The sequence below is a fragment of the Equus quagga genome, chromosome 14, assembly GCF_021613505.1.
Source record: "Equus quagga isolate Etosha38 chromosome 14, UCLA_HA_Equagga_1.0, whole genome shotgun sequence".
NCBI lineage: Eukaryota > Metazoa > Chordata > Mammalia > Perissodactyla > Equidae > Equus > Equus quagga.
The window spans coordinates 31,724,345-31,868,523 of record NC_060280.1 but is presented as its reverse complement, the minus strand read 5'-3'; the positions used below and the strand labels follow the sequence as shown (position 1 = coordinate 31,868,523).

General features: G+C 39.1%; 2 protein-coding genes across 2 annotated transcripts; one reads left to right on the top strand and one right to left on the bottom strand.

Annotated features, from left to right (window-relative positions):
* Positions 1–35,180: 35,180 nt before the first annotated feature.
* CLNS1A (chloride nucleotide-sensitive channel 1A) lies at positions 35,181–61,716 on the top strand. Its single transcript, XM_046638421.1, has 7 exons — positions 35,181–35,382; positions 48,114–48,250; positions 52,524–52,625; positions 53,277–53,384; positions 54,502–54,675; positions 58,589–58,678; positions 60,943–61,716. Exons 1-6 carry the CDS (start codon positions 35,258–35,260, stop codon positions 58,654–58,656), a joined length of 714 nt encoding a protein of 237 aa, XP_046494377.1. The 5' UTR covers positions 35,181–35,257; the 3' UTR covers positions 58,657–58,678; positions 60,943–61,716.
* Positions 61,717–71,524: 9,808 nt separating this feature from the next.
* AQP11 (aquaporin 11) lies at positions 71,525–85,712 on the bottom strand. Its single transcript, XM_046637616.1, has 3 exons — positions 84,821–85,712; positions 77,038–77,154; positions 71,525–72,575 (listed from the first exon to the last, which is right to left on the bottom strand). The coding sequence occupies exons 1-3, from the start codon at positions 85,440–85,442 to the stop codon at positions 72,496–72,498; spliced, it is 819 nt and encodes a 272-aa protein (XP_046493572.1). The 5' UTR covers positions 85,443–85,712; the 3' UTR covers positions 71,525–72,495.
* Positions 85,713–144,179: the final 58,467 nt, after the last annotated feature.

The following is a 144,179-nucleotide window of genomic DNA, read 5'->3' as shown; positions in this document are numbered from 1 at the left end:
AGCCCAAATCTGGCAGTTAACAGCATATTCTTACAGTGCGTGATTTTTGTGATGCCTAACTGGGGTATTCTCAATGTTGGTCTGGTGTTTTGTCCTCTTATCAAAGTAGCTTCTTGATAATGGTATCTGAATTGTAGCTTGCCCAAACCTGCCAGGAGGTTTTGTAGACACCTCGAAAGGAAGTGTCCTGTGCTGGGATGGGGGGATGGGATGGGGCGGGCCTTGGTTTCTTTTCAATCTGTAAAAGGAGGAAAAACTTAAATTGCTTGACTTGGTTCTTGTTATACTGTAGACTTAATTCCACAGGAATATTTGTCACTGGAAGCATGGCAGGAAGAGATATCAGATTCCAATTCCAATTCCAATACCCTCCTTATTTGATAAAAAGTATTTTGAAGTCTTGTAGAGCTGCCAATTCTAGCAGTCTTCTACATGGCAGATTTTACCATGTTATACTAAGACGCCTTTGCTTAAATACCAGTACTTTTTGCCGTCTGATAATTTTACCATCCTAATTTCTCACCTTTGTAGCATAAGTGTATTCTTGTAAAGAATTAAATTCATCTAACTGTGTCATAATTTCTATCTAAGCTACCTTTATCTATTGTCAGCTAATGTGAGATGTCAGTTTCTTTGCTATCCTCATTGGTTTAGAGGTGAAGCCTGAGAATCATGAATTTCCAGGTGGAGAATACAAATTCCAGATAAGAATTTATAAATGGTATATATTAGATTTTCATTTTGATTTTAAAGTAATAGTAGCTGGGATACAGGGAGTGTTTGATCAGAATGCCTCTTGGATTTTCAGACGTGCTTATATGAAATGCTTTATTTTCCTATGCATAAAAAAAAATTATTCCTGGAATAGATTCTCAGAATGCTTTATTTTATTTCTAGGAGATGAGAGCTAAAGCAGAAGCTCTGAGATTAGCATAAAGCTGTTAAGGTAATCAGGAACATGCTGTTAGTCAAATAGGGGAAGCTGGAGTGCTCTCTGCCACATATAACATACTGCATGTCGTGGGTGCGGGGGAGGGGGGAGACTTGAAAACTGGAAATGTGATTCTGATATGCACAAAGTAAATTTTGTGCACAGAATATATGGGAATTCCTGGTAGCTTAAAGCTTCGGGGATTAACTGCAGTGTATGAACACCTAGTGTGTTAGAATTGCAATGCATAGTTGTTTAAATATAATATTCCTTGTAAGTGACAACCAAAATATGTTGTGGCTGGTGCCAATATTTTTGTTAATGAAATGTTCAATGTCTCACTACAGTCTGATCAGCACTCTTGGTGTTATAAGCCAGGCCTAAAGCTATTTTATAGCTGTTGGCCTAATTGTGTAACTTTTTCTTTCAAAATGTTTTATTACAATACTTCTGTCATTTCTTTCACTTAATATATGTCAATTGTCATAATAAAAAATTTAAATAATTTGATGTATTTAGCATGATGTGTTTGCAAACTTAGTTTATTTTAAACTTTATGGCACATAGGTAAGAATTTTCTGTGGCAGTGGATGAAGCTTGAAAGTTTTTATCACCCCAGCAATAGATGTTCTGTTACTATCTAGAGATTAAATTTGCAAGTGCATCAACTTCCCCAAAATAATTTTTAAGGCTATTTGCCAAGTTGGCAAATTATAGATATCAGAAATATATTCTTGATTTCTATCTTTAGCCTCTGGAGAACTGACACCTTAAAGACACCTTGGACTTGCTCTGTGTGGCCCTGTGGGAGCACAGAACTAGACCAGGGGGCAGACGCCAACAGGCAAAAGCTTTCCATCAATTCTTTGGAAAAACTTTTTTACAGAGTTTTCTAATAATAACCTTGGGGGTGAATTCTCACCAATAGGGGCTATTTGGGTTTAGGCTGAACTGGCACTTGACAGGAGTATAAGAGATGAACACCTTTGAAAAGGGGTTAGGCCAGATGACTTTAAGGGGCCCTTCCAATCCTGAGTATGATTCTCATCTACAAATGCTGATTTGAGAGATTTTCCTTACTCATGGAATATAGTAAGATTCACAGCAAACTGATTTTCTTTTTTACCAACAATCTAGTGGAGTTCATCACTATTCGCAATTCTGGTTAAAAATATTAACTAGGTAAAGAACTTTTTTCATCAAAATTTCACTTAATGGAGTGGATTCACAAATGACAAGCAACAATGCTTCTCAATGATTGATTTGAAATTTTCACTTAAACAGAATGAGTCAAGTGGAGGTTACATGCTGTGTTGGAGGCTAAAGGTGACAGTGGTGTGGCAGCCTCGAGAGAGTTCAAAGGAGTCTTTTCTGGAGCTGAGACGGGTCCAGAATATGGCTGTCAGCCAACATCTCTTTCAGACTATGAGACCGGAGGATGTAGAAGAGTTCTTTTCTTTTAAAAACAGAATTGGTGTACTACACTGTGGTCATTTAGTAGAGATGGAATTATAAAAAATAATGAAGGGGCCGGCCCTGTGGCCAAGTGGTTAAGTTCGCGCGCTCCACTGCAGCGGCCCAGGGTTTCCCCAGTTTGGATCCTGGGTGCGGACATGGCACCACTTGTCAGGCCACGTTGAGGCGGTGTCCCACATGCCACAACCAGAGGGACCTGCAACTAAGATATACAACTATGTATGGGGGGATTTGGGGAGATAAAGCAGGAAGAAAAAAAAAAAAGATTGGCACGAGCTCTCTAAGGTCCTAAAAGTCTAAATGAAAATCAAAGAGAAAGAACACTCTCTACGGGATGTGTCTTGATATCTGCAACATTAGCACATAAAGTCATATCCCAAATGAAAAGTTAACTAGGAACCTACTAGTTCACGGTATAGGCCACCTATAGCTTCCTTATTGTTCCTCTTGCCCATATCAGAGCCACTTTATCCACACATGAGCACCCATCCTCTCCAGCCTGTCTCCAAAGAGGAGGTTTCTTCTCTGTTTTTGCCATGTGCCATCTGCTTGTGTCCTTGATCTGGCCCTTTCTCTTTTGCCTCCTCTGGGTCTTCATATCTCAATGATCTCTCTCTGATCTCCATCCCTCTACCTATATGAAGCTCTCCCTATCATGGAAAACAAACATGTCATCCTATCTCCTATTGAGTCTGCCATTCATTCATTCATTCATTTGAGGAAGATTAGCCCTGAGCTAACGTCCGCTACCAATCCTCTTCTTTTTGCTGAAGAAGATTGGCCCTGAGCTAACATCCGTACTGCTAACATCCGTGTCTTCCTCCACTGTATATGTAGGATGCCTGCCACAGCATGGCTTGATAAGCAGTGCATAGGTCCTCACCCGGGATCCAAACCTGCGAACCCCAGGCCACTGAAGTGGAGCATGCGAACTTAACCTCTATGCCACTACACTCCTGTCTCCCAATTATTTCTTACTTGTCTTCCGGTCTTTAAAATAAGTAGATTATAGAAATGTTAGATTATATTTGAAAATTCTCACTGAAATGTCAGAAATTCCTAAGAGAAACTCTAGGAAACCAGCAGGTTTCTCAGCAGCACACTTGAACTCCATCATTAAGAACAATTGTTAGGGAAAGCTGAAATTTACAATAGGGAAGATGTGCCTCCCTTTTCCCTGCACTTGTTTCATGTTTTTCTGTTGAAATGTCCATTTTCTTTTCTGTTTGGCATATTGCTTGCTAGTGGGATACCAGTAATTGCACCATGAACTCATACAATCAAATAGCTCTTATTCTGTCATTTGGAGCCAAAAAGTTAGAAGAAGGACTTGATTAATGATAACAGAACCTGATTAGAACCTGTGCTGTCTATAGTTTAGACTGTAAAGTAGATTTCCTGTATTTCAAGTGTAGATTTTTTTTTTAATAAGGATAAATTTTGTTGGTAACTAGGACTTACCAATAACAAAAAGAAGCAAGCTGGCTCAATGCTAGAAAATCAGAAGTTGGCTTCAGATTCAGATGGCAGGGCTGGAATTTTACTGGGAGAAGCTGTAAGCAGAATCAGGACATGCCAAAGACGCAAGGATGAAAGGCAAGGACCCACAGGCAGAAAAGACACACGAGAGGGTGAGAGGAGGCTGGGAAGCAGGCTTCAGGATGCTTGTCTCTGTGCCACAGCCACTTTTAATGATCTAGCTGTGCTTATGCAAGGCTTCCCAAAACAAAAGTACTTGTAAATTTTATTTCAAAATCTTTCTTCTGGTTTTTTAAATTGAGATATAATTCACATACCATAAAATTCACCATTTTAAAGTATACAATTCAATGGTCTTTAGTATATTCACAAGGTTGTCATCACCTCTGAAAGAAATCCCATATTATTAGCAATCAGTCATCAGTTCCCCCAACCCCCCAGCCCCTGGAAAACACTAATCTTTCTGTCTGTAAGGATTTGCCTGTTCTGGACATTTTATATAAATAGAATCATACAATATGTGGCTTTTTGTGTCTTGCTTCTTTCATTTAGCATGTTTTCATGATTTCATCCATGTTTTAGCATGAATCAGTACTTCATTCCTTTTTATGGAGGAATAATATTCTACTGTATGGATATACCACATCTTGTTTTATCCATTCATCAGTTGATGGATATTTGGATTGTTTCCACTCTTGGGCTATTATGAATAGTAAACATTCATGTACAAGTTTTTGTGTGGACATATGTTTTCAGTTCTCAAGTACATATCTAGGAATGGAATTGTTAGATCATATGGTAACTCTGTGTTTCATATTTCAAGGAACTGCTGAACTGTTTTCACACAGCATCTGCATCTTTTTACATTCCCACTAGCAATGCATAAAGGCTCCAATTTTTTCACATCAATAACACTTGTTGTCAATCTTTCTTTGTTTTTTAAAGATTGGCACTCAAGCTAACAACTGTTGCCAATCTTTTTTTTCTCCCCAAATCCCCCCCAGCACACAGTTGTGTATTTTCAGTTGCAGGTCCTTCTAGTTGTGGCCCATGGGACGCCACCTCAACGTGGCCTGACAAGTGGTGCCATGTCCGTACCCAGGATCCGAACCAGCGAAACCCTGGGCCTCGGGAAGCAGAGCACGCGAACTTAACCACTCGGCCACGGGGCCGGCCCCTCAATCTTTCTTATTAAAGCCATCCTATCCTAGTGGATCTGAAATGGTTTCCCATTGTGGTTCTGATTTGCATTTCCCTGGTGATTAATGATGTTGAGGATCTTTTCATGTGCTTATTGCCCACTTGTCTATCTTCTTTTCAGAAACGTCTATTCAAATCTCTTGCCCATTTTCTAACTGGATTACCTCTCTTTTTAATGTGGAGTTGTAACAGTCCTTTATATATTCTGAATAGCAGACCCTTACCAAATATATGATTTGCAAATACTTTCTCTGATTCTGCAGGTTGTCTTTTTACTTTCTTGATGGTATCCTTTGATACACAAAGGTTTTTAATTTTGATGACATCCAATTTCCAGGTTGTTGGTGGTTGGTTGGTTTTGGTTTTGCTGAGGAAGTTTCGCCCTGAGCTAACATCCACTGCCAATCTTCCTCTTTTTGTATATGAGCTGTCACCACAGCATGGCCACTAACAGATGAGTGATGTTGGTCTGTGCCTGGGAACCGAACCCAGGCCCCAAAGCAGAGCACACCAAACTTAACCACTATGCCATTGGGGCTGGCCCTGGGTTTTTCCCTCATTGCTCATGCTTAGATGTCATATCTAAAACACTGTTGCCTGGATTCAATGTCATGAACATTTTTTTTTTTAATTTGGCACCTGAGCTAACATCTTTTGCCAATCTTTTTTCTTCTTTTTCTCCCCAAAGTCCTCCAGTACATGGTTATATATTCTAGTTGTGAGTGCCTCTGCTTGTGCTATGTGGGACACCACCACAGCATGGCTTGATGAGCAGTGCCATGTCCACGCCAGGATCCGAACTGGCAAAACCCTGGGCTGCCGAAGTGGAGCACAGGAACTTAATCACTTGGCCACTGGGCCAGCCCCCAATGTCATGAAGATTTATGTTTTATATTTTCTTCTATGAGTTTTATAGGTTTAGTTCTTAAGGTTAGGTCTTTGATCTAGTCTGAGTTATTTTTGTATATGGTGTGAGGTACAGCACCAAATTCATTCTTTTGCATGTGGCTGTCCAGTTGTACCAGCACCATTTATTGAAAAGACTATTGTTTCCTCTATTGAATTATCTTGGTATTCTCGTCAAAACTCAATTGACCAGAAATGTATGGGTTTACTTCTGGACTCTTCATGTGATTCCACTCATCTATATGTCTATCCATATGCCAGTACTACACAGTCTTGATGACTGTAGCTTTGTGGTTAAGTTTTTAAATCAGGAAGTGAGTTGTCCAAGTTGGTTCTTTTTTTGGTGAGGAAAATTGTCCCTGAGCTAACACCTGTTGCCAATCTTCTTCTTTTTGCTTGAGGAAGGACAGTCCTGAGCTAACATCTGTGCTGATCTTCCTCTATTTAGTATGTGGGACGCTGCCACAGCATGACTTGATGAGCAGTATGTAGGTCCACACCTGGGATCCAAACCCACAAACCCCAGGCCACTGAAGTGGAGTGTGCAAACTTAACCACTATACCACCAAGCCATCCCCTATTTTTTTTTTTTAAGATTGATTGTTGGTACCTTGAATTTTCATATGAATTTTGCATTCAGTTTGTCAATTCAGTTTTGTCAAAAGGCAGTTAAAATTTTGATAGGGAGGAGCCGGCCCAGTGGCACACCAGTTAAGTTCACACATTCCACTTAGGCGGCCCAGGGTTCACTGGTTTGGATCCCAGGTGCGGACATGGCACTGCTTGGCATGCCATGTTGCGGCAGGTGTCTCACATATAAAGTAGAGGAACATGGGCACAGATGTTAGCTCAGGGCCAGTCTTCCTCAGCAAAAAGAGGAGGATTAGCAGCAGATATTAGATTACGGCTAGTCTTCCTCAAAAGTAAATAAATAAATATGGGGGCTGGCCCCGTGGCCGAGTGATTAAGTTTGCACACTCTGCTGCAGGCGGCCCAGTGTTTCGTTGGTTCGAATCCCAGGCGCAGATATGGCACTGCTCATCAAACCATGCTGAGGCAGCATCCCACATGCCACAACTAGAAGGACCCACAATGAAGAATATACAACTATGTACCAGGGGGCCTTGGGCAGAAAAAAGGAAAAAATAAAATCTTTAAAAATAATAATAATAAAATAAATAAATAAATAATTAAAAAAAGAATTTTGATAGGGATTTCATTTAATCTACAGATCATTTAGGGGAATATTGGCTTTAACAATAGTAATTCTTCCAATCAATGAACATGAGATGTCTTTTTATTTTAGGTCATCTTTCATTTTTTCAAGAATGTTTTGTAGTTTTCCATGTAGTTTTCTTTTGTTAAATATATTCCTATGTATTTTATTCATTTTAATGGTATTATAAATGAAGTTGTTTTTCTTAATTTCATTTTTATGTTGCTCATTGCTATCATATAGAAATACAACTGATTTTTTTTTTTACTTAGGAATAAACTTAACCAAAGAGGTGAAAAACTTGTACACTGAAAACTACAAAATGTTGCTGAAAGTAATTAAAGAAGACACAAATAAATGTAAATACATCCTGTGTTCATGGGTTGGAAGACTTAATATTATTAAAATGTCAACACTATACACTAGGATGTATTTTCTGCAGAAATAGAAAAATTAATCCTAAAATTCATATGGAATCTCAAGGGCCCCTGAATAACCAAAACAATCTGGAAAAAGAACAAGCTCCGAGGACGCACACTTTCTGATTTCAAAACTTACTGCAAAGCTACAGTAGTTAAAACAGTGTGGTAAAAAGACATAGGGCATAAAGATAGACATACCGTAATGTGTCACTTAACGACAGGGACACATTCTGAGAAATGCGTCATTACGAGACTTTGTCATTGTGCAAACATCATACAGTGCACTTACACAAACCTAGATGGCATAGTCTACTCCATGCCTAGGCTATATGGTACCAATCTTATGGGGCCAGTGTCATATATGTGGTCTGTCACTGACAGAAACATTGTTATATGGCCCATGACTGTATAGACCAATGGAATAAAACATAGAGCCCAGAAACAAACTCTCACATATACAGTCAGATGATTTTTGACAAGGGTGCCAAGGCCATTAAATGAGAAAAAGACAATATTTTCAACAAATGGTGCTGGGAAAACTGTATATCCACATGCAAAAGAAAGAAGTTGGACCCTTACCCAACACCGTATGCAAAAATTAACTCAAATGGATCAAAGATCTAAATGAAAGACTTAAAACTATACAAATCTTAGAAGAAAACATAGGGGAAAAAACTTCATTGCTTTAGATTTGGCACTGATTCCTTGGATATAACACCAAAAGCAAAGACAATAAAAGAAAAAAACAGCTATAATTGACTACATCAAAATGAAAAACTTCCGTGCATCAAAGGACACAATCAACAGAGTGAAAAGGCAATCCATGGAATGGGAGAAAACATTTGCAAATCATATATCTGATAAGGGGTTAATATTCAGAATATATAAAGAATAACTCAACAAAAACGAAAACAAACAGTCTGATTTTATAATGGGCAAAAGACTTGAACAGACACTTCTCCAAAGATGATATACAAATGGCCAATAAGCAAACGAAAAGATGCTCAAAATCACTAATAATTAGGGAAATGCAAATCAAAATCCCAATGAGATATCACCTCACATCCATTAGGATGGATACTATCAAAAAACCAGAAAATAACAAGTGTTGGTGAGGATGTGCAAAATCGGAACACTTGTGCTCTGTTGATGAGAACATAAAATGGTGCAGCTGCTATGGAAAAGAGTATGGTGGCTCCTCAAAAATTAAAAATAGAATTACCATATGATCCAGCAATTTCACTTTTGGGTATATAACCAAAATAACTGAAAGCAGGATCCCAAAGGGATGTTTGTACATCCATGTTCATAGCAGCATTATTCACTACAGCCAAAAAGTAGAAGCAACCCAAGTGTCCACTGATGGATCAATGGATAAACAAAATGTGGTATATACCTACAATGGAATGTTATTCAGCATCAAAAAGGGAGGAAATTCTGACACATGCTACAGCGTGGATGAACCTTGGGGACATTATACTAAGTGAAATAAGCCAATCACAAAAAGACAAATACTGTATGATTCCACTTATATGAGGTATCTAAAATAGTAAGTTCATAAAGCAGAGAATAGAATGGTGGTTTTCCAGGGGGTGAGGGGGGTGAATGAGGAGTTATCGTTTGAGTATAGAACTTCAGTTTTTCACAATGAAAGAAATCTTTAGATGGATGGTGGTGATGGTTGCACAACAATGTGAATGTACTTAATGCCACTGAACTGTACAGTTGAAAATGGTTAAGATGGTAAATTTTGTTTTGCGTGTTATACCACATTAAAAATTAAAAAGAAAAAATATATAACTGATTTTTGTATATTGATTTTGTATCCTGCGACCTTGCTGAACTCATTTATTAGCTTTAATAAGTTTGTGTGTGTGGATTCCTTAGGACTTTCTAGATACAAGATGACGTCATCTGTGAATAGAAATAGTTGGATTCTTTTTATTTCATTTTCTTGCCTAATTGCTGGCTAGAACCTCCAATACAATGTCGAATAGAAGTAGCGAGAGTGGACATCCTTGTCTTTTTCCTGACCTTAGCAGGAAAGCATTCAGTCTTATGATAAGTATGATGTTAGCTGACAGTGTTTCATAGATGTCTTTTATCAGGCTGAGGAAGTTCCCTTCTACTCCTAAATTTTTAGTTTGTATTTTTATCATGAAAGGGAGTTGGGTTGTGTCAAAGGCTTTTTCTATATCCATTGAAATGATCACATAGTTTTCTTCCTTTATTATATTACTATGGTGTATCATATTGATTGATTTTCATATGTTGAACCAACCTCCGTTCTTGGGATAAATCCCACTTGGCCATTGTGTTGGGGATCCCCAAGATCACCCCCAGGATCAATGATTCACTATGAGTACTCACAGGACTCAGCATATGGCCATACTCACAGCTATGATTTTTTACAGAGAAAGGATAGAAAGCAAAACCAGCCAAAGGAAATGGGACATTGGCAAAATCCAGAGGTGACCAGGCACAGGCTTCTAAGGGTCCTTTCCCAGTGGAGCCACACAGGACGTACTTCAGTCCCCCAGCAATGAGTTAAGACAACATGTGTGAAATGTTGTCTGCCTGGGAAGCTCATTAGAGACTCAGTGCCCAGGGTTTTATTTGGAGCTGGTCACACAGGCATCATCTTGCCTAGTACATACCAAAATTCCAGACCCCCAAAAAGGAAAGTAGGTGTTTAGCATAAACCACATTGTTTGCACAAGCAATTTAGATACAATGAGCCAGTCAGGGTGGTGGAAACCCTCTTGAAATCAAAGTTCCCAGGCAGTAGTGAAGGGCCAACCTTGCAAGCAGGGCTTTCTAAGGATAAGCATTCCCAGGCCTGCTATGATAACTCTTTTCTGCACAATCCATCTCCTTGGCCCTTGTCCAAGGCATCTTCACAGCAAAATTATCATCAGTAGGACTCCATAGAGCAGGACAAGAGCAAACTGTAGTACTGGCTTCAGTTATCCTCTTTAGGGGTTCTGAACTGAGTTGAAAGTACCCTGAATGCCTCCTTCCAGGATGGAGTGTGTCACTAACAGGGAACACAGACAAGAAGGACATTCTGATGGACAGTACATGGCACCTCTGGGAAAAAGAGCTTGCAGTTGTTAAGGCACTTCAAACAGGACAGATGTTAGTCAGGCAGTACAGCTAACAGGGCCCCCAGTGTGGCTTTCCACCACGGAGCTTCTAACCCTACGGTTCCCAGTCCAGTCTGAAATGATTTATGTCAGTCCTTGGTTCCAGAGCCACTGCAGTCAGTTCCAAAGAGTCTTGCTTGTCCGTGACTTCAGTTCATCAGTCTCCTGAGTGTGGATGGCATCTCTAAGTGTTCGGTGTGGACAGTAAGGAGCTGGGCCACCTTGCTGTCTCACGGTCAGCACTGTGAGGCGCCGTCAGGTGTGGCCATAGGCTCGGCAGTTAGTTTGAACTTAAGTGCTCTGAGAAAGGTAGCAGGAAAAGTTTTCATTCAGGAAGAGGGGAAAGCTTCCAGGAAGAGTTCTGAAAATCAAATCTCAATTTCCCTTCCCACAGTTCCCCTCAGACCTCCCCATGTGCCAGGGCCTTGTTTTTCCCCACTGGCACAAAATCAACGTGTTCTATTCAGTAATCAAATGTTTACATTTTTTCATCCGTAAACTCCCACCCAGATTTTTTGTTTGGAAGAGTTGTATGCAAGAGGGACAAAAGGATTTTCACAGAAAAATATTTTTATACAACTTAACTAGAAAGACACACCATGTTCAGGAATTGGTCAGGCCAAAATCTTGAATTTTCAAACATTCTCAAAATGGGTTTACATAACCTCTTACCTCTTTCATCCTGATTACTTCTCTAGTGAGCAGCCTAGAAAAGCATGGCCTTTCTGGGGACAGCTGCTTTGAACAATCACACTGCAGTAAAGTTTGTGTACAGGAGAAAAGCGAGAGAGGAGAAGGGTATCAGTCCAGCGTTGCAAACTGCAAGTAATCCAGAAAGTTGAGTATCAGTCAACAGCGTGAGACACCCCTGAGAGGGGGTCAAGAGGTCGATCTGTCAGAAGGGCAGAGGGGTCACACTCAGTGTGATGTGTGATGTGCCCTGCCCCAACGTGCAGCTTCTGGCAGGAATCACAAGTTAGGAATTCAATCAGTCTCTGCATCCAAAATATAGAGCTTAGCAGGAGTTCAATTTCAGATGATGCCATTAGAGAATAAGCACTTTCTTGTAGGTATCTGAAAGTGACCCAGATGGTCCAGCCAGCATCCATGATGGTTTCAGTTTATGGCTCCACAAAGGGGTGTCCTAAATCTGCAGTGGTCCCAGAGTGGAAGACCTGTTTTTGAGCCTATATCTGCTTTCACATCAGGACAGCTGACGGTGAGGCTGAAACAGCCCATAGCAGACAGTACCAGGTCTTAGCGTAGAGTCAGGTCCAGGCAATTAGGATCTGCGAATTAGGATTACAAAAAACTCAGTTGCTTTTCTTTAGCACCAGCAAAGCCAAGTTGCTGCAGGGTCAGAAAACTGTTCCAAGTCTAAGTGACAAGCACGACCTCATTAAGCCCTTTTTGTCTTGTTAGTCTTATACTCCAATTTGACCCTCTCAAAAATATGCATATTGGGCTAAAAACCCATCAGTCTCTAAGGATCAGACACCTGATTTCACAACAGCTCATTATGAAATTAAAAACTGCTTGTTGAAACTCCAACTATCTGTGGATTGCCTTTCTTTTCATGTTGTCTCCCTTTTTCCTGATGCTCCAATAGGCAAAAATCTGAGTAAAAACCATGAATTACAGAGACTTGTTTGGTTTCCAATACTCCCGAGCTTGAATTCTCAAATGCCTGCAAACAGCAAGGATGCTGTGTCTCACTAACACGTTTTCTTTGCAGCTTTCCCTGACTGGAATGACCCTCCAGCATTTATGAAGTCACAAGTATATAACACCTTATATCATCTTTTATACATCTAGATGCAACGGCTACAAAATACAAAGTCTTTTTTTTCTTTCCCCATTTTTTTTCCTCATTGCAAATTTACTCAAACCCTTAGTAGTAAATTCAGCATTTACAGAGTTAACATGGGAGCTGCCAAGGGAGATAGTGACTGAAATAAAAGGAGTGGGTGTCGAGGGTCTGCTGCAGCAGTGGCAGCAGCAAGCCTGCAAAAACAGTGTTTTCCCCCCTCTGGGTTATCTAAAATTTTGTTCCAGCCATGGACACTGATTTAACTTTTTTTCTTCCCACCTGAAGAAGAGAACAAAACCCAAAGCCATCATCTTGACTGCACTCCCTGCCCCACCTCACTTTAGCCAGTGCACTCAAAAGCAGCCATGGGCTCTAGAGAGCCAACTCTCCTGGAGTTGGATATATCATTTTTAAATTCCATAGGTAAATTTCACCCTTTGCAACAGACAGCATCTACTGTGTCTGGGTCTTCAAGACCACCTCCAGGACTGATGATTCACTAGGAGGACCCACAGGACTCAGTATATAGTCATATTCATGCTATGCCTTATTACAGTGAAAGGATACAAGCAAAATCAGCCAAGGGAAATAGCGTACCAGGTGAAGACAAAGTCCAGAGGAAGCCAGGTGCAAAGCTTCCAAGGGTCCTCTCCCAGTAGAATCATACAAGATGAGCCTAATCACCCAACGAAAGGTTATGGCAACATGAGTGAAACGTAGTCTCTCAGGAAGCTCATTACAGACTCAGTGCCCAGGGATGTTTTTGGCACATCTAGGCACCATTGGCCCAGTACACACCAAAATTCCAGACCCTCCAAAGGAAAGCAGGTGTTCATCATAAACCATATTGTTTGCACAAAGAATTTAGGCACAGTGGGCCATTTCTTTCTATTATTTTATTGAGGTCACAATGGTTTATAACATTGTGTAATTTCAAGTGTACATTATTATCAGTTTCTGTATAGACTGTATCGTGCTCACCACCAATAGTCTAATTTTTATCCGTCACCATGCATATGTGCCCCTTTACCCCTTTTGCCTACCCCCCACCTGCCTTCCCCTCTAGTACCAACTAATCTATTCTCTTTGTCCGTGTGTTAGTTTATCTTCCACATATGAGTGAAATCAAGCAGTGGCTGTCTTTCTCTGTCTGGCTTATTTCACTTAACATAATACCCTCAAGGTCCATCCATGTGGTTGCAAATGGGATGATTTTGTCTTTTTTTCTGGCTGGGCAGTATTCCACTGTATATATATATACACCACATCTTCTTTATCCATTCATCCATTGATGGGCATTTGGGTTGCTTCCTCGTCTTGGCTATTGTGAATAGTGCCACAATGAACACAGGGGTGCACAAGTCTCTTTGAATTGTTGATTTCATGTTCTTTGGATAAATACTCAGTAGTGGGATAGCTGGGCCATATGGTATTTCTATTTTTAATTTTTTGAGAAATCTCTATACTGTTTTCCATAGTGGCTGCACCAGTTTGCATTCCCACCAGCAGTGTATGAAGGTTCTCTTTACTCCACATCCTCTCCAACATTTGTTATCTTTTGTCTTGGTAATTATAGCCATTCTAACAGGTGTAAGGTGATATCTTAGTGTAGTTTTGATTTACGTTTCCCTAATGATTAGTGATGCTGAATATCTTTTTATGTGCCTATTGGCCATCTGTATATCTCCTTTGGATAAATGTCTATTTATGTCCTCTGCCCATTGTTTGATCAGGTTGTTTGTTTTTCTGTTGTTGAGTTGTATGAATTCTTTATATATTTTGGAAATTAACCATTTGTTGGAAATGTGATTTGCAAATATTTTCTCCCAGTTAGTGGGTTGTCTTTTGGTTTGTTCATGGCTTCCTTTGCCTTGCAGAAGCTCTTTAGTCTGACAAAGTCTCATTTGTTTATTTTTTCTTTTGCTTCCCTTGCCCGAGCAGACGTGGTATTCGAAAAGATCCTTCTAAGACTGACGTTAAAGAGTGTACTGCCTATATATTCTTCTAGGAGTTTTATGGTTTCAGGTCTTACATTCATATCTTTAATCCACTTTGAGTTAATTTTTGTGTATGATGTAAGATAATGGTCTACTTTCATTCTTTGCTTGTGGTTGTCCAGTTTCCCCAACGCCATTTATTGAATGGTTTCTCCACTATATGTTCTTGGCTAATAGTCGAATATTACCTGTCTAAAGATGTGTGGCTTTATTTCTGGGCTTTCAATTCTGTTCCATTGATCTGTGTGTCTGTTTTTGTGCCACAACTATGCTGTCTTGATTTCTATCACTTTGAAGTACACTTTGAAGTCAGAAATTGTGATGCCTCCAGCTTAGTTCTTTTTTCTCAGGATTGCTTTAGCTATTCAGGGTCTTTTACTCTTCCATATAAACTTTAGGATTCTTTGTTCTATTTCCGTGAAGAATGTCACTGGGATTCTGATTGGGATTGCACTGAATCTGTAGATTGCTTTAGGTAATGTGAACATTTTAACTATGTTTATTCTTCCAATCCACGTGCTTGGAATATCTTTCCATTTCTTTAAGTCATCTTCGATTTCTTTCAACAACGTCTTAGAGTTTTCCGTGTATAGGTCTTTCACCTCCTTGGTTAAATTTACTCCTAGATATTTTATTCTTTTTGTTGCAATTGTAAATGGCATGGTATTCTTGAGTACTCCTTCTGGTAGTTTGTTATTAGAGTATAGAAATGCCACTGATTTTTGAGTTGACTTTGTATCCTGCAACTCTGCTGTAGTTGCTGATTGTTTGTAATAGTTGTCTGATGGGTTCTTTATTGTTTTTTATATATAGGATCATGTCACCTGCAAACAGCAAGAGTTCTACTTCTTCCTTTCCAATTTGGATTCCTTTTATTTCTTTTTCTTGCCTAATTGCTTGGTCAAAACCTCCAGTACTATGTTGAATAGAAGTGGCAAGAGTGGGCGCCCTTGTCTTATTCCTGTTCTCAGAGGGATGGCTTTCAGTTTTTCGCTGTTGAGTAAGATGTTGGCTGTGGGTTTGTCATATATGGCCTTTAAATGTTGAGGTACTTTCCTTCTATACCCATTTTATTGAGCGTTTTTATCACAAATGGCTGTTTGATCTTGTCAAGTGCTTTCTCTGCATCTATTGAGATGATCATGTGGTTTTTATTCCTTGTTTTGTTAATGTGGTGTATCACATTGTTTGATTTGCGGATGTTGAACCATCCTGCATCCCTGGTATAAATCCCACTTGGTCATGGTGTATGATCCTTTTAATGTATTGCTGTATTCAGTTTGCCAATATTTTGTTGAGGATTTTTGCATCTATGTTCATCAGCAATATTGGCTTGTAATTTTCCTTCATTGTGCTGTCCTTGCCTGGTTTTGGTATCAAGGTAATGTTGGCCTCATAGAATGAGTTAGGAAGCCTTCCATCTTATTCCATTTTTTGGAATAGTTTGAGAATGATAGGTATTAAATCTTTGAATGTTTGGTAGAATTCTCCAGAGAAGCCATCTGGTCCTGGACTTTCATTTTTTGGGAGATTTTTGATTACTGTTTTAATCTCTTTACTTGTGATTGGTCTATTCAGATTCTCTATTTCTTCTTGGTTCAGTTTTGGGAGGTTGTATGAGTCTAAGAATTTGTCCATTTCTTCTGGGTTATCCAATTTGTTGACATACAGTTTTTCATAGTTTTCTCTTATAATCCTTTCTATATCTATGGTATCTGTTGTAATTTCTCCTCTTTCACTTCTTATTTTGTTTGAGCCCTCTCTCTTTTTTTCTTAGTGAGTTTGACAAAGGATCTGTCAATTTTTTTAATCTTCTCAAAGCAGCAGCTCTTAGTTTCACTATTTGCTACCGTTTTTTTGGTCTCTGTTTCATTTATTTCTTCTCTAATTTTTATTATTTTCCTCCAGCTGACTACAGGCTTCGTTTGTTCTTCTTTTTATAGTTCAGTTAGGTGTAGTTTAAGATTACTTACTTGCGCGTTTTCTTGTTTGCTGAGGTGGGCCTGTATTGCCGGGAATTTCCCTCTTAGAATTGCTTTTGCTGCATCCCATAAGAGCTGGCATGTTGTGTTTTCATTTTCATTTGTCTCCAGGTATTTTTTAATTTCTCCTTTGATTTCTTCATTGACCCAATGGTTGTTCAGTAGCATGTTGTTTAGTCTCCACATATTTGTGACTTTCCCAGCTTCTTTCTTATAGTTGATTTCTAGTTCTATAGCATTGTGGTCAGAAAGGATGCTTGATATGATTTTAATCTTCTTAAATTTATTGAGGCTTGCCTTGTTTCCTGACTTATGGTTTATCTTGGAGAATGTTCCATGTACACTTGGAAAGAATGTGTATTCTGCTGTTTTAGGATGGAATGTTCTTTATATATCTCTTAAGTCTATCTGCTCAAGTGTTTCACTTAAGTCCACTATTTCCTTGATGACTTTCTGTGTGGATGATCTATTCACTGATGTAAGTGCAGTGTTGAGGTCCCCTACTATTATTGTTTTGATGTTAATATCTCCCTTTATGTTGTTAATAGTTTCTTTATATACTTTGGTGCTTCTGTGTTGGGTGTATATATATTCATAAGTGTTATGTCTTCTGGGTGGAATGTCCCTTTTATCATTATATCATGCCCTTCTTTGTCTCTCACTGCCTTTTTTATCTTGAAGTCTGTTTTGTCTGATATAACTATGGCAAGACCTGCTTCCTTTTGCTTGCCGTTTGTTTGGAGCATCGTCTTCCATCCCTTCACTTTGAGCCTGTTTGTCTTTAGAGCTAAGATGTGTTTCCTGGAGGCAGCATATTGTTGGGTTTTGTATTTTAATCCATCCTGCCACTCTGGGTCTTTTGATTGGAGAATTCAATCCACTTACATTTAGAGTGATTATTGATAATATGAGGGCTTCATACTACCATTTTATTTCTTCTTTCCCAGTTGTTCTATATTTCCCTTGTTTCTCTTCCCTTGTATTCCTGACTGCCATTTCAGTTTGGTGATTTTCTGTGACGGTTTTCTCATTATTTATGATTTGCGGCTCTGCTCTGATTTTTGGTTTAGTGATTTCCATGAGGTTTGTATAAAAGATCTCATAGATGAGATCGTCCATTTTCTTTCTTTCTTTTTTTGTGAGGAAGACTGGCCCTGAGCTAACATCTGTCACAAATTTTCTTCTTTTTGCTTGAGGAAGATCGTCACTGAGCTAACATTCATGCAAATCTTCCCCTACTTTGTATGTGGGATGCTGCCTCAACATGGCTTGATGAGTGGTGCATAGGTCACATCCTGTATCTGACCTGTGAACCCCAGGCTGCTGAAGCAGAGCATGTGAACTTAACCATTACACCACAGGGCCAGCCCTGATATAGTCCATTTTCTCATAGTGTTTTATCTTCATTAGCCTAAGCATGTTCCACCCCTCTCCTCTTCCTCATCTAAGTTATTACTGTCAAAAATTATTCTGTTTTGTGTTATGAGTTTGTGACTAAAATGAAGTTTATAGTTATTTTTTATGCTTTCCTTCCTTTTATCTTTATGTTATAATTAAGTGTTTGCTAAACTGTTCTGATAGAGAGCTGCAATTTTCTGATTTTGTCGTCTATTTATCTCCTTGCTCAAGGCTTTGTAAGCCTTTGCCTTTTTGTTTCAGGTATGAGGGCATCCTTCTTGATCATTTCTTGTAAGGGAGGTCTAATAGTGATGAACTCCCTCAGCTTTTGCTTATCTTGGGAAGTTTTTATTTCTCCATTGTATCTGAAGGGTAGTTTCACTGGATAGAGTATTCTTGGCTGGAAATTTTTGGCTTTCAGTATTTTGGATATATCATTCCAATCTCTCCTAGCTTGTAAGGTTTCTGATGAGAAATTTGCTGAAAGCCTGATAGGGGTTCCTTTGTAGATTATTCTCCTCTGCCTTGCTGCCCTTATTATTTTTCTTTGTCATCAACTTTTGCCAGTTTTACTACTATATGCTTATGCTATTATAAAGAAGGTCTTTATGCATTGATGTAATTAGGAGTTCTGTTCACTTCATATACTTTAAGTTTAGTTCTTGCCCCAGGTTTGGGAAGTTCTCAGCTATCATTTCTTTGAACGGCTCTCTGTTCCTTTCTCCCACTCTTCTCTCTCTGGAATACCTATAATCCTTGTTGCATTTCCCAATTGAGTCAGATATTTCTCAAAGAATTCCTTCATTTCTTTTAAGTCTTACTTTGCTCTCCTCCTCCACCTGAAGCATTTCTATATTTCTATACTCTAAATTACTAATTCTGTCCTCCATAATGTCAGCTGTGTTTTTTAAGTTTTCTAGATTGTTTTTTAGTCATTCACTGTGTTCTTAGTCTCCAGAATGTTTTTTTGTGGAATTTCAATCTCTTTTGTGAAGAATTTCTTCTGATCATTAATTTTATTCCTGAGTTCCATGAACTGTCTTTCTGAGTTTTCTTGTACTCATTCAGTTTCTTTATGACAACTATTTTGAATTCTCTGTCATTTAGATTGTAGATTTCTGTGACTTCAGGATTGATTTCCAGAGACTAATTTTCCTTCTGCTCTGTAGTGTTAATATAGTTCTTCATGGTGTTTGATGATGTGATCCTCTGCTGGCACATAATGGTAGTATCAGGTAACAGATTCCACCCGCCACCACTGGGAGGGGGGCAGGAGCTGTGTTTTCTGAACTTGCCACATCTGCTGAAAGTTGTGCCAGTAGGGCTTGTCTGCATTTGCCCACTGGCCACAGCCACTTGGCAGGTCACACATGCATGCTCAGGCACTCTGGTGTGGATCTGTTGCTTTGGCTGGAACCAGCTGAGTGGTACACTAGGCAGGGGGTCGGAGGGAGGCAGGGGCGCTTTATTTTGTGCACATGCAGGCCTCTTCTGTGCTCACAGATGGTTTGCCTGGGCTGCTGCGCTTGGTTGGGGTGCCCACACAGTGACTGAGCTGTGCCACTCAATGTGGAGCATTCCCTTGGGCCAGACTGCCACTCCAAAAGTCAAAATGTTCATGCACAGGCCTCCCTGCTCCCCTGCCTCCTGTTACAGTTGCACCAGCTGCTGCAACCTAGATTGCTGCTGGTGGGGTGGGTAAAGGGATCCACTCACCACCTTCCTTTCACTTCCTGTGGATCCAGTACCCCCATCTTTAGATGTATGGCTGTGTGGAGCTCTCAGACGTTCTCTTGTGCTTTATAAGGAATCCTCTGTTGATTAATGAATGTCCATTTGGTTGTAACTTAGCAGGGGAGAGACTAAGGGAAGAGCTCACTCTGCCATGATGCTGATGGCACTCCAGTGGGGCACTTTTATCAGTCAGAAGGTAGTGGGAACCTTGTCAAAACCCATGTTCCTAGAATCCAACCAAAGTCCAAGATTGCAAGCAAAACTTTCTAAGCATAAGCAGTATCAGGCCTGCTGCGTTAACTCTTTTCTTCACAGTCATGGTGTATAATCCTTTCTATATACTGCTGGATTTAGTTTGCTAGTATTTTGTTGAGGATTTTACATTTATATTCATAAGAAGTATTGGGCTGCAGTTTTCTTTTCTTGTGATGTATGTCTAGTGTTAGTATCAGAGTAATATAGGCCTCATAGTATGATTTGGTATTCTCTTCTCTTCTATTTTGTGGAATAATTTGTGAAGGATTAGTGTTAATCTTCTATGCATGTTTGGTAAAATTCTCCAGTGAAGCCATCTGGTCCTGGGCTTTTCTTTGTGGGAAGTTTTTTGATTAGTAATATAATCTCTTTACCTGTAACAGGTCTGTTCAGATTTTCTATTTCTTCTTGAGTCAGTTTTGGTAGTGTGTATCTCTCTAGGAATTTGTCCATTTCATCTAGGTTATTTAAATTGTTGGCATGCAACTGCTCACAATATTACTTTCACTCCTTTTTAATTCTGTATAATCAGTAGTAATGTTCCCTCTTTCATTTCTGACTTTTAGTAATTTGAGACCTCTCCCTTTTTTTCTTGGGCAGACAAGCCAAAGGTTTGTATATTTCATTGATCTTTCAAAGAACTGACTTTTGATTTCATTGATTTTTCTCTATTGTTTGTTTATTCTCTCCTTCATTTACTTCCATTCTACTCTGTAGTATTTCCTTCTTTCTACTTACTTTGTGTTTAGGTTAGGTTATTAATTTGATGTCTTTGTTTATAATGTAGGCATCTACAGCTATATATTTCCTTCTATACACTGCTCTAGCTGCATTCCACAAGTTTTGGTATTTTGTGTTTTTTCCCCATTAATCTCAAAGTATTTTCTATTTCTCTTGTGATCCTTTCTTTGATTCCATTGGTTACTTAAGAGTATGTTGGGGCTGGCCCCGTGGCCGAGTGGTTAAGTTTGCGTGCTCCGCTGCAGGTGGCCCAGTGTTTCGTTGGTTCGAATCCTGGGCACAGACATGGCACTGCTCATCAAACCACGCTGAGGCAGCGTCCCACATGCCACAACTAGAAGGATCCACAACGAAGAATATACAACTATGTACTGGGGGGCTTTGGGGAGAAAAAAAAAAAAAAGGATGTTGTTTAATGTCCACGTATTTGTAAATTTCCTCCAGTTATTGATTTCTAATTCCACTCTATTGTGGTCAGAGAACATACTTTGTATGATTTCAATTCCTCTAAATATTTTGAGACTTCTTTTACGGCCTAACATATGTACTTCAGAAGAATGTGTATTCTGCTCTTGTTGAATGAAGTGTTCTATAGATGTCTGTTAGGTCTAGGTGGCTTATAGTGTTATAGTGTTGTTCAAACTTTCTATTTCCTTATTTATCTTCTGTTTAGTTTTCCTATCTATTAATGAAAATGGAGTTGACGTTTCCAATTATTGTTGAATTGTACATTTCTCTCTATCATTTTTTTTAAGCTTTCAGTACATGGTTGTGTATCCTAGTTGTTAGTGTTTAGTTCTCTATGTGAGCTGCCACCACAATATGACAACCAACAGACAGGTGGTATGGTTCCTCAACCGGGAAACAAACTTGGGCCACAGTGGTGAGAGTGCCAAATCTTAACTGGCTCCATTCTGTCAGTTTTCACTTAATGTATTTTGGGCATCCGTGTTAGATGCATATATGCTTATAATGGTTTGACACTTTCAACATTATATAATGTCATTCTTCATCCCTAGCAACAATTTTTGCCTAAAAGTCTATTTGTCAGATACTAATATACCTACTCCAGCTCACTTTTGCTTTCTGTTTGTACGGTATATCTTTTCCAATCTTTTACTTTCAACCTAATATGTCTTTGAATCTAAATTATGTCCTTTTAGACAGCATTTATTAGATCATGTTTTTTATCCATTCTGCCAATCTTTGCCTTTTAACTGTAAAGTTTAATCTATCAATATTTAATGTAATTACTGATGAGGTAGTATTTACATCTGCCTTTTTGCTATTTTCTACGTCTTTGTCATTTTTGTTCTTCTACTCCTATATTCCTGCCTTCTTTTGTGCTAAAAATATATATCTTTTCTAGTGTAACATTTTAACTCCCTTCTTATTTATTTTACTATAAATTTTTGAGTTATTTTCTCAGTGCTTGGCCTCAGGATTATATTTAACATCTTAATTTATAACAATGCAGTATGAATTAATAATATATGATTTCAATAGCACAGAAAAACTTTTTTCCTATATTGAACTGTTCCTCCCCGCTTATGGTATTATTGTACAAATTACAACTTTATACATTGTATATCCATCATTAAGATTTATACTTATTGCTTTATATAGTTGTCTTTTAAATTGGATAGGAGAAAAAAAGATTACAACCAGTAAAATTCATTTATGCTATCATTTATATTTACCTTTATAATTACTTTCACTGGTTCTCTATTTCTTCACATGGATTTGAATGACTGTCTAGTGTCCCTTTTTTTCAGCCTGAAAAAATACCTCTAGTATTTTGTGTAGGGTAGGTCAACTAGGAAAGAATTCTCCATTTTTGTTTTTCTAGGAATGTCTTAATTTCTCTTTAATTTTTGAACGATAGTTTTGCAGGGTATAGAATTCTTGGTTGATTTTTTTCTTTCAACACTTTGAATATGAATATGTCACCCTTGTGGTCTCCGTGGTTTCTAAAGAGAATTTAGCTGTCAATCTTATTGAGGATTCCTTATACATAATGAGTTATCTTCCTCCTGCTGCTCTCAGGATTCTCTTTATCTTTAGTTTTTGACAGTTTAACTATGATAAGACTAGGTGTGGATCTCTTTGAGTTTATCTATCCTACCTGGAGTTTCTTGAGCTTATTTGTAGTGTAGATTCATGTATTTCATAAAATTTGGGAGGTTTTCAGCCATTATTTCTTCAAATACTCTTTCTGCCCTTTTTTCTCTCTCCCCTTTCAAGGATTCCCATTATGCATATGATGGTGTCCCATGGGTTTCTTAGGTTGTGTTCATGTTTCTTCATTCCTTTTGATTTCTGCTCCTGATACTAGATAATCTCCAAGTTTTCTGATTCTTACTTCTGCTGCTCAAATCTGCTGTTGAACTGCTCTAGTGAATTTTTCATTTCAGTTACTGTACCTTTCAGCTCCAGAATTTCTATTTGGTTCCTTTTTGTAATTTCTATCTCTTTATTGACAGTCTCATTTTGTTTATATATTGTTTTCCTGATTTCCTTTAGGTCTTTGTCCATGTTTTCCTTTAGTTCTTTGATCCTATTTAAGAAAGTTGTTTTAAAGTCTTTGTCTTGTAATTCCAATGTCTGGGCTTTCTCAGAGACAGTTTTCTTTTATTTTTTTTTTTCTGTGAATGGGTCATACTTGTTTTACTTCTTTGCGTGCTTCCTAAGTTTTTGTTTAAAACTGGACATTTAAAATAACATAATGTAGCAACTCTGGAAATCAGATTCTCTCCCTCTGATTTTGTTTGTTGTTTAATCAGTGTAATTGTTCTTATTTGTTTGGTGACTTTTCTAAACTAATTTTGTAAAGTCTGAGGTTTTTGTGAAGTGTGGCCACTAAACTTTCTACTTGGTTTGGCTAGTGGTCAACTGATTATTGGACAGAAGTTTCCTTAAACACTACGATTTTTTAAGTCTCCTGTGGATCTGGAGAGTGGAGAATGAAACTAGTGTAAGTTAAAATGTCATGAAACTTGCTGGTCTAAGATTCAATTGCTTTTCTTGAATAAATGCTCCTTGGTAAGAATTTGCTTAATTTCAATAAGTCTGTAAAAAGCTTATTTTGACAATTTTTGTCAATGGTTTCAAAGTTTGTGAGAAGTAAGTTTTCAGATATCCTTTTCTGCCATTTTCATTATTGTCCCAGGCCTTTATTTTTAATAAATCCACAGTTATCAAAGATTTGTTTGATTCTTTTTTTTCACTTATATAACTTATTCAACACTCTTTTCAACTTGTTCAACACTTTTATCAAATATTTTTGGATGCCTCACGTGTAACAGATAAGCTAAATACAGGAGCTGCAGGCTCAAGAGGAGCTCCCAGTCCATTTGGGGACATAAACAGGAATACAATAGAAGGTAACATATGTTATGCATGAAGGAAGTACAGCGGGCCACAGGAGACAAATAATAAGCATGTAACCAGGTTCAAAACTGACAAGGGACTCAGAGTTGAGGACTGCGTTCAGCTAGACACTTCAACAAAGGCATCTTTATTTACAGATGCCTAATTAATTCATAACCAGTCGTTATTAGCATCAATACTTGGTTGATAAAAAGGCCATCTGATAGAAACTTCCTCATCTTTCCACACTAATATTCTGCATCTGTACCCATCTTTTTCCCTTCCTACTTGACTTACCAAAGAGGTCTCCCCTGGACAAATATCAACTACTTTACATAAACTCGGAAGTATCATATTCCTTTGTACCCTGTCAAGGACATTTCAGGCAGCCATCCCACTGTGTTCTATATCATCTGTCTTTCCCCTTCACCTAAATCATTACCATCAGCCTACAGACATGTTATAATATCCCTGTCATCCCTAAACACACACACACACACACACACACACACACACAAAACAAAAACAAATAAAATGTTACCCTGATTCTTTAACATCTTCAGTGAGATATAATTAACATTCCATACATTTCACCATTTACTACCCGGATTCTTTATCTTCCTCTCCAGCTACCAACCCCATTCACCTGTACTCCTTCAAGACAAACTTCTCAAGAGGGTCATCTGCCCAGATGTCCTCCAATTCATTCTACATACCACCCTACTCTGGCTCCGGCCCTTGTCGTTCTAAATTATCAACAATCACCATCAACACTTTCTGAGCCTCCATCTCTCATTTAACACAGTTGACCACTCCCTTGCTGAAACATTCTGTTTTTTTGGCTTCTGAGACACCACCCCTGAATTTCCTTCTCCTTCTCCTATCCTTTCTTCTCCTTAGTGTTTTATAGGATCCTCCTCCCCATGAACCTATCTTCATCATGTTGCAGTTACATGAGGCTCAGTTCTGGACATTCATTTCTTCTTTTTTGACAAGCTCTCCTAAGATGATCTCATCCATTCCCATGAATATTAACTACTCCCTAATTTATAACTTCAACACTCATCTCTCAATCTTGCTCCAGACTTATATATCTAATCACCTGTCTGACACTAGTCCTTGAATGTCTCATAGGCGTCTTAGGCAGAACGTGTCTACAATTGAACTCTTGCTTTCTCAACCTAACCCAGTCCCCCTACACACACACACACACGCTCCTTCAGTCTGTTCTTCCTCAATTACTCCCTCAGTCTTTCCAACCCAGCAAAAGGCACTGCCAGCCACCCAGTTGGTCAAGACACAAACTTGGGAGTCATTTAGATTCTTCCCTTTCCTTTACCCTGCCACATTCAATCAGTCAGAAAATCCTGTCTTGTCTACCTTCAATCTGCACTGCCTCCTCCTAATCCAAGTTTCCATCCTCTCTCAGCTGGACAACTACAGGAGTCATTAATTAGTCTTCCTGCTTCTTCTGTTGCTCTTCCTCCAATTAAATCTCTATACAGCCACCAGAATTCTTTTAAAAAGCATATATGATCATGTAACTTCCATACCTAAAACCTTCTACCTTGGCCTACACAATTCACATGATCTGGGACTTGACTATTTCTCTAAACTCATGTCTGGCTATTCTTCCCCTCATTCATTATGCTCCAGCAAGAGGATGCTTCTTCTAGTTTCTCAACTGGAAGTGTCTTAGTACATGTTATTTTTTTAATAGTCTTCCTTGGGTCTACCATACCATCAGAAATCCTACTTAAACATGAACTTGGCTTCTTGAACCAGCAAAACATGATCCCTGCTTAGAGTTTCTCATTCTTCCAAAGTACAATTATTTAGGCAGTCATAATTAACTCCTCCTTTTCCACTCATTCCCCTTCGTCCCAACACCCAGTCAGCCTGGAATCCTCTAGCTCTGTGATCTTAATCAACTCCCCTTATCTGTAACTCAACTTTATGATCTATAAAATAAGTGATTGTACCAATTATGGATTCCAAGGTCTTAACCAGTTGTATGGTAATCTTTATTAATAGTACAGTTTCTTTAAAATTGAACCATTGAGGCCAAAATAGCCAAAACAACCTTGAAAAAAAATAGTGTTGAATTACTTACTCTATCTGACTTTAAAACTTACTATAAAGCTACCAGATAGCATGGTATTGGCAAAAGCAAATTAGATAAATAGATCAATGGAACAGAAATACACCCACACATGCATGGTCAGATGATTTTCAACAACGGACCCAAGCAATTAAGTGGGGGAAAGAAAGTCTCTTCACAGGTTGGTATTGGAACAACTGGATATCCATATTGGGGTCGGGGGTAGAATATTGACCCCCTACCTCACACCATACACATAAAATAATTAATGCTGGGTCACTGACGTTAATGGAAAAGCAAAAACTATAAAACTTCTAGGAAAAAATAGGATATCTTCACAACCTTGGGGTAACCAAAGATTTCTTAGAGAGGACATTAAAAGCACTAACCATGAAAGAAAAAAAATGAATAAATTAGACTTCATCAAAATTAAAAACTTCTGCTCATCAGAAGACACCATTAAGAATATGCAAAGGCAAATCATAGTCTGGGAGAAAATATTCATAACACATATATCTGACAAGGTACTTGTATCTAGAACAAAGAACTCCTACAATTCAACAATAAAAAGACAATCTAATTTTTTTAATTGGCAAAAGCTTTGAAAATATACTACCAAGAAAATGATATACAAGGCCAATAAACATATGAAAAAATGCTCAGCACCATTAGTTACTGGAGAAATGCTAATTAAAACCACAAAGAAGTACACCACACACCCACTAGAATGGTTAAAAATTGCTACCTCTGGTCAGGAGATCTCTGGCACCATATGTTGTAACATAAGCTGCTTTCTTCAGTTTAAATTACTTTCTTATGCAGACTCCTTCTGGCATCCGAAAGAATGAATGTCTGCTGATGCGGTGAAGCTATGCCCTGCATGACTTCTATTAATTATACATTTCAAAGAGGGACCCCAGTGGTTTGTTAAAACAAGGGCATCACTGCCTGAGTTCACTTCCTGGGTCTGTTCCAAGATTCACCATCTTCCCTGATAATCCATGCCCTGCAACTGAAGGATGAAGGAACAGGATATCGAAATGAATAGTACAGCTTTAATGTTAATCTTCTCCTCCTGAAAACCCTGACACAGTGGGGGACTCTGTTGCTCAGCACCTTAGTGTGCAAGCAACAGGAATTGCCAAACATTGTTAAGTTGATTAATCTTTCAAATCTATCTGCTTGAATAATCAATGGAATAGGTGCAATTCCTCTTAAAGTTAAAACCCCTTGATAGGTGTCACGTCGAAATGTTAGTACCTGGGTTAGCACAGAATATAAAACCACTATTCATTTTTTATCTAATTTATTTTCTTACTTCATGATTTTTATTTTTTCCTACACTTTTTTATGAGTTTTTTTCCTCCTGGTTCATGTTTTTATCTTCATCCATTTAATTTTACTTATCTTTCTGTTTATTCATCATCCACAACACTATAAAAGTTAACTTTGGCTCACAGTAGACCCTTGACATTATCCAGGTATGTTAACAGAAACCTTCTCAAATCCTTAAATTCAAGAATATCACCATAGCATATATCGTACCCTCTTCTCTGACATCATCCCCCAACACACACAAAAGAAAGAAACCCACACAATGAAGTACAGTTTTATGAGAGTGGAAGGTACATTAAGTCATAGTAAGAGAGAAGCAAGTGCAGGGCAGTCAGCTGGGCTCCTTCATCACCTCACCATTTCTTTCAGCAAAATGCTGCAGATTGAGGGATAATTTGTGGCAAGTTATTCATGAATGCCAAGGGCTTGCTGTACACAGCCCTTCCCAGACTGTCCTTGCCTACATTCCAGTCCTGCCATGCAAATCATGCGCCACAGACAAATTCTTGCAGTTCCTCAAACACTGCACACTCCTTTCTATCTCTGTGCCATTGAATGGAATTACCTCTACCCCTGCTTTTCCTTCTCTGTCTTTCTCATCCTCAAGTCCCAACTCAAATGTCACGTTCTCAATGAAGTCCTCTGGATTCTCACGCAGAGCAATCACATGCACTTGGTGTGGACTTCAATACAGCACTTATCGTAAAAGATTATAAATTCTTCCTGTGTCTCTTTCCCCAAAGACTATGAGGCCTCTGGGTTCACTGAACCAAGACCAGTTTGGAGGCTCTTACAATGGTGTAATTAAGAGACAAGATGGCTTGAAGTGGGCAACAGTGTAGGAGGAGTGAAGGGTCAGATTCATGAGACAGGAAGTGACAGAACTTGGTTGACTGGAAGCAGTAGAACGTCACGGTTAAAGGGTGCAGGCTTTGCTGCCCAACAGCTTTGGTTCTCAGTCAAGCTCTCCCACTTAATAGGTATGGACCTTGGACTTGTTTTCTTATCTGTAAAATAGGAATTATGATAGCACGTATTTCCTGGGGTTGATGTGAAGATTAATTGATACAAGTAAAGTGCTTAGAACAGTGAGTATCTAGCCCTCTGTAAGTGTAAGTTGCTGTTTTTGTTGTTGTTGTTATAATAGTAATAAATAATAATAATAGTATTATTAGCAGATATGAAGAGTGAGGGAGAGGAAGGAATAAGAATAAATCCCAGGTTTCTAAGTTGAGCAACTAAATGGAATGCAGTACTTTTACATAAGATGGGACATTAGAGAAATAGCAGAATTGAGCGAGAAGATGGTAAATTCCAACTGTTTTTACTAAGACAATTTTTTTAGAGCCGTTTTAGGTTCACAGCAAAATTAAGGAGATGGTACAGAGATTTCCCATATACTCCCTGCCCCTATTCATGCATAGCTTCCTCTATTTCCCCCTACCAGAGTGATATATTTGTTACAATTGATAAACCTACATTGACACATCATTGTCACCCAAAGTCCATAGTTTACAAGTTCAATTTTTGATTAAATGAATGAGAGGTGCCTGTGGAACTTCCAAGTGGAGATGTCAAGCAGCCTGCAGGATAAAAGTTTGTATTCCATAGATTGGAACAGTAATCAAAAACATCCCAAAAAATAAAAGTCCAGGACCAGACAGCTTCCCTGATGAATTCTACCAAACATTCAAAGAGGACTTAATATTAATCCTTCTCAAGCTATTCCAAAAAATTAGGAAAGATGGAATGCTTCCTAACACATTCTACGAGGCCAACATTATTCTGATGCCAAAGCCTGACAAGAATGACACAAAAAAGGAAAACTACAGGCCAATATTGCTGATGAACACGGGTGCAAAAATCCTCAACAAAATATTGGCAACCAGAAGACAGAAACACATCAAAAAGATCATACATCACGACCAAGTGGGATGTATACCAGGGATGCAGGGATGGTTCAATATCCACAAATCAAGCAATGTGATACACCATATTAACAAAATGAGGAATAAAAACCACATGATCATCTCAATAGACGCAGAGAAAGCATTTGACAAGATCCAACAGCCATTTATGATAAAAATTCTTAACACCATTGGGACAGAAGGAAATTACCACAACATAATAAAGGCCATATATGACAAACCCACAGCCAACATCATACTCAATGGGCAAAAACTGAGCGCCATCCCTCTGAGAACAGGAACAAGACAAGGATGCCCACTATCACCACTCTCATTCAACATTGCACTGGAGGTTCTGGCCAGAGCAATTAGGCAAGAGAAAGGAATAAAAGGAATCCAAACAGGAAACGAAGAAGTGAAACTCTCGCTATTTGCAGACGACAACATCTTATATATAGAAAATCCTAAAGAATCCATCAGAAAACTTTTATAAATAATCAACAACTACAGTAAAGTTGCAGGGTACAAAATCAACTTACAAAAAGCAGTTGCAATTCTATTCACTCATAACAAACTAACAGAAAGAGAACTCAAGAATACAATTCCATTTACAATCACAACAAAAAGAATAAAATATCTAGGAATAAATTTAACCAAAGAGGTGAAGGACCTATACAATGAAAACTATAAGACAGATGACAACATAAAGAAATGGAAAGATATTCCATGCACATGGATAGGAATAATAAACATAGTTAAAATGTCCATACTACCTAAAGCAATCTACAGATTCAATGCAATACCAATCAGAATCCCAATGACATTCTTCACGGAAATAGAACAAAGAACCATAAAACTCGTATGGGGCAACCAAAGACCCCCCAATAGCTAAAGCAATCCTGAGAAAAAAGAACAAAGCTGGAGGCATCACAATCCCTGACTTCAAAAAGTACTATAAAGCCAGAGTAATCAAAACAGCATGTTACTGGTACAAAAACAGGCACACAGATCAATGGAACAAAACTGAAAGCCGAGAAATAAAATCACACATCTACAGACAGCTAATCTTCGACAAAGGTACTAAGAACATACAATGGAGAAAAGATAGTCTCTTCAATAAACGGTGTCGGGAATACTGGACAGGCACATGCAAAAGAATAAAAGTAGATCATTATCTTACACCATACACAAAAATAAACTCAAAATGGATCAAAGACTTGAAGGTAAGACCTGAAACCATAAAACTGCTGGAAGAAAACATAGGTAGTACCTTCTTTGACATTGATCTTAAAAGGATCTCTTCTAATACCATGTCTTCTTGGACAAGGGAAACAAAAGAAAAAATAAATAAGTGGGACTTCATCAGACTAAAGAGCTTCTGCAAGGCTCTTTAGGAAAGCAAACCAGGGTCAAAACAAAAAGACAACTCACCGGCTGGGAGAAGACATTTGCAAATCATATATCCAACAAGGGGTTAACCTCCATAACATATAAAGAACTCACGTGACTGAACAACAAAAAAACAAACAGCCCAATCAAAAAATGGGCAGAGGATATGAACGGACATTTTTCCAAAGAAAATATACAGATGGTCAACAGGCACATGAAAAGATCTTCAACATCACTAAACATCAGGGAAATGCAAATCAAAACTACACTAAGATACCACCTTACACCTGTTAGAATGGCTAGAATTACTAAGACAAAAGATGATAAATGTTGGAGAGGATGTGGAGAAAAGAGAACCCTCCTACACTGCTGGTGGGAATGCAAACTGGTGCAGCCACTATGATAAACAGTATGGAGATTCCTCAAAAAAACTAAAAATAGAAATACCTTATGACTCAGCTATCCCACTACTGGGTATCTATCCAAAGAACTTGAAATCAACAATCCAAAGTGACTTATGCACCCCTATGTTCATTATTCACAAGAGTCAAGACATGGAAGCCATCCAAGTGCCCATCAACTGATGACTGGATAAAGAAGACATGGTATATATATACAATGGAATACTGCTCAGCCAGAAAAAAAGACAAAAATCGTCCTGTTTACAACATGGATGGACCTGGAGGGTATTATGCTAAGCAAAATAAGCCAGACGGAGAAAGACAAACACCATATGATTTCACTCATATGTGGAAGATAAACAAACACACGCATAAAGAGAAGAGTTCAGTGTTACCAGAGGAAGAGGACTGGGGAGTGGGCATAGGGGGTGAAGTGGAGGACTTATATGGTGACAGGCAAGAAATAATGTAAACTTTAATTTCACAAAGATCTAAATTATTATGAACTCAATTGTTAAAAAGTGAAGCATGTATATTACCATATCATATTTTAAGATGTTTTGATAACTGTATTGCAATATAATTTTTTTATAATCCTATGTTTTTTATTTCATATGTTTAAAAACACTCTGTAGGCCATCCCCACTGGCCTAGTAGTGAAGTTTGGTGTGCCTCACTTCAGCGGCCCAGGTTCGGTTCCCAGGCACTGACCCACATGGCTACATGACAGTGTCCATGCTGTGGTCGTGGCTCACAAACAAAATAGAGGAATATTGGCAACAGATGTTAGCTCAGGGCGAATCTTCCTCAGCCAAAAATAAAATAAAATAAAAACATTCTGAAAAAAGAAAAAACAAAGTTTGTATTTCTTGAGAGAGTTCTAGGGTAAAGATATAGATTTGGGAGTCATCTGCACAGGGTAATTCAAACCATGGGCATGGATAAGATTGCTAAGTCAAGTGTACAAGAAGCAGCACAGTGACTAACACTGTTCAAGGTTCTCTCTCTCTCTCCTCTTTAGTTAATATTAGTTATCTACTGCTGCATTTACCCCCAAATTTAGCGACTTAAAGCAACAGATATTATCTCAGTTTCTGTGGGGCATGAATCTGGGCACAGTTTAGCTGGGTGCCTCTGCTTCAAAGTCTCTCTCAAAGCTGCAGTCATGGTGTCAACCAGGGCTGCAGCCATTTCAAGGCATATAGTACTTCAAAGTTCATCAAAAACAAAAAAGAAAAACCCAGCTTATCCTACCTGTAACTTCCAGGGCTAGGTTAGAAGAGGCCATGCAGCTTCTATCAGTCTCTCTCTTGGGATGCTCACCTTCAAAATCCAGCTGCCATGTCGTGAGGAAGCTCAGGCCACATGGAGAGGGTACTAAAGGTATTCCAGCTGATAGTTCCCACTGAGGTCTCAGCTGATAGCCACCATATGTCCTACACGTCAGTAAGGAAGCCTGGGCATCTCGGAGTCTATCTATTCCTCGTTCATACTTTCCACCAGTTCTTCTTTCAACTCCATTGCTCATCCTCAAGGATGTGGTCTTAAGAGTGCATAGCAAGCACGTGAACTAGTAAGAATGAATTTATAGGAAGCTGAATTCTTACTATCACTAAAAGGCAAGAATATCTTTATAACACTCTGCCAACTATTTCTAAAGGTGAAAGTTGAGTGAAGACACTGAACTTGCATAAAAAGGCAGGAATTTAATTTCTAGCTGAGTACTGGTATCGTAGTCTGCAGCAAATCACTTAATTTCTCTGATCTCCAGTTTTCTTATTTGCAAAGTAGGCATAATAACTGCCACCCTGCCTACCTTACAGAATTATTGTGAAGCTCAAAGGAGATAATGGGTGAGAAAAGCATTCTTTAAAAAGTAAACACTATACAGTCATCCCTCGGTATCCACTGGGGGTTGGTTCCAGGATCTCTACGGATACCAAATTCTGAGGATATGTAAGTCTCTTATATAAAACTGCATAGTAATCACACATAACCTACGCACATCCTCCCGCATATTTTACATCATCTCTAGAGTAATTATAATACCTAATATAATGTAAATGCCATGTAAATAGTTGTTATACTGTAAATAGTTGTTATACTGTATTACTTAGGGAATAATGACAAGAAAAAAAAAAGTCTGTACATATTCAGTACAGATGCAACCATCACAGGCCTTTCCATCTGCAGTTGGTTGAATCTGAAAATGCGGAACCCATGGATATGGAGGGCCAAGTGTACAAATGTGAAGCTTATTAAGTGCCTATTGCTTACGTTACTCATAGGGATTTATATAAGAAGCAGAAGGAACAAATCCTGCCCTTCTTTAAATTCTTGATGATATGCCTCAGTTTGCTTTGACATACATTTGCGTAAATGCCTCCTCCAAGCCTGTCACTGTAAGAGGTGAAGAGCTCCTTGTCATAGGTAAGATCCCTTTTCTCCAGTTATAGGTTTGGATAAACTGTTTTGCCAGTAGACAATAACTTTTTAAAAATAACACTATGAAAAATATGTCAAGTTGACATAAAATTATCATACAGGGTTGAGCCAATTTTCTCTCTGAATTATTTGGGGGATTCTGTTTCTGAGCAAAGCATTGGCTGTTTTACTAAATAGCCAACCACATATAGACAGCCTGTGGGAAACCTCAGACTCGCCATTTTCCATATTAGATTTGTTAGCTACTCTCAAAGCTTACTCCTCCTCCTGAATTCTCCACCTTGGAGAAATGAGCCAGTGTCCACTCAATTACTCAAGCTGGAAATTTAGGAATAATCCTTGACTTCTCTCTCTTCTTCATCCATGCTGATCTTCACCCTCACCACCAAGTTTCCCCCAATCTATCTCCAGATTCAGACGATTTTACCTTAGGAATAGCTCTAGAATTCATCCCTGTTTCCACCCTTACTGCCAGTCTCCCATCTATACTATGGCAACAACTTCCTAACACTCTCTCTGCTCAGAGTGCCCCTGCTCCAGTCTCACTATGAACAAACGAATCCCAGTTAAAAAAATCTAACACTCCTCTAACTCTTCATAAGGTAGAAGTAAAACTACTCAACACGTCTCGTCCTCCAGCCTCGACAGTCCTACAGCACAGGTGTGATTATACAGGCAAGAAAAGTGGCATCTAGAGAGACTGACGACTTCCACTAAGTCTCTCGTGGCGAAACTCTTGCTCTTGAGTTTAATGTCTCAGGCCTCTCATCTGTAAAACTGGACCAATAATAATAACTTTCTCAGTAGTTTTCATAGAGGAAATGAAGAAATAATCCAGGTAAAGTGCCTAGTACAGTACCGGGCACATAAAACTTGGTTACCTTTAGTTGCTATGATTCTTTTCACAGTTTTTATTGCTCTTATTACTTTGCTCTTCAGTGCCTAATTAATAAAGCAAGTGTTCCAAATCTGGTGGACTAATTCCCACTGAGGCAGCTCCCCACACGGAGTTAATTACCTCTTTGGGCTCGTTCGCCCGCCAGAGACGTGGGGATACGTGGCTCGAGCATTGGAAGGTGTCAGGACCTAGACTGACGTGTGGGACATGGTTGTTAAGCTGAGATGTGAATATGCCGGGACGAGGCGGGTGCAGGGGAGAAAAGCCGTGAACCCAATGAGGAGACCTCTGACCTGTAGATGAGTGTGACCTCTACTTCCTGTGCATCCTCAGGCAAGGGACTCATGTCTCAGATCTGTTTTCTCTTTTGTAGAAAAAGAAATTTATTATTCCTTGTGCTTTCTCTCTCACAGGCTTGCTGTGACAACCCTGAAGTTGGAGGCTGGGGAGACCATTCCACTATTCCAAGCCTGGAGCCTCAGAAATGGCGAGGGGTGAGATGGGGAGGGAGTCACGTGACAAACTCGGCCCTGCCGCCTCAGGCCTCCGAAAGCTTGCCCTAGAACGTCCAGTCTCTATGGTGGCTGGCGCTCAAATTCCGGTGCAGACTAGGTTGCCCTTCCGGGGCAGTTGCCACCGCTTCCGGGGCGGGACGCGGGGATTTGAGGTGGCTATTCCTCGGCTCGGTCCTGGCCTGTGTCTCCGCGCTCCTTGCTGCCATGAGCTTCCTCAAGAGTTTCCCGCCGCCGGGGTCGGCTGACGGGCTTCGGCAGCAGCAGTCGGATACCGAGGCTGTGCTGAACGGGAAGGGCCTCGGCACCGGCACCCTTTACATCGCCGAGAGGTAGGGTGCCTGTCCTCGAGCGCCGGCCTCCTGCGCGCCGCCCTCCTCCTGCTGGCGCGGGCCTTGCGGAGGAGCAGGGGCGAGACCGCGACCTCGCGGCTGCTGGGAGGGGGAGCGCGTGCTCGGTGTCGCCTCGGGGGTGCCTCTGCTCGATTGTTCTAGTGTCCTCTTCTCCGGAGCCTGCCTTTCTCTCTTCAGACGGAGTTCCCCTCACTGATTATGCTTTTTACCGGCCCGTTCACCGGAGAACTGGTGCGTGCGTTACTCTTTACTCAAGGGTTTGTTTTAAGGTTTTGAATTTTCAGACCGTGAGTTAGTCATTGATGTGTCTATCTTTCCCGATGAACAGATGCGGGAGGTGTTGCCCTGGGCATGATATACGGGCTTAGAGCAGATTGTGGAGGATTTTGAAAGTTTGATTAAGGAGTATGGATTTTCTTCTGTAGGTGTGGGTGGGGAGAGGAACACCCTCAAACCCCACGTTCGCTGGGGTCATATCCAGAAGAAGCTGACCTTTATTTCCCATTTCTGACTTCCATTTCCATTCCTAGAAGAAATTGCCCTTTTATTTGGCCACCTGGAGCACTTTGTACTTTCAGTCAGATCCAGACGGTTTAAATATTGCGGTTGTAGAACCGAGGTCTCTGTTTCCTTGACATAAAGTTCCATTCATCATCAAGCCAGCAGCGGCACGTTGAATCCTTCCTGTCCTTCCTATCTCTCTAACTTCACCTTCTGCTCCATCACTTTTGTCTACAGAGAAAGTTCTGTTTTTAAGAGCCTGTGTGATTACGTTGGACACACACAGGTTATCCAAGATAATCCCCCTTTTATTGTCAGTTTATTAGTAACCTTAATTACATCCACAAAGCCCCTTTTGCCATGTAACATAACGCATTCACAGGCTTGACACCAGGGGATGAAGGTCATAGGGGCCAAAATTCTGCCTACCACAGAGAGCACAAAAAAAAGTAAAGAACCCATGGTTTAGAGAGAAATCTAGACACTGAGCAAACCTTAGTCTTTTGGTCAATCATTGAGATAGCAGATAGGAAATATGGATGGGAGGAAAAGCAAGTTTGGGGTGAGGTGCAGAAAATGAGTTTGGTCTGGACATGTGGATTAGTTGGACATAGGAGTATGTCTCTTGGGAGAGTGGTATTAAAGATGGAGATTTGGAAATCATTAATGTAAGTGTTAGCATACTCCTGGGAATAGATTAGCTACCCCAGAAGAGAAGAGGGCCAAGGATGGAACCTTGGGGGGACATCCACATTAAGAGGTAGGTTATGGAAGAAGAAACTTGAGTAGAGAAGAGGAGGAGCAGTTCAAATAAGGTAAAATCCAAAAAGCATCTGTTGGATATTGACAAGAAGATCTTTACTGATGTTGGGAGAGCAGTTTCGTTTAAGTGGTGGAGATTGGAGCACGGATATATTTCTAGCCACCACACAATCCCACAGTCCCTTGTTTCTCCATGACTTCTCTCTCTATTGGCTTTTCTTTCTGTAATATAACTCCTTTTTGGGAAAGGTCCTATGCTTGTTTTTTAATTTTTAAAAATTTCAAACTTAGAGAAAAGTTGCAAGTGTTGTTAAGTAATACCTGTGGACCCCTCGCAGAGATTCATCAGCTGTTAACATTTTGCCACATTTATTTCTCTCTTTTTTTCTGAGCTATTTGAGAGTTGCAGACATGTTGTTACTTCACCTGTAAATACTTCAGCAAAAATCTCCTAAGAAGAAAGACATTCTCCTTACAACCACAATACACTTAGCACACTGAGTAGAAACTTTTTTTTTTTAAGATTTTATTTTTTTCCTTTTTCTCCCCAAAGCCCCCCAGTACATAGTTGTATATTCTTCGTTGTGGGTCCTTCTAGTTGTGGCATGTGGGACGCTGCCTCAGCATGGTTTGATGAGCAGTGCTGTGTCCGCGCCCAGGATTCAAACCAACAAAACACTGGGCCGCCTACAGCGGAGCGTGAACTTAACCACTCAGCCACGGGGCCAGCCCTAGAGACTCTTTTAAATTCTTATCTGTTTAAAAAAGAAAATTTATTTCAACTTTTCACTAACAAATATCTTATGTTTCTTCTTTAAGCAAATATTTTTGTAAAATATACCTAGAAAAAAGAACATCAATTATATATGTATAGTTTAAAGAATTATAATTAAACCAACACCTGTATATCCACCATCCAGGTTAAGAATAGAATATTACCAGTACATTGGACACCTCTTTACTCATCGTCACCTCCTTGGTCTCTTTCCCCTTTTTGTTCTTTCCCACTGAGCGTTTTCAAGACTTGATAGAATCAAGTTCTCAACAAACTGGGAAGGCTTCCTAGAGGATGTGACAAATGAGGATTAATTGTTACCCAGGTGAATGAGGCAGGGCTAAGGGGAAATGTTCTTTCTAATCAGAAGGAACAGGATGCTCAGAGGCAAGGGTGAGAAGCAATATTGTGTGTGCCAGGAGATATATATGTCCAGTTATGCACCTCATAACGTTTCAGTCAACGATGGACCCCGTGTACAATGATGGTCCCATAGTTTAGTACCATATAGTCTGGGTGTGTAGTAGGCTGTACCATCTAGGTTTGTAAGTATACTCTATGATGTTTGCACAACAAAATAGCCTAACGATACATTTCTCAGAACGTATCCCCATCATTAAGCGGCGCATGACTGTATATGTGTTTGTACACACACACAGTCTAGCAGTTCTTCCTCTGAGGGAATGAGGGAGACAGTGGAAAAATAATAAAGCTGGAGAAGGAGAGAACCGTGTTCATGACCTTGGCTTATAGCCCGAAGGCTTTGGGGAAACTGCTTTAGGATTTTAGGCAAAGAGGGACAGGGTCTGATTTGGTTTTAGGGTAGATAGTTTCTCAGATGTGTATTGAGAAATTTAGAATTCTCAGGCCTATTTTCAAAGCTTAGTTTTCATAGGAAGTTGCCTTTTTATCCAGGTAAGGAAGGGAACAGAGGCACGAATCATTCAAAATAGATCATTTGAGACAGGTAAAATGAAAAAGATAATTTAAACTTACAAGTAACACTTTTTTATATCTTATTGTAAAATTAATTTTAAACCAAATATTTAAACCAACTCAAATTGAAGACCTCTCTTATCTTCCTGTCCTGTTTTTCACCCCATGCCAGGAATAAAGGACACTGATCATACTTGTGCAGAAGTATTGGAAATTAGCAGAACATTCCTCTGCATGTCTCCTGGCTTTCTAAATCTTGTTTTTTCCTTTTGTTACTCATGGTTTCTTTGGGACTAGGTTTAGTTAGATATTTTGGTTTTGGAGGGCTTTTCTTCTAGAATGTAGGTAAAGAATAAATAAAAATCAGAACTTAATGATCAGAGTAAATGTTGGTTCTAAGTGGAATTTGCTTCTGCTCTGTCGACTGTATAATCCATGTCCATCTATAAGATTATGAGAACTCCCTAGGAGAAGCTTTGCAGAGGCAGTGTTTGTGTTCTGCCAGCAGTAAGAAACTACAGAGTAATTATTAGGTGCTTTTTAAAGTAAAGGCCATAATTTCATTGGCACTAAGTCTTATGTTGATATTTTAGTTTTTCCGTTACCTAATTGAGTCATTAAAGAAAGTTTTATGGCTCTGGATATTTGAAATCATTTTGGACACCCAAATTTGGAATGCTCCTTTCTTTTTTTTTTTGTTGAGTTAATGATAGGTTACAATCTTGTGAAATTTCAGTTGTACATTAATGTTTGTCAGTCATGTTGTAGGTGCACCACTTCACTCTTTGTGCCCAGCCCCCACCCCACCTTTCCCCTGGTATCCACTAAACTGTTCTTAGTCCATAATTTTAAATTCTTCATATGAGTGGAGTCATACACAGATTATCCTTCTCTCGCTGGCTTATTTCACTTAACATAATTCCCTCAAGGTCCATCCATGTTATTGCAAATGGAATGATTTTGTTCTGTTTTACAGCTGAGTAATAGTCCATTGTATATATGTACCACATCTTCTTTATCCATTCGTCTGTTGCTGGGCACTTAGGTTGCTTCCACATCTTGGCTATTGTAAATAATGCTGCAATGAACATTGGGGTGCATAGGACTTTTGGGATTGCTGACTTCAAGCTTTTTGGATAAATACCCAGTAGTGGGATGGCTGGATCGTATGGTAGTTCTATTTTTAATTTTTTGAGGAATCTCCATACTGTTTTCCATAGTGGCTGCACCAGTTTGCATTCCCACCAGCAGTGTATGAGGGTTCCTTTTTCTCCGCAACCTCTCCAACATTTGTTACTATTAGTTTTAGATATTTTTGTCATTCTAATAGGTGTAAGATGATATCTTAGTGTAGTTTTGATTTGCATTTCCCTGATGATCAGCGATGATGAGCATCTTTTCATGTGCCTATTGGCCATCAGTATATCTTCTTTGGAGAAATGTCTGTTCATGTCTCCAGCCCATTTTTTTGATTGGGTTGTTTGATGTTTTGTTGTTGAGTTGCGAGAGTTCTTTATATATTATGGATATTAAGCCTTTGTCAGATAGATGACTTGCAAATATTTTTTCCCAGTTAGTGGGTTGTTTTTTTGTTCAATCCTGTTTTCATTTGCCTTGAAGAAGCTCTTTAGTCTAATGAAGTCCCATTTATTTATTCTTTCTGTTGTTTCCCTTCTCTGAGAAGGCATGGTGTCCGAAAAGATCCTTTTAATACTGATGTCAAAGAGTGTACTGCCTACGTTTTCTTCCAGAAGCCTTATGGTTTCAGGTCTCACCTTTAGGTCTTTAATCCATTTTGAGTTTATTTTGGTGAATGGTGAAAAAGAATGGTCAATTTTCATTCTTTTACATTGGATTTCCAGTTTTCCCAGCACCATTTGTTGAAAAGACTTTCTTTTCTCCATTGTATGCCCTCAGCTCCTTTGTCAAAGATTAGCTGTCCATAGATGTGTTGTTTTATTTCTGGGCTTTCAGTTCTGTTCCATTGATCTGTGCACCTGTTTTTGTACCAGTACCATGCTGTTTTGATTAATGTAGCTTTGTAGTATGTTTTGAAGTCAGGGATTGTGATGCCTCCCGTTTTGTTCTTTTTTCTCAGGATTGCTTTAGAAATTCGGGGTCTTTTGTTGCCCCATATGAATTTCAGGATTCTTTGTTCTAATTCTGTAAAGAATGTCATTGGGATTCTGATTGGGATGGCATTAAATCTGTAGATTGCTTTAGGTAGAAGGAACATTTTAACTATGTTTATTCTTCCAATCCATGTACATGGAATGTCTTTCCATCTCCTTATGTCGTCATCCAATTCTCTCAGAAAGGCCTTGTAATTTTCATTATATAGGTCCTTCACTTCTTAGTTAAATTTACCCCAAGGTATTTTATTCTTCTTGTTGTGATTGTGAATGGTATTGTGTTCTTGAGTTCTTTTTCTGTTGGTTCATTACTGGAGTATAGAAATGCTACTGATTTATGCAAATTGATTTTATACCCTGCAACTTTGCTGTAGTTGTTGATTACTTCTAACAGTTTTCCAATGGATTCTTTGGGGTTTTCTATATATAAGATCATGTCGTCTGCAAACAGCGAGAGTTTCACTTCTTCCCTCCCTATTTGGATTCCTTTTATTCCTTTATCTTGCGTGATTGCTCTGGTCAGGACCTCCAGTACTATGTTAAATAAGAGTGGTGATAGAGGGCATCCTTGTCTCGTTCCTGTTTTCAGGGGGATGGCGTTCAGTTTTTGCCCATTGAGTATGCTGTTGGCTGTGGGTTTGTCATATATGGCCTTTATTATGTTTCCTTCTATGCCCATTTTGTTCAGAGTTTTTATCATAAATGGCTGTTGGATCTTGTCAAATGCCTTCTCTGCATCTATTGAGATGATCATGTGGTTTTTATTCCTCAGTTTGTTGATGTGGTGTATCACGTTGATTGATTTGTGGATGTTGAACCATGCCTGTGTCGCTGGTATGAATCCCACCTGATCATGATGTATGATCCTTTTGATGAATTGCTGAATTCTGGTTGCAGAAATTTTGTTTAGAATTTTTGCATCTATGTTCATCAGTGATATTGGCCTGTAGTTCTCTTTTTTTGTGGTGTCCTTGTCAGGTTTTGGTATCAGCGTGATGTCGGCCTCATAGAATGTGTTAGGGAGTGTTCCATCTTCCCTAATTTTTTGGAATAGCTTGAAAAGGATAGGTATTAAATCCTCTCTGAAAGTTTGGTAGAATTCCCCAGGAGAGCCATCTGGTCCTGGGGTTTTATTCTTTGGGATGTTTTTGATTGCTATTTCAATCTCTTTCCTTGTGATTGGTCTGTTCAAATTGTCTGCCTCTTCTTGAGTGAGCTTTGTAGGAGTCCAAGAATTTATCCATTTCCTCTAGGTTATCCATTCTGTTGGCATATAGTTTTTTGTAGTATTCTCTTATAATCTGTTGTATTTCTGCAGGGTCTGTTGTTATTTCTCCTCGCTCATTTGTGATTTTGTTTATTTGAGCTTTATCCCTTTTTTTCTTTGTAAGTCTGGCTAGTGGTTTGTCAATTTTATTTATCTTCTCAAAAAACCAGCTCTTTGTCTCATTGATCCTTTCTACTGCCTTTTTCGTTTCAATAGTATTTATTTCTGCTCTGATTTTTATTATTTCTCTCCTTCTGCTGACTTTGGGCTTCATTTGTTCTTTTTTCTCTAGTCCAGTTAGGTGTGCTTTAAGGTTGCTTATTTGGGATTTTTCTTGTTTGTTAAGATGTGCCTGTATTGCCTGAATTTTCCTCTTAATACAGCTTTTGCTGTATCCCATATGAGTTGGTATGTCATGCTATCATTTTCATTTCTGTCCAGGTATTTTTTTATTTCTTCTTTAATTTCTTCAATGATCCATTGCTCGTTCAGTAGTGTGTTGTTTAGTCTCCACATCTTTGTGCCTTTCTCAGCTTTTTTCTTGTAATTAATTTCTAGCCTTATAGCACTATGATCGGAGAAGATGCTTGTTATTATGTCAATTTTTTTAAATTTGTAGAGGCTTGCCTTGTTTACCAACATATGGTCTGTCCTTGAGAATGTTCCATGTGCACTTGAGAAGAATGTGTATTCAGCTCTTTCAGGGTGAGGTGATCTATATATGTCTACTAGTCCAATTGTTTTAGTTTTTCATTTAGCTCCACTATTTCCTTGTTGATTTTCTGTCTGGATGATCTGTCCATTGATGTGAGTGGGGTGTTGAGGTCCCCTACTATTATTGTGTTGTTTTTAACATCTTCCTTTAGGTCTGTTAATAGTTGCTTTATGAATCTTGGTGCTCCTTTGTTGGGTGCATAGATATTTATAAGCGTTATTTCTTCTTGATGAAGTGTCCCTTTGATCATTATATATTGTCCCTCTGTGTCTCTCTTTACCTGTCTTATTTTGAAATCCACTTGGTCTGATATAAGAATTGCAACACCTGCCTTTTTTTCCTTGCTATTTGCTTGAAGTATTGTCCTCCACCCCTTCACCCTGAGTCTGTGTTTGTCCTTGGGGCTGAGGTGTGTTTCCTGGAGGCAACAAATTGTTGGATCTTGTTCTTTAATCCATTTTGCCACTCTGTGTTTCTTTATTGGAGAGTTCAATCCATTCACATTGAGAGTGATTATTGATGCATGTGGACTTAATGCTGTTAATCTGTCGCTCATTATCTTGTTTTCCTGCGTTTCTTTTCCTGTGTGCTTTAGCCTACCCATTTAATACTGCAATTTCTTATGCTGGGTTTCTTAGATTTTTCCTTATTTATGGTTTGTGACTCTGTTCTGTACTTTATTTTAGTGTCTACCTTGAAGTTTGTATTTAGAATCTCGTGTATAATATAGTCTATTCTCTGGTGGTCTCTTACTTACTTGACCAATACTGATTTAGACCCTTTGCTCTTCCCCTCCTAAATAATTATTTTCATTTTTTATTCCAACTCGTCTTATTAATTTGTAGTTAGAGTGATAAGATCGTCTTTGCTTTGGTAGTTTCCTTACCTTTACCCTAATGCTATAGTTGAATATTTGCTATCCTGTTCTGGTTCTATCCATCGGTCTCCCTAGTCTGTGGATTGTGTCCCCTTTCTCCCTTTTTTCTTTTTTCAGGTATGAGAGCCTTCTTGAGGATTTCTTGTAATGGAGGGCTTTTGGTTACAAATTCCCTTAACTTTTGTTTGTCTGGAAAAGATTTAATTTCTTCCTCATATCTGAAGGAAATTCTTGCTGGATAGAGTATTCTTGGCTGAAGATTTTTATCCCTTAAAGCTTTGAATATGTCACTCCATTCTCTCCTAGCTTGTAGGGTTTCTGTAGAGAAGTCCGCTGACAGTCCGATAGGGGCTCCTTTATAGGTTATTCTCTTTTTTTTTCTTACTTCCCTGAGTATTTTTTCCTTATCTTTCCTTTTTGCCAATTTTACTACTATGTGCCTTGGGGTAGCTCTTTTTACATTGACAAATCTAGGAGATCTAAAACCCTCCTCTACACACATTTCTCCGTCGATCCCTAGATTTGGGAAGTTCTTTTCAATAATTTTGTTAAGCACACTTTCTGCTCCATTTTCCTTTTCCATATTCTCGGGAATTCCTATGATCCTTATGTTCTTACTCCTCATTGAATCCATTATCTCTCAGAGATTTTCCTCATTTTTTTTGATCCTTAGTTCTCTTTCTTCCTCTGTCTGGAGCCATTCAGCCTATCTATCTTCAATTATGTTAATTTGCTCTTCTATGGTGTGTACACACGGGCATTCAGGGAATCTGTATTCTGTTTTATCTGGTCCATTGTGTTTTTCATCTCAAGTAATTCTGTTTGATTCTTCTTTATGATTTCAAACTCTTTTGTGAAGTAACTCCAGAACTCGGCTTGTTTCTCTTTCTCTCTACCTCATTGAGTTTTTTGATTATAGCTGCTCTGAACTCATTATCACTTAGTTTACCTAATTCCAAATCCTCAGGACTTAATTCTATGTTTTTATTGTTTTCCTTCTGGTCTGGGGCTTTTATAAATTGCTGGATGGTAGAGGAGCGGTTTTTTCGCATGGTGGTAGAATTTGGTTGCAGTTACAGCCTGTGGCCACTAGATGGGGGTCAAGAGCCGCGTGTTATGAGCTCTCCGCCCGCAACAAGATGGCTGCGCCCACTGGCTTTGCCGGGGCGGAGGGGCTGTTACTGACACGCACAGGTCTGGGTTCAGATCAGTTCTGTTCTCTGGTCTCCCGAGGCCCTTGGTTTATGGGGTCCCCACAGATGGAAGCTTTCCCCGTGTCAGCGAGTTTCCACTGAACCAGGGCAGGAGTCCTGGATGATCCCCCGTTGCGCGGCCCCTCCCCTGCTCCTTCCCGACCCGCACAGCAGCGATCACAGACTCTAGGGGAGGGAGCGATGTTCTCTCCTACCATTCCAGCGCCTCCGAGGCTGTAAGTAGGGTTTATGATCGCCGCCTTCTTGGTATTGTAGGTCTCTAACGAGCTGGCATTATGTTTATTCTCTGAAATTCAGTTCTTCCAATCTTTTGTTGTATTTTGGAGGGGAGAGAATCCCAGGTCAGCTCACCCCGCCATTTTGCTCTGCCCCTTCTCCCCTCCTGGAATGCTCCTTTCTTAATTGTGATAATGCCAGGGGAGTTTTAAGTTGAGAAAAGGGAGTTTATCTGCTTAAAATAATATAGTTTTAGTAAGGGACTGGCAGTACTTCTCTGATACATGAGCACTTTCATCTTCACATTAGGTGGAAAGAGGTGGCCCAGAAAGGTACATACTGCACACAATCTAATTAGAATAATGATATCCATTTCTTTGGAATCAGTGGGGTGAGTCATTCTGGAAAATCATTTCTAGAGCTTCACCACTTTAGGCTCCTTAAGATTTATCCTTTTAAGCCTCCCAGGTTTTCTTTTTCTTTTTTTAATAAGCATGTTGCATGGAAATCTTTCCAAATGGCAGTGCCTATTTTCTTGGTATTGCTTTTTTAAGTGTACAGATTGTTGCATTTTAGGATATTTACAGAGTTGAACAATTATCACCACAACCCAATTTTGCTTCTGCTTTTGCTACCTGAGCATCATGTGTTAGACACTCGCATTGTGCTGTTAGACATTGATTTTCTTTAGGGGGACTGAGCCGTAAAGTTCAGCGTCCTCTAACATTGAATATGAATGATCTCAGACTGCTGCACTGTCATCATTCCTGCCCAAGGGAGTCCCGGGTTCTCCTATGGTATTTGCTTTTCCTTGGTTAGAAATTAGACAGCCAGGGGTCGGCCCTGTGGCCGAGTGGTTAATTTCACCGCTTCAGTGGCCCAGGTTTTCACCAGTTCCAATCCTGGGTGCGGACATGGCACCGCTCATCAGGCCATGGTGAGGCAGCATCCCACATGCCACAACTAGAAGGACCCACAACTAAAAATATACAACTATATACTGCGGGCATCTGGGGAGGAAAAAAAGCAGGAAAAAAAAAAAGATTGGCAACAGTTGTTAGTTCAGGTGCCAATCTTTAAAAAAAAAAGAAATTAGACAGCCAGCCTTGTTAAAATTGTTTAGAAAATAGAATGATACAGGGGTTTTATTGCGTTTAACTTCTTTTTTTAACAACAGCTTTATTGAGATAATTCACGTAGCATGCCCATGTAAAGTCTATAGTTCAGTGGTTTTTAGTCTGTTTACAGAGTTGTGCAACCATCATCACAGTCAATATTAGAATATTTTCATTGCCCCCAAAGGACACCGTCACCCATTAGCAGTCATTCTCTATTTCCTTCTAAGCAACCACTATGTTGCATTAACTTTTATTTCATTAACCTTGTTTTGTGATTTCTTAAGGTTTTTGTGTGTGTGTGAGGAAGATGGGCCCTGAGCTAACATCCGTTGCCAATCTTCCCCTTTTTATTTGAGGAAGATTGTCCCTGAACTAACACTTGTGCCAGTCTTCCTCTATTTTGTACGTGGGACGTTGCCACAGCATGGCTTGATGAGCAGCGTATAGGTCCGCAAGATGTGAACCTGTGAACCCTGGGCTGCTGGAGCAGAGCACAAGCACATAACCACTAGGCCACTGGACCAGCCCCCTTGAGGATTTTTTTCGCTACTTTTTTTTTCTGCTGAGTGGTGCAGTTCCAGATGAGTGAAGTATTAGCAAAAAATTAATCACCCCTTACTCAAAACTCAACATACTTATTTTGGTAGTATGTTTCCTTTGTTATGCCAATAAAATATTTTCCTTTGACCACTTTTGGGGGAAAACTAGACCTTACTTATCTGTGGCTTTCTCTTTTTTTTGTGTGTGAGGAAGATTCGCCCTGAACTAGCATCTGTTGCCAATCTTCCTCTTTTTTTTTTTTTTTTGGCTTGAGAAAGATTAACCCTGAGCTAACATCTGTGCCAGTCTTCCTCTCCTTTGTATGTGGGATACCTCCACAGCATGGCTGATGAGTGGAGTAGCTCTGCACCCAGGATCCGAACTCGGGATCCTAACCTGTGAACCCTTGGCCACCGAAAGGGAGCACATGGAACTTTAACCACTTGGCTGTGGGGCTGTCCCCTGTGGCTTTCTCTTAAAGCTGCAGAATAGGGCTGGCCCTGTGGCACAGTGGTTAAGTGCTCACGTTCCGCTTCTTGGTGGCCCGGGGTTCGCCAGTTCAGATCCAGGGTGCGGACATGGCACTGCTTGGCAAAAAGCCATGCTGTGGTAGGCATCCCACATATAAAGTAGAGGAAGATGGGCACAGATGTTAGCTCAGAGCCAGTCTTCCTCAGCAAAAAGAGGAGGATTGGCAGTAGTTAGCTCAGGGCTAATCTTCCTCAAAAAAAAAAAAAAGCTGCAGAATGAATGACAGGCTTCATAAAGTCTGTCTTTCAATGTGATATGTTCTAACTTGTAGTATGATTATAGCCCTTTCATGTGTATGTCATTTAATGTAGGATTAGTAGAGATATTAGTGATTCCTAGGTATTTATTGCATACTTAACATGCTGAGCACTATGCTAATGGTTTTGAAGAATATTGTTAAATAAAGAAATATGACAGATTCTTTTATCAAGTAGCTCACTTTCTGTCAGAGTACATAGAAGATTTATTACCCCCGAGTTAAGTGTTAAATGTTGTATTACTGAGCATAAGTGCCATGTAGAAAAAGAAGAGATCATTATGGACTGCAATAATTGGAGGGAGGGCTCAGAGAGGAGCTGGAACTTAACCAGATGAAGAGGATTTGCAAAAGCAAAGAAAGTACATGAAGACATTCCAAATAAGAAAAAGCATAAAAGGCATAGAAACACACATGTAGGGGCCAGCCTGGTGGCTTGGTGGTTAAGTTCCTGCCCTCTGCTTCAGCAGCCTGGGGTTCACCAGTTCAGATCTTGGGCGTGGACCTACACACTGCTCATCAAGCCATGGTAGCTTCCCACATAGAAGAATTAGAAGGACATACAACTAGGGTATACAACTACGTACTGGGGCTTTGGGGAGAAGAAAAAAAAAAGAAATACACGTGTGACTTAAGAAAAATTGCATTTCAAATCTTTTTGGATTTTTAGCTAGAAGAGACCATAACAGAATTGGTTTTAAAGAAATTCAGTTCCTGCTGCTAAATTTTCTTACTTTAGGGATGTTTCTAAACAGTGAGCTTGAATTTATTCACATGCATCAAAGTGTCCAAGCTGAACCTTTATGAACTTTAGGATATTACATTAGGATTCAATTTCTTCAAATAATCTACTTGAAATGTGTTTTTCAGCCGCCTGTCTTGGTTAGATGGCTCTGGATTAGGATTCTCACTGGAATACCCCACCATTAGTTTGCATGCAGTGTCCAGGGACCTAAATGCCTATCCACGAGAGCATTTGTATGTTATGGTGAATGCCCAATTTGAAGGTATGTATGGTGTAATTTAATCTTGAGCTTCCTTTGGTAGCATATTATATTTTAAAAAGCAGTCTGTGATCATAATGTAATTTTCAAGCCATTGACCTATTTTGGATAATAGTTTATTAAAGAAAATTTCAGCGCAGTAAAACAGTTTGGATACTGCCTTTTATTTTCTATGTATTTGCACTTAGAATTATTCAGTTATTGTGGATGCATTTCTGATTTTTCCTATTAACTGTTTATTCTCTTGGTAAAGGCATTTGTATTTGGCACCCATAGAGGCTTGGATCAGTATACTTGAAGCTTCCTAGAGTTTAGGGTAGAACCTTTTTTATTTTGTCACAGAAGTGGTTCTCAGTAGGGGGGTGACATTTCCCTTCCCCCACATTTGGCAATGAGATTTTGGTTGTCATGACTCGGGTTGGGAAGGAATGCTACTGGCATCTAGTAGTTAGAGGCAAGGTATGCTAGTAAACATCCTACAACTCACAAGACAGTCTCCCCACCAAAGAATTACCCCATCCAAATGTCAGTAGTGCCAAGTTTGAGAAACCCTGGGTTACAAGATTTCCAAGTTTTGCTGTCAGAGATGACTACAAAGGTTCATAAAAATCTAGTGAAGTGGATGAAAGAAAAAGTAGGAAGGACAAAAAAAATCCATTTTTTTAGACCGTCATCAATGGGTTGTAAGAATTCTGAATGAGAAACAAGTTAGGCACAAAATAAAAACTTGTGTTTTATTTCTGTAAAACTAACTAAATAAGAAGTTTATATACTATGTTGTGTTAACTTAATATGTTTGTCTTTTGTAGAAATGCAGAACTTTGAGGTTGAAAGTACATTTGTCAGACTTTTAGTAAACTTGCTTTTAAGATAATAGGTTGCTTTTCTTTGACATAGTGTATAAGAGACAATCCCATGAGTTTTCCTGTTGAGCTATTGCTCCTTTAGTTTATTTTAATATGGTTTCAGATATAAGATGACCATTTATATTCAGTGTGGCACAGTGAGAAGCCCTGCCTCATTTAGTGGTAATGGCTGATTCAACTACGGTCATGCATCGCTTAATGACAGGGATGCTTTTCTGAGAAATGCATTGTTAAGTAATTTCATTGTTGTGCGAACATCATGGAGTGTACTTAGGCAAACTTAGTGTAGCCCCACTACACACCTAGGCTGTATGGTACTAATCTTATGGGACCTCTGTCATAGATGCAGTCCATTGTTGACCGAAATGTCATTAAATGGTGCATGACTGTATCTGAAAATATTTTTGTTATAAGATTGCAAACTCTTGCCATTGGTAAGGGTCCAGAGATAGATAAAAATCTAGTAAAGTTTGAAAGAGAGGGTAAGGAAGAGTAAAAACTGTTGACCCTGTAGTAGGACTTTAAGATGAGGAGGTGTTGGGCACTAAAGTTCACTTTCCATCTAAGTACGTACAAGTATGATTTTATAACCAAGAGTATTACATATGTCATGTTTTGGTTAAAGCACTCATTCATTCATAGAAATGTAGAAATAGACTGCAAAGTACCCTTGTCAGTCAATTCCAAGTGCTGGTGTGAAATGCCCAAAAATAGTGTAGAACATTGGCATTGGGCAAGGTGCATATCAAAAAGTAAGGTTAGAGAGGTAGGGTTTGAATAAAGCTAGTTGAAGAGAAAAGCACACTGAATAAAAAGACTCTGTCATTAACTTGCTAGGCATGTGATTTTCTTCTCTCTGAGCCTCAATTTTATGCAGAAAAATTAGGTGATTATAGTAGTCTCTAGTTCTTATACCTGGCTGCACATGAGAAACACCTGGGGAACTTACTACAAATGTAAATCCTGGGAATTCCAAACCAAGGAAAAGGATTCAGTAGGTTTGGTGTAGATATTTTAAAGGTTTGCTGTGTATGATTATTTTCTTGAAATTGATGGGATTTTGGTTAATCCTTTCTTATTAAAATGAGTAGGACTTTTCTTACTAGAAGGTAGAATCCTCCTGGGGCATGTTTATTTCAATAGCTCTCCAGTTCTGTTTATCTGAAACTCCACTCTTCTCCTAAGTTACACATGCTTGGACCCTATTTTCCTAGCCTTTGTTTCTCTCATCCTGATTCTCCAAGCTCCAGATTTTTTTTCTCGTTGGCTTATCTACATAAACCTCTTTAAAATAGGCCATCAGGTTATTGTTAAGGACATTAGATTATTTTTTAAATGACTAAAAAATTATCCCCATTGTTGAAAATTTAGCAAAATTTAAAGAGACTGAAAATGTGACAGCCACTACTGTGATCTAGCACGAGATGATGAGTGTTGGTCATGGTTGTATTTTTTTCCTAATTATAAAAATACTGTATTAATTTGTTGCCTTAAGGTGGATTCTTTAGGATATAAAAGAAATTGTTAATAGTGGTTACTTCTAGGGTGAGGAACTAGAATGGTAGGGACCTATGTTTTCCTTTGAATCCATCTAGACTCTTTCAATTATTTTTATACCACTGTGTATTTTATAATTTAAAAAGTGATGTTGATTCAGTTATAGAATAATAATTTCAGTATATCATTTTTTAAAAATTGCATTGAAAAAGTTTGATAGTACCATAATATATTCAACTATTTAGAATTATTTAGATTTCTCCAGTATTTTTGTATTAGTTTACTTGTTTACAGAGGACATGTATATTATATTTAACAATATAATAACATTAGAAACAGAACAGGAAAAGTCCTATTAAATCTGTTATTTAAAACTGTTAATAGTGGCCATTTTAAAGTTTTTCTTTCTTTTTTGTTTTTTGCTTAACTGTATTTTTTCACTCTACAGTGAGTTTGTATGATTTATAAAATAAAAAATTTTTTAAAAATTTAGTGGATACCCCCTATAATTGATTCCTGTGAGTAGAATTACTGCATTAAAGGTAATAAACATTTTTAAAGCTCTTAATGTATATTGTCAGATTGCTTTCCTGAAAGTTTTTATCAATTTATACTTTCAATAGTAATGTATAAGAAAACCTTTCCAGCTTATCTTCATCTGTGTGGAGAATTAACACTTTTTTAAAATGTTAACTTTAATATGCTAAACAAAATTTAATTTATATTTTTAAGATTATTAGTTTTGAAGTTTTGGGGTCTAAATATTTTTGTTGACCTAGGGTTTTTTTTCCATTATGAATTAATTCAAACATTGAAAAGTGCAGAGAGCAATAAAAATTTTTCATTATTCAATATCCAGCATAAATTTTAACCTTTTTTCATAGTTACTCAGGTATTTTAAAGAAAGAAAACTATATGAATATTGTTGAAATCCTTTTCATATCCCTCCCCATTTCATTCTATACTCTCTGTTTCTAGAATTAAACATTATCTTAAAGATGATGTGTGTCATTTCTGTCTATGCTTTTAGATTTCACTGAATATGCATATACCCACAAGCAGTATAATGGTTTGGTTTTGTTTTTAAAATTTTAATGTAAGTGGTGTTATATATATTCTGCAACTAGCTTTTTCACTCAGTTATTATTTTTAAGTCTATCCATTTTGGTACATGTAAATCACATTTGTTCATTTTTCACTGCCATCTGTATATAAAATGTAATGTGACCAGGTTACAATACATCTATTTACTTTTTTACTCAACATTTAGTTTTTATATTTTCACTAGTACCTGTGGTACTTTAGTAAACATTTGTGTACAAGCCCCTTGTCTACATAGTATGTACTTAGATGAGGAAATGGTTGCTGGGTAGGAGGATGTACACATCTCCAGAGTGGTTGTAGCAATTTCCACTTCCACAAGTGGCACGCGCGAGTCCTCTTTATTGAGCATTTGTATTTTTTCTTGCTTACAGATTTTTTAAATTTATCTGTTGGCTCGGTTAACTTTTGTGGGCCTTAGTTTTCTCATCTGCACATTGTTGGTGATGAAGCACATCAGTGGTTACAAGCTGCTGCTGAACCCTTAGTACAAGGTGAAAGGTCAAAGAAGCAGTGGACAGTGGAACTCTACTTGTTAGACGCCTGACTGTTGAAGTTTCCTCATCCCCTCCATGACCCTGAGGGGGCTTAGAATCCCTGGGCTCAGTGAAGTACAGTTTGACTAGACCAGAGGGACTATCCACGGTCTTTTTTTAGCTCTAAAATGACTATGTTCTTATAATTTGAAGTAAAAGTTGAATTGCAGTATTTAGGTATATCAATAAGCATCCTTCAAGAAATTCTTTTAGGCATTGTTTTTATCAAAACAAATAAACAACATCATTAAAAAGTTATTTTTATTCCCTTTCTAGAAGAATCAAAAGAATCTGTTGCTGATGAAGAAGAGGAAGACAGTGATGATGATGTTGAACCTATTGCCGAATTTAGATTTGTGCCTAATGATAAATCAGCATGTGAGTATTGTATAGAATTGATTCTTTTCCCTTTATGTACCAAGCATTGTTCCTGTCGACACACACACACCCCTTTACCCTCATTGCCTGCCTTCTATTGCCTTTTCTTTGTTTTAGCATCTGTAATATTGAGGACCAGATACCTATTAATATCAAAGATTGTGACTGTAGTGGGAGTACAGTAGACACCATGTTACTTGGTATGTTTTATCAATGGAGGAGTCTGGTTATTTTTATTAACTTGATGCTGTTCACTGTGAATCCCACTGGCTAGAGGGCAGAGAAGTCATTGGCAGTTCCAAAGTGAAAGATGCCAGGATAGCTGGAAAGAGGCTTATCAGCTGAAGGCCTTCACCCTGATATAGCAGTCTCACCAGGACTCTGACTCTTTCTCAGAAAATCCAACCGGGCATGAAGAGATCTCAATAGTAGCTTGAAATGACCTCTTACTATTTTGTGACTTGTCCATTGCCATCAAGCACTTTTCAAGACTGATTCTTCTTGGAATTTAGCAGGTTTTGTTAATGTCATGACCCTAGTACACCCCTTGTCTACCCATTAAAGTTATTTGCACTGATGGTTATTTCATTACATTTTTGTTGTGCATTGGCCAGAAAAAAGTATAAATTACAATTTAATTTTCTTCTTCAGTGGAGGCAATGTTCACTGCAATGTGTGAATGCCAGGCTTTACATCCAGATCCTGAAGATGAAGATTCAGATGATTACGATGGAGAAGAATATGATGTGGAAGCACATGGTTAGTGAAATGGATTTTTTTAAGTGTTTCTGTGTGTTTCATTTTAAGCATTTATTTGTACTAAGGTTGTGGGATTATAGTTGTTTATATCTCTACTAAATACCCATATAGTATGATTATTAATAAAAGTGAATGGCACAATTTATGTCTAAGTCAAATTGGAAAAAAATTTTGGGCTTTCCAAACTTGAGGGTAAAAAATAGAGATTATTGGGGGGTAGAAAATGGATAGAGATAAATGGAAGGAAAGAAATTGGTAGATAGGAAAATAGGCAGTCAGGAGAGTCTTTTTAAGTTGATGCAGCTACTCACAGAGAACAAGCCTTCTCCCTCCACCACTTTAAACCTGTATCACCTGCATCTTTATTTAACACAGTCCTTCAAACAGCTCATTGCCAAAGTCATTTCTTTTTCCCAGAACTGTACTTCATTTATCCAAGAGTATTTCCCCTGGCCTCCCCAGAACAGAATGCAGTCTCTAGCCTGGTAGAGTCTTGTAACTTGAGATGCCTGCTGTTCTCTTTTCTTTTCCCCACTGGTCTCATGTATACCAGTCTGGCTATCCAGAGCCCTTTCCTCTGTATGTACCCACTTCCTGGCTTTAGGAAAACTTATTTCTGGGTTTCTCCTTTATATATCTAAATACGTTCTCATCTTTGCTGAGATTTTTGGGTGATTCTTATTTTTGTATCCTTTTTGTATTTTCCAGAATTTCTGATTTTTTAAAAGGAGCATGTATTTTAATCAGGAGAAAATTTTCAGTACAAATTAATATCAAATTAATTTGCGCTCACCTGTGAAATTCCCAGCTTGGGACAATATAAGACTCCCTGACCTTAGGAACACCCTCCTTTCCTTCTCGTCCCGGACATTTGATTCTTTGGGAGTTGCTGTTCACTGTCTCATTATCTCTTGGAATCCCTTTTCATCCTATAGGATAGGGACTTTTTTTTATTTCTGTCTTCAACAGATGGCCTATATGTGTGTGTTAAATGAATGTTGAAAAGTGTTTCCTGGAAGCCTATTTTTACTGTACCTTTTCTTCAGTAAATGCATAATTGATGATCCATTTTTTTCTAATTGTTTTATAATAGCTTAAAAACTTTTTATTTGTTTAGAACAAGGGCAGGGGGACATCCCTACATTTTATACCTATGAAGAAGGATTATCTCACTTAACAGCAGAAGGCCAAGCCACATTGGAGAGATTAGAAGGAATGCTTTCTCAGTCTGTGAGCAGCCAATATAACATGGCTGGAGTCCGGACAGAAGATTCAATAAGAGATTATGAAGGTGAGTATCCTGTCTCTTCAGTGTGAACAGTCAGATGATCACTTGGGCAATAAGGGAAGTTATGGAGAGAACTTACATAGGTTCTTTTGGAAACTCTTAAAACAGAGAAATCTCAGAATTAACTTTTTATAGTGTAGGAAGCAAATGTGGAATTACATGGAATAGAAATTCTCAAGTAAATTTTTTTTTCTTTTTTTACTTTTTTTCCTAACTACAAAAATAGTCTGTGTTCATAGTCAGAATTGTTTTAAATGGGCACAAAGAAGAAATGAAAAATCAAGTATAATTCTAATTGAGAGACATCTATTAATTTTCTATTGCACGTCTTTCCAGTCTTTTTGTTTGTATGCTTGTGTGTGTATATATGAGTGTGCACACATTGATGCTGCCATTTTTATTTTTAAAATGGATTCCTACATGATTATATGTAAAACTAGGATAGTCAGTTGATTTAAAGGGTTAGGCAGCATTTAAGAAATTTGGGTTCTTTTTTTTGTGACAAACGTTTGGACCTTAAACAAATGGCTTAAAATGTTTCTGTTTCAGTTGTCTCATATTTGTAGGCTTCTTTGTAAATATTTTCCCTGTTAGACTGGTTCCCTTTTCTAAGTATCCTCTTTCAGTTAGAATCCAGGAAGTATTTTTTTTTTTTTTTGAGGAAGATTAGCCCTGAGCTAACATCTGCCACCAATCCTCCGCTTTTTGTTGAGGTTAGCCCTGAGCTAACATCTCTGCCCATCTTCCTCTACTTCATATGTAGGACAGCTGCCACAGCATGGCTTGACGAGTTGTGCGTAGGTCCACAGCGGGGATCTGAACGGGCGAACCCCAAACTGCCAAAGCAGAACATGTGAACTTAACCGCCACACCACCGGGCCAGCCCCCCAAAGTGTTCTTTTGACTCAGCCTTTATCATTTATTCCTCATCCAGTCCAATGCTGAATTCTGTACATTTTCCCTTTAAATGACTTTCAGATCTGCTTGCTATTACTACTGCTATCCTCCAAACCTAGGCCCTTTTCTTCTCACACTGGATTTACAGTAGTAAATTTTTTGCCTCAGTCATCCCTTCCTCCAGCTCACTGTGCCATATTAATCTTCTGAGAACACTCTCTGTCGCCCCTTTTTAATGATGTTCCCTTAGTGATTGCCTGATACTCACCATATAAGGTTCAAATTCTCATCAGATTCTAAAGAGACAACACTGTCTTTGTCTCCTATGTCTCCAATCTCGTTCCTGCTACCCTCAATAAAACATTTAGAGGGTGCTCTTATGTGCCAGACCCTAATTTTAAGCACATCACACATATTTACTCATTTAATCCTTTCAAGACCCCTCTGTGGTAGATGCTGTTATGATCCCCATTTTACAGATGGAGAAACTGAGGCACAGAGAGGTCACAACTTGCTTGAGGTCAAATAACTAATAAGTGGTAAGGGGATTAAATGAGCTAATATGCAAAAATGATATACCAGGCACTCTTATAAGCACTTGTTGCATCTTGTGTGTATTTAATGTATATTGTTATTTTATATTGCTAGAGTCTTAACACTTCTAGTTTTTAGTGATACAAAATATTCTTAAAGAGGGTTACCATAGTTTTTTTTTTTATTGGTACATTTAAGTTTTTCTCATAGTGTTGTGATCAATATCTCTATGCACATATCATGTTGACCTGGGGGTCCTGAAGTTCTGGGATATTTTAATTTGGAAAAGTGTAGGCTTTGGGTCACACGGTTCATCCTTATGTCTCCTCTCCATTTTAAGCCCTATCTCGTGAGCCTCTAACATAGGCTTTAGGGTGGCTTTAACATGGCCCAGATGATTTCTCATGCCCTACCAAACTCTTAGCTGAAAGAATTCAAGATGCTACCTTTTTTTATTACAGTGATTGACTAGAGAGTGCCTTTGGACATTGAAAAGCCTTTCATCACTGAAGAGTTTTTGCTTTTGTTTTTATTGTAGAATTTTTTATTTAATGCCTTTATAGCAAACGATTTTAAGGTCACAAACACTTTTTGCTAAAGTGAGATTTTTGGACTTTTATTCCTAAGCCCCATATTAAATTTGAGAGTTGCCTGTATATTAAATTTCTTCAGCTTATACCATGCCCCGTCCTTTAAAATTCTGAGTACCCACGTCACTCTTTTTGCCATTTATTTACTTAGACTTGTTTCTTTTTTCCTTTTTAAAATTCATTTTTTAAATTTTTAAAATAAAAATTGTATATATGTAAGGTGTGCAACATGTTTTGTTATACATAGTGAAATGATTACTGCAGTCAAGGTAATTAACATATCCATCTCCTCACATAGTTACTTTTTTTGTGTATGTGTGATGAGAACACCTGAGATCTGCCATCTTACTAAATTTCAGTCTTTTTGCCGTTTAAACATATGCTATCTACTAGTGGCATTTCAGTGCTTCATGTGCTTATTTATGTAAGAGATATTTATTGAGTTGCTGTGCCAGGTACAGAGAATACAGCGGTACTCGAGAGATGAGGTTACTGTCTTCACATCAATGGCATGCTAGTGGAGTGAAAAATAAATTAACTAATTAGGCAGTTACAGTATATTGTCATACAGCATTGAGATATGGGGAAGCTTGAAAATCTGTGGAGTCAGAGCTGGGCCCTTCAACCAGCCTGGGTAGTTAGAGATTCAAGCTTCATGGAGTAAATGACATCTAAGCCAAGATCTGAAAGATGAATAAAAGTGACCCAAGTGAAGGGGGATTACATACAGGTTGGGGAGAGAGGCAGGTGAGGGAATAGCCTTGTGCAAAGGTTCATGAGCCCATTCAGTTTTGGAGAACTGAAAATAGTTCATTATGTCTGGAACTCTGAGTGTGAAGGGCAACTATTATAGCAACAGATGAAAGTGGAGTAGTGAACTGGGCTGTATCTTAAAGGAACTTGAAAGCTGTGTTAAAGAATTTCAGCTTTACCTTTAGGTCAGTGGGAAGCCGCTGAAGAATTTTAGTTTGATTGGTGTTTCAGAAGATACACTGGCTATGATACGGAAAGTTAATTGCAGAGGGAAATACTGGAGGAAAGAAGAGAAACCTTCTTAAGTAACTTCTGTTTTAAATTAGATGAGAGATAGTGGCCTAAATTAAGTAGTGGCAGTAAATGTCAAAAGACAACAGATTTTAGAGAGAGAAGCAACAGAAGTTAGAAAGATGGTATGGGTTTCTGGATTGAACAGGTAAGAGGTGTCCTTTAGCAAGACTGAAAAGAGAAGCATTTTCTATGTGGGAAGATGATGAGTTAATTTTAGATACGTGTTTATGTTTGCATGCCCTGCTGGGTGTCCAGGTCGTGGGGTGCCAAGGGGCTGCAGGCAGAAGCCAGTTTGTGGTGGGCTGAAGAGTCAAGGGGTGCATAGCAGGCGAGGAAATGGAGAAAGCAGCTGTCGACAACTCTTTACAGGGGGCTTTTTTTTTTTTTTCTTATCCCCTCAGCCTTTTTAATGAAGTGAGAAAAACAGGGCAATAAGCAAGAACTTTGCTCATTTTGTCTTTTCTCTTGAATTATGGTGTAAGCTTTGTAAGGATAGGACTTCATATCTTTTTTTAAAAAGTCACACAGTGAATACCAAGCAGTTTATGAAGAGCGAACAGTTGAGGCTTACTGCATTTGAAAGTTCCTACCTAGTGTTCTTTTAGTGTTGAGGCTGAGAATTTACAAAGTACATGTTAAATGTATAGACTATTTTTAACTTGACCTAGATCCACATGAGGCGTTTTTCTTTCTCAGTTTGTTCCTTGATACTTTAATTTTCATAAGAGAAAGAAATAGCAACTTTTACTGACGGGGCACTGGCTTCCTTCTGGGCGAAGTGTAAGTTGAATCTTTACCTATGTGAAGCACTCAGTAGACTATTGCTTGGTGGTTAATTTTTTCTTCAGATGGGATGGAGGTAGATACTATACCAACAGTTGCTGGGCAGTTTGAAGATGCAGATGTTGACCACTGAAAATGATTTATGCTGCTTTGGGGTGAGTAGTTTATTTTCTCCTTTGTCACTGAACATGAAAATCATGTGAAATAATTTTTATTTTCATAATTCAAGAGAACTCTATGTAATTAGCATTTTGGGAAAATGTTAATTATCCATTTCTGAAATTATTGAAAATTATGTTTTTTCCCCTAAGAAATCAATGTTTACAAACAGGGTGATGTTCAGGTCAACGTTTACTGAGCACTTACCACATGCCAAGCACTGGTGTAAGTGTTGAGGATACATGGAAGAATAAGACGCATTGATCTTCAATGAACTCAGGAGAAGGACGTGAGCCCTTTGTTCAGACACAGAGATCTCTCTGGTCGGCTCAGTTGGGAGCAGCAGAGCCTGATATCATGTCTTGGTCTGCTCTTGAGTCACCTTTTCCCACTTTGTGATGGTTGAAACCTTAACATGTTCATCAAAAAACGCAAAGCAGAGATTTGCTGCAACTCACTGCTGTTCAATTTCTGGAGGAAGTAGTAGTAATTCAAAACTGAGTTTAAGCCTTTAATCATAATCTTGTGTCAGTTTCCTTCCTTCTGAAAATAATGGAGGACCAAGGTCCTGGGCATCTTAGCGTTCAAGGCTGATTTGCCAAACTGTAGTAAGCCCATGTTCAGTTGTCCAAAAGCTCTCATTTCCCAAGTTGCTTTATACCTGCTTTTCTTGGCTGACATAGGAGCTCACTGCCCGTTTTCTCTTCTCTGACACATTCACATCAGCTTTGCCTGAAGTTTGTCCCTCGCTATTTATTCACTACATGTTTCTCTGAGAAGAAAATTGTCCTCTGCCAGCTTGAGTATCTCATGTAGTTAGTTCACATACAGAACTAGGAATCCTAGTCGCCTGCCCTTTATAAGCTGCAAGATTTTCACATTGTTAAATTATTGTCTTTCTTTCCCCTCTACAGTGTCCTCCTACCTCTGACCTTATAGCATTTTCTTGAATACTAGCTGTCTTCCAATCTTGGAGATGCTACTTATATCTAGACCCTTTATTTTATTAAGGCATATAGTGATAGCATGGCAAGATTTATATATATTGGCTTGACTCTTCTACATTGTCAGTTACCTAGTTAGGTGGTGAGATCCTCCCTTATTCCTCCCATTGACCTTCCAAATTATTGCCATTGTGAATATAACACTGCTTCTTATCCAAACCATGAATTCTGATAATGGAGCTCTGCTTTCCTCTCAGATGCTATCAGTAGAACTATCAGAAAATAATCTCTTAAAGTTCTTTGCTTTATCTCTCTTTCCTTAAATACTTAATTTTTATTTCCACAACATTTACTTCTGTCATTGGTAGCTGTACAGTCTAAAATCAGCAATGTCTCCTCTGGGGTTAGCTAAAATTATGTGTTCCTATTGCTAGAGTTCTGTTGACGTGAATTTTCAGCTCTCACAGTCTCAGACGCCAGTCCTTCAGTTCTCTCTGTCATGGGAAGTCTTTTGGTACCAGCTTAAGTCTTATTCCCTTATTTCTCACCTTCTTATTTCCCACGTTCCTAATACTTATTTAGTAACTTTTATTGAAACTGGAAAACAGAATTTTTTTGATCTGGCTTTCACATACGTCTTAAAAAACAGACTATTCAGAGAATACCAGCCACTCTATTAATAAGGATTATGAAAAACTCATTTGGTCTGTCACTACTGGTTACACAAATGGGATGTTTCTGCAGTTTCCTGGCGAGAATTCTTAGGATTCTTTGTAATGTAATTCTGTGGTGAAATAACTATACAATAGCCACAAACTTTGTAATGAGCTGATGATTTCTTTTCTATTCATTTTATGCTACAGCTCAAGTGGAGAAATATTTTATTCATAAAGTTTATACAAGTTCTTCATCTGGATAATTGACCTAAATTCCAAACAATGTCTGTAAATTTTTAATCATTTAAAATTGTATTTGCCCTTAAGGGATGAGTAAGGAATAATTAGAGTGTTTATGCAACCATTAAAAATTTCAAGATAATGGCACTGGGACCTCTCAGTGCATGAGATTGGATGAAGGGAAAGGCACATGAATGGGAGAATCACAACTCGGCCACTTTTGGTTCTGTGCCTTTGGACAAGGCATAACAACTTCTAATCCTCAGTTTTCTCATCTGAAAAATGGGGATGATGATAACTACCTGGCAGGATTGTTGCAAAGGCTGAGATATAATATATTTAAGTCCCCTGGCACTCTTGACCAGGCACTCAATACATAATAGCTATTATTATAAACACTGTAAACCTTTTGTTTTTCAGATTCTGCTCATAACTGTAGGAGAGAACTTGGTGCTTCTTCCACTGTGGAGTGAGTGTTGATGAAAGTCTTTTCTTTCTCCAAAACTCACCTGAACCAGTTCTTTCTTGAGACAGACTATACTGAGACAACAAGCTGTCACCAGCAGAAGAAACTATGACCTTTATTAACAAAGGTGAATTAACTTAACCAAGAGGGTATTTGTAGTTTATCATTTACCCCAGAACTTTCTGTGTCTAGGTACCCCCTCAGTAGGCCTTTACTTCCTGCCTTCACTGTATGCATCTTCTGTAACCTAGCAGGCCTATGTGGTGAAAATGCATAGGTACTTGGAGGTGTAGGCAGACTGGATGGGAAAGAAAGAGGCTGATCCAAGATGTACCCCTTTAGGGCCTATGGATACCCTTATCTCTTAAAAAGAAGGGCAGAGATCTCAGAGAAGTCCTGGCCTCCACTCATTCTCCATAGGGGTGAGGGTCTTTTTACTAATTTGGGACCCAGATGAATTCATTCAGGCATCTCGAGGGAGCCTCTTTGGAAACTTCCCAGCCGCACATTCTACCACTCACAAGTGCTCCTGACTAGCTTTTGCTGCTTTACCATGTTTTGCCAGTCTGTTCTGTTGTAACCTCTTAGGTTATGTTCTTTAATTTCCAACCTCCTAGGTCACTTTCTGTAACAGAACAAGTGAAATTGGGATGAAGTCTTCAGAGTACTTCAGATGATAATTGTTTTGTCTTTGTAATAGCTTAACAAATAAATCTAGGTTTTCTATATTATTGTGCTCTCATTCTTGACTAAAACCATTACCGAGAAATGTTTTTTAAAAAATTAATGCTGGCAAAAAATGAGAATCTTGTCATCTTATTTTTGTTTGACTTTTGTTGAGATCATGAACATGAAATGAGTCAGAAAATGTATAGTTAGAGCTTCGGGCATATATTTAGTAGGGCAAAGATTTAACACATTTCAAGGGATTTCTGCTTCTTCCACTTGGAACCGGAGTAATTTCTTATATTTATCAACTCTCAATTTTTAGTTTTCACAGACACCTGGGTATTTATAAGGCTGGTTTGTAATTACAGATTTATACTTGGACTTTTGATAATATTATATGACCTTAAAAATAAGGTTAGAAAAGCTATTCAGAATCACGTGGATAATTAGTGACTAAACTCTAGTTCGTCACCACTAAGCACACTGTTCTTTTCAGCACTTTTGCTTGGTCTCTCTCACCCTGCTTGGTAGACTGAAAAAAATGAATTTTCCTACCTCTGACCAGACTCAGAAATACTGACCTTGTTACAAGACGCAAGTAAAACAGCAACTTGGAAACGGAAAGTGAAATGGACTGAAACCTACTCTGTACCAGCCACTGCCCTGGTTTCTTTACATACATTATGCCTATAATATTCTTAACTACCTTGAGGTATTATCCCACTTTAGAGATGAGGAAACTGAGTTACCGAGAGAGGTAAAGTAACGCTTAAGGTCATATAGATAGTGAGCAGTGATTTAGCATATGCTCTGAAACATCATACAGCCTTCCCATCTGCCCGCAGCTGAAAGGAAGCAAATTCCCTCTTTCCTGCAGTTTTAAATGTAAAATTTCAATGGCCAGCACAGGAAGTCCCCAAATTGCTCTGCTACCAATCTCAGCAGGGCTTATATTTCCATCTTAGACATTTACCCATTCTTCAGTAAGCAGTCAGTATCCTCATGGGCTGATCTTACAAATTCTATTTGAGTTCCTTTTTAAAGTCATGTTTACAAACTTATAATCATGACTTTCAGTGAAGCATAAAGTGTGCTAATAATGTATCAACAAAATGTTCGGGAGATTCTGTGCAGTGTTTCCTGTATGCACTGCTGTGGTCAGCCTGGTTCTGTGGATAATGCAGTCAACTAAGATGGAGGAGACCAAGCCTCTGGTTCTAGCTTGGCAGACAAGATATTTAACCTCTGGACTTCTTGGACTAGACTAAATGACTTTCAAAGATTCAACTTTAACATTCCATAATACTAGTCAGTTGCACCCTGAGTCTGAGAAAATAGGAGAAGTTGAGAAAAAAAAGATCAGGTCAGACTTTTAAAAAATGAAATACATAATGATCAGCAAGCCAACATTTCTTGATTCTATTTGGGCTTAATTTTAGGGTTGCTGGAATTGTTTCCTGTTTCTTGATGCAGAGAAAATTTAAAGAAAGGCCTAGACATTTTTTCCCCCAAAATGTGAGCCATGTAAAATATCCCTAAAGACCAGGATTAGTGGTCATCTGCTCTAGATTCTATCATTTAAAATCATTAAAATATGATCCCAGTGGATTTTCTCCTCCCTCAGATCAGTTTGTCAGATAGTGATACTTTTCAAATAAGCTTGTTTAAATCTTTGTAGATTATGTATTTTGAGATCTTGTTAGGATCTTTGCTACTATTGGTAAAGATAAAAGATTATACACAGATGATCACAGTGTATAGCCCTTTACTTTTGGAAAAAGACAAGTGGGATTATTCATTGTTCAGAGAGAGATTAGATATTTAAATAGAATTAGACTTTTCTGCACCATTTCAGATAGTATCACTACTACATAGCTAATTCTCATACAAATCCTATTTTAAAAATATTTCTAGAATGGGTAAATTGACATCTGGTACCCATCTTCTGTGGCTAATATATATTAACTAAATTCTAAGCAAATCCCTTATGACGATTCTAATAGAATTACTGCCATCCCTTCACGAGAGCTGAAGTTGAAACATTTTCACTAGCATCTCACTGTCTGCTTATTTATACATAAATAAAACTAGTATCTAATGTGGGAGACTTGATAATTTAAGACGAGAAACCAGACAAACTTTTGGGAGAGCAATGAACCTAGTCAGAATTTTTGTTTTTAACATAATTTTAAGATAAAGAAAAGAGATATATAACCTGGGGATAAGGCGGCTAGTTAAAAGTGTATACAGGGTAACTAATTCTTCTTAGGGTTTTATTTATTATTATTTTGAGGATTATATGAATCACTAATACACTTAAAACAACGGTGCCTAGAAAATGGCTCAGTAAATGTTATTACCAATAGTAGTAATTCTTTTCATAACAGAAAGAAGCTACAAATAAAACATTAACTCACCTCTTAGAATACATCTGAGAAGTCACAAAATTTAAAACTCCACTGAGCAATTAAAACAGATGTGATGAAATCTATGCATTTTTCTCATAAGACCTTCAGGCCTTCACTGCAAGTCTCTACTCCTCTACAAATAGGTCCACTGTACTTGAGCATCTAATTTGTAGTCATGCAGCAGATTAGGAAACAAGAAAAGAGTGGTTGATTCAGGCATATCAATAGCAACAGTAAATAGCTGACAGGATTATGAAGAAAAGTGCATATGTATTAGCCAAAAAATACAGCAGTCTAAGCCTTTGGTTACGGGGTGTGCAAATATGAGGACGGTGCAGCAATTTATGTTCATAAAAGTATGACCAAAATTATCAGTCCAAATTCTGGTTGTAAGTAAATCCAAATCTGGCTAATTTAAGCAGAAAAAAATTTATTAGAGCTCACAAAATGGACAGGAAAGCTGAGATAAACCAGGCTCCTAAAAAGGTTAGGAACTAGAAATGGTTTTACATAAATGTTATGATTCCTCTGCTGCTGTTAGACTGATTTTTTGGTTGCCCCCCATGTCTTTGAGTCAGTCACCACAAAGTCCTGGTTGGCACTGTGTGTGTTGCCAGGGACAGAAGACAGAGTATCTGGTCCCTTTAGCTTCTATAGTGGGAGGGCACTGCCCTGCCCAGATTCTCACAGTGGTGGAGTACCCCAAATAGGAACAGTGCTGACCTGCGAAAAATTTACAGCTGTCTATTGCAACTACAAATCTTAAAAAAAAAACAAACTTAAGGTGCTGTATAATAAGTTAAAGCCTTTTATAAAAAGCTGAGGGACACGCTATTTGTCAAAATTTAAAATGCACATATTCTTTGATCCAGAAACTTCACTTAAAAGATTTATCCTATATGGGGCTGGCCCCATGGCCGAGTGGTTAAGTTTGCACGCTCCGCTGCAGGCGGCCCAGTGTTTCGTTGGTTCAAATCCTGGGTGTGGACATGGCACTACTCATCAAGCCACGCTGAGGCAGCGTCCCACATGCCACAACTAGAAGGACCCACAACGAAGAATATACAACTATGTACCGGGGGGCTTTGGGGAGAAAAAGGAAAAAGTAAAATCTTTAAAAAAAAAAAAAATTTATCCTATAGATAAATTTGCACATCAGGAAAAGTCATCTATGCAAGGATATTAATTGCAACTTTATTTACAAAAGCAAAAAACTGAAAATAACCTCAACGTCTGTAGTTAGGCCTGGGTCGATTATTTACAGTACATCTGTACCATGGAAAACTATCCCTTAAAGAGAATTAGGTAGATCCTTATGTACTGATACTGAATAAGCTCCAAGACACATTAAATGAAAAAAAAAAATCAAGATACAAAGATATAAAGAAGAAAAGGGCTTGGAGATTACAATGGGGTTATATGTTGTGTTCCTTGTGTTATACAAAAAATATCCCTGGAAGAACATAAAGTGGCAATAATTGTTTCTGGGAGAGGTGGGGGACTCGGGTAGGAGGAAGACTGAGTTTTTTCCCTTGTTCATGGGTTGAATTGTGTCCCCTAAAAAAGATACGTTTCAAGTTCTAGCCCCCAGCACCTCAGAATGTGACCTTACTTGGAAATAGGGTCTTTACAGAGGTAATCAAGTCAAAATGAAGTCCTTAGGATGGGCTCTAATGCAATATGACTGGTGCCCTTATAAGGAGGGAGAATCTGGACACAGAGACACATGGGCAGAGGCCATGTGAAGAAGGAAGGGTGTAGTGATGCATCTACAAGCCAAGGAATGCCTGAGACTACCAGAAGCTAGGAGAGAGGCCTGGATCAGATCGTTCTCTACTGCCTTTAGAGGGAGCATGGCCCTGCCAACACCTTGATCTTGGACTTCTTGCCTCCAGAACTGTGAGACAGTAAATTTCTGTTGTTCTAAACCCCCAGTTTGTGGTACTTTGTTACAGCTGCACTAGAAAGCTAAAACATCCCCCCCCATGGTCCTACTTTTTTACCTGAGGAATAGAGAGATGGGCTGTATATCTTAGAGTTTCAAAGAATTTAAAAATTTATAATTATCATTAACTGTTTAAATGCAAAACTCTGCAGCTAAAGCAGGTAAAGGAAAAGTTGATTATCATTACCTAATTATGTAAATTGTGTTCTGAAATATGTTTGGCACATTAGAAAGACTAATGTAACACATACCCATATACTCACACGCAGCTAAGAAATAAAATTAGACAAATAGAGTAGAAGTTCCCTTTGTATCCTCTGATCCCAGTCCCCTTCCTCCTTCAGAGGTAACCACTATCTCAAATTTGCTATCTGTCATAACTATGCATGTGTGTGTATTTTTCCTAAAGATGTGTGTATCCCATAAACAGTATATGTATTGGGTTATATGTTATTTAACTTTTATTAATTGAACCTGCTGCTGCTTTTAAGTTTTATCCAAGGTGATACAGGCAGCTCCAGAGCACAGTTCATTCTCTTGATGGGCATTTAAGGTTCCAGTTGTTCATTATTTAAGCATCACAACAAATGCTCTTGTGCATGTCTTATGCATGTGTGCATTTATCACAGCCACATTCACACTTTAAATTATGCCAACAGTAAGCACATTTTCCACCAGCACCCACAAACATTCCTACTAATCCCAGAAACAATTTCATTAAAAATACTCATGTGAATACTTAACTTTCCTAGGTTTTGCTAAACTGTTCCGCAAAACTATTATGGCAATTTATACCTCCACTATTAAAGAATAAGATTTATTGCTTCTCTATATCCTCACCAACTTTTGATATTTCCAGATTTTTTAGTTTCTGCCAATTTGATGCATATGAAAGTAGTATTTCATCACAATAGTGTCTATGTTTCTGATGACTAGTGAGATTGAACACCTTCCTGCTTTGTACATTTGACTTTTCATATTTTTTGTCCAGTTTTTTTCTTTTTTCTTTTTTTTTTGAAGATTAGCCCTGAGCTAACTACTGTCAGTCCTCCTCTTTTTTGCTGAGGAAGCCTGGCCCTGAGCTAACATCCATGCCCATCTTCCTCTACTTTATATCTGGGACGCCTACCACAGCATGGCGTGCCAAGCGGTGCCATGTCTGCACCCGGGATCCAAACTGGCGAACCCTGGGCCACCGAGAAGTGGAATGTGCGCACTTAACCGCTGTGCCACCGGGCCCTCCCCTAAGTTATTTTTTTCTTATTGATCTGTGCTTTATGTATTCTAGATACTAATCTCCTAGTCTCTGACTTGTCTTTTCATTTTGTTTATGATGTCTTTTAAAAGCATGAAGTTTAATGATTAATATAATCATCTTTGCCAATCTTTATTTTCATGGTTTGTGGGGTTTGCTTTTTTTCTTTTGAGGAAGATTAGCCCTGAGCTAACTACTGCCAATCCTCCTCTTTTTTCTGAGGAAGACTGGCCCTGACCTAACATCCATGCCCACCTTCCTCCAATTTTATATGTGGGATGCCTGCCACAGCATGGTGCGCCAAGCAGTGCCATGTCCGCACCCGGGATCCGAACCGGTGAACCCCGGGCCACCGAGAAGCGGAACGTGCGAGCTTAACCACTGTACCACCAGGCCGGCCCCTAGTTTGTGGTTTTTGTTTTGTTCAGAAATCATTTCATGATCCCCAAAGTCATAATTGTCTTCAAAAAGACTTATTTTTGAACTGTTTTGTTAACATATACACGTACTACGGTTAACTAGTTTCTTTAAGGAATGGGATTGAAGTTTGGGCATCTGAGGTTTGATTTCTAATCTTTCCTGAGATGATTTTGCAGTTTGAAATTTGTCACCTTTGATGGTAAAAGAATGGCTGAGGATGGAATAAGCATGGACTTTAGAACTATGAGAGGGTACCAGGCTGGCTGGGGTAGCAGGTATATATCGACCAGCTACAGTGGGAGGAAATTGTGAAGGTATGGGAAATATTTTGGATTGATAGGGGGCTTTTAATTCATTTGAACAGTATATTTTGAGTACCTGTTATGTGCTGGAGGGTATAGAGATTAAGAAGATACAGTCCTTCCTTTAAAGTGCTCAGACTGGGAAACGGGCAATTTTAGAGTATTCAATGCTGTGACGGGGGGTGATGCTTGAGTTTGTTACGGGAGCCATTCCAGGTTCTTGTGTAGGGGACTGAAGTGGCAGATTAGGAAACAAGTCTGAACAACTTGAGTATGTAGAATGTCACAGAGGAAGACTAAAGGCAAAGAGACTAGTTAAGCTACTATAGCAAATAGAAGCAGCCTAGAGTCTGGGCACTTAACACTGTGGTAGTAAAGCTCCAGAATAATTATCTGAAAGTGTGCTTAAACAGAAGTATTTCTACAAGAAGTTGTAGAATCTTGTTAGCTTTTAGAAGCAAAGAAAATTATTCATTATATATGATGATTTAAAGTGTAGTTATTTCTAGCTCTAGCATTCTAGCACAGTTTTGCTACAGTGTGTTTTTAAATAATGTGAACTAGCTCACAAACGATTGCTAAATATTAGGACAGTGATGTCACTATAATCCAGAAGTCACATTGGTTCATATGCACTTTTTCCCAACACATTAATATTGTGCAACACCAGTTTCCTATAGTTTCGTAATGGTTAACTGGAGAAATACATGCCTTTAAGTCTGAAATAGGAAGCTGTGGCATGATTTAGTTGTTTTAATAGGATTACTCAGGCAGTAGAAACAGGAAGTTATGGCAGTAACCTGGGCAAGCGTAAGTAGATGGAGGCTTGAGGGGCCGGCCCAGTGGCGCAGCGGTTAAGTGCGCACATTCCGCTTCTCGGCGGCCCGGGGTTCACCAGTTCGGATCCTGGGTGCAGACATGGCACCGCTTGGCATGCCATGCTGTGGTAGGTGTCCCAAGTATAAACTGGAGGAAGATGGGCATGGATGTTGCTCAGGGCCGGTCTTCCTCAGCAAAAAGAGCAGGATTCGCAGCAGTTAGCTCAGGGCTAATCTTCCTCCAAAAAAAAAGAAAAAAAAAGTAGATGGACCAAACTATGCTAGCAGGTCATAATGAAAAGTATGAAAGGCTGCTACCCTAGAGAAACATGTATACAGAAGAAGAAATGCACAAGCATTGCTTTAATAGAGAATAACTAGAAATATCCATCACTAGAATGGATAAATTATGCAGTTCGAATCAACCAGAGCTGCATGTATCAACTTAAGTACCTGCTGGACAACCAAGGACAGATGTCGCATATACTGATGGATATGAGTCTAGAGTTCAGAACAGTTGTACAAGCTGGAGATATAAATTTGGCAGTCATTAGGATATAGTTGCTATAAAGCCGCAAGACGGGATAAAATTACCAAGGGAGTAAGTATAAATAGAAAAGAGCTCAGAGGACTGAGCCCTGGGAAATTCTCATTAGGGGAAAGGAGGAAGAACTAAAAAAAGAAACAGAAGGCAATGATTTTCTGGAAGCAAAGTTTTCAGGAGGAGAAAGCAATCGGTTATATCAGATACTGCTGATAGGTAAAAAGAATGAGAACTTGATTTAGCAACACCAAAGTCATTGATGGCCTTGGCAAGAATTTCAGTGGAACGGTGGAGTTGAAGGTCTGACAAGAATGCTTCAAGAGAAAACGGGAAGAAGAAAGTAAAACTTCTTCAAACTCTCACATGGCATGTGCTTGCCTAATTCTTCTTGTGCTCATCTGTTCTCACCTTTTCTCCGTTACTATGAACTGTCTATGCCTCTAGCTAAGACCAACCCCTTCATCTGTGCACTTGATTCCGTCTTCACTAACCTATTAAAAAATATGGACCAGGGAAATCCCTCCCTCTCCTACATCATCAGTTATTTTCTTTCTACTGCATCATTCCCGTCAGCATATAAACATATCTTTCTCATCTTAAAAAAGTAAATTCTTTCTTGGCCCAATTTTCCCCTCCAGCTACCACCCACATTTTCTTCCCTTTACAGCAAAACTCTTTGAACTGTCCTGCTATCTCCAATTTTTCTTCTTTTCATGTGTGGCTGCTGGCATGGAATAAGCAGACAGTTGGATTTAATTGTTTTATGGTTAAGCCATGTGCGCATGATGGAGAGAGAGAGGAACAAGGGAGTTAAGATTGTAAGCAAGTGTGTAATTTAAGCTGCTTAAGGAGAAGAGAGTACTTGAAAGGGGTGAGAGTTGTGAAAAGGGGGTGGTATCAATTGGACCTCATGGAGGTCAAAGAATCATTAGAGATGGGGTACTAGAGTGAGGAAGCTGGAAAGAAGGGTTAGTGGTTAGAAAGTAGGGTGTTTGAGTTCATAGAAGATTCTGAATTATTGGTAATGACAAGCCGAAGGTTATGGCCAAAGTTGTAGCTCAAGCGGAATAGAAAAAAAAAATTACTGAAGAGCCTTTCAAGTTCAGCCAGTGAACTGAGAGGCTAAGACACTGGAAGGATCATCTTTGTGGGTATTGAAATCACCAAGACATATAACTGGAGTGGTATTGTAGAGGGTGAGACAGGAGCTAAGTTGTTAAAGGAATGAGGGGGAATCGAGGGGACTGTACAGGAGAAAACTTCAGTAAGAACCAGGTAGCAGATGGCATGGTCTGATGACACGTTTTTAATGGAAGGAGCAGAGGAGAATAGACAGCAAGCAGCAATGAAGAGAAAGGACCCTGTTCCACCTCCAGGCCCAGTGGTATCAGGTGTGGTAGAGAAAAAGCTACCGCTTGAGAGGGCTGCAGGGGAAGCAGTGTCATCAGAAGTCACAACTCAAATTCTGACAAGTAAAGTTCAGAGGGCTGGGTATTTTCACAAATTAATACTCATTTTTCTTAAACCACAGCGTCCTCATGATAGAGACATAAATAAATAAAGTGTCTCATTATAAGAAAAACAGCCATGAGACAATAAGTGAAATCAGCATCATGTTTGGAAGACATAGGGAGTGGCCAAGGGACCATTTTAAAAAGAACCACCATTATTTTGTGGTTTTGACATGGTAGAATTTGGGCCTAGTATTGCCAGGTCTTTTGATTTTTTTCAAGAGAAGCTGGAACTGTGGATTTTTGTATGAAAAAGACTTAATACTAGCTTTTAATTTTTTTTAATACCATGCAGGCCAAATAAAATGTGTCAGAGACTGCATTTAGCCACTGTCACAGTTTTATGAACTCTGCTTTTTAAAATAGAAACGATTAGGTGTGTATTTGTAAGTTCAAGAGTCAAAGTCCATGATCATCAAACTGGTTGCCTTGTTGGGTAGCCCGCAGCAATTCAGTTCAGCCTGCAGGTGTCAAGAGAGTGACTGTCTGCAAGCTGATCACCAAGCAGCACTTAAATTACCCGGCAATTTATCACTTGCTTCATTGATTATTATTCAAGCAGATCTTATCTCCCCCCATATTTTTTTACTTTCAATTTTAACCCTCATAATGGAATTTCCTTTGAACAGAAACAAACTTAACCGTTTATGGCCTGAAGTTTTAATAAAAAGTAGACCTCATACAATAAAGCTTCTAATACAGGAAAACTTGAAGGTTCTTTAAGCCTAAAAAAAGCTAGTTAATTCCTAAACAAACCTTAATATTATAAAGTAGTTAACGTGTCTTCAAAATCTACAATTTTCCTTTAGTCATAATGATGACTGAGAAGATTTTTCCTATTGAAGTAGAAATTAAAGATGGTTTTTGGCTCTATTTGACCTTGGACTTCGTTTCCTTATCTGTAAAATAGAGATTAAAAATACATGCCCGAACTACTTCATAAGGTAGCTGTTTAGGTCAAATGAGAATGAGAAGAGCTTACACCATGACTTTGTATGGGTGCTTCATTTTATTATGTTCTATTAAAGAATAACAACTTGCCTAAAGTTAGTGAGAGTGTCTATTTGAGAATTTTAGATTAGAATATATTTAAAATTTAGGAAACCCCTTGAGTATGAGCAGATATATAATCTACTTCCAAAAGCAACTTTCCTATTGAAAGGTGACACTACTGATGGTATCGCTGTGTGAGGCAGGGGCTGAAAAGCATCCTCCCTGCAGTTGGCTAAGCGGGCCTGGTTGCACTCTGGTTAAAAATCCCGTTCATTCAGGAGACACTTGATACACATACTCTTTCTTTTGGTCCTGCCATCACCTTCCCTTCCCTTCCCACCCTGTACTCATGTTTTTTTCATCAAAATTAACAGTTATCACTTGAGATTTATATTTAATGTAATGAGTCTTTTCTAACAGCATTACACACTCAAAAGAACAAGTCTTAACTGAGAAATACGGGATACCTCATTTTCATAGTAATTTTTTTAAGTTTCAGTGATGAACATTCTAAGGCAGCTTCCTCCAAGGAAGCTAAGATTGATGAATCCACTGCAGCCAGTGTGTTCAATGTGAGGTAATAAAATCTTTATCACGTCCAGCTTGTCTGTCCTGTAACTTAGTCTGAGTCTTTTGGAATGGTTATTCCTTTTTATTAATTGTATGGTTGTTATATAGCCATGGAAGGAAAAAGCTGAACATCAAAATCATCAACAATATACCTGAAAGACAAAATACAGTAAAATAAAACAATCTCTAAGGAAGTTCATAATCACTCAGTGCGTATAATTTAGGATTCTATACAATTATATACCTAGAGATTTGGGAAGCTATGTTTAAAAGAATTGGCTACATCAATTCAACATGAAACATGTAGATTTTTTTTTTATTAATGTTATGATAGATTACAACCTTGTGAGATTTCAACATGTAGATATTTTTTAATCTAACATTCTCACGTTGTTTTTCTTCAACCACGAATCCTTAAAAACATATGTAGTTGGTAAAACCAGTAGGATCTAATCAATGAATTCAAAGGATACATAAAACAGAAAGATTTGTAGTTCTAGTTCTGGCTCCATTACTGACTTGAGTGAGAAACTCTGGACGGGTCTCCATTTGCTCCTCTTTAAAATGGCAACACTTTGTACCTCATGCCCCGGGGATGTGCAGTGAGAATAAAGCAACTGAGAGCAATTTTGAGTTTTCACTTGGAATGCTCAAATGAGAAGAGTATGTTAGATTACTTTCTCCTTTCTCATTTTTTTTCATCAACCTCAACCATTAATAGCTTTTAGAGCTGTATCAAGCAAATTATCTAATATAGAAAATTTTGGTCAGTGCCAAAATTTTGTATCTTAATCTTAAATATAATTCTTTAAAAAGATCACATATTACTAAGTCTTCATTTTTGAGGTCACACCAGACAAATCTAGCATGTAGTCATTGGTTAATTTTCCAATGGGAAATTGGGATCGGAGAGAGTGAGCTACAGGGCTCACATCACTGTTTTGAAAGGGAAGTCTGCAACAGTTAATGTTTTTATCCTAGCATATTTAGACTGAAAGCACTTTAAACTCAGATTAAGAACAACTTTTTGAAATTTATACAATGTTATGAATCAATGTGACCTCAGTAAAAAATAAAAAATAGGGCATAGTGGTTAAGTTCAGTGCTCTCCACTTTAGTGGCCCAGGTTCACAGGTTTGGATCCTGTTGGCAGACGTACACCACATGTCGGCCATGCTGTGGCAGCAGCCCACATAAAAAGTGGAGGAAGATTGGTACAGATGTTAGCTCAGGGTTAATCTTCCTCAAGCAAAAAAAGAGGAAGATTGGCAACAGATGTTAGTTCAGGGCTAATCTTCCTCAGCATAAATAAAAATAAAAATAAAAAAATTTTGGGGGCCAGCCTAGTGGCACAGCAGTTAAGTTCACATGCTCCACTTTGGCAGCCCAGGGTTTGCCAGTTCGGATCCTGGGCACAGACTTACACACTGCTTATCAAGCCATTCAGCCATTCTGTGGCAGGCGTCCCACATAAAATAGAGGAAGACGGGCACAGATGTTAGCTCAGGACCAATCTTCCTCAAAAAAAAATAAATAAATAAAAAATTTTTTTAAAAATGAATTTTTGTCACATGTGGATTTGATATTTTACTCTTGTAACAAAAGGAAACCTTATGGTTTGACTACCATTTGGATAGCTTAACATGTTCTTAAAAGATGAATCTGTTTTGCAGCCAAAGGCTTTAAATGAACAAAAATAGAAGCAATCTGTATGTTAACTGACCCACAAAATTTGACATTTTCTTTATAAAGTGAAAGCTAGAAAATAAGACATTTAAAACTTCTTCCAAAAATGGCATTGCAGTTTCACAGAAGCAAATAGAATTTGCTAATTTTCATTGTATGAATTATGTAAACTAGAGAATTAATTCTATATACATTCTTATCACATTTCTAACATTTTTAATTAATTTTGGGGAGATGACAGGGGCTATTAGAAGAATTATAATTATCTCTGTTATAAAGAGAAACAAGAAGGAACAAGGACTATGACTTCCAAGGACAGTTTGCTCTTTGGTTGGTCAAGAAGGGAAAGAAGACAGACAGCTTGGGATTTCTCTCCTCCGTCTTACTCCATGGCAGTGCCTGATGCAGCTTTAACAGGGTTTTGTCTGTTTGTCTTGACTCTTCATCTCTTACTTAGCTCTTTGAATGGCTCTTGTGAAAATATAATCTCTTATTTTTCCTATCCTTGTTAAAGTTTAATCGAGGCCTTTTTGTCCCCCAGTGGGAATGTAACTTCAATATATGACAAAATTCAATGGCCAGCTGGAACTCCGTATTCTAAAAACTGCTATTTACTCACATCTTTTATCCACATATATTGAAGGATTCCTGCATTGTTTCTCATTCATAAACCTCTTAAAGAAGTATAGGAACATGCCTCTTTAAACCAAAAAACTGCAATAGAATTTATGTTGGACCAATTTAGAAAAATGCGGGGAGGTCCTTAGGCTAACTAAGAAAGAATCTTTGGAGGGCTGGCCCCATGGCCGTTTGGTTAAGTTCACACGCTCCACTTTGGTAGCCCAGGGTTTTGCCAGTTTGAATCCTGGGTGCAGACATGGCACTGCTCATCAGGCCATGCTGAGGTGGCATCCCACATGCCACAACTAGAAGGACTCACAACTAAAAATACACAACTATGTACCGGGGGCCTTTGGGAAAAAAAGGAAAAATAAAATCTTTAAAAAAAATTTTTAAATAAAAAAGAAAGAATCTTTGGGACCAGCCCCTGTGGCCTAGTGGTTAAGTTTGGCATGCTCTGCTTTAGCAGCCTGGGTTCAGTTCCCAAGCACAGACCTACACCATTCGTCTGTCAGTGGCCATGCTGTGGTGGCAGCTCACATACAGAAAGGAAGATCGGTGCAGATGTTAGCTCAGGGCAAACATTCCTCAGCAAAAAAGAAAAGAAAGAAGAAAGAAGCTTTGAATGCATAGTTTCAGCAAGCTAAATAGGGCCATACACAATTGCAAAAAAGTTTGATCCTAATTCTGTTTTAAAAGATTCCTTGAATAGGAAGCAAAGAAATAAATAAAAGTATACCTGTCTTTTGATTGGATGTTTGGATTGTTTCTGGGTAAGTAGTTCTTTAAAATGTTTTGGTAAAGCCCTCAAGTAACGTTACCTTCCTGTTTGGACTACACTAACATGAAGAGAATATAGTCTGTTTCCCCACCCTTCTACTCTCTGGTCTGTATTCATTCTAAAGGAGCAGAAGCAATTGTTCCTTTTTTATGTATCATGAATCTTTTCCAGTATGTTCTTCCAGGAAGACGTTATTAAGTGATTTGAGCTAGAAAACATGTGTTTAAAGAAAAAAGTCATGGTCCTTTTACAGAGAACATCATTACTTCTGATTTTTCTTCTTTTAACATTCTTTTGGAAAAACCTACTTTTTCATGTTCTTTCAAGTAATCGATAAAGTAATTCCTTAGTATCATGGGCCTATTGTTAAAATTGTAGTTGGAGCACATTAACAAATATATAATAATAATATATGTTGATTTCAAATAAGACATACTAGGAATTTTTCCGTATAAAAACAATCAGTAGTTTTATCTAATTAGGGACTTTTTTAACTTCTTCATGAACTTCAGTGACGTTTTTCACTTATTAAAAATAAAGAATAGAGAAAATTTATCTTCAAAGAAGTTATTATTGGAAAATACTAGCCATCTGTAGAACTGAAAAGAAAAGCTATGATTATTAGCATTTTTAAATGCATGTTTTCTCTGATATTCTTCATATTTAGGCCTATAGATATTATTATTGAACATTCTAGATACTAAATGTGAGATAAAGGAATGGAGCGTGAATAGGAGGAGTAAAGTGTAATGGCTATTCAAACCTTTTGTGCCAATGTTCCCTCCTGTATGAACCTTTTTGTTTGTTTGTTTAACAAAAATGAGCAACAAGAAACAAAATGCAAACTGTGAATAAAAAGAAGGATTAACCAATAGAAGACCAGGCAGCCTCATATTCATTTATAGTTATGAATTATAATCAGGTTTAAACCAGAAGACTAAACAAGAAATATAGCTTGTATAAAGAAGTGCACATTATGATTACAGTTATTTTATAATTTTTTTTTGGTTATTTGACTTCTCTGAATAGAGGATTTTTATACATCTGATCCAGAGAGAAATAAAAGGAATGCAACTTGTGGATAATTTTAAAACTATACATATTATAAGTATACATTATTTCATGAGATGCTGTTCTGCAAAATGAGTCAATGAACTAAATAGTATTTTATCTGGAGCTCACAAATTTGAAAAAACGAATTCCTTTAGCAAAAAAAGAGGTTATTTTTTAATGGAAGAAGTAATTGCTCCTTACTTTTTTTGCCCTCATATCTGAGGGTTTCTTAAAGTGGTATCATACCTAAAACAGACCATCCTTAACTAGATAATTTTGTTTCTTTGAAGATAAAAACAGTTTTAAAGGATACTGCACAAAATAATACTATTTCAGGCATGCTAACTACCTTTTTCATTTTCTTCTTTGTACCTACTCTGGCTTTGGAAATTGACATGTTAATAGTGACATACCATTTCATATTTTTAAAGATATCCTAATATTTTAATCATATTAAATAAAAATATGCTTACCTAAAGAAGGAGCCAGCCAATATACTATAAAAAATTGAAGGAATGCTTCATCAAAACACTTGAAATGTAGTGAAAGTGCCAAAGCTGGATTAAATACGGCTCCTGTTAGACTTCCACCTGTAATACATTTTAAGCAGAGTGATACCAAACCATGTATCTTACATCTTCTTGTAACTGGAAATAAAGGGGTTACCAAATGTGACTATTTTATTTTAGGTATTTAAATATTCTTATTCTACAATCTTCCTTTGCAGAATCACCTGGCATATTATAGAGTATAAAAATAGATTATAGATTACAATATGCCAGGTGCCAAAACAAAAAAGAGAACATTGTTTTAATTCAGTGCTTTTCCTATATACTATAAAATGCGTATCGAAAGTTAATCTGCTGTATTATTCTTCCTACAGTTTTATAAAATAGGAGATTTGGCTGCCCTTCTTAACATTCATCAATTTAAATAAATAAATGAAAATACCTTTTAAATGGATACAATACCCTAGAATCCTCTTGGGCATAAACATACCTCTGTGTTGAAAACAAAACAGAAAATGGACCAAAGCATTATCATTGACTCCATTTTTACCTGTCAACACAGCCCTGAAGAAGTGACTCTGAATGGTATGTGAATTTATATATCAATAAAGTGGTTACAAAAATTCTTTAAATAAAAAAGGAATTGACTGTGAGCAGTCATGAAAGACAAGCACAAATTCTGTTGACTACTTTTCAGGATTCGTGGTCCAGCTGTGCCCCCAGGGTATCTCTCTGACCTGGGGCCTAGGAGTTTATAGTTCTGGCCACACAGCAAGTAAGGAAAGGCAGGGGAGGCGAAACTGCCTGTCCCACGGTACTCTCCAGAGCTGTGGCTCAGCTTTTCAAAACACACCCTAAGAGTATCCTTGCGATAGGGACATTTCTGGCGGTTCTTCCAAATGTAAGCTTGGGCACACACATCTGCCTCTCAGCCAAAGAGATAGAGCCTGAGATCTTCACAGATTTTATATTGACATACGCCAATATAGCATGTCAATTGTCCTCATAAAATGCAGTAAAGTAGAAGTGGAAATTAAGTGACCCTTTCATAAGATTTCACTAATGAGATTTCACACTTGATAGGCTGGAAACATTGAAGCCGTGTTGAGATGAAGATGTTGAGCAATGAACTAAGTTCGCTACACGGCTAAGAGTTTTTTCTAGCATGCCAGCCTCACAGCACGATTCACATTCACGCCTCAGCAATTACAAACGACATCACGTCATGGACCTTTAGAATCATTCTTGAGTAGTCAAATCCTGGAATGTTATATCTGCAACTGCCAAGGGCCAACAGAATTGTCTGGTTGGCAGGTGGTCATTTCAGTTCAATCCTACAAAAAATTATTGAGTTCCTATGTATTGGGCCGAAAGATAAGGACTCATACAGATCTTTACAATATAATGTAATATGTGCTGTGATAATATAATAAGTGACCTGTGTTTATTTTTTTAGGCATTTATCAATGAACCACTGCCCTCATAATTAGTTTACTTCAGCATTCCCATGAGATCTTCTGTAGTCCCGGTAGGTCTAAGAACACTATCACTCAGTCCTATACCATCCTAAAACTCAGACTACTTCACTCCCCTTATCTTCTAATCCTCACACCACCAATTCTGCACAGTGCGGCCTGGTGGAAGCTTGGTGGGATCTATTCTCTCGAACATGGACTGGCTTTGCAACTTGCACTGACAAACAGAATGCAGCACAAGTGATGCTCTGTGAATTCTGGATGTGAGGACTGACTCTGAGTGACTTCTAGGTTCAGGTCTCAATAAACCCATTAGCTTCCACTTTTTGCTGTCCTGGAACATGCTCTGACCATGTAAACAAGCTGGTCTGGGCTGCTGGAGGATGAGAGGCCACATGGAGGAGAACCGAGGTGTCTTAGATGACAGCTGGCATCAACTGCCAGACACTGGAGTGAGGCTGCTTAGGTTCTTCCAGCCCCACAAAGTGTCTAACCTATGTGATCTCAGAGGAATTTCCCATCTAACTCACAGAATCATGAACGGTAATAAATTAGTATTTTAAGCAATAGTTAACTGATACAGAAATCTGTATCAGGAGTTGGTTCTGTGCCAAAAAAAAAGCCCAAAATATGTGGCATTGGCTTTGACGTTTTAGACTGGATAATTCTTTGTTGGGGGCTGTCTTATGCATTGTAGCATGTTTAGCAGCATCCCTGGCCTTTACCGACTAGATGCCAGTAGCACATCCATCTCCCCCCATCATAACAACCAAAAATGTCTCCATACTTTGCCAAATGTCCCCTGGGTGGCAAAATTGTCTACTGTTGAAAATCTCTGTCCTAGAGAACTAGAGATACTTGTATACAAGTAGATATACACAAGGTTGATTATTTTTAGTAGCAAAGAAATGGGAAAAAGCTAAATGTCCATTCGTAAGAAAATAGCTAAACAAGTTTTATTATTAATTTGGAATACCATTCAGTTTTGAAATAACAAAAGAAATCTCTTTACTTATATAGATAGATCTGTAAGATATGCCATTGAACACCGCCACCAAATGAGCAAGCTACAGAAAATAAGGAATGATGCCTTTTATGTTAACATGAACACATAAAATAATTGTTTCTCTAGAGCCTTATCGATAATAAGTACACATGAAAAGAGTTTAGAAGGAGACACACACACATGTACAGGTGGAGGATCTCGAGGCGGGAAGGAGAAGTCATGGAGGGCATGGTGAATAGCAGTCAAAAGGCACTTTTAGTTTCATCAGTAGTGTTTCAATTTTTTCCCAAAAAACCACATTCATGTATTACTTGTGTAATCAACCATGAATTATTAAAAATTAACTCACCCACCAAGCATGGAACTAACAGAAAATGGCTTCAAAAAACAAGTTATTTATTGACATTGAAGGGGAGAAGACCACACATGTTAAAGAAGAGGTATCGATGGGAAGATCCAGCTGGCTGACTGCCCAGAGTCTCAGAGGACATCATGAACTTGGTGAGATTACCACAGTCAAAGAGTAGGTCCCAAATCTGATAATTCTATGCACTAATGTTTCTCAACACCCCTAAAGGTAATCAAATTCTCCGTGATGGAATGACACTAGTTAAAATCACATAAGACTCATGTATAAGCCAGAAGGTCGATTAACTAATTTATAGTGGAATCTAGCCCTTTCCAGGGACCAGAATATTTGTGCCAAGTGCTATGCTAAGAACATGAAATACATCACTCTGTTCTAGTAATAGTCTTAAGAGAGAGAGAGAATTATTCTCCATTTCAAAGATGAAGAAACTGAGGCCTAAATTAAGTGTCTCTCCCAGGGACATAGTCCAACTCCAAACCTGTACTCTCATCCTCTATGTTATACTGGCATAATAAAAGACATCTGGATGTTTGAAGCTGTTTTTCATTTGTAAATTAGCCCCTATTTGATAGAATTATTGTATTAAAAGCAAACATATGTAAAGGACTTAGTTCCCTTCTCCTTTGGCAAACAATCTTACTTATATTCTTCATGACCTAGAGTGATACCAAAAACTTCTGAATGGAGTAATGAAATGAAGTAAAAATATTACAATTTCCTCAGACAATTTATTAGGCTTATTTTGAAAGCCCTCAGACATAAAATATACAATTCCCAGATATGTATTATTTCTTTCTGTGTGATTTTTTAAAGCGAATAGAGTATTTGCTAATTCATTCATTCACTCATTCTAAAAATACTTACTATTTATTTTGTACCAGGTGACAACATGCTAAATCCTGATTATACGTTACACTGAATAAAACAATTTTAGTCCCTGTACTCCTAAAGCTTACCATCTGGTGGAGGAAGACAGGCATTATACCAGAAAACAAGTGTATAATTAAAAATTCTACAAAAGAAACGAATAGGGTGCAGTAATAAAGACAGCTTGCTTAGATGTGTAAAGTAACAGATTTTTTTCAATATCTAATTAATTAAAAAATGAATGCAGCTCTCTCTTACCCTGTTCATTGAACCAAATTCTCCCAAAACCTAAATTAAGGAAGATTTGCTTGAAATTCTCATTAATAGTTTTTATAGCTCTAATATGTTAATAAATCACACAGCTTTTTTTTCCCTTTATTGGGAAGCTAATACATAAGTGGTAATGACATCAGTGGCCTCCATCGGCACGTCAAAGTGCAGGGTGCTAGATCAATAAACACACAGACCCTTGTCACTGGCTGTCCAAGGAGCCTGGGGCTATGCTGCTGGACAGTTATGTTCTGTAATATTAAAATATATAATCAGTTATTGGTGCCTGAATTGGTGACTTCCAAGCGCCCTCAAAGTGCAAGTGATTAAAGAAATCTCCCAGTACGCAACTTTGTCAAACCTGTACTAATAGTATTTTAGTACTATTGTAAAAAAGGGTACTATTTAGTACTCTTTTAAAAAAAGACATGCCACAGGGCCAGCCTGGTGGTGCAGCGGTCAAGTCCGTACGTTCTAGCTTCAGCGGCCCAGGGTTCACTGGTTCAGATCCCGGGTGCAGACCCACGCACTGCTTGTCAAGCCATGCTGTGGTAGGCATCCCACATATAAAGTAGAGGAAGGTGGGCACGAATGTTAGCTCAGGGCCAGTCTTCCTCAGCAAAAAGAGGAGGATTGGTGGCAGATGTTAGCTCAGGGCTAATCTTCCTCAAAAAAAATAAATAAATAAAAATTTAAAAAATTAAAGACATACCAGAGTAACTTGTAATGATGCCCGACTTAGCCAACGCTTCCCCTGCCTTTCCTTCTCTATCCATTCTTAAATCCTTCCTACAAAAGCCTCACCTCTGCCTGCTAAGACACTCAACCTGTCCCAAGAGGGTTCATTCTATTTGGAACGACTCTGTTCTAAAGATATGACTGATACCCATAGGAAAGAATGGGGAGGTCTATGGCTTAGCGCAGCATTTCCCAAAGCATGTGCTCTTCTGCTACTCACTCCCAGACAAAAGGATTCCATACGTTTGAAAAACTAAGTTCCAACTCTTGAAGTTTCACAGTGGCATAGTAAAGGCTCTGTGAAGTCTTAAAATGAGAAAACCTGTTTTATCCAGTGTTTGCCAACTTATTTATCAACAGAATTCTTTTATAACCTAAAAAAAAATTTTTAATTATAGTAAAAACATATGTATAACAAAATAAGCCATTTTAAGTGTATATTCAGTGGCATTAATTACATTCACATGTTCAACCATCACCACTATTTCCAAAACTCTTCCATCACCCCAAACAAAAACTCTGTACCCATATAAAACAAGAAGTCCCTGCTGCTCCCTGCCTCCCAGTCCCTGGCAGCCTCTATTCTACTTTCTGACTACAAATTTGCCTATTCTGTATTTTCCACACAAGTGGAGTCATACAACTTGTTTCTTTGTGTCTGGCTTATTCCGCTTAGCGTGTTTTCAAGGTTCATCCATGTCATAGTATGTATCAGAACTTCATTCCTTTTCATGGCTGGATAATATTCAGTTATGTGTATATGCTTTTGTTACTTTTGAGGAGCACACTGTAGAAATGCTGATCATGAAATGAGTATGAGGTTTAGTGTCAGTCTGAACCACGGTTCCAGCACATTCTACCTGTGTGACCTTGGACATGTCATTTCACTCTTCTGAGCCTCACTTACTTTAAAATGAAAATAGTGTACTCACCAATGGGTTGTTGTAAGGATTAACTAAGATGATTCATATAAATGTCCTATATGCTCGACGTATTGCTCAATGAATAGTCTTCTCTCCCTCATATTGTCAGAAAAGGAAGATCATAATAGATTATCACCTGCTGTAACAGTCGCAATCCACAATTGTCGATTGGGTTCTGCCCCTGCAAACAGTCCCCAGCGCTGTCCAATACTGTACCCACTAGCTGCATGTGGCTTTAATTAAGCACTTGAAATGAGACACTGAATATTCCATTTTAGTTAATTTAAATATAAATAGCCCCATGCGGCTAGCGGCTGCCAAAGTGGCCAACACAAGTCTAGACTAGAGCAGTGGTTCTCAATTCTGACTTCATACTGGGATCACCCGGGAAACTTTAAAATATCTCATCGCCTAGGCCTCTTTCAGAGCAATGACATCTAATCTCTGCAGCCAAACACAGGTGTGTTTCAAATGCTCCCCAGGAGATTCTGACGCAGAGAGAACGCTGAGAACCACTGCTTCTGGGACTCCTCTCTCCCCTCCTCCCCAGCAATTAGTGCCCTCATTTCAACAACTTCGATGTCTGTAATGTGAGGCAAAGAGAAAGAGCAGTGTTTTGGATACCATAAATTGATGCTTTATGGGTTCTTTCCAATAACTTTCCTTATATTTATCTATACCTTCAAATAATACCTTGTTTCTCTTCTCTCAAAATCTCTGTCACTTATAAAATAGGTCTTGGCTAATATTACATACAGTATTATTTATAGAATCATAAATATATATTAAAAGTATAAAAACTGGAAGAATAACAACTTCAGGGTAGTCAAGAGAGGGAGAAGGGACACTGGTACAGAAAGACCCAACTGTAGATCGCATTTTATTAATTCAAAACATCTTTTGGCTGTTACTGCTCTTACTATATAAATGCAGAGCTAAACGATGGCACAAGTTTTTGCAGGGATGATTCTGTTCACATATGGAGGGATGTTTCTGGTTTAGCCAAAACCTAAAACTTTAACAAATCAGCAACTGCTCACCAACCCCTCGGATATGCATATATCCATCCCTCTCTCCTATACCATCTATGTCCATTTGTGTCTACCAAAAGAATGATATTAGATCTAAAGAAGGAAAGATGGATTGGAAAGTCTTTCCTTTTTACCCTAGAGGTCATTTTTACCCTAGGAATCCTTATGTTAAGGTTTGCTTCTACACACAGTTTCATTTTTACTGGGCAGAAGATAGACTCTTACTACAAATTTCCTTTTACTGGATTCCTGCCTCCAAAACATTTTATAACTCAGATATAGTCCCAATGAAGATATTTTGTTGAAATCATTTAAAATGACACATTTAATCACTAAACTTTTGTTTTTTGGATTTCCTTGTCTGTTTAGAGTATCCACATTACCCACTGCATCTGAGATCTGTCAAGGAACAAATGGTTTCCAAGAAATCAACAGATTTCTGAAGAGTTATACTTATTTTTAAAAAGTATCTTTAATTTCAAGAAAGTTTTAATTTTAAAACACACATCTTTCTCAATAAGCCATTTAAAAGTTCATCTATAACTCGATAGATTATTAAGGAAATAAGAAATGACTAAGTAATTTTGTAGAAAAAGAACTAAGAAGTAGAACTACAGAATTTCTACTCCCCACTCTTACTATTAACCAATCATGTAGCTTGTGCTTTAAATTGAAAGGAACTTTTTAAACCCAGGATCATTTTTCAGTGAGAGTGTCAGAAAGGATCTATACCAGGTTGGCATGAGTAAAGAGGTAGCTGATAAGTTATCTTTCCTCTCTACCATTAAAACAATCCCTTTGTAAGATATCTGAACCCTTGGCAATATCTCACAAGATCTCAGTTTCAGCATAGCAGTGGCTCCTCTCTCTGGGTGTTCAAAAAAGCACTGAATGGAAGATCTATATGTCGGCCCTGTCGGTAAGGAAGGGGCTGCAAAATGGCTAGATTAACAAGGATACCAAAATTGACAGAAGTGTAGGGGTTTCAAATGTATCTTGGTAAAGAACTTAGAGCCTCAGGTCATAGAAGCTCTGGAAGTGCCAAGTGTTTTGTGGGAATAACCAACCTGCATAGACCAAAAAGGTGATGAGTGCTGCCAGCAGGTGGATACGAAGCTTGGGTCTGACCTCCTGGAAGTTCAGCAAAGCGCTATGGAAGATAAAGGAGCAGAGGGCCTCTACGATGACCGCTTTGGGCAGGTCGACTTGAATGGGATTCTTGCAGGCGAAGCTCCTCTCGCTGACGTGATACTTTGTCAGCCCCAGGCTCCACAGGGCGCCTATGCAGTACCTGCTGCCCAGAGCACCAATCAGCTGAGCCAACAGCCTCACCGCACCCATCTCGGGGGACATTCCCCCCAGCATCATCTGCATCATCACACCGCACGGGTTGCTGGAGGTGCCCACCAGAGTCAGGCCATGTACCAACGTGAAGAAGTAGATTAGCGTCAGCGGCCAAGTGGGGTGCGCGGGTTCCTGCTCACTCAGCAGCAGCAGCTCATGGGTGCAACAGCAGAGCTGTAAGGTGGCCAGAAACTCCAAAACGAAGGCGTGGGCCATGGGTCTGTGCAGCTGCTGCTGCCGGGCGACCACGCGGGCCAGCCCTGCGAGCAGCACGACCGACAGCATCAGCCCCAGCGAGGTGCAGGTGTCCTGCATCTCGGACCAGAGCGCCCGCAGCACCGTCATGGCTCGCTCAGCTCCAAACTAGGCTGCCTGCTACGGCTTGGCAGGCAGCGGTCTAAGGGCCGGAGTCCGAAGTCCGCAGCCCCGCCCACTCCTCACGCCCCTCGGGGCTGACCGACTCTGCACCAGCAGGAGGCCCCGGGGGCGTCACGCTCTAGGACTCCTCCCTCCTTCCCCCTCCCCGGGCGACTGCTGGGACCAGAGCCGGGGTGGAGTGGAGGCGGGGGTGGCGAGGAAAGCTCTGCTAGGGCCCCGGCTGAGGGGCCGACGGTCAGCCGGAGCCGGAGGCGCCCACACCCTTGCCGCCTCCCTAAGGGACTGCAAGCAGGCACGGCTGGGGCAGGGAGCGGAGCGACCACGCTCGCCTGGAGGCCATTGCGCATGCGCCTGCCGCCGTGCATTCTGGGAAGCGCCTGGACCTGGGCCCCTGGAACCCCCGGGCCGGCTGGGCGTGTGCTCGCCTGGAGGGGAGCGGGACGTGCGCGTGTACCGCGCTTTGACACGTGTTTGGAAGCGAGGATCTTGAGGGTTCTCCTAAACTATAAATCCTAATAAGCTCCTTAAACTATAAATCCGTCAAGCTGAAAAGACCCGTAAAAATCATCTCGGCCACCACCTCGTTTTATTAACCGGCGACTCACAAGACGGGAGGTGACGGAGGTGCAGAACAGAGGCCGAGGTTGGCTTAGCGGGAATGGGCTTCAGAGTCCAGCGAATCAGGGTTTGACCTGGGTGAAGCAGGGTATGCAACTGGCTCTTCTTGTTTTTTTCCTTTTTTGCTTTTTCTCCCCCAACCCCCCCCCCCCCCCCCCCACCCCCCGGGTCTTCTTGACCTTTCGTTTTTTTCACCTACTTCATAAGAGTTGTGGGTCATACGAACCGCCTCATCGATTTGTTTTAAAAAGGGTGAAAACCACGTAGCACAGAGCTTAGCACCTAAGAAGTGTTCAATAAGTTGTAGTTCAAAATGAAAGAGCAGGTCTGATGATGCCCGGGTCCGCAGCTCTTGCCGCCACATCCCGCTCCCATCGGCTCGCCCGCCTAGGGTGGCCCGTTGTGGGTGCGGATGGGAGAGACTGTTGGGGATTCCTCAGACCTCGCACCTAGCGTGGTTCTGCGCTAATGGAAGAGGTGTCATGGTTTGGGGTGGGGGGTTCCCGGTGCCTCAGCCCTCTGTAGCCTCAGGTCTGACTCCACCGGGCTCTGCTGACGACAAGTCCGCATTTCCTAGGGCCAAGGAGGAGGGAGAGAGGAACAAAAATGAGAGGAATTGTTAGCCCGAGCTTCAAGTGATAGAACTTGGAAGGTGTTTTTTCTTGCTGGTTCTCCTCAGCTTTACCTCCCCAATCTCAACTTGTCCATTTGTAACTAATGAAAGTTCTCTTTATAACTCCAAGTTTTCTGTGGTGCCAATAGACAGTCTCTGAAATATGAAAAAATAAATTCTTTCACAAAATACACAAAGTAGAGAAATGAAGTCCATTCCTCTTTCCTGCGTTGGTGCCTGATCAGGAGGAATTTAGGAATTGAAACTATTTTTTAATCATTGCTGTTGAAAGAGGTTGCTTTTAAATCAATCCTATGAGTGTAACGCTTTCATCGCTCCCCTTTACTAGAAGTCTCTTGAGGATTAGTTATGTGAATATATTTTGTTTACTGCTCTGCTGATAATTCACTTTTACCAGCCAAACCCATATAGAAAACTAGTCTTTTGGACTTTGACTCGAAATTTTGATATTAGGATAATATACATTGTCATTTAAAGAACTTTGGATATTGTTTCAATTAGAGAACAAGTCCAAAATAAGCCCAGTTAATTACTTGTGATTATTTCACATCTCATAAATCAATCTCTTCCAATTTTCAGAAGCAAGAAGTCACTAATTAAAATGTCTTCAGTGTGACATTGTGGGCTAAGAGCTCTGTGGGAAGCAAACCACCCAACTCCCTCAGCACATGTGTTTGTTGATATGAGGGACAGAGCCGGATCTTGCAAACCCAGATTTCAAAATTCCAGTTCCCAAGAACAGTGTCTTCATGAAGAAGAATGACTCTTTAGGTGGGTTGGGAAGATAAGAGTCTGGCTTCCCCTGCAACTTTGGCCCCATTTCAACCACTTTGCTTCTAGGCATCACAGAGACATCCTGGCCAGGGAAAAGGCAATGTGGTTCTGAGAGGCAGGAGTAGGTTTGGTGAAAACGCTGGATTTAGCATTTGAAAATGAGCGTTTGTATCTAACTCTGCATTTACTCACTATGAGATCCTGAGGAAATTGTTAGACTTCTCTGTGCTTCAGTTTCCTCATTATAAAATTATAGTAAAGAGCTAACCCAAGGTTTTATTGTGAAGATTGAGATAATACAGATGAAGTGCTTTGTAAAGAGCTATTATCAATGAGTTATTTTTAAATTGAGATATATGGACATACCATAAAATTTGCCCCTTTAAAGTGTACAATTTAGTAGTTTTTGGTATATTCACAAAGTTGTGCAACCATCACAAATTAGTTATTATTTTGAGTGGTGACTCTTAGAAATGAAGTCCTAAATGTATAATGTGACTGTCCCTATAATCTTTGGCATGAACTACTTAAATATGAGAATATAAAACAGTTATGTCTTATTATTATATGCATTGCTTCCTATGTGGAGAAGAAACCCAAAACATAACCCTGGAGAAGTCTTAAGATAGCAGTTGCTGGACCCTGAAATGGAAGATACTTATTTAGTGCTCTATCCCCAACGATCGATTAGATTTTTGTGAGGTCCTTTGCTCCTACCTCAGTAATACACTATCGAAAGTAGTCTATCTTCCTGTTAATTTTAATTTTAGTTGAAAAAATACTTGAGTAGCAGACATTTATAAGACAATCTGCTTCAATAACAATCTCATAATAATATGTGATATTTATTGAGCACTAATTTATGCCAAACATTGGATATTATTATTCTCACTTTACAAAGGCTCAGAGAGGATAAAAAAAAATAGAGAAGATACCTTCTAATATGGTGGAAGAATAAGGCTGCAGGTAGATAAAATTACTATAATGCACCACCAATACTTTAAAATTGGTGGAGTAATTGAATCCACATAGAATGACTAAGATCACATGTTTACAGATGTTAAGGTTTGTACAGAAATTAAAGATTTTTACAGAAGTTGGCCTGTTTGAAAAATCCCAGAATATCCTTCTCCTTTTGCTCTGATTTCATGCTGTTTACTAGTTTCACTTCTCGTGTTTCTTAATACCAGGAGGAATAGGCCTTGAATAGAGGCTACAGGAATTTCTACTGCCAGGAAGGAATATAATTTACATTAAATGGTTAAATGATATTCGAGTTCTTGTGTAAGGGACTAATTCATTTTTTTAAACTTTCAATTATTAAAATTTCCTAACATACACAAAAGTAGAGAGAATAGTATAGTGAATTCCTGTGTAGTTTTTACTCAGCTCTTCAATGACTGTCTATAGGTGGCCAATTTTATTTCATTTATTCTCCGGAGTTTTGGTGGGGAGGAGGCCGGAGTACTTTAAAGCAAATTCTATACATCTTGTCATTTTTGCTGGCTATCTTCTGATTCCTCCTCCCAGTCTGCTCTTTCTCTACCACTCATCCCTGCTCTGATTCCCTCGAGGCTGACCACTATAGAATGCAGGTGAGGGACTCCCTTCTCGTCTAGGTGGGTTCTGCCAATGGAGAGCACCACCAGGAGACTGGAGGAATGGAGGAGCTTAATACCTTGAGGTACTATTCCTCTGGACCCCTTTCTGAGGGTTTAACCAAAGATCACAACTTCTCTCCACAGGGTTCTCTGTCTCTGGGTTCTGATAACTCGTTTCCTCACCCCTAGCCCTAGGGGTGGTAACAGTTGTTGTTACTAAGCCAGGAACACTGCATTATACCTCATAGTTTCCCTACAGCCTTCCTACATCTTTGGAAAGGGTCCTTTTATTAAATTCTCTCTAAATTACCTAACTCGATTGTGCTACTTGTTTTCTGCTAGAAACCTGACTGATTCATTTCATCCAGAAATACTTCAGTATGTACCACTAATTGATAAAGACATTTAGAAAAACTTGACCATCATGTCATTATCACATGTAACAAGTTAACGATAATTCTTGAATATTATTTAATACCCAGTCCATAGTCAGATTTCTCCAACTAAAAAAATGTCTTTTTGTACTTGGTTTAAAGACCAAACAAAATCCATACCTTTAAAATTATTGTGCCTCTTAGTCTATAAGAATCTCTCCCCCTCCCCCCTTTTTAAATGGATGTTATAGATTTGTTGGAGAAACCAAGTCATTTGTTCTGTAGAATGTTCCACACTCTGGAATTTGGCTGATTGCTTCTACACAGTGTCATTTAACTTGTTCCTCTGTCCCCTGCATTTCTTATAAACTGGTAGTTACATTTAGATGCTTGACTAGATTTAGTTTCTTTTTCTTTTCTTTTTTTTTTAAGGCAAGAATACCTCGTAAGTGTTGCTGTGTACTTGAGGCGCATAATGTATAGTTGTTCTACTTTTGGTGATGCTAAGATTAGTCAGTGGATTTATAAATTGACCATCAGTCTTCCACTTTTTAGTATTGGTTAATGATCATCGCATAGATCTATTAATTCATTAGGAGTTGCGAATTGGTGATTTTCTAAAATCATCTTTCCTCTGCCTTTATCAGATAAATTTATTCGGTAAAGAATTTTCCATTAATAACTATTTGGTCACTCTAAAATACAGTTTGTAACAGAAAAACAGGATTTAATCACTTCCCTTTGTTAATTTTCATAATGAGTTGGTGTCCCAGTAGCCTTTAATTATGACTAATTATTTTATTACCATGATGAACTCATGGATTTTTATATATTTGATATGTTTCAATACACTTAATCATTATTTTTGATGTTCAAATTGTCTAACTTAGGTCAGTGAGAGCTCCTTTTCATTGATTCCTTGTAAGCCCTTACTAGCTTTTATTACTGTGATAGCACTTTAGTAGAAGAGAGGTCAACTCTGGACACTAATTTAATTGTGTTTTTAGACCCGCAAAACTGAGAAATAAGTTCACCTAGACTATAGTGAATTCATTAAGGTGATACCCTAAATACAGCCCAGTCATCCAGCCTCCCTTGCTTGTATGTTCAGTCATTCACTCAACAAATGTTTTTTGAGGACCTACTCTGTGCAATGTACCCTGATAACTTTGGTGAAACAACAGTGAAGACAATTCTTCCTCCAGAATAGCATACAAGAGGGAACAGAAGAGAGAAAAGAAAATTAAAATATAGTTAAAAGCACTATAGTAAAGAAGAAGACTCTGTAGGAGCATGGGGAAGGGGCTCCCACTCAGACTTAGGAAAGGCTCCATGGAGGAAGAGTCATTCTAGCTGAAACCTGAGGGCTCAGAGGTCAAGAGGAGGGGAAGAGAGGCAGGGGGCCTGCAATTTGCAAAGGCCCAGAGAGGCAGCCTGGGGCAGTCAGGGTGCTGTAGGATGGAGTGTGAAGAGGGAAGTAGTGTGAGATCAAGGTTAAATGAGACAATGCTGTACTGGATAAACACTAAAAAGTACTTAGTACACAGCCCAGCACATGGTTAGTGCTCAATAAGGGTTGGTGTTTAAAAATAGAGCTAAAAGATGAAAGTTATGTAATAATGAATTTTGCACCAAGGCCTCAGACAAGATGAAGACAAATGAAGGGAAAAAAACCTCAGCAAAATTTAGAATTACATTCCAGTGACATCTGTGAGGAGAGAAGGAGATGAGATGTTTAAGAGCTTCTGAAGGCACATCCTTTGGCTTGATGTTATCATGGCAGAAACTTTAAAAACCTGGATGTCAGGGAAGAGATTTGAGTGATTACATGAAAAAATATATACTTTATTTTGAAACAATCTCAAGCTTATGGAAAAGTTGCAAGTATAATACAACAAACTATTTTTTCTTCAACCACTTGAAAGTGAGTTGCTGGTATTTATGTCTCATTACCCTGAATATTTTAGTGTTTGTTTCCTCAAACAACAACATTCTCTTACATAACCATAATAAGACCATCAAAATCAGGAAATTAACGTTGTTACATTACTGTCGTCTACTCCTCAGATCCCATTCAAGTTTGGCCAATAGTCCCAGCACTGTCCTCTGTGGCAGAAGGATTCAGTTCAGAATCACACATTGCATTTAGCTGTCATGCCTCATTAGTCTCCTTCAATTTGGAAGTTTTGTCAGTCCTTCCTTCACAACCTTGACAATTTTGAGGATTACAGGTCAGTTATTTTGTAGAACCTCTTTGAATTTGGGTTTGTCTGATTGTTTCCTAGATATTAGTTTCAGGTTAAGCATCTTTGGCAGGAATACCACAGAAGTGATGGGGTGTTTTTCTCGTTGCATCCTATCAGTTGCCAGATGATTTCAGTTACTGATGTTAATTACTTTGATCTCCTGATTAAGGTAGTATCTGTCAGGTTTCTTTACTGTAAAGTTCCTATTTTCCCATCGTGTGGTGGGAAAGTTCATCAAACCTTACATTTATTTGAACAAAAATATTTATTGATAACCTGTAAACAACTGAAGTGTTCGGGTCCTGTGACCTCGTCCTGTGGGTGGAGGGGTCGGCCAGTGTCTCTACTTTTGTATTTCTTTAATAGAAGAAAAGAAAAGCAGTGTTTCTGAGTGGAGGGAACTCTGAAATTGGTGTCAGGACCCTTGAGGACTAGACACAGTTCTGCCACTGTGTCAGTCTGCTCAGGCTGCCATTACTAAATCACAGCCTGGGGGCTTCAACAACAGACATTTCTTTTTTTTTTTTTTTGGAGGAAGATTAGCCCTCAGCTAACTACTGCCAGTCCTTCTCTTTTTGCTGAGGAAGCCTGGCTCTGAGCTAACATCCGTGCCCATCTTCCTCTAGTTTATACGTGGGACGCCTACCACAGCATGGCTGCCAAGCAGTGCCATGTCCGCACCCGGGATCCGAACCAGCGAACCCCGGGCCGCCGAGAAGCGGAACGTGCGAACTTAACCGCTGCACCACCGGGCCGGCCCCCAACAGACATTTCTTTTCTCATAGTTCTGGAGGCTGGGAGTCTGAGATCAAGGTGCCAGGGTTAGTTTCTGGTGAGACCTCTCTTCCTGTCTTGTAGACAGTGGCCTTCTCACTGTGTCCTCACATGGCCTTTTCTCTGTGTTCTCACAGAGAGAGAGATCTCTGGTGTCTCCTCCCCTTCTTAGAAGGACACCAGTCCTATCAGATTAGGGCCCCAGCTTTTTTTTTTTTTTTTTTTTTTTTTACCTCATCTGACCTTAATTATCTCCCTAAAGGCCCTATCTCCAAACACAGTCACGTTGGAGGTTAGGGCTTCAGTATATGAAAGGCAGGGGGACAGTTTGGTCCAAAACAGTCACTAATGAGTGACTCCTGCTTTGTGCTTCCATTTCCTCTATCTAGGAGGGGTCCCAGCTATCTCCCTAGGATTCAAGCATCCCTGGAGGACTGACGGAGCAGGACTTCAGGACTCTATTTATATGTTGCTCCTGAAGAGTCTTAGGAAAGAAGTCATCCTAAGAGAGAAAGAGAGAGAGCTGAGTTCTCAAGCCTTGTTCAAGGATAGTCAGGAAGGAGAAGAAATGATGAATAGAGCATGGTCTCTGTCATTTAGATTTCCCTCCAGTTCAGCCCCCATGGGTTCATGCCTCTGTCTTAAGGTGAAAGGGCTGCAATTAAAAAAACAAAAGTCAAACTAAATTGAAACACCCATGCGGTGGAATACTGTTCAATGAGAAATAGGGATGAGATATTCACAATAGCAAAAAGGTGAAAGCAACCCAAGTGTCCATTGAGGGATGAACAGATAAACAAAATATGGTATATACATTACAGTGGAATATTATTCAGCCTTAAAAAGGAAGGAAATTCTGACATATGCTACAACTTGGATGAAACTTGAGGACATTATGCTAAGTGAAATTAGCCAGTCACAAAAAGGCAAACACTATATGATTCCCCTTATGTGAGGTATCTAAAATAGTCAAACTCATAGAAGCAGAGAATAGAATGGTGGTTGCCAGGGGCTGGGGGAGGGAGAAATGGGATTTATTGTTTAATGGGTATAGTGTTTCAGTTTTGCAAGATGAAGAGAGTTCTGGAGATGGATGGTAGCGATGGTTGCACAACAATATGAATATACTTAATACCACTGAGCTGTATACTTAAAAATGGTTAAGATGGTAAATTTTATGTTATGTGTATTTTACCACAATTAAAACAATGAAAATTAAACAATTAAAATATTTTTTAAAAAGGTTGAGCTATCAGGCTAAGCAAAGACATGGATGAATCTTGAAGGTACATGCTACGTGAAAGAATCAACTCTGAAAGGCTACAAACTTTGGGATTTTATTTATAGGACATTCTGGAAAAGGCAAAATTATAGAGACAGAAAACAAATCAGTAGGGATTCAATGGGGAAGAGGGTTGAATATATTAAGCACAGAGGATATTTTATGGTGGTGAAACCATTTTGTATAATACTGTAATGGTGGATATATGACACTATGCATTTGTCAAAACCCATAGAACCTTTTCGTATGTAAATTTCAAAAAAAAAAAAATCATTTAGGAGATAGGAGGGTCCCAAGATGGCGTAAAGAGTGGCACAGAATAATCTAACTATGTTATAAATGTTTGAAACAACCTCACTGAAGGAGGTGGGAGAAAAAGTGCTGACCTAAGTAACTTGGTAATTGAGTGGATTCTGTAAAACTAAATGCAAAAGGAATTGTACATCAGCACTATCCTCTAGTTGATAAAGTTATACCATGATAACACAATATACCATGATGGTGAACTTTACCATGGGGGTATAAGTTAACAATACTGAATATATATATACACACACATACACTGGAATTGAATAGTTAAATAAATGGATGGTGGATAGTGGGAGCCAGGTTTCTCGCTGTTGGAGTGGGAATTTACAGATAATCAAGGGGAAGAGGCTAGAATGATCCGCGTGGTAACGAATTAGAGTTGGAGATAGCAGTATGAACTTAAGTTTAGCTTATATAGATCCAGATGGTTACATACACAAGTAGCTACAGATATGTGCATATACATGGGTTAGTATACACACATTTCCTTACTCTGTCAGCAGAAGAGTCTAGAGGGTAGGATCCCTCAGTAGCAATGAGCACACCTAGTGCCTAGATCTTGGTTTCTAATACCATTCTCCAACCAAAGGAACCAAGGCTCCTTAGGGAAATGGCTGATTCAAGGCCTGGGGTAGGAAATATACAAGGTGAGCCTGGAGCATATTGTAGTGCCATAATGTAAATCCTACAAAAGAGGAATGGAGATATGTCAAAGGGACACAGGGACCAACTGAAAGAACTGGCCAAAGCTAGACAATTTGAGCAACAAAATAAAGTAGTACTGGAATATAACTCAAAAGAATAAAGTATATATCCATGAAGCCACACTGATATACATAAATGATTGGACAAATAAATGGGAGAAAAGATAAAAATAACTCATGCAGAAGAATTCCAAATAATTTTTATAGATGCTCTGCCTTCAAGGAGGCTGAGCATAGCTCCTCACGTGTTAAATGTGGGTTGTGCATATTGACTTGTTTTCAAAGAGAACAGTATGGAAAGGAAGGGGCAGAGAGGACAGGAAACAGTAACATTGCAGTGAAGAAACCTGACAGACACTCCCTCAGCCAGATGACCAAGGTTAACATTGACAGCGATGTCAAGCTGATAGGATGTACCTTTGATACCATGTGATGAGAATGGCACTTTATCTCTGTGCTCTTCCTTCCCAAAACACATAACCCCAGTCTAATCATGAGAAAATATCAGATAAATCCCAATTGAGGGACATTCTGCAAAATACCTGAACTCCTCAAAAGGGTCAAGGTCATAAAAAATAAGAGAAGTCTGAGAAGCTGTCATAGCCAAGGGAAGCCTAAGGAGATGTGATGACTAAATGTAATGTAATATCCTGGGTGGGATCCCGGAACAGCTAAAGGACATTAGGTAAAAATTAAGGAAGTCTGAATAAAATATGGACTTCAGTTAATAATAATAATATTAATATTGGTTCATTAATTATGACCAATGTTCCATACCAATGTAAGATGTTAATAATAGGGGAAACTGTGGGTGGCGTATATAGGAACTCTCTACCATATTTGCAATCTTTCTGTAAATCTGTGACTTTTTTTTTTTGCTGAGGAAGATTAGCCCTGAGCTAACCTCTGTGCCCATCTTCCTCCACTTTATAATTGTGTCTCAGCCACAGCATGGTTGACAATTGGTGTAGGTGTTTTCCCGGGATCTGAACCCACAAGCCTGGGCTGCTGCTGAAGCAGAGTGCACTGAACTTAACCACTATGCCATGGGGCTGCCCCATTTTTTTGTTTTGTTTTTTTAATCTATAACTATTTTAAATAAAAGTGTATTAAAAAATAAAATAATATCCACACACAAAAAATAAAAGTTGCTCCTAATTTTTTTTAGTAGAATTGGAACAGAAGGACGTTTCAGCAGAGCCTGGAGTTGGTGATTTGGGCAATGACAAGAGATGGTGAAGACCTCAGCACAGGACATCAGTAACCTTGGAGCAGGCACCTGTGGGCACAGCAACTGCAGAGTGCTTTGGGCAGCTCCCAGAGGCCTATCTGCCCTTTAAGCCTCAACAAAAGCTCTTCAGAGAGCCAGAGCTAGGTCGGGCTAGGAGAAAATGGCGGTGAAGACACTTGCTGTGCAGGTGCACTGGGGGCTTCACCAAACAATTTGGGAGAAAATAAGGCAGTTTGGTTTTCCTGCAGAATGAACAGAAGCAGAGCCAAAGAATTACTGTTTTGTAACTCTTGTTGCAGCCCTATATTTAGGATACTGTTGCCTGAAAAACTTGGGATCTACTAAATGAGGGGGCTTATCTCTAAGGTATCTAGAAATTTCTTTAAAATCTGTTAAATATAAAAGGTAAAATATAAAAATCTATAAAATACCCACACACCCAATGCAACTTAATAACCTGAGTCAAAGAGCGTACTTTTTTTTTTTTTGATAATGGTAAAACTAAGTTAGAACACAGATGCCAGGAATCCCTTTCTTTATACCTAATCTATTAGAAATACAAACCTCAGCCAACTGGTTTTTCAACTTCCTTTTGTCTCTAATGATGGGACTGGTGGTTTGAACCTGCGCTTACATTTCTAGTTTTGAATTTAACCGGACAAACCTGATTCTTGCCAGGATTATCAACTCTTCGAATTCTAGTTATGGGAGCTACCTCTTTCTGAATTCCGCTCCCCCTAACTTCCCATTCACTGCTCCCTTTCTGATGCGCAACTAGCTGTTTCATTTTTACTCAACTTCTCTTACAGTGTGCAGTATGACTGGCTCTTCTGTGTTAAAAGTGAGATTTGTGATTTTAATTCTTTATTTCCAAATGGTGAACAGAATCTAACTGGATCTATCAAAACACAGCCTAACCCCAGAACAAGGCTTGTCTGAGAAAGATTACGGACAGAATGACTAATTAATAGGCTCTTATCACCGTGGAGTCTTCATTCATTCAACAAATATTTATTGAGAATCAGTTAGGTGCTAGCCATCATGTGATGAATAAATACTATCCCTTTACTCTAGGTGCTTAGGCTATTGAGAAAGACAGGCTAATATTAAACAATGATTAAGTATTTTGTATATTAAGATAGGGGAATATTGTGCTGTCATCCCTAAAACTATGCTTTTTAATATTTTGCTGGGGGAAGTCATAGACTCCTTGAACTTGATCAATGTCATGGACTGTAGCTGCAGAAAACAAACATACCCCCAAAATCTTGCCAATAATTTCAAGTTATTCAAGGATCCTCTGAAGCCCTTCCATGAACTCTGTGTTTAGAATTAGCTACCCTAATTAATAAACACCAAAGCCAGATGAAACCAGAAGAAACAGACATTTCACGATAAATGGAGGGGAAGATAGACGAAGTGCCGAGGAGTAGCAGCAGCAAGAATGAAAAAATAAGTTTCTATAGCTTTGTCTTACGTGTGTTATTACCAGCTAACACACATAGCAATGACTATTTCCAGGAATAATCCACTAGGGAGGACCGAATGCCTCACCAAGTGAACTTTGCCCTCCCGCAGAAGAACACTTGAAGCTACCAGCTCTCTCCCTCCTGTTCCAGGGCAGAACCGGTGTGATGGGTGGTAAGAGGTGCCATAAACTAAGACTAAGCAGGGTAAAGGGGATGGAAAGTTACTGGGGTTTTGTGTGTGTGCTGTTTTGTACAGTAGAGTGTCAAGGAAGCCTTGTCTACTACGGTGATATTTGAGCAGAAATTTGTAGAAATTAGGGAGCAAACCATGTGGATATCTGGGAGAACCTTTCAGGCAAAGGGAGCAGCAAAGGGGAGGAGGCCAGAGGGTGGAGCAGAGTGAGGTGAGAGAGTGGTGGAAAAGAAGTCAGGGGGAAGTTGAGACATGCATGTCAGATCTCCCAAGGTCGGGGTGAAAGGATCAGGGATAAGGGATAAGCAGAATCTGAGGGTACCAGGCTCTGACAGGATCATAGAGTGCTGTTAGTAATGGAGAAACTGCTCAGTGAAACCCAGTGCGAGGTGTTTTGCCTTGCAGTACCCACGACAGCACAAATGTGGGAGTGGAGGGAGAGCCAGCCACATTAGGATGATGTAGACAAGCTTACCAAGCCCTACCTTACCAAGGTAAGGGTCCATATATGTAAACATGGGCACCCCTGTGTGTATGAGGGGGGAGTGCGGATAGGGTGGAGCCAGGAAACTGAAAGAACCATGGGGGAAATACTTAAGAAAGTGAGTAAAAAGCAGAAGCCTAGGATATCTTAAGTGGAAAGAGCTTGGAACTAGAGGAAAGGGCGAAGGATTGAGAAAGAGGGAAAGGGAGTGAGGACCTGGTATTTGTCAAATGCCTGCAATTTGCCAGGCAAATTTTTAAATATACATTTTGATTTGGTTTTAAAGCAATACTATCAGATGAGTGTTATTGTCCCCACTTTACAGATAAGAAAATTTCAGACCCAGAAACATTAAGTAACTTGACAAAAGTGATACACTAATAAATAGTAGGAGAGGGCAACATTATTATTCTGTCTTCTGTTCTTACCTATTTTCTTATGTTTCTGTATTGATTCATTTCTAATATTATATTTGGAGAAACAAAATGATGTTACAGGTAGGAAGACAACAGAATGATGGCAAAGTGGCAGGCATGGTTAGAATTGTCTACTGGGCTCTCCTCACTGGAGGATTACACACTTGGCCTTAGAAAACATGCCACAAGATGGCAGCATCTTACTCATTGTTTGGGGGCCGCTCATGCTCTGTGGCAGCTGTTTCAGCATAAAAATATTGAATAAAAAGTAATTTATCAGTTATAGTCCATATTTAGAAATTGACCCATCTTAAACCAGAGATAATTGTCAAGAAATAGAGTAAAAGTCCCTAAGTTCACAGAAATACATCCATTCATAGGCTTTGGGATCTTGACATGTTGCCTCCAGGTAAGCAGGATAAAAGAAACCATTTTCAATGCTTTATAGGAGTTATGCAAAATGGTAGAATGTAATGGTCAAGTTTCCATTTGGGACATCAGAGAGATCTGCATTAAAATACTAGCTCTGACACTTAGCCACATGGTGTTCTGCAAATGAATATCTTTCTAAACTTAATTCTTCATCTGTAAAATTCCTTCCCCTTAGATTTATTGATTATTAATGTGATTAATAATGTGATTATTAAATATCACATTAGGAGCTCTTTGGTGAAGTGCCTGACACTTACCACTCAATAAATAGTAGCCATTATCTGACATATACATATTTTTTTTCCTGAGGAAGATTCTCCGTGACCTAGCATCTGTGCCAATCTTCCTCTACTTTTATGTGGGTCACTGTCACAGCATGGGCACTGACGAGTGGTGTAGGTCCATGCCTAGGAACCAAACCCGGGCCGCTGAAGCAGAGTGCACCAAATTTAACCCCTAGGCCATGGGCCCAGCCCCAATAATTATTTATTGTTGTTTTCTCTTTATCTTCTTAATGTTAGAACTATAAACACCTTAGAAATTATCTAGTGTAATGGTTCTCAACCTTCATGCACTTTGGAATCACCTGGGGAGCTTTAAAAAATCTGCTTTCTGTAAGCTGGAGGCATCACATTTCCTGACTTGAAAATGTATTACAAAGCTACAGTAATTGGAACAGTATGGTACTGGCATAAAGACAGACAGGTAGATCAGTGAAACAGATTAGAGAGCCTGGAAGTAAACCCATGCATATATGGTCAACTGATCTTTGGCAAGAATGCCAAGAATATACAATGCAGAAATGACAGTCTCTTCAACAAATGGTATTGGGAAAACTGGATATTCACATGTGAAAGAATGAAATTGGACCCTTATCTTACACCATACACAACGATCAACTCAAAATGGATTAAAGACTTAAACACAAGCCCTAAAACTGTAAAACTCCTAGAAGAAAACATAGGGGAAAACCTTCTTGACATTGGTCTTGGCAATGATTTCTTGGAGATGACTCCAAAAGCATAGGCAACAAAAGCAAAAATAGACAAGTGGGACTATATCAAATTTAAAAGCTTCTGCACAGCAAAGGAAACAATCAAAAGAATGAAAAGGCAATCTATGGAAGGGGAGAAAATATTTGCAAACCATTTATCTGATAAGGAGTTAATATGCAAAATATACACAAAGCTCCTACAACTTGATAGTGAAAAACCCAAATAACCCAATTAAAGACTGGGCAATATTTGAAAAGACATTTCTCCAAAGAAGACATGCATATGGCCAACAGGTATAAGAAAAAGTGCTCATCTTCACTAATCATCAGGGAAATGCAAATCAAAACCACAAAGAGATATCACCTCACATCTGTTAGGATGGCTGTTATCAAAACAAACAAAAGATAAGAGTTGGTGAGGTTGTGGAGACATTGGAATACTTGTACACTGGTGGTGAGAATGTAAAATGATTCAGCCACTATGGGAAAAAGTATGGAGGTTCCTCAAAAAATTAAAACTAGAACTACCGTATGATCCAGCAATTCCACTTCTAGGTATATATCCAAAAGAATTGAAATCAAGATCTCAAAGAGATATATGCACTTGCATGTTCATTGCAGCATTAGTCACAATAGCCAAGATATGGAAACAACCCAAATGTCCATCAACAGATGAATGGATAAAGGAAATGTGGTATATACTCACAATGGAATATTATTCAGCCTTAAAAAAAGGAGGAAATCCTACCATTTGTGACAACATGGATGAACCTGGAGGAGATTATTCTAAGTGAAATAAGCCAGTCTCAGAAGGACAAACACTGTGTAATACCCCTTGTATGAGGAATCTGAAATAGTTAAACTCATAGAAGCAGAGAATAGAATAGTGGCTGCCAGTGGCTGGGGAGCAGGGGAAATGGGGAGTTGTTGTTCAATGGGTATAAAGTTTCAGTTGTGCCAGATGAGTAAATCCTGGAGACGTGTTGTACAACATAGTGCCTGTAGTTAACAGCACAGTATTGGGCATTTAAAAGTGTTAAGAGGGTAGATCTCATGTTGTGTTCTTACCACATAGACAAAAAATGGGGCACAAGGAAACTTTTGGAGGTGATGGATATGTTTATTACCTTAATTGTGGTGATAATATCATGAGTGTATGCATATGTCCAAACTCATCAAATTTTATACATTAAACATGTGCCCCTTTTTTTGTTTATCAATTATATTTCAATAAAGCCATTTGTGTGTGTGTGTGTGTGTGTGTGTGTGTGTGTGTGTGAGGAAGATTGGCCCTTAGGTAACATCTGTTGCCAATCTTCCTCTTTTTGCTTGAGGAAGATTGTCACTGAGCCAACATCTGTGCCAGTCTTCCTGTATTTTGTTTGTGGGATGTTAGCACAGCATGGCTTGATGAGTGTTGTGTAGGTCTGCGCCTGGGATCCAAGCCCACGAACCCTGGGCCACTGAAGTGGAGTGTGCATACTTAACCACTATGCCACCAGGCTGGCTCCCCAATAAAGCCTTTTTTTAAAAAAATGTCTGCTGTCTGGAGTGCCAGCCCCAGAAGTTCTGATTTAGTTGGCCTGGGGTGCAGCATGGTCATTAGAATTTTTTAAAGCACTCTCGCTGATTCCAATAGGCAGCCAGGATAGAGAACTACTTCTCTAGATCAACGTCCTCACTGTACAGGTAGAATAGAGAGGCTCAAAGAAAGTGGAAGTGACTTGTCTGCTGAAATAAAATTAAGAACTCAAACCAGGATCTCCTGACTCCTAGTCCTGGGCTCTCTCTAGCACACAACGCCGCCTTAGGCTCACTTCCTATGCTTCCACACACTCTGCCCGAGTCAAACTGTCTCGCAATTTATTCCCTGAACACACCAGGTCCACCCCGTGTCAAATCCGCAGCAATACAAGCTGCCGTTGGAGTGCCTATTGTGTGCCAAACAATGAGCAAGCCATGTTACACATGCTAACTCTAATCTATGCAAGCTTTCAGGGAAGCATCAGTATCCGTGGTGTAAGGGGGGAAGCTGCTGTTCAGAGACTCTAAGAGATGAGCTGTAGTCACAGCTGGTGAGGAGAAGTGAGAATCTGACATAGATCTGTTGACTCCCAAGTCCAGGGTCTTTTGCTGCCTTCAGTGCTGTCCATTCCCACTCCACCTTCCGCTTCCTGGGTTACTTCTCCATCAAGAACCAGCTCTGGTTTCACTCTTTCCCTAAAAACCCCTCCACCGCAGACCACAGGTATCTTTTTATCAACTCAGTTTTCATGGCACTAATCACCCACATCAGCTGTTTGGTCAGGGTCTACCTCTGATGGTAATTTATTTTGTCATGTATAGGACCTCTTTCCTTCTCCATGAGGCTGGAAAGGAGTGCATCTTCCTCTAACTGTGTGAATCTATCCTGGTCCTGTAGCCATGTCAAGATATGGTGATATTGCAAGATCGGAACAATCTTTTGTGACACTCCTCCCCTGGGAAAATCTGGGAGAAAGGGAACACCTATAGGCTCAAGTGAGGTAGAAAGAAGCTCAGGGTTAAATTTGTAGTAATATTCTTTTCTACAAGTAAGCCCCCAGATGTCAGTAGAAAGCCTAGTTTTGTTTTTTGCTTTGTTTTTTTAATTGAAGTATAATTGACATACATTATATTAGTTTCAGGTGTACAACATAATGATTCAACATTTGTATACACTGCAAAATGATCACTACAATAAGTATAGTTACCATCTTTTACTATACAAAGTTACAAAAAAATTTTTTTCTTGTTTTGGGAACTTTTGAGATTTACTTTCTTAACGTCTTTCAACTTGGCAATACAGTATTATTGACATTACATCCCCATGACTTATTTATTTATGTACCTCTTGATATCCTTCACCCATTTCTCTGAGCCTCCCCAACCCATTCCCCTCTGGCAACCACAAATCTGTTCTCTGTATCTATGAGATTTGTTTTGTTTCATTTGTTTATTTTGTTTTTTAGATTCCACATATAAGTGAAATCATATGTTATTTGTCTTTCTCTCTCTGACTCATTTCACCTAGTATAATATCCTTAGATCCGTCCATGTTGTCACAAATGGCAAGATTTCATTCTTTTTTGTGGCCGAGTAGTATTCCATTGTATGTATATACCACATCTTCTTTATCCAGTCATCCATTGACTTAGCTCTTTTCCATATCTTGGCTATTGTAAATAACGCTGCAATGAATATAGGGGTGTATGTATCTTTTCAAATTAGTGTTTCATTTTCTTCAGATAAATACCCAGAAGTGGAATTGCTGGATCATATGGTAGTTCTAGTTTTAATTTTTTGAGGAACCGCCATACTGTTTTCCATAGTGGCTGCACCAATTTACAGTTCCACCAATAGTGCACAAGTCTTCCCTTTTCTCCACTTCCTTGACAGCATTTGTTATTTACTGTCTTTTTGATAATAGCCATTCTGAGAGGTGTGAGGTGATATCTCATTGTGGTTTTGACTTGTATTTCCCTGATGATTAATGGTATTGAGCATCTTTTCATGTGCCTGTTGCCATCTGTATCTCTTCTTTGGACAAACGTCTTTTCAGATCTTCTGCCAATTTTTTACTCAGATTGTTTTTTTGTTGTTATTGAGTTGTGTGAGTTCTCTCTAAATTTAGGATATTAACCCCTTATTGGAGATATGATTTGCAAGTATCTTCTCCCATTCAGTAGGTTGCCTTTTCATTTTGTTGATGGTTTCCTTGGCTGTGCAGAAACTTTTTAGTATGAGGCAGTCCCACATTTATTTTTGCTTTTGTTGTCTTTGCTTTTGGAGTCGTATCCAAAAAATTATAACCAAGACTGATGTCAAGGACCTTACTCCCTGTGTTTTCTTCTAGGAGTTTCATGTTTCAGGTTTTACATTCAAGTCTTTAATACATGTTGAGTTGATTTTTGTGTATAGTGTAAGATGGTGGTCTGGTTTCATTCTTTTGCGTGTGGCTGTCCAGTTTTTCAAACACCATGTATTAAAGAGACTGTCCATTCTCCACTGTATATTCTTGGCTCCTTTGTCATAAATTAATTGGCCACATATGTGTCGGTTTATTTCTGGGCGCTCTATTCTGTTCTATCGATATTTGTGTCTGTTTTTATGCCAATACCACACTGTTTTGATTACTATACTTTTATAATTTGGTTGAAATCAGGGAGCATGATGCCTCCAGATTTGTTCTTTCTCAAGATTGCTTTGGCTATTCAGGGTATTTTTTGGTTCTATACAAATTTTAGAATTGTTTGCTCTAATTCTATGAAAAATACCATTGGAATTTTTATAGAGATTGCATTGAATCTGTAGATTGTTTTGGGTAATATGGACATTTTAACATATTAATTCTTCCAATCTATGAGCACAGAGTATCTTAGAAAGCCTAGTTTTGAGAGCATGAGTGTCTCAAATAAAATAAAAATCTCAGGCTGGAAGGAGTTTTTCTTAATCATCGATCCAAAGCAAGAATTTCCTCTCCAGCATAACAACGACCACAGCAACATTCCTCCCACCCCAGGGGCTGGTGATGGGGAACCTACTGTTTCTGAGGCAGCCTCTTCCGTGTTTGGACAGCTTCATTAGAATGTTGTACTTGATTTAATGTGAAACTCTGACTCCTTGTAGCTTCCACCTACTCCACAAGGAAATTAAGTGGAAACAGCCCATGCGCTGCATCCAGACCTGGGCACATGAGAGGCCTGTTATGACTGAGTCAGGTCCTCCACACAAGATTGATTACTCTAGGATGTATCAGCGCCTCCCTTCTGGCCTAAGCATTGTCCACCCTCAGAGCATCAGGGAAGGAGGAAAGTGAGCAACATACCTCTGGCAGAGTGCTGTCTTCTCAGATCCAGAGATGAAGAGGGTGACTCTTTGCAGCAGAGTCCGAAGACCTGGAGAGTGTGTCTTGCTCAGAGAAGCCCCCTTTCACTTCTGTTCTTACGAAGTGCTCCTCCAATAGCCTGGTCTTTGCTTGGCTGAACTCACTTTCTCTGCTCAAAAAGTACAGAGGGATTACCACTGTACTTCCTGGTCCTGGTTGTATTCTTTAGAAATATATAGAACAAATCCAATGTCTCTTCCTCTAGGGATATGAAGACAGAGATTAAGCTAGCCAGCCAGCCATTCATCCCTCCGTTAAACATATCTTTACTGGGAGTCTACCATATGCCAGGCACTGACTCTCCTAGGAGGCAGTCAATAAGTGGCAAATTGTATTATTAATAACCTGATGATTGACTCCTTCACAGCTAGGTCCACTTTTATATGATGGATTTCTGAAAAGGGAATGGAGAGAGAAGGGAACTAGCATTTACTGAACCTGAACTGCCTACCACGCAAGGTGTTAGGGGCTTGCTTTAAAGGCCTTATATTGTTTAAGCCTTACCACCATCTTATGAGGTGGGTTATCTACATCTCCATTTTACAAAGGAGGAAGCTGAGGCTTAGAGAACTTAAATAACTTGACCAAGAACCTACAGCTAGGGGCCGGCCTGGTGGCGCAGCGGTTAAGTTCACATGTTCTGCTTCTCTCTGGCTCGGGGTTCTCCGGTCCAGATCCCGGGTGCCAACATGGCATCACTTGGCAAAAGCCATGCTGTGGTAGGCATCCCATATATAAAGTAGAGGAAGATGGACATGGATGTTAGCTCAGGGCCAGTCTTCCTCAGCAAAAAGAGGAGGATTGGCAGCAGCTAGCTCAGGGCTGGTCTTCCTTAAAAAAAAAAAAAACAAACCCTACAGCTAGTAAGTGGGAGAACTGAGTCTGAATACAGACCTCCCCACTGCAAAGCTCCCGCACCGTGGGCCTTGCACGGGACTCACCAGAATAGCTGCAGGGTCCTCATGGTCCCTTCATGCCATGTGTGTCAAATGAATCCTGCTGTAAATTAAATTTTCTTTTCAAGCTTTCAAACCCAAAACCCTTCTTTTCTTTTATTTTTTTAAGCTTACAAAGTGATTTCTTTGTTGTTGTTTTCCATAGAAGTTAACTTTCGTGTCAATACTTTTCCATTATAAATTTGGACACACAACAGAGCATGTGAAAATCCATAGCAGTAATTTGGGCATTCATCAGTTTGTTTTTCCACTGGAATTAGTTCGTTGATCATATTTATTTTATTTGATAAATTGCTGTGATAATAGCAAAGAAAATTTTCCAGAAAATAAAAAAGATTACCCTAAATCTTGTATCTTGATACAACCATTTCCATTCTAATCCACACCCATATGTGTGTGTGTGTGTGGGGGGGGGGTTCAATTATAAATTCTTAATAAATCTAGGCTATTAGTATAATTCCAAATGTTTTATATTTTTAATTTTTCACTCAGCATTATTTAAGGATTATTTACCTGTGTTTCTATGTAGTTTTCTTAATAACCACATTTAACAGCCGCCTAATAATTTGTCAATTTTCATCATCTTTTAAGGCCTTTAGAGATGAAGTTCAGGGATTACTGACAAGCAATATTGTCTTCCTCTGTAATTCATTATTTAAAGAGTCTGCTTAAGCATGGTTTTACCTCTTTTTGTAGTATCCATTCAATGTGTTACAACCTCAAGAGGGCAGAAAAAATATTTTTCTAGTAAGCAGGACATTTTCTTTTGGTTTTAGAGGTATTTTGGTCAAGATCAGATTTGTAATATTGGTATCTCAGGATAGCAGCCATGAGTTTAATTGGTGTTTCTTTCTTCTCAAATCCTCAGTGTCGTGATTGATGCTCCTGCTGACTGAAGCCCTCAGTCGAAGCTTCTGAAAACCTATTTAGGCTTCCGTTAGTCAGCTACTCATCAGAGCTTTGCTTTGTGGATGCAGGTTCTTCTTGGTAACTGCTTCTTGTTCTTTCAGTGCCTACTATTCCTGGCAGCAAGTCAAGCATGGAGACCACTGTTCGTTCGTTTATTTTTGGTTCGTGTGTTTGTTGTGCGTGTGTGCACCCGCACATGCACATGCAGGCATGCAATCTTAACTGAGGTTCTTCCTGCAATCTCCTTTTCTCTTCTTCAGCTTACAGGTAGCCAGAGACATCAGGAGAGAGAAACTGGAATGTGATCAAGGTTAGAGTTTTTTTCCAGCCAATACCATAGGGTCCTGATTATCTCTAAGCCTTGTGTTTGGCTGTATTCCCAGACCCAGGATGGAAGGGGGAGCTACTATGGGGCACTTTTTTGATGGTCCCCAGAGGCCTAGAAGGCCTGCTGAAGGGGTGAGCGTGTCCAGTTCTGCTTCTTGATCTGCAGATGAATTTTCTCTTGGCTTTGGCTAGGAGTTTAAATAGGAGAGAAGACAAAACACTGGATATGTTCATACAAACACGCCTCGTCAAAATAGAAGAAATATTAAGAAATTTCAAACAAATGACAGAATGTTTCCTTTTATCTTAAAACAAGCAGGATTCTTCTCTAGGCTGACTCATGCTGAAGACTTCAGCCAAATGGAACAGCAGTAGGCTGTTCATATTTATGGACTTAACATTTAAGGTTTTGACCATTCCTGAGTGAAAGGCAGTCATGCATCATTTTGCTGAGACCTAAATTTGAATGCTATGCACTAGGATTCAGGCATGAAGAAGCAAGTCACTTCATTGGTAAGTCAGCCTGTCTGATGGTCCGTCCTTCCTATCATGTGATGGCTTTGTAGCTGTATACTCAGCATTATGTGTGCACTTAGTGCAGCAAATTATATGATATAATGGTATATGCCTATTGGGGGTTCCCAAAGTTTTTGGATGTAACCCTCAAAACTGTCAAGGTCTATCATTCTACATTTATACTCAGTTATTTCCTGCCTCTGTGCCTTTGGTTTTATTCTTATAATCTGCCTGTCCTTCCCCAACAGCCAACTATTAAAATTATGTTGAACAAATGTATTGCCACTCTCAATGAAGTTTTTCCTGACTACTTTCCACTAACATAATCTCTCCCTACTTTGATCTTCTTAGAATTATTTTTGTACCTCTTTATAGTACAAATAAAATTAGTACTTTTAAAATTTTATATGACTTTGTATAATAATCATCTGTGTACTTTATCATATTCCTGCCTCTGAGATTATATCATCTGCAGGGTACATCTGGGTCTTATTCATCTGAGAAGCTTGCCTCCAGCAACTGTCCACCTTCCACAAAGCCCAGCACATTGCTCTCCACATGACAGGGGTCAGTAGATATTTGTTGTGCTGAATTGGGTTAAAGGCTGGTTCTGTCGTAGCAAAGTAAATAGACATCTTGTGGATGATAGTTTCTGCTGGATGTTACTAGTACTTTTGATAGCCACTAATAAACAAAACCAGATTGCTGTTTTCTTTGGATAATGTGACCTGGGGAAGTATGTGAGCTCTGTAACTGCCCTAATATTAATATTTAAGATCTTTTTCATCTTCTAATTTGATAGTTTTCTACCTGGTCCAGCTCTAACTTTCTCAAATCTGATCGTTATTCATGTTGTTACAGTGTCCTCCTTTTTATTCCCTTTCTCATTACATCATGTTGAAAGCTTGGAAAAATAGGACACATGCTCTAAAGATCCTATTGGCTCAAATAGCCCAAATGGAGAGTTGATTTTTTTAAATAGTCTGTCTCCTATTCAACTTAGCAATTTAGCAACTGTGTCTTAGTCCAAATTCTCTAGATTATAGAGCCTGGGGTCAAGATTAAGGTGCTGATTGTTTTTTGGGGGGAAGAGGTACAAGTTTAGGAAGGGAAAAGTGAAGAAAAAGGCAAGTCAGGCAATGTAGTGTGATGTGTTACCAGGCTGGCCCTGCTTCCAAGAAGCCGTGACGAGAAGCAGCAGATGACTTAGCAGGTAGACTCCTTGAGCCACGGGAGTTCTCTGTCATGGCCACAGGGAGGAATCACAACCTTGGAATCGTCTGTGGGAAGGGAAAATGAGAAAAATGTATCAGGCTACCTCACTTCCGTCTCCCATTTCCCATTTGTCAAGGTTTACCACACAAGAAGATAACTCTCCTGTACATCTGCTGCTCAACGTCTATGGTGCACCGTCTGGTCCATTGACACCAGCTCCAGAAGCAAGATTTCATGCCCTGTGGCATTTCATCCTATCTGATAGTGGAAGAGAAAACCAGCGCAGATGGGAGGGTGTGCAGATGGTGCAGGTCTGGGGCTTCAGTTCTGACTCCAGGGAACTCAGCAGAGGCAGAGAGCAGTGCAGGAGGCGAGTGGTGCCTTTGGAAAGAAGGAAGCAGTCGAGGGAAGTAAGGTTGTGTGCCACACACAGCCCAGTCAGATTTCATCCGCACTTTTCTACCACTGGGCTTTGGTGGAGGTCCTCAATGAGGTTTTGACAAATCCAGAGGGTACTTTCTAGTCCTTATGTTATGGGCAGCTTTGCCCCATTTGATGCCTGTGACCACTCTCTCCCTAAAACTCTGTTCTCCTCTTGTTCTCCTGATTAACAGAATAGGTTCTGTTCCTGCTTCTCTCACTTTGTCTTCTTAGGGCCTTCTTCCTTCTCTCATCTCTTAAAATTAGATATTCTTTGTGGTTCCATTTTTAGCCTTCTTCCTGTGTTCTCACTCTCCACACTTAGCTGTCTGTCTCCTATGCACTGATAATTACCAAATTGATATCTGCAGCCCAAATCCCTCTGCTCCAGATCCATGTACATAAAGGCTTACCTGTCTCTACCTGGGTCTCCCACTCAGGGCATCCAACTCAACCTCCCTAAAGTTGATCTCATCCTCTATCCTCCTCCCAGCTCCCAGAAAACCTGCTTTTCTCCCTGTGGCCCTGTCTTTGTAAATGTCACCAAACCAAGACCATGGCAGTTCTCCTGAATTCCTTTCTTTCCTTCATATCTCATATCCAATAAGTCACTATTGATCTTCCCTCCTAAATATCTCCTAGATCCAGGCACCTTCTCTGTTTCCACTGCCATAGTTTTATTTCAGAGCTGTAATCACTTCCTGTGTTCTCTCTGCCTTTGACCTTGCCTCCTCTCAGTCCATTTTCCAAACTAAACCTGCAGTTATATTTTTAAAATGCAAATCGCAATGACCAAATATGGTTTATCCCATGGATATAAGAAAAGTTCAATGTTAAAAGTACATTTTTATATAATTTATGACATCAGGGTATCAAGGAGAAAAATCATCTGATCATTTAACAAAATGCTAAAGATATTTGATAAAAATCAACATACATATTTGATTTGAGAAAAACTTAATTAACACATTAATGTGTTGAGAATATTGATCTCAAACTAACAGCCAAAATTATACTTAGCAATAAGACATTAGAAGTGTTTCCATTATAGTTAAGAATTTGACTATTACCATTATGTAACATTATTCTGGAAGTGCTAATCAATGCAATAATGATAAAAAGAAATGAGGGAGGTGTAACTATTTGGTAGGAAGAGACAAAATTATCATTATTTGAAGGTTATATGATTGCTTGAAAAACTATTAGAACTAATAAGATAGTTCAGAAAGTTTGGCATTTATGACGAATATTTAAAAATTAATAGCTTTCTTATGTATCAGCAATAATTAGTTTAAAAAGGTAATGAAAAAAGAACCAACACATTATGGCAATCAAAAAAATCAGAGAACTGAGGAATAAACAATGATCAATATGCAAATCTACAAAACTTTGTCATGGAAATTAAAAGGAGATTTGACTAAAGGGAGAGACCGTCTACCTTATGGTATTGGAAGATTTAATATTGTAAAGGTATTAATTTTCCTCAGGCTAAGCCTATAAATTTAACAAAACTCTAATAAAAATACTTGGAACTTTTTTCAGAATGAGGAAGAAATCTATTTTAAAGTTTATTTAGAAAAATAAACAAATGAAGAAAGTCAAGCACACTTTTAGGAGGAATAGTACTGAAAAAGCCTTTTCCTACGAGACATTAAAATGAACCAGCAAGATACAATATGTAATTAAAACATTACTGTACTAGGTCAAAAATAGGCAGTTCAGAAATATATCCAAGTACACATAAAAATTTAGTATATAATAAAGCTGGTGCCTCATATCAGTGGACAGTGTTAAGGTAACAGTCTGACCATTAAAACAAACCCAAACTCACCCAGTACACTAAGATAAATTCCAGAAGAATTAAAAATTCTAATGTAAGTAGAAGAAAATTTAGGTGAATATTCACAAAACTTTGGAGTAAGGAATGACTTTCTAAATTTGAAACTAAAAGCTAAAAGCGTAAAGGATGATAGATGTGGTTATATAAAAATGTAAAACTTTTATATAGCAAAAATCACCATAAGCTAAGCTAAAAGATAAACGACATTGGAGGAAAATATTCTTAACTAAAGATTCGTATCCTTAACGTTCAAAAGACCTTCTTCATATCAATAAATGAAAAATAAAAATATACAATTGACCAGAAAAGGTATTTTATGCAAGAAAAACCCTCAAGTGGACAATAAGATAAATAAGATCCTGGGGATATAATGTACAGCATGGTGACTACAGTAAACAAAATTATTTGGTATATTTGAAAATTGCTGAGAATAGATCTTAAAAGTTCTCATCATAAGAAAATGCAGGACGAGTGATGTCAGCATCATGGCAGAGTGAGCTCTTCCCTTAGACTTTTCCTCCTAAGATACAATGAAAAAGCTCCTCATAAACCAACAGAGGGCATTCACCCAACACAAAGATGTCTGAGAAATCCATACAGCCATACATATGAAGGTCGAGGTGCTGGACCCTCTGGGAGGCAATGGAAGGAGGTAAGGGGATCTCCTCTCCCTTGCCGAACAGCAGCAACCTAGGGCATGGGGCTGCACACAGCTCTGAGAGGAAGGGTGGAGGGGGAAGCCTCCTACAGGAATACCTTCACTCTTGGAGTTGCCTCCCATCCTGTGGGAAAGTTGCACACCAAGGAGGCTAAGCAATCACAGGGGCATCTTCACCAAGCCAAGCACCCCAGGAGGGCAGACAGCGAGTGCAGAGTGGGAGCACTCTTGGGATTCCACACATGAGACAAAGTGCCCCACCACTGGCCTGACACAGCAGTTTAGCTGGTCGGCCGGAGCAAAGGATCCCTCCCAGAGTGCCTGTGCATATGTTTGTAAAGCAGCAGCAGTGAGCAGGTAAACACAGATGAGCCCTGCCAGCATAGCTTCCAAAAGACAGGCACAGCTGCCAGAGATTGTGGTGGGCTCAGAATACACAGCTCCTGCTCCTCACCCCCCCCCCCCCCAGTGGCAGCAGGTGGAATCTGTGACCAGATACTACCACTATGCAAAGGCAACAAATCCACCCTGCCAAATAGTGTGAAGAGGTGTATTAACAATCCAGACCAGAAGGAAAATGACAAGCACCCAGAAAGAAATCCTGAAGGCACAGAAATTTACAATCTAAATGACAGAGAATTCAAAATAGCTATCATAAAAAGCTCAACAAGTTACAAGAAAACTCAGAAAGACATTTCAATGAAATCAAGAATAAAATTAATGAACAGAGGCAATTCTTCACAAAAGAAATTGAAACCATAAAAATAATCAATCAGAAATGTTGAAGATGAAAAACACAATGAATGAGATAAAGAAAACTCTGGAGTCATTAAATAGAGCTGATATGGAGGACAGAATTAGCAATTTAGAGGACATAAATATAGAAATGCTTTAGATGGAGGAGGAGAGAGAACTAAGACTAAAAAGAAATTAAGAAATTCTCCAAGAAATATCTGACTCAATTAGAAAATGCAACATAAGGATTATAGGTATTCCAGAGGGAGAAAGGAGCAGAGAGCTTGTTCAAAGAAATAATAGCTGAGAACTTCCGAAACCTGGGGAAGGAGCTGGAATTACTAGTAAAAGAAGCTAATAGAAATCCTAATTACATCAGTGTAAAAAGACTTTTCTCTAAGGCATATATTTGTAAAACTGGCAAAATCAACAACAAAGAAAAAATATTAAGGGCAGCAAGGCAGAAGAAAATAACCCACAAAGGAACCCTTATCAGGCTTTCAACAGATTTCTCAGCAGAAAACTTACAGGCTAGGAGAAAGTGGAATGATACATTAAAAATTCTGAAAGACAAATCTTTCAGCCAGGAATATTCTATCCAGCAAAAATATCCTTCAGATATGATGGAGAAATAAAAACTCCCAGATAAACAAAAGCTGAGGGAGTTCATTGCCACAAGACCTCCCCCCACCACACACACAAGAAATGCTCAAGAAGGCCATCATACCACAGAAAAGAAAGAAAGAAAGAAAGGGCTTACAAAACCACAAGAAAAGAGATAAATAGGCAGACAAAATCAGAAAATTGCAGCTCTCTATCAGAATAGGTCAGCTAACAATTATAACATTAAATATAAAGGGAAGGAAAACATGAAAAATAACCATAATCACTTCATTTTAACCACAAACTCACAACACAAAATGGAATAAGTTATAACAACAATAATTTAGATGCAGATGAGGAAATTGCTTGGAACTGCTTAGACTAAGAACATAAGTGGCTATCAGAAAATGGCTATCAGACTGTCTCATCTACGAGATCTTTTATACAAACCTCATGGTAACCACTAAACAAAAAATCAGAATAGAGACACAAATGATAAATAAAGAGAAAACCATCATAAAGAACCACCAATCTGAAAGAGCAGTCTGAAATACATGGGATGAGAAACAAAGGAAATACAGAACAACTGGAAAACAAGTGATAAAATGGCTATAGTGAGCCCTCATATATCACTAATCACTCTAAACGTAAATGGATTGAATTCTCCAATCAAAAGACACAAAGTGCTTGGATGGATTAAGAAACAAGACCCAAAAATATGCTGCCTCCAGTGAACACATCTCAGCGCTAAAGACAAACACAGGCTCAGAGTGAAGGGATGGAAGACAATATTCCATGAGACAAAGTAGATTTCAAGATAAAAAAGGGAATGACAGACAAAGAGGGGCAGTATATAATGATAAAAGGGACACTACACCAAGAGGACATAACACTTATAAATATCTATGCACCTAGCACAGGAGCACCAAAGTACATAAAGCACCTATTAATAGACCTAAAAGGAGATATTAACAGCAACACTTTAATCTTAGGGGACCCTAAAACCCCACTTACATCAATGGGTAGATCATCCACACAGAAAGTCAACAAGGAAATAGTGGAATTAAATGAAAAACTAGACTAGATGGACACAATAGATATATATATAGAACACTCCATCCCAAAACGGCAGATTACACTTTCTTCAATGGATCATTGAAGAAATTAAAGGAGAAATCAAAAAATATCTAGAGGCAAATGAAAATGAAAACACACCATAACAACTCATATGGGATATAGAAAAAGTGAGTCTAAGAGGGAAATTCATAGCAGTACAGGCCCACCTTAACAAGCAAGAAAAATCTCAAATAAGCAATCTTAAACTACACTTAACAGAACTACAAAAAGAACAAACAAAGCCCATAGTCAGCAGAGGAGGGAAATAATAAAAATTAGAGCAGAAATAAATGAAATAGAGACAAAAAAAAGAGTAGAAAGGATCAATGAAACTAAGAGCTGGGTCTTTGAGAAGATAAACAAAATTGACAAACCCTTATCCAGACTCACTAAGAAGAAAAGAGAGAAGACTCAAATAAAATAAGAATTGAAGGAGGAGAAATTACAACAGATACCACAGAAATACAAAGGATTATAAGAGAATACTATGAAAAACTATATGCCAATAAATTGGACAATCTAGGAGAAATGGATAAATTCTTAGACTGATACAATCTCCCAAAACTGAATCAATAAGAAATAGAGAATCTGAATAGACCAAACACAAGTAAAGAGATTGAAACAGTAATCAAAAACTTTCCCCAAAATAAAAGTCCAGGACCAGATGCCTTCCCTGGAGAATTCTACCAAACATTCAAAGAAGATTTAATACCTATCCTTCTCAAGCTATTCCAAAAAATTGAAGAAGACAGAACACTTCCCGACACATTCTATGAGGCCAACATCACCCTGATCTGAAAGCTAGACAAGGACAACACAAAGAAGGAAAATTATAGGCCAATATCGCTGATGAACACAGATGCAAAAATTCTCAACAAAATATTGGCAAACTGAATACAACAATACATTAAAAGGATCATACACCATGATCGAGTGGGATTTATTCCAGGATGCAGGGATGGTTCAACACCTGCAAATCAATCAGTGTGATACACCGCATTAACAAAATGAGGAATAAAAACCATATGATCATCTCAATAAATGCAGAGAAAGCATTTGACAAGATCCAACATCCGTTTATGATAGAAACCCTCAATAAAATGGGTATAGAAGGAAAGTACCTCAACATAATAAAGGCCATATATGACAAAGCTACAGCCCACATCATACTCAATGGGGAACAACTGAAACCCATCCCTCTGAGAACAGGAACAAGACAAGTGTGCCCACTCTCGGCACTCTTATTCAACATAATACTGGAGGTTTTGGCTAGGGCAATTAAGCAAGAAAAAGAAGTAAAGGTATCCAAACTGGTAATGAAGAAGTGAAGCTCTCATTTTTTGCAGATGACATGATTTTATATAGAGGAAACCCTAAAGAATCCATCAGAAAACTATTAGAAATAATCTACAACTACAGCGAAGTTGCAGGGTACAAAATCAACTTACAAAAATCAGTTGCATTTCTATACTCTAATAATGAACTCACAGAAAGAGAACTCAAAAATACAATCTCATTTACAATTGCAACAAAAAGACTAAAATATCTAGGAATAAATTTAACCAAGAGGTGAAAGACCTAGACAATGAAAACTATAAGACATTATTGAAAGAAGTCAGTGATGACATAAAGAAATGGAAAGCTATTCTATGCTCATGGATTAGAAGAATAAACATAGTTAAAATGTCTGTACTACCTAAAGCAATCTACAGATTCAATGCAGACTAAAACCACAAAGAGGAGCTGGCCCTGCGGCCGAGTGGTTAAGTTTACCCGCTCTGCTTCAGCGGCCCAGGGCTTCCCCAGTTCAAATCTTGGGCAAGGACATGGCACCGCTCATCAAGCCATGCTGAGGCGGCATCCCACATGCTACAACTAGAATGACTCACAACTAAAAATACACAACTATGTACCCGGGGGGCTTTGGGAGAAAAAGGAAAAATAAAATCTTTAAAACAGAAAAACACAAAGAAAAAAATAAGGATAAATATAGGCAGTATTAACAAGAGTTTGAAGATTCATGCATTTTCAAGCATGATTAGATATATAAATTTATAGAGTCCTTCTAGAGGGTATAAAAGCCGTAAGACAGGATTTACTCCTTAGTTTAGCAATGCTATACTAGGAGTGTTAGCAAAGAAATAATATCCATAAGAATATATATATATTCTTAATAATCTTTAATATATAACATGGCACTGTCTATAATAATAAAGAATTGGAAACAACCTAAGTGTCCCCAAACAGGGGATGTATGCAGCAATTTCAAAAGATGTACAAGAATATATAAGGATAAAAAATATTTAAGGAAAAATATTTAAAATAACAAAGCAATAATGGAAATGCAGCCAGTAGGGGGAAGGAAGTTGTTAATTTGACAACCTGGCACTATAGTTCCGATAGGGAGGGACTGTTTTGATTTAGCACAATAACTTAGAATTTCTTTGTAGTTTGGAGCAAAGCAAAAGGAGCACTGATTTGCCTTGTGCAAAAGGGGATGGGAATTGGAAATGAACACTTTAGTGTTCACAGCTAGAGGAGATTGAATTTGGAAAATGAAAAAGATAAGGAGGGAGAAAAGCTGGGCAGCTGGTGCTGCTATGGTGCCACATGCAGGGATGGCCAATGAGGATTTTCCAGTGATCAGAATGGCTAATGGACTCAAAAGAACTGCTCTCTGGTACTCAGTTTCAAGTTGTTCTCTGAGTTGTGCTTCAATATAAGCCATCCTCTCTTGCCCCTAATTCTTTCCTTAAAGTTTGCTAACACATTGCCTTGTTTAGGCCGTATTTGGGAGAGAGCAGGGGTTGGGGAAGTGTAAAAGGTACAATGTGCCCAGGAAGTGAAATGAGGGGTAGAGATCAAGGCAGAAAATCAGAGCAAGAGGTGATCAAAAGAAACATACTCCCAGCCCCACCTCCAAAAAAACCCCAGAACCCTCAGAGATATTGGTATGGACTTGGGTTTCATGCCACTCATAGGAAAGGGATTTGAGCAGAATTCTTTTATGTCTCAAAGGTCGCCAAGACTCCACAAGGTTGGAGGACCCTGCAAAGTACATGGGGATGGGATGGGGAAAGTCAAAGAAAACCGTTTAGAAGGATACACAGAATGCAAAAGTTACTTACGATGCTAAGATTATGAGCCGTGTTCATTATCCCCTCTTGCTCATCTGTATTTTGATTCTTCTATAATGAATCCATCTTACTTGTATAATTTTTAGAAAGAAAATTGTACTAAGGGAATAAGTAAATCCACAGAGGCAGAAAGCTGACTGGTGGTCCCCAGGGCTGGGGGATGGGGAATGAGCAGTGACTGCTCGATGGATATGGGTTTCCTTTTGGGGTGGGGAAAGTGTTTTAGAACTAGATAGAAATTGTGGTTGTACAACATTGTGAAAGTACTAAAAGCCACTGAGTTGTTCACCCTAAAATGGTTAATTTTGTGTTATATGAATTTCACCTCAATAGAGAAGAAAGAAAAAAATCTACTGAGGAAAAATTACACAACATAAATCAGACTCTGTCAGTCTTCTGCTTGAAATCCTTCAGGGACATCCTGACTCGTCAGCACGGCAGACAAGGCTCTTCACGTCCTGGCCCTTCTGCTCCATCACAGCTGCTCCTCCCTAGAAACCTTACTCTCCGGCCATACAAAACCGTGTGCAGCCCTCTGAAGGGCCTATTCTTTCCTGCTTCCATGCCTTTCTATGGGTTTTCTTTTCCTGGAATGACCTTCCCTCAGTTACTTTGCACTCATCCTTCAAAACTCAGCTAAACTTCTCCTCCTTTGAGAAGCTTTCTCTGATTCCCTAGTCTGGGGTGCCTCTTTCCTGTACCCAAGAACCATCCAGCCATTTCTCTATTTTATCAGTGTAGGTGACTGTGAACCTTGAAGGACAGGGCCTGGGCCTTTCCCCTCTTTAGCCTCAGACCTTGGCCCAGGACAGAAGCCACAATGAATGTGGAATGAATAACAGACTTAAAAATCACTGAAATTAACAACCTTTTCTAACGCAAAAGGGAGTTACCCTGGGCGCGAAATTGAAAATGATTCAGAGACGTTTAACTGCCTTACTGTGGCATTTATCATAGAGGAATGGGAGATCTTTTCTTTTTCTTCTTTCTTTTTATGAATTACTTCGGAATTGAAGCATAGATAAAAATTCCAAATAACAGGCTAATAAAAATGTCAATCTAAGTAGCTAAATGGTCTCACGTGGAGCTTAGAAGTTTGCAGAATACTGGTGGCCTTGGGAAAAGGAGGCTAAAAACTCAATTACTCTTGCAAAAAAAAAACCCCAAAACCATGGTGGGTAATAGAAAAAAAGAAGACTTTTTTGATACCTTGCCCCCAAACTAAGAGATAGTATTGCTATCTTAGGATGATGTTAAAAAATATCTAGGTCTTAACAGGATTTCAAATAAACCTAAGCCCCTAATGAAATAATGGATCTAGGCAAAAATCAATGGCTGCTAAAATTATTAGGTGAAAGATTGATGAGGAACTTTATAATGCATATTTCAGGCTGGCAAACCCTGAAGCCACTGTTCAACCTTAGCATTATTAAGAGAGGGACTGCCAGACATTAATTGCCTCCTGATAAGATGCAGTAGGAAGTACACATCACCACTTAGGAAATAGTCTTGCCAAAAGAATTGAACCTGAATTTAACAAATCTCTAGACACCAGATTGTGAGAAATATAAAGGATAGACAAGCCTGTTAAGTGGCACCATAAGGATATAAGGAACCAAATCAACAAGGTGGGAAATTCTACAAGACAAACAACTCAATTTCTTCAATAAATAAGTCATATGAAGAAAAAAGGAGGGGACAATTATAGATTAAAGGAGACAAAGATTTAAGAGACACAAATGCGAATAAACACAAAAAGATATTTTTGAGACAATCTGGGAAAATTTACACAGATTGGGTATTGATAATGTTAAGAAATTATAGTTAACTTTATTATGTGTGATAAATACCATTATCATCTTTTTTAAACATATGTTTTTAAAAAAGTCCTTATTTTTAGAGATTGAAATATTTATGGTAAAATGAAATGATGTCTTCAATTTGCATTGAAATGCTTCCTAAAAACTGTGTTGGGGGTAGATGAAACAATGACACACAATATTAATAATTGTCTGGATGATAACGAGCACATGGAATCATTCTATAATTCCTCCCCAGTTTGTGTATGTTTGAAAATTTCCATAATAAAGAATTTTAAAGAATAAATCTAACATTCAGCAACCATGTGATAGTGTTAATAAGCCCATTACTGAGCCAGGACTATGTCACAGGAAATGGCATTGTTGACCCAATGGGAAGATCTGTGGCTTGGAGCCAGAAAGGCCTGGGTTTGAATCCCAGCTCTGCTACTTACTAGCCTTGTTACCTTGGGCAAGTCACTCACTTCTCAGAATCTGTTTTCTCATCTGTAAACAGGGGGAATATTACCTACTTTAGAAGGTTGAAGTGAGATGATACACAAAGCGTTTATCACGTGCCCAGCACAGAATAAAATATTCCATAAATCTTAACTACCTTGTACTAATCCAGTTGTTTATTTCCTTTGTTGTTTTTTAAAAATTAAATTTAAATAATACCAAAGTTTATAAAGTAAAAAATGAAATTCCCCCAACTTCACTCTCCAGAGGAAGGAACCACAGTTAAGAGTTTGGAGCTGGTATCTTCTTAGGCTTTTTCTTTATATCTATAAATACATACAGGTACATGCATCCACATACATATATTGTGTTGTTTTTTTTCTAACAGAAGTAGAATCGTACATTACATATTGTTCTGCAATTTACTTTTTCCACATTACAATGTACAGTGTGTCTCTTTTTGTCAGTTCATATGCCTCTATACATGTCATTCGATAAGTAATGCCATTCAAATGCCTTTACTCCCAGGTGTGAGCATTTCTGTGAGCTAGAATCCTGCAGCAGAATTGTTAGGTCAAAAGGTACATGTCGTGTATACATCCTGACAGAACTACAAAACGGTCCTACTGCCCCTTTGCATGTTATTGAGTTATTTTCACATTAAGACCTCAATATTATCTCTTTTCTATACATTTTAACTCGCATACTGAGAGATGTTGTCCTTTCTGGTACCACTTATTTCTCAACAGGCAGTGAAAGTGTTTCAGAAAATAAATGTGTTTGATTAGCAAAAATCAGCCTCATGGAAAATAGGCTCCCTTCTGCTATTCGTTCCCATTAGAGGATAAAGCGCCGCATGCTGTTTTCAAGGCTGAATGTAGCGATGGATTGGCTAAAATAAATGGGAGTCCTAGTTTTCTTTGTGAAAAGCCAGTGAAGATTAGGTGAGGCAGGATCCTGAAAGAAAGCGAGAAAATAAAACCTCCTCTCAAAAGAGGTCCTGGTGGATAGCAGCTGTGAAAAGGTGGGTGAGTAAAGAAACGGGAAGGAAATTCTGCCTCCATTCCCCGGGGAGCTCAAGATCTCACTTTTCCCTCCTGTTGTTCTGGTGACGTTTAGAGAGGACACTTCCAGAGAAGGATGGTTTCGAAAAGAAAAGAAATCCAAATGGAATCCAGTTTGGCTTTACTTATGTAAGAGCACCTGTTATGTGTCTCAGGCAGATCTCCTAAGAAACATCACTTTGTAAACCATCCTTCTGCTGCGAGGAGGTCAACAATTGTCCTTTGTCCCTGCAGCCCTCCCGTCATCCCACTATGAAGTTGCCGGTCCAAACCACTGTAGTAAGGTTTGGGCAAGAAGAAATTATTCCATTGTCTTTTAGAAATTAGATCAGTATGGGTGATGTCATTCATGATGGTTGGATTTCCGTGGGTCCTGGCTGTTCCCAATGTAAGAAATCATGTGCTGCCTCATTGCTGTGTATATTTCTCTAGATCCATAGGCAATACAGGCACATAGAAAATGACCTGTGTCAAATGGGAATCTACCTAAGTTCAAAAGTCTTGACTTTTTCTTTTAGGTGAAGTAAAACCAACATTTTGTTTAGTGACTTCTAAAACAATGCATGTAAAAACAATGAAATAAATAAAAGTCCTGGTCTCTCTTGGATTTAGGGTTAGGTTTTTTTTTTAAAGGTATGCTTTTTGTGTGTGTGTATGTGTGTGTGTGAGGAAGATTGGAACTGAGCTAATATCTGTTGCCAATCTTCCTCTTTTTTTTTCTCCCCAAAGCCCCACAGTATGTAGTTGGATATCCTAGTTGTATGTTCTTCTAATTCTTCTATGTGGGATGCTGCCTCAGCATGGCTTGATAAGTGGTGGTAGGTCTGCGCCCAGAATCTGAACCATCACACCCTGTGCCGCCAAAGCAGAGTGCACAAATTTAACCGCTCAGCCATGGGGCCAGCCCCAGGAATAGATTTTAAATCCAGGTTGCTAACTCAAAAAATATGGAAAACATTTCATGTATTTAACCTCCAAAACACTTTTTGTCTTTAATTTCTTTTTTAGCCATGGATCAAATTCTTCTGCCAATCCACAGACAAGCTGACCACAGCAAATGGCTAGTTTGTATATGAGCCTTAACAGATATCTCCTTGATTTTTCTTTGACAGGTAACTTTAATGATTTTGACAAATATTTAATGTGCCAGGTACTGTCCTAGGTGCTAAGGATAAAGCAGAACAAAACAACAAAATCCTTGCCCCCCTGGGCTTATATGCTAGTGGAGAAGCTTCATTCATTCACTCCACAAACATTCATTGGTCTTCTAATATGACTCACGACTTAAGCCATGAGTTGTGCCTAAACAGGATTTTATCCCTGCCCTGCGTCTAGTGAGAGAAATAAGAAATGTCTCTTTCTTCCCCCAGTGCCTCCCATATATTCAGCTTGAGTGGGTCAAAGAAAGTTTCTCAGAGAAGATTACAAGTAAGATGAGGATGTAAAAATGAACTGATAAGGGAGAAAGAAAGGCAGTCCAGGTAGTGATGAGACAGCATGGCATAAGGCCTGGATCAGATGAGGAGATCAATGAATGCTGTTGAATGAATGAATGAAACTTCCCCAGGAGAACATAGATTCCATGAGGCATGTCCTGGGAACTGCAAGTCCTTTCCTGTGGCTGAAGTTTAAAGTGTGTGGGAATGAGGGGCAGGGGATGGGGCTGGGGAAGCAGGTGCCGTCCAGGTGTGAGGTGGGCCTGGCTAAGGAGCTTTGTCCTGATGACAGTTAGCAAATTTGTGGATTATTTTAAACAGCAATGTGACATGGGCTAATTATGTTTTATTCTCTTCTTTAAAAAAGTGTATTTTAAAAATTACACAAATGATATATATTTATTTTAGATGACTGTGTAGGGACTTTTTATGGGAGAAATGATTTCATTATACTATTTCTGTAACTGGTACATGGCACATCTCTTTCTGCATCACGGTGGAAGCACCTTTCTCTCTCACTGGACCTGACACACACAAGGCTGTCAGTAAAGATCTACTGTTGCTGAAATTCCATGGACACCGGCAAGGTGCAGCCAGCTTAGATGAGGTCGTGATCTGGCCTAAATGTGCCACTGCGAGAAACTGGAGCTTCTCCACCCCACTGGAAATATTTAACAATTCCCATGGCCACGTCATTGCCACTATATTTTTGTATCTCCATTTTTTTTTTACTTTTTATTATGGAAAAATTCAAATATTAATATATGTAAAAATAGAAAGGATAGTATAATAAACCCTCACATACCCATTACCTAGCTTCAACAGTTAACAACTCACAGCCAGTCTTGTCTCATTTATATTCTTCTCTCTCCCCAGTAGTTGCATTCTTTTGAAGTAAATCCCAGACATCATCTTTTTGTATCTATCTCTAAAAGATTAACTTGTTTAAAGACATATCCACAATTATTACACTAACGAAATAAAGAATTCTTCTTTAGTGTCATCAAATATACAGTCAGCATTCAAATTCCAGTTGTCTCCTTTTTTTTTAAGTTGGCTTATTTGAATCATGATCTAAACAAGGTCCCCAGTGGTATTGAGTTGATGTCTCCTAAGTCTCCTTTAATCAATAGGTTCCCCCTTTTTTTTTCTTTTCTTACCTTGTTTGCTATAGACTGTAGACTCTTAAACAGAATGGGTAAGTTGAAAACAGCACTTTAAGAGGGCCATTTTCCTTCATGCTCAAAAAATAAAAAAGGATTTTTTTAGGGTAAAAAATTATATCTCATTATTGCAAAACATTCTTTGAATTTGCAAAGCATGTCTCATATTGCCTGCTTGTTTTTAGCCTATCAGCTCCATCCCAGCATTGAAATACGTGGTGATCATACCACATACCAGAATGGATTCTAGTTGGAATAAAGGGCTAAGTGTAAATAAATAAAACCATAAAAAAAATCTAAAAGAAAATCTAATGTTGAAAAGATTTTTAGAAAGGGAAGATGTCATCTAAATACAAAAGCAAAGGAAGATACCACAAAGAAAAATGGCAAGGGAATTGAATATGTGCCAAGTTAAAACTTTTGGTCAACAAACACAAAATGAAAGGACAAATGATAAACTAGGGGGAAGTAGTTGCTGTCTATGAGAAATACCGAGTTAGCAGCCTTAATACACGTGGCCTGGTCTAGCCTGCTGCTGGGTCCAGATGGGGCCGCTCACAAGATTACCCTGAGTCCTGGTTCTTTAGATCCCAGCTTCTTGATTATCTGGAAGTTGCGTTTTTTCCTCAGGATCTCCTGCCCCGATTATTCACTTGAGACGCCTTCAGGGAGAAAGAGAGGTTCTTACATTTACTCCGTCTGTTCTGTCTGTTGGTCTCACCATCTTTCTGCTCTGTTGACTCCAGGAGCTCTGTGGGCCACTGCTGACCTCACCCCCACCACCGACATCTGGGCCTCTTCTTCCCTGAAGCAACCAAGAAAACACCCTCTACTTCTCATGACTGTTTTCAGAGGTTTCCTGCAGAAGAGCTGCTGGGCCTCTAATGACCCAGATCTTTTCTCTATGGGTTTATTCAAAGAATATTGTAGCTCATGTAATTGTTGGAAAGACTGGAGGAAACAATCTTGAGGCTAAACTTCCAAGAAAATCACCCAAAATTATGCAGCTCAACTGGCCTAATTAGAAAATTGAGGACACTATTCCATCACCACTCAGCTTCTATATGCTGCCAGGAGCTCAATTTGATTGCAAGTGCTGCTGCTGAAGGCATCAATGCCACTTCTGCATCAGAAACTCACCCTTGCAGACCCTTCCAGGCCCCCAAACCACATAGCTCTGCTCCAGCAAAAACTTGGAGTGTACTATGCTGTCTTTTCCCTCTCATTGTCCCCTTCTTCACCATAATCTCACACAAATGCATCTGATTGGAGGAGCACAAGTCACATGCCTGTGTCCTAGCTGCAAAGGAGGGGGAAGAGGAACTTGGTGGGACTTTCCAGAAAGACCTAGAAGTATTAAAAACTCATGGGCAATGAGCCACCTCTAGTGCCCAGCTTGTGGTCCCTAAATGACATTCCCCATCTAAAGGAACCAGTACTTCTTGGAAGGCTGAGCCCAAGTCTGGGGCAGTACAGATACAAGACGAGGCTGGAAGATCTTGCTGAGCCCAAAACTGTGAAGTTATCAAAGAGAGGTGGGTTGTATCAAAAGGACTCAAGAACCAACATGAAGGGGCTTCAATTGGCCAAAGGTGGGATAATTTAAGAATCCAAAAAAGTAGTGATTGAAATACATAGAATATATAAAATACATTCCTCCCTAATGAGTTCATTGTGGAGGGGGAGAAGGAGTGCCAAAACAAATTAACAAGCTTATTGGATACCATTGGTGGTAACTAGGTCACAGTCCTTACTCTGAAATTGGCAATTTAAAGGAAATAAGCAAGCATTATCCTGCTTTCCAATTCAATCTGCATTTCAGGGTAACCAAGTAGCCCTAATTAATAAGGAAAAGTTCTCCTTTACAGACAATTCCCAGCTAATAAATGTGGAAGGAATGTCAGAATTAGAAAAATCATCATTTTGCAGTCCTAATGATATAATTGATTAAGGCAAAGATCACTAAAAGATGAAAGCACTAAATGAAAGCTTATGGAGAGCCTTACAATGGAGAGATCTAGCGGATACCACTGAATCCACTGGTGAAGCTTAACTTCACTAAGACAGCCCGACAATATGTGCTTCTTCAGATGCCACCTTATGGGAAAAAAAGAACCTGAATCTAATAACATTTTTAGAAGTAACCTCCAGTTTACATGAAATATAGGAGGCAGTGGCTCATGTTTAAGTGACATCACAAGGACATAAATGGATAACTCCAGAATATGAGATATTCTGTAGAAGAATTGAACTAGTTTAATCAATGTCAATGGCATGAATAAAAAAAGGTGGGGTGAAGTGGGGAGAGACTGTTCTAGATTTTAAAAGACTCAAAAGATATAACCATCAAATGCAATGTGTGGACCTGCTCTGGATCCTGATTCTAATGAACCAATTATAAAAAAAAAAAATTCTTTAGATATCAGGGAACTATGAAAATGGTCTAAGAATTAGATGATATCAAGGAGTTGTTGCTTTTGTTAGGTGTGTTACTGGCAGTGTGGTTATGTAAGAAAATATTCTTATATTTTAGAGATGCAAAATGAATTATCTGGAGAAGAAATAGCATAAGATATGGGACTTGCTTTAAAATGCTTCCAGAGAAAGGAGAGAGAGAGATGAAGCAAGTGTGACAAAATCCTAATAATTGTTGAATCTGAGTGATGGGTATTTTTTGATACTATTCTTCCTGATTTTGTTTATTTGAAATTTTTCATAATAAAAAAGACAGTGGAGACAGGCAAAACAGAAATTTTCTAGAGGACAATTCAGCCTGATCCTCGTATATGAATGGAGCAAATAAATGGAAAAAGTTATTGCAAAGCACGCTAACTTGCTGTTCTGTAGTTGTCAGCTTGCACTATGCTGATGTCAGTGATCACACCTTGGACGATGCGATCCTGGCGGAAGGAAGGGCTGCTGGTAGGTGTAACAATTCTTTCTCACATCTTTTTTTGCTAACACCTGAGGTGGCACCTCAGCAAATCCAAGCAGCGTACAGAGCAATTTGCAATGTTCTTTTGCATCCAAAAAATGCTAATCATACTCAATGTCCTTGCTGATTCATTGGGGAATAATTTTTGGTCCTGTAAGTAGATCTCAAGATTTAAATGGAACTTGGAAGAATTTAACAAGCGTGTTGATTCTGTACAGATTGCCCCTCATCCCATCTCTCCCGACGCTTCCTCTCTGCCTGCCCTATTTGAGTAAGACTGCTGAGTGAAGGAAGAAGAAACTTCTGTTTTTTAGATGAAGGGTTACACAAGTCAGGACTACAAACACAGCCAAGTGTGTGACTACTCTCCATTCCAGAGCCTGGGGCCCGCAGACATCACTAATTGATCACAGTTTTCCTTCCCAGTGGACTTCTTGCCACACTACTCCAGGTAGCAGCATACTGATGAAATCATTCCTACCTAAAAGCTCTTCATACTGGATTATAGAGTGAAGCATTTGCCTAGCTGTGTTTTGTTTTGTTTTGTTTTTTCTTTTCATTTCTACAGTGGAACAAACAAGAAGAAAAATACCTTGAATAGAAACTCAAGGAATTTAGATTAGATTGTATTTGAGGAAGAGCCTTATTTGATGAGGATGAACTCTGGAATAATTACTTAGAAAGATTAAGATATCTTTCTTAAAAGACCTATTAAAACTGGGCAGATTCTTATTGCCTGAAATGGTCTAGGACTAATGAGGTTGACAACCTTCTTTTGGCCTATGGCAGGGCCTCTGATGTTTTTACCTGCCCGGCATTCCTTTTCCCTTCTCCTTTATAATAGAATATTCTTTCTTTTGGGGAAATCTGTATGTTTGTGTAGGTCTGCCCCTTCCCTTCTATGTGGACTGGGCACACTTAGCCAATCAGCTTACCCCATTTCCTTGACCACAGAAGTCAATACATGGATGGGCACATGGCTCTAGATTTCACCCAGAATTTTTCAGCCAGATCTTTTGGAGAAAAAGCTCTTTATCTATTGAGCTGATGAAGTGGCTGGCTGTGAGGCTTGGGTTGCTGGTGGCTACAATGCCCTTCACATGGGAAAAGCCAACAAACAAAACAGAAATGCTGGAGATGATGGACAGGAAAGTCCTCCTTAAATTATCTGAGCCTTTTGGTTCTAAGTGTGCCTGAAGCAAGATTCACTCCTGGATAATTGAAATATGAGCAACCACGAATTGCCCTTTTTTTCTACCTTAGTTTGAATTGGGTTAGTGTTATTTTCAGGCAAAGTCCTGATTGGCATGGCATGTGAGATGCTTCGTTCATTCCATTAACATTTATTAAACAGCCGCAGTCACTTTGGCCCTGAGAGACACCTAAAAGAAAGACAATCCTTGTTTCAAGGTGTTCACAGTTAAAGAGACAGTTATGATACAGTAACAATATAATAGATGACATATATAGTGCTTCATATGTTCTGAGGACTAGTCGAAGCATTTTACATATGCTAAGATTTAATCCTTTGAGACGCATTCTGTTACTTGTTCCATTTTAGAGATAGGGAAAATGAGGCACAGAGAGATTAAGGAAATTGCCCCAGTTTACCCAGTTCAGAAGTAGAAGCTCTGGGATTTAAACTCAGGTAGTTGGCTTTTAACTACCACATTCCAGAGCTTCATTATACCTAAGGGCCAGTGTTGGAGTTATACCACAGAATAATCAATCATAATGACTACCATTCATCGAATGCTTTCCATGTGCCCAGCCCTGTGCTGGGTGCATTTCTGTCTTAACACATTAAATCTTTTCAAGGATTTAATGCAACAAAGAGTATTTATTGTATAGTTCAGGGAACTGAGGCTCAGAGAGGTTAGGTGACTTGCCCGGATCACACAGTTAACAAGTGGCAAAAAGCGAATTTGGATTCAGTCATGTCTACTTCTAAAGCCTTTGCTCTTTCTCTCGTATTTCTCCAGAGGACCTTACCTTCCAGCTTTCCCACTAGAGGTGTAGCATGTCTGGGATGCTTATGACTGGCTGCCAGTAAGTGGGAAATGGAGTCAACACTGGAGTCCGGTAACACCAGAGAGTGTGGCGTATTTTGCTCACAGCAATGCTGCTGGAATTTGTGCATACCTTTCAACCTGATACTCCTGAGAATATATCTGCTGTAGTGGAGGAGAGATTAAGAAACTCTTTGTAAGTGTCCCTTTAGGGGAACGAAGAGGACGTTATTTATTTATTTTTGTGGCAGCCATTCAAATGTTGAAGAGGGAGAGACTTGCTTTTCTTTTGCTTCCTGCCTTCAGACAAGACCTGTGAATAAGAAGGCTCTTGGATAAGGTATGTGTCAGGTGTCCTGCAAACCAAGTGCACATTTAGAAAACCAGGGAACAGAAGGTAGTATTTGGGTGGGAAGATTTTCTGTGATCTACAACAGGCATTCTTATCTAATAAAACAACTCCCAATACAGGAGAAGCTCTTAATGTATCTCCATGTAACTAACTCACGGGATTAACAGTGCTCTCCAGTCCTGGAAACTTTAGCACGTAAGGCACACTTGTGTGCTTCTGCACCCAAACATTTATTGAGTGCCTACCAAGCTTGTTATAGAGATTAATTAATGAAATCCTTATAGCAACATCATTTTACAAGTGGGAAAATGTGGCATGAGGGAGTTAATAACTCAGCACCAATTGGGTTAGATGTTTACCAGAATCGATATTTGCTAACAAACCAATTTTTGCCAGGCACACACAGTATAATTTAAATAAATAAAGTGTAAATCTGTGAAATATGAGTGTAAAAAAGAAGCTGAGCTATTATTTCTATGAAAACTAAGTTGAATGTTTTGGAAAGACTTAATAAAGGTGAATTTCTAAAAACAAAAATTGTTATTCAATTAGGTGTGAGCAAGGCCATGCTCTTTTCTATCTCTGTGACTGTGCCTGTTGCTGCTAGTTAGAAGGCCTTTTCTCAGATTTTCCTCCTACACATATGTCCTCCAGGATGACCTCCTCTGAGAGGCCTTCTCTGGTAGCTGGAGTTTTACCAGTTCTGCTAGTTGCTTAATCTCTCTGAGCCTTAGAGTCTGTATTTATTAAATGGAGATAATAATATCTACCTTGCAGGATTGTTTTAGAAGTTAAGTGAGATGATGCTTGTGAAATTATCTGGCCCAGAGCTCAACAAACGGCACTAATTACGGTGTGCTTGATCCTGTGCTAGGTGCTATGGAACCAGACAGATGAGATAGTCCCTGCCTCAAGAAGCCGCAGACGAGCACATGACTGTCTGCCTGCTTTTGTCTCCACTTGCCCTGTAGTGAGCTGAAGCAGATTTTCACAAATGTAAATAGAAACTTTTCTAGATGTTTTTAGACACTGACACCATTCTGTCATCCAAGTTGTCAGTTAGTGTTTGAATAACTCATCCTGAAGGTTGGGAGCACATCAGCACAGAGCCTCTCCAAATACAACTTTCTTATACTTGGTCACAAAAGGATGTGTCCTGAAGCCTAAAGGGGCCATAGGAATGGCTTTAAGAGGAACAGGTTCCAATTCACGGAGGCCATATGGAGCAGAGTCCGGAATCTCTACAAGTCGGGTTCAAATCATGGCTGTCCCATTCACTGGCTATTTGATCTCAGGAAAGTTCATAATGACTCTGAGTCTCATCAGAAAAATGAGAATGATAATTCTCATTTCATATGAGGGTTATCAGAAGCAGATGAGATGAACTGTCAAGTGTCCAGCACAGTACCTGGCATATAGTCAATAGCTGATAAACATTAGTTTCCTAATAGGTGAGGAATGTAGCGGGCACACATCTAACCTATGAGCTAAGGAAGTGCAAGCAGGCCTTCTTTCAATGCTTTCTTTATGCCATCATCACACAGATTCTAGTCTGGATAGCCCATTGGTCTGACTCTGCACATAGTCTCTTCCGGTAGAAATGACTAATAATCAAATTCTTATCCCATTCTTTAGCTCGCAGGGTTGTCTTGAGTGAGGTAATAAGCCTCTGGGAGCTTCAGTTTCTTTATTTATGACGTGCAGATACAAGTGCCTATCTTGCAATAATGATGACAGGAATAGAAATAATGAAAAGCGTCTAGGACAGTGTTGACACTCATAGGTACTCAATGAATTGTGGCTAATATTGGTATAGTAGGAGGCCTTTTATCTAAATCAGAAGTTGGCCAATTGATTAAAAAAAGTTGATTAAAGCAGGGAATCTTAAAAAGAAAAAACCAGATACAACTGTTCCTTCCCTCACCATGTCCCGCTAGTACCACTGAGATCATCAAACCTGTTAATTTCATCCCTAATGGTAACTTCCACCCCCACTCCTGGCCTGTATGATAGACATGAGTCATCCACCTACAAAGGCTAGAAATATTGCCTCAGACAGAAAGTTTGGTTGGCAACCTTGCAGGTTTTTCTGCTCACAGAGACCAGATAAATGACCACAGGCTGGGGTAGGAGAAGAAGAGAATGGGGGTGGCACTCACCATGGATCACAGAAGAGGAAGATGTGGAGAAATCTGAAACGAGAGGAAGGTGGTTAGGAAGGGTTAATGGGAAGAGGAGCCATGAAGTGGGAACTTCTTCAGTGACCAGCTGTCCCTCATGCTGCTGTGTGAGGTGGACCAACCACTATCTGCAGAGTTGGGCTGCCCCCTGAGCATCTGATTTGGAATGAGCTCTTTTGCTCTGGAGGCCTTGGAAAGCTTTCCTTCCCCATCTGACACTTCACATGTTAGCAACATTGACTCTTGTAGGCTCCAGAACATATGGTGAGAGGGTGTGGCATCCTGGAGGGGTTATGGTGCCCTGAAGGGAAATCTTTACCCCCTTCTCAAAGTGAGGCTGGACAGAACCAGTTTGACCTTGCATCCACTTTGAGACAGTGGTGAAACACCCCACCTTGTTATGCATATGTCAAATTGCAAACTCTATGGATTTAGGGTTCTGTGTTTCTAAGTTAAACTGGAGACTACCCCCACTCCGAACTGGGACCATATAGTCAATGCAAAATCCACCTGCTAAAGATGACGCTCATATTGTAATAAAATGCTCACTTCTGATTTAGTTGTTCTTGCAGCTTATAATTAGACCTTGTTGTTAGGAGAAAAAAAGAAAACTTGAAAGCAGCTGTGTTTCAGTGCTATTCAGATCTGTGACCCAGTTTTTAAAAATTAAAAATGTGGCACTGGTATTTGTCAGGTCTGCACCTTGCTCACATTCTTGTAAGATGAGCATTGAGAAGTGTTTTCTGAGCTGTGAATATGTGGAAGAGGAAGGGCCTTGTGGCTGAGGGCATTGACCAGCCCTCAAGCAAAATTCCAGAGGCATAGATCTTGCCCAGATATACTGTCACATGTCAAAGGAAGAAGGTAAAATAGACTTCTCTGGAAGGTAACCTTAAAAACCTATGGGTTTTAGGGGGCTGGCCCTGTGGCCGAGTGGTTAAGTTCATGCGCTCCACTGCAGGCGGCCCAGTGTTTCGTTGGTTCGAATCCTGGGCACGGACATGGCACTGCTCATCAAACCACGCTGAGGCAGCGTCCCACATGCCACAACTAGAAGGACCCACAACGAAGAATATACAACTATGTACGGGGGGTGGGGTGGGGTGGGGTGGGGTGGGGTGGGGGGGTGGGGGGGACTTTGGGGAGAAAAAGGAAAAAAGTAAAATCTTAAAAAAAAAAAACCCTATGGATTTTAGAGGCAAATAATTATGGAGGTTGTTTATGCCAGTGTTCTCAATGTTTTTGTCACCACTACCCTATAGAGCTGAAACCTTAGTCATCAATCCTCCCATCCGCCCCTGTGTGCAGAGGATCTGGCTGCTGGGATGCTCCTCCCAGCCTTGCAAGAAAGTTGGTGCTAAATTCTAAAGAAATGAAATGAATTAGGACTATCCTCTGTGTCTGGTTTTTAGGATTTCCAAATATCATAGTTGATTCTCTGACTTTTCATTATAACACAAAGCTTTCAGCCTCCCAACCTACCCTCTCACACAGAAGTCATGGACAGCTCTCCTCTCCCCTCATTCTCAAGCATGTATAAACAACCAAAGATGACCAGACACTTAAGGTAAACATAAAGCACAAGACAAACTAACAAAGAAATAATCATACTCTAGGAAGCAGAGATTACTCAGGAGAAAATCAAACAACTAAATAAGCAAATTTAGAAGAATCATCAAATTAGTATCTTCATAGAAGATGGTGCATCCACAAAATAGGAAAAGGTTGTTATGAGAAAGGAAAAACTGAGAGCACAAAATAGAGGCTTTCCCAAAGTTGACAACAATCCTAGTATTTATATGACATTACCAATAATGATGTGTGAAGCAGAAAAAAGCTTTTCTAAACTGTCAACTACAAAGAACGAGTTTTGGTCAACCATAGAGACAAGAGTGATTTATTTTTCTATTACTTCTATTGAAAATGATAGTACAAAAGTACATAGAGGAGTCTCATGCACTTAAGGAATAAAGATTTTGCATTTCTCTGGTTGTCACCTTTTTAAAATTTGTAGTTTGTTGTTTCTTTTCTCACTCTAAAAAAATTTACTGTCAGATATAATTTTGTATTCATAATTTAATATTTTTTTTTAAAGAGGCCCCCCAGATTGTCTAAGTTTCAGCCCCCACCAAACCTAGATGTGCCCCTGGCAGTGAGCTGCGTTGCTTGTAGACAGCACAGAGCAGGTGGCAAGCAAACAGCAGAAGGATATAGACTCTAAGATTTCACTTCAGATTCCTGTCAAACACATGGCTCTCCCTGTCTATTGTTTATAACTAAACATACAGGTAGTGAAAGTGTGAAAACATTTCGCCTAGAAGATACACATCCAATTTGTGAGAATAGTTGCCTCGGAGTCCAGGGTGCCTTATTTTCTACCTATTTTCTGAAGCAAAAATGAAAAAATAACGTGTATTTATTTTGAGTGGTGGACACACAGATGCTGTATTACTCTCAATGATTTTCTCTTTTCAATTTAAATTGTGCAATTTTAAAGTCAGATTCCCTCAGAATTTGGAGGGCATTGTTGATAGTCTCCTAGCATCCAGTATTTCTCATGACAAAGCTTGTACCAGTCAGATGCCCTCTTTTGCAGGCGACCTGCTTTCCCTCTCTTTAACCTTGTGCCCCACTATTTCACGACAATCTGTATGTGGACCTTGAGGCCCTCACCGTGCTAGGCTTTTGCGAACTTTCCAACCTGAGGACTCATGTCCTTCAGTTCCAAGTATTTCTTTTCTGTTTGTTCTCTGTCAATTTTGTCCTTGCCATTTCTGTTCTCTTTCTGGATCTCCTGTTAGTCAAATGTTAGACTTCCTATTTTTGTCTCACACTTTATGCAGGGTTTTTTTCTCTTATTTTATGGGAGGTTTCTTTTACCATCCCACAATCTCTTTATTGAAATTTTTGGCGATTATATTTTTAATTTCCAAGATTTTTTTCCTTTTTCATAATATCCTATTTTTACTTTGTAGATGCTCTGTCTTCTATGAGGATACTCATTAAATGGTTTTAATTATAACAGATGTGTCTTTTTTGTGTGTTGTTTTGCAGATGGGGTAGTTTAAACACACATACCAATGTGGATTTTTACTGACTGTGGGCTGTAAGAATACTCTTGGAAGCCATTCCTGTGCTGGAGGAGCTAATAATAACAGCTATACATGAAAGTGATTGTGAACCACATAAATATAGCCAGCTAACCCAAACTGAAGATATTCTCAACTCGACTTCCCCCTTAGCAGGGTCCCCAGAATGTCTGCGACCATACCACCACCACTCTATATGAGGAGTAGCTGCAGTGGGAAGAAAAAGTGGTCTCAATTAATTACTATGAAACAATTTTGCCTTTGCAATATTTTGAAAATACATGATGCAGCAACGCCAAGGAGTTTTCTCCACATTTTCTTCTATGAGTTTTATGGTTTCAGGTCTTACATTTAAGCCTTTAATCCATTTTGAGTTAATGTTTGTGAGTGGTGTAAAGATAGGGGTCCAATTCTTTTATATGTGAATATCCAGTTTTTCCAACACCATTTATTGAAAAGACTATCATTTCCCCACCAAGTATTCTTGGCTCCCTTGTCAAATACTAGTTGACTGTATATGTGTGGGCTTATTTCTGGGTTCTTGATTCTATTCCATTGGTCTATGTGTCTGTTTTTATGTATTTAATCTTTAAAATATTTGTGTAGTAGTTTGCATTTGCTTCATTTAAACACAAAGAAATGGAGACAGAGAGATGTATCTCGCCCTAGGTCAACAGCTAAGATGTTTTCAAGTCATTTTGATTCCAAAGCCTGTGTCCTCAACTATATCATATCACCTCCTGGTATGGTGTGTGGAAATTGTTCCTAAACCTCAGTAAACTTCCCTGTTTCTCTTGTTCCCATATATGAGAATACAGGTGTACGTATAATTGGATTTCCATTTATCAATATTTCTATATAAGAGAACACGTACTTTTATATACCTTTGTATACACTGTCATATATTTTGTATTAAGCAATGCCTTGTAAAGTTAACAATAACCTGGTAATTTAATTGCATTTATATCGAGTGTGCTGCAAGTCGTTTCAATAGCACCACTTCACAGGCGGCCACACACATCACCACAGAAGTGTGAGGGCGAAGACAAAGTTTAAAGAGCGAATATTTACATCAGCTTCAGCAATGGGGTTATGGATGAGTCATGACTGAACCATGATATGTACATGTCTTAAAGTTTAGTTATTAGAAAATTATAGGACAAAAATGCTGCTGGTACAAATGTGTGTCACTACAGGATCGCTAACACAGCAACTTTAGCAAACAACAAAGAGAAAGCTAAACTAACAGAAATTTTAAATCAGAGAGGAAGAATATCAGCAACTGAAAATCACCACAAACTCAAGACAGCACTATAAGGATTTCATACTCTGATAACAGAGTCCATTCCCCAAATTAAGAGCATTCCAGCTATCCGGGTGAGGGAATGAGAAGGAGGAGACAAATCCGGGTGCGAAGCTTGGCCTAGCAGCCAGATTTCTTAGTGGAAGACTGAATTTAGCGTCTTTAATAAACCCTAGCAACAGCCCAGTTTTAGTTTATGAGTGTCACATTTTAGTAATGGATAATTCGCTTAGTAGGTTACTAATGAAAGTGAAAGTTTATAAAATGATTAACTTGGTGGTCGGTTTGAAGCTCCTCAGCAAGACTCAGGCCCATCAGTAAACGCCAGCTCATCTTTAAAGAATCCCTTACACAAGGGGAAAGAGCAGAGAGAATTAGGGTCAGAACAGGCTGGTCTTAAATCCCCGCTTTCCAGCTATGAGACCTCGAGCAAGATTCTTAGCTGGTCTGAGCTTCAGCGTCAGTGAATCGTTCCGTGGTGAGCTGGAACTGGCTCATATGGGTGTCAGAAAGCTGACTGTTACATTTCCAGGAATTTTGCAGGCCTGTTGTTAAATCATTGGTAGCTTGATAGCAGCCACAGTAGCAGTATGACACCACAAAAATCAGTGAATAGTAAAAATCAGGGATTTTTTTTTCCTTCCAGAAAACTGGTTTACCAGCACACTCCCCTCCAAAATATCACCAAATTCTGTGAAAGGGAATAATGACTCCTCTATGAGGATTAAATTGTTTTGGTATTGAACCAAAGCCAGGTAATCAGTGAACATTCATTTTACGGGGCGGCTACCAGGCATGATCACGTTTAATTCCCACACCAGCCTTTAGAGGCAGACATTGTTATCCCCAGGATCATTACATTTTTGGAAATACCTAAGAACAAACTACTGAAACTCGAAACATCATGAGTGAATCTTACGGCTATTGTATTGAGTGACAGAAGCCAGACACAAAATAATACATACTGTATTACTCCATTTATATGAAACTTAAGAGCTGAAAGAAGTTCAAGAACTGATGGAAGGTTGTAGAAGCCAGAAGAATGCTCATGTCTGGTGGGGAGGGCAGTGGTGACTAAGAAGGGGTGTGAAGGAAACCTTTGAGCGCTGGAGAGCTTCCCTATTGTGGTTTGAATGAAGGTTACACAGATGCACACAGATGCAAAAATTCATCTGTGAATGATGAATATGCATAAGGTGATTGCAACTTATAATAAAGTACAATTTACCTCAACAAAAAATTTGGTAAAAGGTATATTGGATTGAAATTAAAGAGAAAAAGAAGAATCTGGGAAAGTATGTTTTATAAACTGGAAAGCACCGTTCAAGCCTTGGTTGCTCCTATTTTGCATCCGGCTTAAAGAATGCAGAGCCGCAAAGTCTCCTTTACCTTAAAAATCTGAGATGGCCTGTGACACTTTGACAGCAACCCTTCTCCTAGTCCTGTGTGGTCTGTGTTGTTCCTGCCCCCTGCCCCCAAGTCTCTATAGCGTTGGGTTGCCTTTTCTCTGCCTGTCTGTTAAGTATTAGTGTCACTGGAGTTCTGTCTTTATAACTCTCCCCACTCTACATGCTACTGACCATCTCTGTAAAGCCCGGCTCCCATCGTGATTTCCTACCCTCCAGGCCACAGCTCTTTTCTCCTCTAGATCCATACTCATTCATTCAACAACTATTTACTGGGGATCTTCTGATGCCAGCTATTGTTCTTGGCACTGGGCCACATCAGTAAATGGAACAAAGATCTTTGCCCTCATGGAGCTTACATGCTTAGATCTTTCTCCCTTGATGTACCTAAGACTCAATCTGTCCCAAATTACCTCATTATCTTCACCCTTTGCTTCTCCCCAACCCTAAACCTGTTCCTCCTATGGACCTCCCATCTCTGTGATTTCACTGCCATCCTCTCAGAAACCTGGGAGTCATCCCTGACCCTTCTCCAATAAATCACAATATGCTGACTTTTCTGTGTCTTGGCTATCTCTCAAAACCCTCCACTTACCTGTATTTCCACTGCCCTGCCCCGTTCTCATCCTTTCTCATCTGGCTTACTGACTGGTTACTCTGCCTCCAGTCTTATTCCTCCCGACCGTTCTCCATACTGATACTGTAGCTAGAGTGATCATAAAATGCAAATCTGAACCGATTGCTTTCTGCCTAAACCTGTCCAGTGGCCCTGCCAGATCAAAGTCTAAATTCCTTACCTTGTCCTTACGTCCTCAGTTGTCAGGTGATGAGCACAGCTACTGAAACCTGGGTTCAAATCTCGGCTTCCTAGCATGACCTTAGGCAAATTTTTTTATCCTCTCCATGCCTTACTTTCCTATCTATAAAATGGGAATGATAACAGTCTGGTCTCTTAGAGTTGTTGTGGGGATTAAATTTGTTATTTCACACAAAGCACTAAGAACAGTACCTGGCCCTCAGTATATACTCAAGAAGTGCTGGTTTTCTCTCATAGAGTTGCTGTAATGTTTAAATAAATTAAAACATCTAGGAGGCTTTGAACAGTGCGGAGTCCATCTTAAATGCTCTGTAATGTCAATGTTGTTGCCTCTCTAGCCTCACTTCTTGCTCCTCTTCCACACAAACCTGACAGCCCTGTGAGGCTGGCTGTGGTTCTCTCTCTTACACCTCTACACCTTGGTACTAGGGTTCCTCCCTTCTCATCTTTATTCCTGGCCATCTCCCACAAAGCCTTCAAGCCTCTGCTCAGGCACCAATTCCTGGCTGCCCCACCCCAGGCTGAGCTGGCTGCTCCTCCCATGCCTCTCCCTCTTAGAACACGCACTTACTTCTATCACAGCACGTTGTAATTGTTTATTTAAAATGTACTGAGAAGCATCCATCAACAGACAAATGGATAAGCAAAATGTGGTATATCCATACAATGGAACATTATTCAGCCTTACAAAGGAATGAAGGATGAATACATGCTACATTGTGGATGAACCTTGAGCACATTATGCTAGTAAAATAAGCCAGACACAAAAGGACAAATACTGTGATTCCGCTTATATGAGGTACCTAGGATAGGCAAATTCAGAGACAGAAAGTACAACACAGGTTCCAGGGGCTGAGGGAAAGAGGGAATGGGTACGGAGTTTCTGTGTGGGATGATGAACAAGTTCTGGAGATGGCCAGTGGTGATTTTGCATAATACTGTGAATGTACTTAATGCCCCTGAATTATACACTTAAAAATGGTTAAAGTGGTAAATTCTACGTTCCGCAATATTTTACCACGATAAATTTTTTTTTAAAAGTACTGAGAAATAATTTAGCCTAGTTGTTCAACTCTTGGCTCTAAATCCTGGCTTTGTCAGGCTGTGTGACCTGGTATATAAGGTATATAATTTCTCTAAGCATCAGTGTCTTCATCTGTAAAAATAGGTAGTTTTCCTTCACAAAGTTGTTTGAAGATTAAATGAAGTCACATACGTAGAATTATTTGATACAGAACGTGGATGACGGTAAGCCCTCACTAAGTGTTTTCTTTATTATTATTAAATTATGATCTCTTTGGGCGTAGGATCTGTACCTCTATCACAATTGTATCCCAGGTGCTTAACACAGTAGGTGTTTAGTGCATGCGTGTGAAATGAATGAGCAACTGAACAGTCTTCTATTTCAAGCCCTTACTTCAGCAAATCTCAGGTGTGATCTGGGAACCCATGGAGGGTCCCAAGATCCCTTCAGGGTGTCCGTGAAGTCAAAACTATTTTTATAATAATATGAAGATGTATTTGCCTTTATCAGTCTCATTCTCACATGAGTATACGGAGTATGAAAAGTTCATAGATATGGTTTCAGATTCCACATTGCAATCAACTTTTAAGAAACTCCTACTGGTCAAGTTTTGGTGAGGTAGCAAAGAGAAATAGCCACACTTATCTGAAAAAGCAATTAAAATACTCCTCCCTTTTCCAACTATATATAGGAGGTTGGATTTTCTTCATTATACTTCAGCCAAAGAACATACCGCAACAGATTAAATGTAGAAACAGATATAAAAATCCAGCTGTGTTCTATTAATCTAGACAGTAAAGAGGTAAAAATATAAGCAATGCTGTTCTTCTCACTAAATTTTTTTGTTTGAGAAAATATAGTTATTTTTCATAAAAATACCCTATGTTAACTTGCAAAGGAATTACTAAGATTATTTTAAGAGAAATTAATAAGTTTTTAAAAATTTCTCAGTTTTCCTTTCCAATATGGTAAATATTGGAATATAGAACATTGGTTCTTTGGGAGCCTCAGTAATTTTTAAGAGTATAAAAAGAGTCCTGAGACCAAAAAGTTTGAGAACCCTCGTCCCGCCTTGCGCTTGGATCCCTGCCACTCCATCCAGGACAACTGGCCTCCAGCATGTGCTTTAACACTTCTTGGGATGGGGAGGTCACCACCTCCTGGAGCAGCTGGTTTTAACTTTGGACTTCTCTGTCTGCCGGAAAGTTCTGGCAATGAGTCAAAAATCTGTGTTTCAGCGGCTCCTGCTGACTGATTTTAGAGCCACCCTTTAGTTTCACACGTTGCAGTTTGGGGCCCTCTTCCAGGTCTGGAAGACAGTCATCAATTGCCCTTGGTGGCGGCCCCAGAGGGACTCAGCCTCTCGTTGGGGTGACTAAAGCACATATGCATTTTTCTGAGTCAGCCAGTGATTTGTAGGAAGCACTGCCAAGCCAGATAACTCACAGCTGCTTTTCTGGGAAACAGAAAATTACGTATCTCCAGTTCCACACCGAATCTGAGAAACTCATTTTATTTTTGTTTTTCCCAATAGATTAATTTTTGCCATTATAAATCACACATGCTTGTTAAGGAAAATAAAGAAACGTAGAAAGAAAAGAGCCTTAAAAATGAAAATTAGGTCATGATTAGCCCTGACTTTCTTGTCTGAGCGTCTCCCTCTCAGGCTTGCCCTGAATGCCATTCTTTTTAAACAATCCCTACCAGCAGATATGTGTGCTATGCCTCCAGAGGTCTCCAGCTTGACAGACTGCCTGCTGCACGGTGGAGGAGGCAGCTGTTGGTCCGGCCACAGCCCCTTAAGGACAGCTGACGATGGGCACTTAGAGGCAACAAGAAGCCCGCGTGAAGATGCGTGATTCTCCTGCTATCTGAAGGCACTTTAGGCCAGATCTCTCCAAGCTATGTGAGGTCGGAGTGGACAGACACTTTACCACAGCAAAGATCGGTAAATGTTTTTCTGCATTTTCTTTTTGGTAAAATATGAAGTTCTTCCGGAAATTCAACTTCTGAGAATCTGTCCTAAGGAAATGAAGAGAGATTTAGGTGGCATTATGTGTCTATCATTATTCGTAAAACTTGGAAACAAGCTAAATGTTCTACAATAAAAGTTTAGTTTAGGGGGCCGGCCTGTGGCCAAGTGGCTAAGTTCGCATGCTCCACTGTGGCCGCCCAGGGTTTCGTGGGTTCGGATCCTGGGTGCGGACATGGCACCGCTCATCAAGCCACGCTGAGGTGGCATGCCACATGCCACAACGAGAAGGACCTACAACTATGTACCAGAGGGCTTTGGGGAGAAAAAGGAAAAAAAATAAAATCTTTAAAAAAAGAGTTTAGTTTAAAAACTATTTGTAAGAGGAAGGGGGTATGTGGGAACTCTCCATAACTTTCCCTCACTTTTGCTGTGAACCTAAAACCGCTCTAAAGAAAAGAAGTCTTAAAAATGAAATATCTGTATGATTTTATATTCTGTGCTGGTTAAAAACAATAAATGACATTTACAAAGTCTTTTTAATGACATGGGAAAATTCTCAACATACAGCGTTAGTTGCCTAGTATATTACTGGCATGCAGTTTTCAAATAAATATTTGTTGATTGAAAATTGAAAAAAGCAGAATATTAGTGCAGTCTCAATTATATAAATATTTTTGTAACAAAGTGAAAAAAAAGGTTATTAATGATTGACATCAATATGTCTCATGTGGAGGAAACTGTCTTTGTGAAAACACTTTGAATGCCCAGCAGGCACAGATGTCAGCAGAGGCCCAGCTCAGACTAGGGGAAGCTGCTTTGCATGAAGCGAAAAAGAGGAATTTGGTTTATTGCTTGTGAAAAAAGGCGGGAAGACAGAAGGTATTGATCAGCGCTCTTGTAATTGCAAATTTAACTCAGTCTGGCTTAAAGGAAAAACCCAGGGATCTAGTTAGCCAGGGCTGGATTCAGGGGACTCAAACCTTGTCATCCGTATTCAGGTTCTCTCTCCATATCTTGATTTTGTCTTCCTTTGTCTTGATTCACTCTCAAGCAGGCTCTTCACAAGTGGTGGCAAGGATGGGCACCATGCTAGGCCGACATTTCTATCAGCTCAGCGACCCCAGGGCAAGAGTCCTTCGCTCACAGAGATTTCCCACAAGCCTGTCCCTGAATAGCAGTCTGGCCAGGCAGATGGAATGCGCAGATTATCTGGGCTTGGTCACTTGTTTGGATCACTGGAACAGGGTGCGGTCAGCCCTGCTCAAAGTTCCAAAAAGTAATTTGCCGGGCTCCTGGCATGGAGCTTCTAAAACCCTCGGAATTTCCCCAGTGGTAAAAGTGTCTTTATTATTCCTGAGCCCTTGGATCACCCCTGAGTTTATGCTAATGAGGGGATTCACGGTGGGACCCTAGATAGCTTCAGGATGGAGACTGCTCAGCAGAAAGACCAACCACTGATGAGAAGATTGGGACTTTGAGTCAGCCCAACCTCCAGGGAGGGGAGATGGGTTGGAGATTGGGTTCAATCATGTGGTCTATGATTTAATCAATCATGCATGTACATGCCTTGTATACAAAGAAACTCCGGTAAAACTTTGGACACCAAAGCTCAGTGGAGGTTCCCGCTTGGTGAACATGTTGTTGGGATGATGAGGTGCCCTGCTTCCCTGGGGAGAGGGCACAGAAGCTCTATGTTCAGGAGCCTCCCAGCCCTAGCCCTGCATGTCTCTTCATTTGGCTGGTCTGATTCGTATCCTTTATAATAAAACCGGATTGTAAGTATAATGCTTTCCTGCATTCTGTGAGTCATTCTACTAAATTGTAGAACTTGACTGTCAGGGTGGGGGGCTGGCCCAGTGGCACAGTGGTTAAGTTTGCATGTTCTTCTTTGGCGGCCAGGGGTTCACGGGTTCGGATCCCGGGTGCAGACCTGGCACCACTTATCAAATCATGCTGTGGTAAGCGTCCCACACATAAAGTAGAGGAAGATGGGCCAAGGGTGTTAGCTCAGGGCCAGTCTTCCTCAGCAAAAAGAGGAGGATTGGCAGTGGATGTTAGCTCAGGGCTAATCTTCCTCAAAAAAAAAAAAAAAAAAAGAAGAACTTGAGGGGAGTTGTAGGAATCCTCTGGATTTGTAGCAGTTAGTCAGAAGTATGCCCAAGGTCACTTGGTGAGAACGTGGCAGTGAGCATGGTTTGGGTAAGGTGGGCAACATTCACTGCCCTCTGTCCTGTCTCTTCTCTAAGTGACAACAATAGCAAATGAGACCATTGAGAATAAGTGCTGAAAGGAGAACAGAGACCACCAACTCTAATCCTCTTGTTAAAGAAGAAAATTGAGGGCTGCGCCAGGGAAGTACCTCGTCCAAAGCCACACATAGTAAATTTGTCACAGATCTAAAACTGAAATTTGAGTCCACTGATGCTCAGTTTTCAGGATGGCTGAGCAGGTCTGCTGCCTTTCCCGTGAATGAGGGGTCAGAGTCCAGCTCTATGCACAAACTTCCATGGGATCTGATGGATCTGAAGAATTTCTTCATGGAGACAATAGGCATTCGAGTTGACTTTGTAGCCCTAGTGATGAGGTGCATGGCATCATCCATATTCCCTCTACCAATGACTCTGCTGTGGCAACCTAGTTGAGGCAGAGGCTGCAGAACCAAAAGGCTAAGGATGCTCTCCATAGCAGGTGAAAAGTCATGATACTCTGTCTCTTTCCCTGCATCATTCATTTGGCTATTCATCCCTCATCCATGCATACAACCTTTCAACAAAATCTGCTCTGAGTGTGATCCCTGCCATTGTGGAGCTCCCTGACTGTTGGGACAGACAGATGTAAACACCAAATTAAGATACAAAGTGTAATAAAGAGATAACCTAAGCATTATTGGGAAACCGAAGAGGTAGTGCCTAATCTGTTTAGGGCAGAGGAAGGCAGAGAGGGCAGAAAAGGCTTCCCAGAGGTGGGATCCTGTGTTGAGTCTAGACAGATGAGTAGGAAATATTCAGGTGAACAACAATAAGGAGGAAATGCATTCCAGGATGAAGGAATAGCCCAAGGAAAGACACCTCTGAAATTGTATGGATAATATGACCATTTATTTAAAAAATATTTATATTTATTTACATGTGTATACACATGAAAGGGGTTACACATTAAAATGTTAACTATAGTTATTTATGGTGGGATTATAGATGATCTTTTAGAATTTCATTTTTTATTTTCTTCCATTTTTATCTTTCTTTTTTCAGTAGTGAATGGATGTCCTGCGTGAAATAAAATAATAATAAAAGTTTTTTAAAAAGCTAAACCTTTTTCATAGGAGGTTCTTTTGTTATTGAAAGTCTCAAAGATGGTAATGAAGGCTTTTGTCAAGGAAGACTTTCTGCCAGGTTTGGAAAATTTTATTTCACACAGGCTTTCAGAAAAGCCTTTATATTAGATTTCTATATATAAACAAAAATCTCCTACAATTTGAAGAAGCAGAAAAGTTCATGAGCAAGGATGTTGAAACACAGCTATTCATTCAGACATTCATTTAATAAAAATGCGTCATGTATCCCTTTGAAGGTCCACAGATGCTTCAGGCAAGAAGATCCCTTCAAAAACAGGCCATATAGACAAAAATGAGCATAAGACAAGGCAGAGAAGGCCAAGGGCTGGGAGAGAGGTCAGCTGTGGCGCTGTGGGAATGGTGGGAGTCAGAGAAGGAGCGATAATGGGCTTTCATAGATCTCCACACCTTCTTCCATCAGCATTACCCAAAAAGATAGCAAACACCTACAACAAAGTGGGAATTGCAACCCAACACATTAGTGGG

Excerpts from the sequence above, each read along its gene's own strand:
- AQP11 (XM_046637616.1), bottom strand. The coding sequence starts at position 85,442 with ATGACGGTGCTGCGGGCGCTCTGGTCCGAGATGCAGGACACCTGCACC. Across the intron at positions 77,155-84,820 it reads CACCTTTTTGGTCTATGCAG|GTGGAAGTCTAACAGGAGCC; the intron begins GTTGGTTATTCC and ends AATGTATTACAG. Across the intron at positions 72,576-77,037 it reads TTGGCTGGCTCCTTCTTTAG|GTATATTGTTGATGATTTTG; the intron begins GTAAGCATATTT and ends TTTGTCTTTCAG.
- CLNS1A (XM_046638421.1), top strand. The coding sequence starts at position 35,258 with ATGAGCTTCCTCAAGAGTTTCCCGCCGCCGGGGTCGGCTGACGGGCTT. Across the intron at positions 48,251-52,523 it reads GGTGAATGCCCAATTTGAAG|AAGAATCAAAAGAATCTGTT; the intron begins GTATGTATGGTG and ends TTCCCTTTCTAG. Across the intron at positions 54,676-58,588 it reads TTCAATAAGAGATTATGAAG|ATGGGATGGAGGTAGATACT; the intron begins GTGAGTATCCTG and ends TTTTTTCTTCAG.